This window comes from Eptesicus fuscus, chromosome 18 (assembly GCF_027574615.1).
Source record: "Eptesicus fuscus isolate TK198812 chromosome 18, DD_ASM_mEF_20220401, whole genome shotgun sequence".
NCBI lineage: Eukaryota > Metazoa > Chordata > Mammalia > Chiroptera > Vespertilionidae > Eptesicus > Eptesicus fuscus.
Genome location: NC_072490.1, coordinates 5,186,278 through 5,330,456, shown reverse-complemented (window position 1 = coordinate 5,330,456; position 144,179 = coordinate 5,186,278). Strand labels below are relative to the sequence as shown.

Genomic DNA, 144,179 nt, shown 5'->3' with positions numbered 1-144,179 from the left:
TCTTATATTTATCGTGAACGGGATTTCAAATGTGTCCAATAAAATTCTTCAAGTGTATAAAATGGCTGTAGTTATTTTTCTAACATGTACTCAAATTAAACCCTTGGCCGTACATGGTAGATCTTCTTTTATTTTTAATAAAAAAATGATTATAAGGGCTAATCTCACAGACAGGCTTTTGACCCAAGGGTAGTTTAATCAGGCTACTTCTCAATTTGCTGACTGTGCAGAGAATTGTGCCTGGGATGTTGGTCCTATCTTTTTTATTTAAGAATTTCTGTCAAGGGGCCACTCACACACATAGACTCCCATTAGAATTAATCTTGATCGTTCACGCAGCAAGCTCAATGCCTGTTTCTGTCTGACTATTCCCTGTGTCCCTAAATGGCACCCTAGGTCCAATTTTCATAACGAAGCTGTAACCAAACCACCTCCCCGTGGGGTCACTCGGTACGCAGAACAGGATTTAATTGGCTCAGGATGAGGATCACACAGCGGAAGGGGCGTTCATGACCAGAAGTCCCGCCGGTTGGTTTGACAGACGAGGACACAGAATCCGGTGGTTAGTCCACGGTTCTGCCACTGTGCTGTGTGTGTGTCTCAGGTTCAATGACGATGAAAAAAAACCAACAACAACTGCCTGTGCGCTTCTAAATCCAAAGTCCAAAGCGTGGACCTAGAATCATTCCATGAACGTGAAGGAGTCACACCTCCCTTGGGTGTCGTGGTCTAAAGGCATCGAGGAAGGTGGAAGCCACGTGGGGTCAGTGCCACTCTCTCGCCCAACAGAGGGCTTGGCACCACGGCTCGGTGGCTTCTGCTCTTCATAGCCTTGGTGACAGGGGTGCACGCTATGCGGTGACCACGTTTACTCACCGCACTGGGGACGGACGAGGGATTTCTCAGCAAGCCCCACCCAGCCAGGCTCCCTCCAACGCTGAACTAACCTCGGTTTCTGCAGCTGAGCAGCTGATGACGGTGCTGGCTCGTAGTGAGGGGCCCCAGCGTGTGAATGACACTCAGCGGATGTACCTGTAACCACAGTGATCCCATGGGGACTACAACATACTCCAGGCTGAGTGGTCACATCTCCCCTTGATCCTTCCCTCTGAGACACAGGCTTGTTGGGTGGAATTGTCTGCATCATTTAATTCCTTTCTTTTATATTATTTTTCTCATTTGCCTCATTTTTCTAATATTGAAGTTAAAATTAAATGAGATGGCGCAACTCATATGCAAATCTGTATCATATATATAAAGGCTAATATGCAAAGTGTCCCCTCGGGAGTTCGACCGGGAGACCGGGAGTTTGATTGCTCGCTATGATGTGCACTGACCACCAGGGGGTGGTGTGGAACATGGCAGGTGACCAGCGGCTGAGGCAGGGCACTGAGGGAGCAAGGGAAGGGGGAGGCGGGGACGTGGGGAGGTGAGGGTGGGGGACACCTGATTGGCCCTGATCACAGGTCAGGCCTAGAGACCCTACCTGTGCACAAATTTCATGCACCGGGCCTCTAGACAGTAATATTTGGCCACGCTGGACTCAGTCCATAAACATTTATCAAGGGCCTGCCATACATTGGCAGGCATGCAACCCTTATGCAAAAATCTCAGAACCTGCCCAGAAAGACCGTAAGAAACTTCTGTACCAGCCCTGACTGGTTTGGCTCAGTGGATGGAGCGTCGGCCTGCGGACTGAAGGGTCCCAGGTTCGATTCCGGTCAAGGGCATGTACCTTGGTTGCGGGCACATCCCCAGTAGGGGGTGTGCAGGAGGCAGCTGATCGGTGTTTCTCTCCCACCGATGTTTCTAACTCTCTATCCCTCTCCCTTTCTCACTGTAAAATAATCAATAAAATATATTAAAAAAAAAAAAGAAAAAGAAACTTCTGTACCAGGTATACATCCTCATCTCTCTCCTCTGCTTTGCATAGTGGCTCTTCTGTCCTTCGGGTTAAATAACAGGGCAATGTTTTGCTTGAAGGTCAGGGATGGTGACTGTGGGAGCAGACACGGGGGGCTCCTGTTGGTGCAGCATAGAAAGGGACTCAAGGGACACCCAGTCTGCCCCACACGATTTATACTCAATCGTGTTGTCATGAGTCACTCCTCCTTTCATGTGAGCATGAAGCTTGCAACTGCTGCTCGGAGCTGAGAGGAGATATTACAGAAGACAGGGCGGCCTTCTGGATCAGGAGGTGACCAAGTACCTTTTTATACTTGACATTGGGCTGGATCTCATGGCTAAATAGTAGGAAAGGGCAAAGAGGCCCATAAAAAATTACTCATTGTCAGCATAGAAGGAGAGGGGATTAGTGAACTCACTCACTCTCCTCCAAACTATCCAACATGGAAGAGAAATATCGGTGTTTGGTCAGAGAGATTGTTTCCTAACCCTGCCATCCCACAGAAGAGGTGCGGTCAATGATGCTAACGAGCTATAACATTGGGAGGTATAACATTTGGCCATGAACATTCTTTACTGAGTATAGATTCACTTACGTGTGACATCAAGAAGTAGAGACACTAACAGTAGCCATAACATCTGGTCTCTGAGATTATAAGCATTGACAGTCATTATTGGCATCAAGGGGTCGCGTCTGAGAACACAATAATAGCAGGGAACTTCAATACCCCGCTTACAACAATGGATAGATCATCCTGACAGAAAAGCAATAAAGAAACAGCAGACTTGAAAGACAATATAGATCAAGAGCGCCTAACAGACATATACAAAACACTCCGCCAGCAGTAGCAGAATACTCATTCTTCTCGAGCACACAGGAAGATTCCCCAGGACAGATCATGGCTGAGGCCCCCAAACAAACAAGTTTAGGAAGATTGGAATAATGTCAAGTATTTTTTTTTTTTCTGATCACAATGGTGTGAAAGTATCAATGGAAATGAGTTGGTTGGTTGAAAAGAAACGGAATTGTCAAACCTCTAGCTTGAATAAGAAAAAGAAAGAGCAAATTCAAATGCATAAAATTACAAAGGAAAGAGTAAAAATAACTGATATCACAGAAATACAGAATTATAAGAGACTACTATACACAATTACATGCCAACAGATTGCATAACCTGGAAGAAATTAGAAACATACAAACTACCAGGACTGAATCATTAAGAAATAGAAAATCTGAACACAAGTCTTAGTAAGGAGATCAAATTAAAAAAACACACAAAACAAACAAAAAAACACATGCACAGACACACAAAACTGCCTACAAAGAAAAGTCTAGGACCTGGTGAATTCTACCAAACATTAAAAGAAGAATGAGTGACAATCCAAGTCTAATTCTTCCAAAAAACTGAAGCGGAGGAAACACGTCTAACCTCCTTTGACAAGACCAGTATGACCCCAAGCCAGATCAGGATGCTACAAGAAAAGAAAACTACAGGCCAGTATCCCTGATGAATATAGATGCAAAAACCTCAGCAAAATACCAGCAGATGGGATGCAGCAGGTGTGACAGGGCATTGAAAGGACTGTGCACCGTGACTGAGTGGGATTCATCTCAGGAATGCAAGGATGGTTTAACATTCACATGTCAATCAATGTGATTCACATTAACAGAGAAGCAGGAAAATCACATGACTATCTCAATAGATGCAGAGAAAGCATTTGACAAAAATCCAACAGCCTTTCCTAATAGAAACTCGCAACAAATTTGGTATTGAAGGAACATACCTCAACGGAATCAAGGCCAAATATGACAAACCTACTGTGAGCATTGAACTCAATGGTGAAAACCTGAAAATTTTCGTGCTAAGGTCAGGAAAGATAGTTGGCATTCATAAAGTGAAATAATTAATTCAGTTACAATGCCCATGCTACCCAAAGTGATCCACACATTTGACGTGATTCCTGTCAAAATCCCAAAAGTGACAGGATGGAGCTATGCTTGATTCCATGATTCGATCGCAAAGTCTATGCTCAAAGCAATGGCTGTGCATCTCACCTGTGGGGCGTCACCTGGTGCCTCAAAGCACCTGGTACAAAGTCGGGCATGGGGCAGACACTCAGCGTGGGCACCATGGACCAGGGAGGCAGCCCCCAACCCCCTTGACACTTCAATCCCCTTTTCTTCTCCTTTTTGCTCAATAATGTCTTTACTGTCAATGAGGATTTCTCTTTTCTTTTTCTTTTTTTTTAAACTGAGCTGATCTCCAAATACCCCTGGCTTTGTCTTTCACCTTTTCATGTCCCGTGGCTCCCAGAAACCCACCCTGTTGGTTCCGTGAGCAGCCGGATGAGCTCACGAGCTAGGACCCTGCTCTCCCAGTCCCGCCGTGCAATGCTGGATCCAGCCATCTCTCGTGTGGAAAGAGGAGCGCCACACACAAGGTGATGCTCCAAGGCAGCGTGCTTGTGTTGTTAAAGCGTCTTACGACGAGTGCGTCACAGTTCAGCAGCCACATATGGTCTGGGAAAAAAGCGATCATTTTATCGCCGAAAGGCAGAGTGTATGTTTCCAGCGAGTAAAACTGTCGCTCGGCTTCATGACAAACGGAATCTCAGGGTCTGAAAATATAGACCTTGTTTTCCTTCTTGTATTTTTCCATCCTCAGGATGACCTTGCCGCTACGGTGACTCCAAAGCGACCTGGTGCGTTTACAAAGCCGCTCGGACCCGTCAGGGCCTTGGCGCTGGCCCATCCCTGTGGGGACTTCGCAGGGACGGCCTTTGGTGACCATGTAGTGACATTTCCTCTCCAGCTCCCCATTCCAGGGGGGCAACCCAAATTAAATTTCTCTATCGCGAGAGGACAGCTCCTTCGGGAAAAGGTTACGCAGTGAACAGACCCGGAAAGCAGCAGGAACAGCTCAACCCCATGTCGTTTTTCCATTTAGTTTACGACACAAAGGATGTCATGAGGTCCACGTAGCAGATTTTAAAAAAACACGTATGTTTTTTTATTTCAGAGAGGAAGGGAGAGGGAAAGAGAAATAGAAACATCAATGATGAGGGAGCATCATCGATCGGCGGCCGCCTGCACGCCCCCTCTGGGGGATGGAGCCCATAACAGGGGCTCGTGCCCTGATCTGGAATCGAACCATGCCTCCTGGTTCGTAGGTCAACACTAAACCACGGAGCCACACAAGCCGGGCTCAAGTGCTAGAGTTCACTCATGCCGTGCCCTCACCCATGTACGCTGACATATGTCACGTACGGCACAGTTCCTTCGCTTCTCTTTGCAAGACGCTGACTGGGCTGCCAATGGAAGAGGAGCCCGCACGGCTACGCCCGCGGTGGTGTGCACAGACCACACACAAACCCTGACAAACGCCCGAAGGCAACCGTGCCTGATCACGTCACAGAGATTCATTAGAGCGAGAGAAGCCTGGCACGGGTGAGATGTGAGCGCCGTGCAGTACACTTTCTAATAATCGCACAGAATTGGAAGAGAAGAGGGAATCGTGGCTTTTCAAGGGCCATAATTATGAGGAAGGAAGAAAAGTAATGAGCAGCAATTCTCAGCTGGACCTTCAGCGATGACCTGGGACAAGAGGACTGTCCAGCTAACGACGTGGCGGTGACACGTGAGCAGCAGACTCCCTGAGAACCGGGGCTGCTGAGAACTCCGGGCAACGCAAGCCTTTCTGCCGGTCAGAGGATGCTCGGGGCGCCCAGCGCCCGCCAGGACCTGGAGAAACACGTGTTCTGTGCGTGGCGGGCGAGGCCCTGGCAGCTCTGGTCAGCCAGCCAGCCTGGCTTTCGTCTGGAATGAGAGCTGGCCCGGGTTTCGGAGAATTGGCTCCGTGAATCATCCGTGTTCAGTAACCCGAAGGGGCCTCCAGATCTCCCGGTGGCGTCGTGGCTCTGGTTGCAAGCAGGTGTCATTGCTTCCAGCCAGCGTTGGCCATTGTTCTGCTCAGTAACCCGTGGAGGTCCGCGCTGCCTCTGAGAGTCTGGTCAACTTTCTCAACTGCAAGGAAGAGCTCCAACACCCCTCAAAGACAGCCAGACACGTCCACGCACACGTGTGATCTTACTGAGAACTGCAGACATTGCCCCGGAAATGCCAGAAGCGTGTGCACTGGACCTGGAATGGAATTCAGTCTTTGGTGATACCGGCCTCACATGCAAAGGTCATGCTTGGGAGACCTCTGTCCTGAGGTGGCCGGGGAGGGGAAGAGGGTGGGCCTGGGCGGGAGGCGGCCCTGGGAGGGAGGGGCACTGCCCGGCAGGCGCTGACCCTGCAGAGAGCATTGCTTGTTCACAGGAGCAGCGATGTGTGAGGCTATTAAAAACCACAAACTCATGCGCAGCATTTTTATAATTTTGACGTTTTTATTAATCCAGTTTGAATCTCTCTGACCGTAGAAGCGACCTGGGAAATCAGTTTACAAATAATAAGGTGACAGTAATAGACGAGTGTTAAATGAAAAGATGATAGAGACATACATTATAAACGTCCCTTGCAAGTAGATATCCCATATTCCAGATTGGTGTGTTTTTTTTTAGGCACAAAATATGCTTGGCCTCCTGAAAGCATTTACTCAGGTTATTTTTTAAAATGGGCCTTCTGCCCTAACTGGTTTGGCTCAGTAGATAGAGTGTTGGTCTGCGGACTGAAGGGTCCCAGGTTCAATTCCGGTCAAGGGCATGTACCTTGGTTGCGGGCACATCCCCAGTAAGGGGTGTGCAGGAGGCAGCTGATCGATGGTTCTCTCTCATCGATGTTTCTAACTCTCTATCCCTCTTCCTCTCTGTAAAAAATCAATAAAATATATTTAAAATAAAATATATTAAAATAAATTATAAATTAAAATAAAATATTTATAAATTAAAATAAAATAAAATGGGCCTTCTAAGAATCTTAAAGGCCCGGCCAGCATGGCTCAGTGGTTAAGTGTTGGCCTATGAACCAGGAGGTCACGGTTCAATTCCCAGTCAAGGGCACATGCGGGCTCGATCCCCAGTAGGGGGCGTGCAGGAGGCAGCCGATCCATGATTCTCCCTCATCATTGATGTTTCTATCTCTTTCCCTCCCTTCTGAAAACAATAAAAATATATATTTTTTAAAAAAAGAAACGCAGAGTCTATCCCCTTTCTCATAGGAACAGACAGTGGGTGCACAGGACAAGGAGCCCCGCCCTGACCCTCGTGCAGGAGTTAGAGAGGGGTCCTGGCGTTCCAATGACACTAGACACACGTGATAGACAAGACCTCGTTCCTGTGCGGAGGAGGGGTTCCCGGGCAGCCCCGGGTTCCTCCGACGGCTGCGCCCCGTGGGGAACGATGTTGGTGACGCCGAGGCCCGTCAGCTCACCGGCGTCTCAGCGCCACGAGCCCTCCCGTCCTGCTGCCCGTGGGGATCCTCAGTGTTTCCGAGCGTGGCTGCCTTTTGTCCACCCAGATTTTTGCAAGAACGGGAAGGGGCGCTGACATTCACAGCCCATTAGCCGAGGAGACAAATCGATGGGGACTTGACAACGGGGCTCCGCGAGCCTCCTTGGAATGACTCTGTTAGCCATCCCCGTTGGTAAACCGGTGGCAAATGTTGTCGGGAGATGAGCCCATAAATACATATGTAACCTTGTCAACGCGATAATAAAAGTCCGTGGAATGGAATTTCATGGTGCTTTGGTTACTGTCATAGAAATAATTTCCATTTAAATTATGGCAAACAAACCCAGGGAAACCCATTTAAAGTCGGGAGAGTGATGGCTGAGCAGGACGCACACTGTATTTCGGACGTGGGAGTTTGGGGGTGATCGCACCCGAGTGTGGAGGAGGCGGCCAGCAAACCTGCTCACCCTCGGTCAGAACCAGAGTGGTCAGGGAGGGCACGTTCTTGAATTTTGAGTCCAGATCTTATAGCCCAAGGAAGAGACGCAAAGTTTCAGCTCTTGGCTCTGCCCTCATGAAATGAATGTCCAAATGCACTATTAATCAGCAAATCGTACTTGCATTTATTTTCTTCTACCTGCAAAACTTCACTCAAACCTACGAGAAGAGCAGTTTAGAAGTGGAGGCCAGCAGACTCAAGCCAGTGTCCACGCAACGTGGACATCTGGACATCGGTGTGATGTGGGGAGGGAAGCAACATCATAACCCCCACCTGCCCCAGATCGCTCATCTGTAGGATGGAAACAATAACATTTCCTAAAAATAGAACACTCCCTAAAAATAGTAAGCTCCCAGTAAATATTAGCTGCTCCACCACCTGCAAAATCTTTACTTTTTAAATAATAATTATGTGAAATTCTTGGTTGCAGACATATTTTTAAAAATATATATTTTATTGATTTTTTACAGAGAGGAAGGGAGAGGGATAGAGAGTTAGAAACATCGATGAGAGAGATACATCGATCAGCTGCCTCCTGCACACCCCCCACTGGGGATGTGCCCGAAACCAAGGTACATGCCCTTGACCGGAATCGAACCTGGGACCTCTCAGTCCGCAGGCCGACTGAGCCAAACCAGTTTGGCTGCAGACATATTTTTTAATTGTAACTCAAAATGATGTTTTTATTAATTTTAGAGAGAGGCAAAGGAGGAGAGAGAGAGAGAGAGAGAGAGAGAGAGAGAGAGAGAGGTGAGAGAGAAGCAATGATCGGTTGCCTCCTCTACACATCCCGACCAGAGATTGAACTCGAAACCTGGGCATGTGCTCTGACCTAGAATCAAACCCATGACCTTGCAGTGCATGGGATGATGCTCCAACCAACTGAGCCACACCGGACAGGGCAAAATCTTTACTTTTGGGGACATATCTGGTTTTAATAAAGCAAGAGTGTGATACGTACACACTCCATTCTAAATTTTTGGCAGCTCTAATGCATGGTAAATTTTCCCTAGCGTTTGTTTTTAATAATAACAAGACCACATTAGCCATCCAGAGAATGGGTATCAAAATGATAAAATACCACTTATTATCTACCAGGATGGATTCAATAAAAAAGACAAAGAATGTGGAGAGGTTGGACAGCCCAAATTTGCATCAGTTGAGGACTGGATAAGTAACATGTGTGATAGCTATAGAAGGGAGTATTATGCAGCAATAAAAATGGAATACTGTAGAGATACATGCTCCCACATGGGTGAACACTGAGACCCTCATGCCCACCAAGCATAATGAAGCCCTTAGGGAAAGCCGCCAGTCACAGAAGGCCACGTGTTGTATGGTTCACTCATGTGAAATGTCCAGAACAGTCCAGCTCCACAGACACAGAGGAGATACAGTGGCCTGGGGCTATGGGGCTGGCATGGGGCATGTAGAACCGACTGCTCATGGGTATGTGGTTAATTTCTGGGGTAATGACAGGGTTCAGAAATGGATTGTTTTTTTTTTAAAAAAAACACATATATTTTTATTGATTTCAGAGAAGAAGGGAGAGGGGAAGAGAGATAGAAATATCAATGATGAGAGAGAATCATCGATTGACTGCCTCCTGCACACCCCCCATTGGGGACCGAGCCCGCAACCTGGGCATGTGCCCTGACCGGGAATTAAACCATGACCTCCTGGTTCATAGGTCGACGCTCAACCACTGAGCCACACCGGCTGGGCCAGAAATGCATTGTGATGGCAGTTCCAAGGGAGGGAAAGAACGTGGGGGCTCATCAGGCCCTTCTGCTCAACAGGTCATTCCCAACAGGTCTGGGAAGTGGACGTGGTAGAGAGAAAGCCCATGTTCGTGACTCGCAGGAGCTCCCTGGGGGCTCTGAGACCCATAGCTCAGGGTGGGCACCATCCCTGGCCAGCGGCCAGCCCCGCCCCTGCTCCCGGGTGAAGGAAGGGTCATCGGTGCCCACTCCCTCTGCAATCGCTCCCTTCCTTCACCAGGGCTGTTGTAGTGCTTCAGCATGAACTCATCTTCAACATGTCCCAGCTCTAACCCTTCCTCCAGGGGTTTAACCAAATGTTGCCTCTCACCACGGCAGCAAACTCGAACGGGGCGAGGCCATGGGGTCCCGGAAAGCCAGCTTCCCCGCCCGCCGGCGCTCCTGTTGGAAGATCTGGGACACCTGCTTCCCCAGACGCAGCCTGGCCCTGCCCGGGGTGCTGGAGGCGCCCTCGGGCCCATGCGGATTAAGGTTTCTATTACAGATGGAGAGTTTTGCGGATACATTTACACAGAACTTGCTAATTTAGCTCTGGCGGATTATTAATGTGCGCACCCAGCCCGTCTCCATGCCGATCACTCTTGTCCCTTCTTCTTGACAAAATGACAGATGAGAAAGGTTCTCCCTTCTGTACCTTTCATTCATCTTCAGTGTCTCTCATCAATGTTGAATTACGCAGGTTTTATGAAACTCATCATAAATTGCTGTTTTCATCCAACGTGACTGAGACAGAATGGGTTCCTGTACTTCGGTACCAATAACTCAGCGTCTCCAGGCTTCCCCGCCGAAGGTCCCCACCCCGGGCACCGTGCCTCCGTGCCGTGCCGGGCCGGGGCTGCCGGCTGACTTCTGATCGATGCTCCTCACGCTCCGCGGAACGCGGCGACCCCAAGAGGGAGGAAGCCAAAGATTTTCTTACAAATGATCTGCCCTGCTGGAGAGATGAAGACGCTGCCATGTTTCAAAGAATACTTTTGATAACCAACAGGCACCTCTGTGATGTCATGTCCTGTGTTCAGTGCGAGAGCTGACATCACGGGGACCGGATTCTAACTCCACGCCAGTCGGTGCAGGCCACACCTGCTCCCCCTGGCCACGCGCGTGGGTGAAGCAGGCATTTCATTGTGGTGTTCCTCTGCATCTTTCTGCCAGTCACGGCGCCCGTGGGAATGCCTGCTTCGGCCCGTCCTATCTCAGGGGGTCTTCTAGGCGGGCGTGGAGAAGGGTTAGGAAAAGAACCGCCCTGGAGGCCACCTGGCCCTCTGGGTATCTACCCACTTTCTGTCAAGATGCGGCTGCAGGAAGCTGCTGATCTTGCGGACAAGGTCATAGTTGGAAAGGTCACTGCCTGCTTTTGTCCACACATGGAGGTGAACAGACCAGCCCCTGCGCAGCCGCCCACACGGAGCCGTTCCCAGCACAGCCGCACCCACGTGGGACTTTGGCGACAGGCTCCCAGCACCCCCGACGCTGGGTCACCTGCTTCTGAGCTCTGAAAGCCGCTTGGAATCGCGGTCACCCGTGCCACACCTTGTCTTTCAATATCAGCAGACAAGCTCCAGCCGGTTTGGCTTAGTGGATACAGCATTGGCCCACGGACTGAAGGGTTCTGGGTTCGATTCCGGTCAAGGGCACCTTCCTTGGTTGTAGGTTCCCTGGCCCTGGTCAGAGTGTGTGCAGGAGGCAACCAATTGATGTGTCTCTCTCACATCGAGATTTCTCTCTTTCTCTCCCTTTCTCTTCCACTCTCTCTAAAAATCAATGGAAAAAGGTCTTCGGGTGAGGATTAACAACAACAATAACAACACACACACACACACACACACACACAAACCAAGAGCCCAGCAATCCAAGGGAATATACACTCTTCTTTCTTCCTACCCTATTTTTTTCCAGAGTAAACACAGGCAGAATGAGAAATGTTAAACCAAGTTAAAAGAAACCGCTACGCTTTTTCTTAGCTTTGAGGCAAAATCCACTGCTGCGTGCGGGTGGCTCAGACTTCAGCACCGCACTTTGAAATTCAAGGCCAGCGCTCAGCACGGCCCACCCCGGGACTGGGGCACCTCCGCCCCCGGGCTGGGGGATGGCTGCCCCGCTGCCCACGCCCGCACGCCCCACGCCGTGTGTGCGTTTCCCGGGAATCACATCGGGATTCTGGCTGCAGAAGCCCCGAGAGGAGGCTCACTCGGAAGCCGGTTTCTCTGCATTTAAAGATTTATCAGCAGACGCACAGCATCAAAGGAACTAGGGTTTGACATCCACCCGCGCCGGCCTGCAGGAGGGAGCTCCCGTGTTGGCTCAGAACTTCCGCTCCTGTGAACTTGCTGGAAAAGCGAGGCCCCAGTCAAGCGTTTTCTCCAGGAAAACATGTTTTCTTCACTTCAGCTGTGACCTCTCCGGAGGAGACCTTCGTGCTCAGGTCTTTGTGGGAAGACTCGCTTTCCCTTGGGTCCCAGGGGAACGATGTCTCCCTCCCGTTTCAGGCGAACAGGTGGCCGTGGAACAGGTGACCTGGGCCGCACGCGGCCCTGGGGTGGGGGAGGGAGGCGAAATGGGCACCTCCCCAAAGAGAAGCATCTCCCCAAGTCGCCGCCGCTGGGTGTCCCCTACCCCCCCCCCCCCGCAGTGGGGGAGGAGTCTAATGTGACAGTACCCCCCCTCTGGGTCGCATCTTAAAAGGGAACCAGCCTCAGTTCTGAGACCCCTGGGAAGCAGATCCCAGCAGGACGGAGTTGGGGGGACCCCCCCCCCGCACCGTGATGTCCTTGCAGAGCCCAACTTTGAGGCGTGCCTCCCTAGAGACTGTGAGCACCCACAATGGGAGCCAACTACAGCTGTGCCTCCCAACAGCCCCCGGTGCCCCGCCTCCCCTCGGGCAGAAGCTGCCGGACCCCTTTGGAGATTTTCGGAGCAGGGGGAGCCCCAGGAGAAGGCGAGGTTCCATCAGGTTGGCCTCATGGGAATGTGGCTGATGGGGAACATGACGGGAAAGAGAGAGAACCCTGAGAGTCCGCCCAGCAGCGTGATGCGCTGGACCTGAATTGAAGGCCGGAGGCGGGAGGAGTTAGATGAGGAGTGAATCACCACCGTCCCCGCCTTGCAGGGAGCCAGCTGCCCAAGGTCCCCCAAGCAACGCGTTTACTGTGGGGTTTTAGCTCGTTATTGAATTTCCTTTCAAGTGCGTCCGAAGTCACATCCAGCGCCTCTCTCCGTTCCTTCCTGCTTTTGGCCCGGGGTGAGCCGAGCATTCCGCCTGGGTCCCGGCGACGGCTCTCAGTGACCCTGCAGGCTCCTCTCTCGACAGAGATAAACAAAGAGGGGCTTTAGAGGGTTTCAGAATCAAGGGGAGGTCACCTTTCATACAGGAAGGAGAAGGCGCTGAAGGACAGGCGGGCACAGGGCTGTCAGTGTGAATTACAGATCACGCGTCCTGGATGCCGAGCGCAGGAAAGTCCTAATCGTATCAGACTTTAATTCTACCCACGTGGCCCAGCGTTACTCTGCTGCGGGGCGGCACGCAGAGCCTCGCTGAGCGCGGCTGAGGCCCTCCGCCGTCTGCTCTCCAAGGATCCCACGCAATCAGAGAGGCCTTCCCAACAGGAAATAATCGGGAATTATTTTAGGGTTCACAGATGTTAGTTATTAGTGGGGGAGGGTGCACGTCATGGGGCACTATTTTCTTTTCTTTTTTAAAAATATTTTTTTATTGACTTCAGAGAGGAAGGAGAGGGAGAGAGAGAGAGAAACATCAATGATGAGAGAGAATCATTGATCGGCTGCCCCCTGCACGCCCTCTACCGGGGATCGAGCCCACAACCTGGGCATGTTCCCTGAGCGGGAATCGAATCCTGACCTCCTGGTTCATAGGTCGATGCTCTACCACAGAGCCACACTGGCCGGGCTCGGATAGTTCCTATGAGACTGAAGATTCTCAGAACATAAGCCATCACCCTCCTCAGACAACAATTTGCTGAAACAACAGTTGAGTTTAGGGCATTGCATTTCCTAATGGGATGTTAATCATTTATTTTGTACCCAGCACATAAAACTCCCAGATGCCAACGCCAGAGCCCAGATCGGGCACGTGGAGAACAGCAGGTGCGAAATGATTGATCTCGTGAATTATCTGCCCTGCTCGCTGGGATTCTCCCGCGATTTATCCCACTCACCGCTGAGCAGTCTCCCCCGCAAAACGTGCCTTTCCTGCCCGCAATCCTCGCAGCTCATTTGCTATTCACCCCGCTTGTCTTTGGGCCGGTCTTTGTCAAATCACATCCCTCATAAGCATTTCCTCCTCAAAGACACGGAGCCTTTGATCACCAACAGCACATGAGAGGTTTCGGGCAGGAGAGCAAAGAGCAGCTGCTTAAAACCGCCCCCACCCTCTGATCTCCCTGCTCATTCCGCCTGATGGGGAGTTTTTCATGTCACTCTTTCGTTTCAGCTTGTCCCAGGTCAGGCGAGATATTAAAAATGCATGGGAACATTTACCGAGCAAGTTTTCATACAGTATGCCGCGTTTAGTGGCGTAAATTGGTTTCATTAATTTAATGGGAAATACTGTTTGAATTCCAATGAGTCTGGTTATTTCTTCCTTCTTCCCTCCACACATTTAGTCTATGAAGGTGTGCCCAGTCCATTTGAGGTACCAGAGATGAGCGACCTAGTGGTGAGCAAGATGAGCCTGGGACCTGCTATCGAGTGATGAGGTGATGAAGAAATGAACATGACATAACACAATGCACTGTGCCTGTGTGTGTGTGCCTGTGTGTGTTCATGTGCTTGTATGTGTACATTCTCTGTGTTTATGTGCACGTGCTCTGTGTGCACGTTCTCTCTGTGTGTGCATGTGCTCTGTGTGGAATGTGCCTTTGTGTGCACGTGCTCTGTGTGTGTGTGTGTGTGTGCACATGTGCTTGTATGTGTACGTTCTCTGTGTTTATGTGCACATGCTCTGTGTGCACGTGCTCTGTGTGTGTGCATGTGTTCTGTGTGCACCGTGCCTTTGTGTGCACGTGCTCTGTGTTTGTGTGCACATGCTGTGTATGTACATGCTCTGTGTGTGCACATGCTCTCTGTGTGTGCATGTGCCTGTGTGTGTGTGCACGTGCTCTGTGTGTGCACATGCTCTCTGTGTGTGCATGTGCCTGTGTGTGTGTGCACGTGCTCTGTGTGTGCACATGCTCTGGGTGTGTGCATGTGCTCTGTGTGTTGGGGGAACAACAGCATCACAATAAATGTGCAAGGTCTTGCCCCCAGAGTGTGACGAGAAGGAGCCAGCCCCGCAAAGACCTGGGGAACGACTATGCAGGCTAGGGGAGGAGCAGGTGAGTTGGCCGTGTCGGAGGAATGAACAGAAATCCAAAGTGTAGGACGTGGAGAGAAGGCCGTGAAATGTGGGCTAGAATGCAGGCTGGCACGTGGGCAGGGCCTGGCTCCGAAAGTGGGCCGTCATCTCCGAGGCCCCAGGTCCCAGGGCTCCGAGTCCACGGAACCCTAACCATTGGGAGTGGATTGCTTTCGTTTGTTTCTGCATCTGTGCACTTTCAAAGTCATCTGAGACTCAACGGAGTCTAAAAATGAGAACCCGGTCCATTGTCATGTTAATCAAGCCCAAGAACCCGTCGAATGTGATTTTAATAAAAATATTGGGTGGATACATCGTCAATTAATGATCACTTTCCCCCCCAACTCTCATGACACCTTACATGCAGGATGTTAAAATCGTGGTGATACGTGTTCTAATCCTTAATGGTTCCTCCGGCTGCTGCTCGGGTTCTGGCCGTGGCAGGTAGGAGCGTGAATTGCCTCCTTAAATCCTGCCCGGGTCCACGGAGTTAAACCTTCCTGAGAAGGGTAAGGCTGGACAAAGGGCTGTTTTATTCTCCTCGAGCTCCTCATGAAGTGCGCAGTGCCCGGAATGGGCCGAGCAGGTGATTTTAAGCTCTCAGTAATAACTGAGAAATAGAAACCCTTTCCATCACCATTTCTCACCGGCGTTTGATAACTCCTGGGTGAGAGCAGTGGCAGCAGATATATGACACGGTGTTCAATATCCCAAAGAGATGATGAATGATAACACAGTTTACAAGAAAAATGGCCCAATTTCACGTGTCCTTTCTGGAAGTTCTACGGCTGTTTTGGGAAAACTTGCTCAAAATACGAAGGCAGTAGAGACAGAATGAAGAGTGAAATATTGTCTCCATCCCTCTTTTATGTTCCTAAGGCTCCTGTTTAACATACATCATGTGGGCAAAGCTGTTATTTATTAACTAGAGCTTGCAATCATGAGATAGCCTCCCAGATGCTGTGTCTGTAAATAGTGAATTTTGAGAATGTTCATTATGTGAAACAAAACACTGAACAACACCATTTCATATACTGGTATATACTAGAGGCCCAGTGCACGGCATTCATGCACTGGAGGGGGGAGGGTCCCTCAGCCCAGCCTGTGCCCTTTCGCAGTCTGGGATCCCTCAGGGGATGTCCTACTGACGGCTTAGGCCCGCTCCCCCTGGACATCCTTAGCGCTGCCACGGAGGCAGGAGAGGTTCCCGCCACGGCCGCTGTGCTTGCCAGCCATCAGCCCGGGTTGTGGCTGAGCGGCGCTCCCGCTGTGGGAGCACACTGACCACCAGGGGGCAGCTCCTATGTTGAGCGTCTGCCCCCTGGTGGTCAGTGCATGTCATACCGACCAGTCGTTCTGCCATTCAGTTGATTTGCATATTAGCCCTTTTATTATATAGGATATAGATATAGATCCTACCAGCATTGGAGAACCTGCAACTGAGGTACACATATATATGTATCTATATATTTTTAAAAATATTTTTATTGATTTCAGAGAGAGAAGGAGAGGGAGAGAGAGAGAGAGGAGAGAGAGAGAGAGAGAGAGAGAGAAACATCAATGATGAGAGAGAATCATTGATTGGCTGGCATGTGCTCTGAACTAGAATCAAACCGTGACCTCCTGGTTCATAGGTGGACGCTCAACCACTGAGCCACGTCAGCCGGGCCGAATGACACCATTTTACAGTGATCACCGTGGTGTCTAGAGCACAGGCCCAAAGGAGCCTCTGACCGGATCTGGGGGATATCCTCCATCTTCCAGGCACTGACGCCCCAGAAAAGGCCGTTTATGCCGCGATCAGCCTCACTGCCGTGCCAAAGGGGCGTGGACAAAGCCGGCTCTGGGCCGAGAGCCGGAGCAGGTGACAATTCCTACAATGACCGGGACGGGTCCGTGGGTGAGGTAGGCGGCGAGGAGTGGGCACCCAGAGAACTTGGATGGGGTCCTTGCTCTCCTTCGGACGGATGCCCTGCTGAGGAAGCACTTTGGAGCCCCTGCCCGTCACTCCTGCCCGAGGCAGGAGGAATCTGATTTAAACCAAACGCCAGCACGATGGATGGCCTGTGTCCAGCGTCCACCACAAGCACTGAGTCAGACGCACCGATCCTTTACACAGACACTTCCGTGACCGGGGAGTGCTGCCAGGCCGCCGCCCCCGTGCACACCCACGCGAAAGGACTGGACTATCACTATCCGGGCGAAAGCTGTGCTGGAAACGGGTGCTTGGGTCATATGTGCGCCCCCCCTCCAATGCTGTGACCACGTGAGTTATTCCCGCACAGAGAGAAAGCGTATGAAGTAGGCATTTCCAATTCAAGGCTGCAATGAGCTTAGCTCACGTTAACACTTCGGGATGGACGCCAGCGCTGAATTCGGAGGCGGCTGGGATCAGACGTTTCTGACTCTGCATCTGGGTCCTGTTACCCTGATGACACGGCATTCCTCCCCAGGCTGAGTCAGGGGCGGGCAGGGGCGGGAATCGGGTTGAATTTAGGAGGGAGGATTAGATGACCTCCTGCAAAATTGTCAATTCTGCAACAGTTCCAGCGGCTTGGAACTAAAAGCGAGGCCGGCATTTTCTGCTTGAAATTAAACACCAAATGCCAAGTCACAGCTCTGAGATGAGCAAGTTCCCAAACTTCGCTTCCCACACGCATTGCACAGCTTCTCTCAACGTGTCCTGCCCACCCAGCTTCTCCTCCCGGCTCTGCCGGTTGGGACCTTTCTCTCTGGCAAAGGATGGCCTGGATCTTACTGGGAAGTTCTGTTTAGTTAAAGAATTTGCTTCTTGCCCATCCAGAATGGCTCAGTGGTTGGACATCAATCTATGAATCGGAAGGTCACGGTTCAATACCAAAAGGTCACGGTTCAATTCTCGGTCAGGGCACAGGCCCGGGTTGCAGGCTTGATCCGCAGTAGGGGGCGTGCAGGAGGCAGCCGATCAATGATTCTCTCTCATCATTGATGTTTCTATCTCTCCATTTCCCTCTCCCTCCTTCTCTGAGATCAATAGAAATATATACAAATATAATAAATTATTAAAAATAATTTGCCTCTTAAGGTACAGGCTGTCTATGGCTCTATATGGGGCTCAAGATCACCATTTTTTAAAAAAATCCTCACCTGAGGATATTTTTTTCATTGATTCCTAGAGAGAGATGGAAGGGAGGGGGGGTAGGAAGAGCGAGGAACATCGAGTGGATGCCTCCCACATGTGCCCCTACCAGCTCTGGAGAACCTGCAACTGAGGTACGTGCCCTTGACCGGGAATTGAACCCTTGACCCTTTGGTTTGACGGGGCGGGGGGGGGGGGGGGCTGATGCTCTTACCACTGAGCAAAACCGGCCAGGGCTCACCATTCTTTTTAGTACTGTCATTAACACCTGTATTTCTTGACCCATGTAACTGACAATTTCTGTAGTCCCAAGGCAGGCGTTGGTCTGTGCATTTAGACGACAAAGGTGCAAAAAGAAGGGGCTTTAAAAGGGGGGGGGGTTAGAAGCTCATATAGACCACACACCATCCCCAGCTCCCAGCACTGCCCTGTCCCCACATTTGCTGGGACTATGATTCTAGGAGGCGCGGCAGCCAAATGCTCGCCAGACGGCTTCTATTGGAGCGGTGAAGTGGTTCTTTTTGAGTCCGTCACAGGAGGGGGAAAAGGTGAAACACTTAGATGTGGACCAAACATTCCTGCCTTTTTTTTCCCCCCCAACAGAAAAGGAGGCCTTGCCGGGGTGATCTGAGTCCCGGGCCCGTGTGCATCGCATTGTGTCTGAGCGATTGTGCAGCCCCGGGAGCTGCGGAAAGCTGATAACCACGGAGGCGATGCTCATTCATGGAGATGCAGAGTGTTCCCAGGGGAGACGCCGTGGATTGCTCTTGGCCTCCTGGATGGCGACCGCATTTCCACGGAGCAGGCGCATCGCAGGGTCCTCACGCCCACAGGTGTGTCCGTCTGCTCTTGGCTCCTCTGAGCTAGCGGCTCTCCCCATGAATTTGTTCCGTGAAATATTCGCTACGTAGTCATTGTATACTGGCCTGAGAATCGTGATTATAGTCTCTCTTTAAAAGTGCACTTTAACATGACCAATGTTTTCAACTAGAAAGACAGCACCCCCCCCAAAAAAAAAAGCCAATTGAACATCCTCACCTGAGAAACGGGACGCTCTGGCCCCGGCAGGCAGGCCTGTGGACATGGGTCGGGTACATCCCACCTGCCGGACGGGGGGCACGCACCCGTGCTCCACAGCCCTCCGGAGCGGTCAAGTTTGCAAAGCCCACTTTTCACACATAGTCCGTGTGCTCCCCTTGTGAGACTATATTTACTTAATATTTTTAAAAATATATATCTGTATTGATTTCAGAGAGGAAGGGAGAGGGAGAGAGAAGCATCAGTGATGAGAGAGAATCATTGATCGCCTTCCCTCCTGGGGATGGAGCCCACAATCAGGGCATGTGCCCTGACCAGGAATCGAACCCTGGCCTCCTGGTTCATAGGTTGATGTTCAAGGCTGAGCCACACCTGCCGGGCATTTTTAAAGGAAATCCTTTGGCCTTGAGGTGCACAGGATTAAGTGACTTACATCTGTCACCTCAGGACACACAACCTGCTTTTTTGTTTCATTTATTGTTTGCAAATCTCCACTCCCAACTCTCCCCCTGCTGTTGGCATCCCTTCCGGTGCATTTAAAAGGCATCTTCCCATTGGTTGATAGACACAAGCAATAGGGTGGTGAAGGCCTGGGGGGCGGGGGGAGGTCAGGGTAATGGGGGGAAAGGGGGCAGATGGAATACTTTCAACAATAAAGATTAAAAGAATGAGATATCTTTCCACTCCATCCGTTACAGAGTTATTTAGACCCGTGGATGCGTGGACGGGGGTGTGGATGCGTGGACGAGGGTGTGGATGCATGGACGGGGGTGTGGATGCGTGGATGGGGTGTCGCTGCTCCGCATGTTGTTTAAGCTGCAGGAATGGTGTGCGACGCCTCTCCTTCGCTCACTCCCTCTTACACAGCCCTGTGCTCAGTGCCCTGGGTAAGTTCATGACCGACTCGGCTGCAGGGCTTCCTGTTGTGTGTGATGCACACGCCTCCTCACCCTTCCCCCGGACGTGGGACCCAAGGCATGTCCGGCTTTGCTGCGTGACCAGCGAGAACCGCCCAGCTCGTGGCTCCAAGGATCCGGGCACAGCATGATCTCCCGTCTCAGGTAGGCCCCTGCTGGGTCAGACTGGCACCGCCTGGTGGACCCCTGCCACACTTATCGGTCGTGCTGTGGCAGGCTTTTTATGCCGTAATCTGCATTTTCCTTCTCGTGGTTTATCTTCTTCTGGAAGGTGCCCTTCACGTTAGGAGAGCAGCAGCGAGAGGAAGAGGCTAATGAAGGGAGACACACACACATGTTTTATTCAGCGTAGTGCATTCTTCACGTCCTCCAGGAAAGGCAGCCGGAGGCTGGCTTCAATGGTTGGAACATTGGATCCTACGGGATGGGGCTGCCTGGCTCACACATTGAAAAACCAGCCGACAGACGCGCACGCGTGATCTCGAAAGAGAGCGTGGCTCCTTATTTAACGAGACGCTGCACTCGCCGCCGTGTGCGACGTGGTCCCTTTCCCAGGCCCAGGTGCTGATGTAGGATCCCTATCGTCTCCCGTTCACACCTGTGACCTCCACCCACCAATCACGTGGACAGCGCGAGGGGCCACCGGAGGTTCAGGGCCCCCAAACCATTTAACTGTCCTTGAAATAAAAAAAATTAAAAAAAGAACTTTTAGATCAAAGAAAATACTTTTTAATAGATTTTTATTGATTTCAGAGAGGAAGGGAGAGGGAGAGAGAGATAGAAACATCAATGATGAGAGAGAATCATTGATTGGCTGCCTCCTGCACACCCCCTACTGGGGACCGATCCCGCAACCCAGGCATATGTCCTTGGCTGGAATCAAACCTGGGACCCTTCGGTCCACAGGCAGACGCTCTACCCACTGAGCCAAACCGGCTAGGGCCAAAGAACATATTTTAATAGGTAACTTTTCATATTTTTATGAGGAAAAGGACCCAGAAAGGCAAACATACCCAGAGCCCATGAAAATCATACTATTTTACTAACTTGAGTGGTACTGAGGTACATTCACGTTTATTGTGTGATAAATGATATTAAGAACATCTGCTGTGGTACAGCTATTATGTGTCCCTGTTCCCAGATGAGAAAAACGGAGGCTTAAAGGCAGTGAGTTTCTCGGGTCCATACACCAAGCAACCCCAGGGCCAGGCTCTAAACCTGGTCGGTGTCCCACGATCAATCAATCAGAGGTCTGAGGTTCGGCTCCTCCAGAAGGGGGCGGGTCTCGCCCACAGAGAGAACAAGGGAGGGCCTTTGAAGACACCAGTACAGCGAGTAAAAGCTTCTTGTTACAGAAAAGGGAAGTCAGGAATTACACACCTCGCCTCCTAGGAGAAGGAAAGCTGGGCGTTGGAGCTGGGCCACCCCGTGATCACGATGACCCGGGAGTTTCAGGGGAGCCTCTCTCCTGGTGTTGGAAGTTGGACGGGCAGGAAGGAGGGCGCTTGACAGGAAGTCAGTGTATATTTTGCGGCAGAAGTTTTTTAAAAATATATTTTATTGATTTTTCACAGAGAGGAAGGGAGAGGGATAGAGAGTTAGAAACATCGATGAGAGAGAAACATCGATCAGCTGCCTCCTGCACACTCCCTACTGGGGATGTGCCCGCAACCAAGGTACATGCCCTTGACTGGAATCGAACCAGGGACCCTTGTGTGGCCAACGCTGTATCCACTGAGCCAAACCGGTTAGGCTGGTACAGAAGTTTTAAGTCTTAGAACAATGACCTCAGCCTTGGATAGTTCCTCACGGATTCATTAACCTGTGTCCTTCTAGAATGTCTCCAACATTAAACAGCCTCCCTCAGTGTCATTATGAGAGGCCAAAGATCCTAGTCTTTTTAAAAAATTATAATGATTATGCTGACATGCAACCCTTACTCCCCCGCCACGCCCCCCCCAGGACAGAGGTCCTAGACACACACAATGTTTTGAGAGGTTCTTCCTCTAATTTTCTTTCTCCCAAACCATGCGTTTTCTAGGAGAAAGGTAATTACATGGTAAGCATGTAGCTTTGCCATTATTGCCAGCAGTATTACAATTTCCTAACAACAAACCTGGAATTCTCCATGCAACATAAACACCGTGGGCTGTGAAAGCCCTTTTTAATTGACAAAGAATGAAAAGACGGTATCCTTGGATTTTCCTCAAGAACAAAAAGCAGCATTGTGAGAGAGCTCTGTTCCTCCTTTCCATCTTTTAATGACTATTGTCTGTAATTTCCAACTCCGAATATCACTGAGCGATCCCATTTTTTTTCTTGTGTTCTAATTGATAGGTGAATTCTTTAGTTTGGCAATTAAAAACACAATTAACTGTAATTACAAAGCTTAGCTTTGATTTCTAAGACAATAAGCTACACTGAGATTTAGAATAATAGCACGCGGAGAGTGAAGCAAAAGTTTAAAAAACAAAGAAATAAAATCTGGCGCCCACCGGGAACAATTTAAGACCAAGAGTTGATTGAACCGTCTGACAATCATAGTGGTTTCTCACTTTGATGTAACTTACTTTTATATTTCATTGACATAAATGCAAAAAAGAAATGTGTTTGGTGCCTTAGGAATGAGAGGTTTGGTGCCCCAAGGAGCCATCAGATTCCTGTCTAGGGGGTGACTCACAGACAGGCCGGGGTGCCTGGGCCCTGTCTCCCCAGGTCCTGGCCAGGGCTGCAACCTCCCGTGTTCCCCTCTGAGGAGCAGGGTCCCTCCCATGTCCACTGTAGAGAAGCTGGTCAGTCTGCAGGACAAAGGGGCGGAGCGAGGGGGCCACCGGAGAGACCTGAGAAGGACAGGATGCTGCAGGGATGGGAGAAGTTCTGACAAACTCGTGGACAGAGAAACACTGAGGCTCATGTGACAAAATGGGTAGAAAGGGGGAAAAAATGCTAGTGGCCATGGAAAATGTCCCTAGATGATGATGATGATGATAATAATAATAATAATAATGATAATAATAATAATGATAATAATAATAGCATAATATGCAAATCAACTGAACTACCCAACAGCAGAACGACCGTCCGGATGACCTTCCAGACGACCATGCTATGACACACACTGGCGCCAGGCCAGCCAACGTGGGTGCGATGTGATTAGTTGGGGGACCCTGCCAACACCCCACGATCACCCCGCAAAGGGAGGCCCAGGCCAGCTAAGCAATCCCGTGCCTGTTGCCCACAGAGGGAGGATACTGGTGGTGGGGGGAGGGGGCAGTGCCGCACAGATGGCAAGCAGTGGCAGTGGTGGGGGTGGGCCAGCTGCTGGCAGCCAGGGGAAGGAAAGCCCTGAGAGGCGCTAATCGCTGGCCAGGCACACACACACACACACACACACACACATATATATATATATACTAGATACCCAGTGCACAAAATTCGTGCACAGGTAGGGTCGCTAGGCCTGGCCGGCGATCAGGGCTGATCAGGGCCTTCCAGATGCCAGTCGGGGTCTTCCTTTGTCCCGCACCACCCCCTGGTGGTCAGCACACATCATAGTGAGCGATCAAACTCCCGAGGGGACACTGTGCATATTAGCCTTTTATATATACAGATATGCAGGATTTTGTGAGATAATAGAAAACGTACAGATCTTGCTCCCGAGCCCCAGTCCTGACACAGAGCTCAGGAGTCACAGACCTGCTCCCCATTCCTCAGACATGGAGGGGCTGGAAATGGAGCCTCCATAAAATCCCAAAAGTATGGATTCAAGCCCGGCCAGTGCGCTCGTGTGGCTCAGTGGTTAAGCATGGACTTATGAACCAGGAGGTTACAGTTGGATTCCCAGTCAGGGCACATGCCCAGGTTGCAGGCCTGATCCCCAGGGTGGGGTATGCAGGAGGCAGCCGATCAATGATTCTCTTTCATCGCTGATGTTTCTCTCTCCCTCTCCTTTCCTGTCTGAAATTCATAAAAACATACAAAAAGCATGGGAATTCAGAGAGATTCCAGGTGGTGAACACATCTAGATACCGGGAGGGTGACGTACCCCAACTCCACGGGACAGAGCTTCTGTGCTCGGACCCTCCCAGCCCTCGGCCTGTGTGTCTCTCATCGGGCTGTGCGTCTGTGTTTTTTATCACACCCTTTAATTGATGGGTAAAGCTCTACTGTGTTCTGCGAGGAGGAGGTTGTGGGAACCTCGGATTTATACCCAGCAGGTCAGAGCACAGGTGGCCACAGAGCCAAGGAATTTCATCTAAAGGGAGGTGTGGACCGTCTCCTGGGACTGAGCGCTGACCCAGTGGGTTCTGACACTGCCTCGCCGCAGACCGGGTCAGAACTGAGTTAAATCATGGGACAGCCACCTGGTGTCCGAGGATTGCTTGGTGGGAAAACCCCACACGCATGTGCCGGCCAGAGCGTCCAGGGGAGGAGCTCTGTGTGAGGCGAGGCAGATGCACGGGCGGGAAGACTGCATTCTTCCCATTAGCGATGCCCAGGTAAGTGTGACTTCCAGATAAACAACGAAGGGACTGTGCGTGTAAGGATGTCCCAAGTGCTGGGTCATCCTGTCCTTTTCCTTCTTCCTTTGCCTCTGAATCGGGCCGCCCCGATCTTTTCTATTAAGGGATGGATTCTTTCAGCATCACTCAGCTGTTGGACTAAATGGCTTTGGAGCTGCCTATTCTGGGACAGGACAAGGTGACCCCGGCTTTCACATGGCAGCTCCAACAATAGGCGTCGGGAGATATCAGGACATTCCGGAACATTCCGGAAGCTGGGCAGAGGCTGAGCCTTGAATGCCCTGAATTTGCTGCCCTTGGCATGGGAAGGTCTGATTGCTTACGCATGAACAAGAGACTAACGGTCATTTCACAAAACCTCAAAAGTTCACAAAAATGCAATGATATAATCTATTCCAATACAATTACTAGTATTCTTTGTTTCCTAGGGATTTTATCCCGTAATTAAAGCAAGTATTGGCCCTAACCGGTTTGGCTCAGTGGATAGTGTCCCGGGTTCGATTCCAGTCAAGGGCATGTACCTTGGTTGCGGGCACATCCCTGGTAGGGGGTGTGCAGGCAGCTGATCAATGTTTTTCTCTCATCGATGTTTCTAACTCTCTATCCCTCTCCCTCCCTCTCTGTAAAAAAATCAATAAAATATACTTTTTTAAAAAAGCAAGTATTAAAAGAGTTGGATGCATACTGTGAGGTCAGCTTTGTAATTGTTTTTTCACAGTCTTATATTTGGCTGGATTAAAACACACACACACACACACACACACACACAAAAAAAAAAAAAAACAACCCAAAAAAAACAAAGTTAATTCCCACAGTAGAACAGAGAAGAATTGTGCTACGGCAACTTCACCTACTTATTTTAAAATTTAAATTTTGGCAATCAGTGACATTCACAAAGCTGCTATTTGGCTTCTCGTGGGGCCTGCAGAAGAGAGATAGACACGTCCGTGCAGCCGGCCAGGACTGCTCTGTATCAGTCCCCGCCGTGCCCCGCAGAGCCGAGCGGCCCGGGAAACACAGGCTGCGCACGGCAGCTCTCCGCCCGGCCTCGGTAGGCGATTATTCTAGTAAGCAGATAATCTGGCGAAAAAATAAAAGCTGAAGGGTTTTCTCTTTTTTTCTAAGTTTTGCTAATGAATTCTCCCCCCAGCCTGGCCCTCGAAGTTTCCAGATTCCGGGTTCCACTTACGGACCTTCCGCAGCCCCTCCCTGAGCTTTGAAGAGGGTCCCAAGTGCTTTTGTGTCTGAGGAGGCTGATGGTCATGTGACTAACCCAGGGGTCCCCAAGCCCCATAACCTATGCAGGAGGGCGGTCCTCGGAGGGGGTCCCTTGCCCCCTCTCAGTTAAGGAACTTGGCGAGAGGTGTCTTTCTGGGTGGAAACCTCCTGTCTAGGCGCCCAGGCCTCCCCAACTCCTACTCATCTTTTCTCTGCACGTCGACATCGTTTCTTCTTCTAAGTCCTCCTTCGCCGAGACGACGGGTGACCCTGCCGTGAGCACCCGCACACCCTGGCCTTCCGTGGAACGCCATCACCACACTCAGCGGCAGGTGCCCACCGACTTCTCCGTCCTCCGAGCCGACGTCCTTTAGGATGAGCCTCATGCGCGGCCTTGTCCCCAGCCCCAGCCAGGCGGGTCCTCAGGACTCGTTCGATGGCTGAACAGATGGATGTCTGTGTGGCTAGTTTAACTCCTGTTAATGACCCGTTGGGGACCTGGGTCATTAGCAACAGCCTCTCTCCAGGGCCACTGGATCAGCTGCAAGGAGCAGGGCAGAGGGGCCCAGGCACCTGCTCTGAGGGCAGCCGTCCCTTTGAAAAACACAGAGAAATGGTGCGTGTTAGACGGAGCCACATGGGCGCGAAGCCTGGGTCCCACGTCACAGTGCGAAGCCGAGCAGTCTGGTTTGGAGAACGTGAGGGACGCTACCCTCTTTTTCTGTGTGTGTGTGTTCATTCTCAACTGAGGATATTTTTCCCATTGATTTTTTTTTAGAGAGAATGGAAGGGAGAGGAGAGACAGAGAGAGAGAGGCACATACATCCACGGGTTGCCTCCCACATGTGCCCTGATCGGGGCTGGGGATCGAGCCTGCAACCGAGACACACTTGCCCTTGGCAGGCAAAGGAGATGTGGTTTGTGTATTGGATGGGATGTTTCTTAGCAATAAAAGAGAAGGAAATCTTGCCATCTGTGACAAGATGGGTGGGTCTTGAGGGTATTTTGATAAGTAAAATAAGTCAGACAGGGACATGCAAATGCCATATGACCACACGTACATGTGGAATCAAAACGGAAGCCCGGGTTTGCTGTGTTGGTCACTCATAGTCAATAGTGACGATAAAAACAACACTTACAAAAACACACTTACTATGCTTTAAGCACGTCACGTAACCTGACACGCTTAGGAGGCAGATGTTACTTTTACCCCCATTTTAGGGAGGAGATGGCTGGAGCCCAGAGAGGTTTAAGCTCTTACTCAGGGTCGCACAGTAAGTGATGAGGTTAGGAGTCTACCCAGGTCAGACGCCGGGGATCTCTGTTTCAGAGACCGTGGCTACAGCATCGAATGCAATGCTTCTCCTGTTCCTTAGGCCACAGGAGTGTCTCTCCAGGGCGTTCTCACTGTCTCCTCCCTCGGAGGCTCTCGGGCCCTAAGCCCGAGGCCATCTGGTCCTCAGGGGAAGGGGCTGTGCCTTCATCCTTACCCCTTCCCCTAACACGCGTGCACCCCTTTCCTTGTGGTCATACCGCGGTTCTGTGGCCTCGTCTGTGGGCCCTTGGGTACATCCATTGACCTCAAGGTGCAGCATTCACCCCAAAGCAGCATGCATTCCACAGCTGATGGCGCATTTTCGGCAGAACCTGGCAAATCAACACCTTCCCCCCGCTTCCCCCGGCCTGCCCCCCATCGGTAAAGACTTAAGAAGAGGGGATTTTTAATTTGGAGCTAAGATCTATAAGAACGTTTCCCAATGGAGCATTTCAATGTTCCTTTTTGGGGACCCTTCTTTCAATGCCCTGTGTTGTTGTTTTTTTTTTGTGTGTGTTTTTTTAAACACCTTTCCATTTGTGATGCTGGAAAACTACCTCAAGCCGAAAGATCTTCTGAGGAACTTGACAGCCACTGCGAGGTGTTTTATTTCTGCCTCAGACTTGCGCCTAGTGCCTCTCATTTCTCCAAGTAACAGAAAACTGTTATGGAAAAGAGTGATTTTTTTTCTATTCAATTTATTTTCTATCGAGAAGCTCCTTGGTACCCGTGAGAAAACGGCTTTGCTGTCTTATTTCTACTTCTGTATCTGCTTGTAAATTAATTGACGGCCAATGCGGCTTTGTCTGATTGTTATGGCTAAACATCGTGAATTAATAGAGAATGGTTAATTCCAGCTCCGTCAAGAACATCTTTAATAACCAAGGCTTGCCCATAACGCACCAATAGGTCATGACGGTAAACATGAATAACATGCACAAAACTCGCTGTGACAGATATACACCCTATGTGGGGAGTTCCCTGTAAATATCTAGGCACAAACCGATGCTCACCTCAGATGGGAGCTACATTTGTGGACGCCAATCGATATGATAATGAGCGCGATTTTCTGGCCACGGGAGCAGGTTTGCATGCCAGAGACTGCCACGTAAATTTAATTGACACTTCCCTGATAGTCAGCGTTGGCTCATCCGCGGAGCCTGCACATGAATTTTCAATTCAATTTCAACCTCAAATGGGAGCGCCCACAATCCCGAGCACCTTGTTGGAGCAGCAGAAAATGAATTACGTGGATAACAATATTCCATCAAGCTCGAAGCTCAGCTGTGAGTGTCCACGGCGGTAAAACTGTGCGAATAAATTGCTAAGTCACAGTGAAATGGATGACTTGTATCTGCTGTTTAGAACCAGGATGACCAGTTAAAAGGGGGGGGAGGGAGAGGAGAGGGAGAGAGAGAGAAAGAGAGAGAGAAAGAGAGAAGCCATTCCTTTCACTCGGCACATTTTATTGTTATTTTCAAGTTCAAATGGAAGTTGGAGCAAAAAGCTATCCTATTACACTTAATTTCCAGTTAATGTTACGTTCTGTGACTCTATGTGGGAACGTATGTGTGTGCGCACACACGTGTGGGTGCATGCGTGTGTTCCTGTGTGTGTGTGTGCATGCGTGTGTGTACTTCACTCTATGGGGCTTTTTTTTTTTAACTAAGGTTTTCCTACTCCAAGGCTCATCAGATAACTGGGCTTGCGGTCTCACGGCCTTATAACAAGGGCATCATTTCCAGCTGCAGGGGAGAAAGAAATCTCCTCCACCCTCCTTGGGGCCCAGCTGGGGCTGGGAATTAATGTACAAGAAGGAACAGAAGAAAAGCGCTCCTTTTATCCAACTACTCCAGGTACACGGAGCCCTCACAGGAGAGGGAAGACCCAAACACACCAGGGCCCCGGAACAGGCCGCTGATACCTCGTGCCCAGAGAACAAGGCATTTGTGAGGCGTTGACAAGACAGGGGTGGGCGAGGGGGGGGTGTGTTGTGAGAGGCGGTAGGAAGGTGCAGGGGCTTGAACACGGCCCCCAGTCCCAGTCCCTGGTGACAGAGTGTCCCCCTTCCTCCTGCGCAGGGTGGGCCCCGTTCACAGGGGACACTTAGGACCTGTTTCAGGGAAGTTGGGGGGGGGGGGCGGCGGGGGAGAAAGGCGGGCGGTCAGTGTCACTTTCCTGCTTCGGCCTCTCAGACTCCTTCGACTGAGCCTTCAGCACACGCAGCGCCCGTTCTGGGGGCAGCACGCCCTGACTCCGTCACATGAATTTTCAATTCAGTTTCCACCTCACATGGGAGCCCCCACAAACCCGAACACCTTGCCCATGAACCTTGTAAAAATGCGCGTGGCCAGCATATCGGTGTGGGGGGCAAGATAACCCAGGCATGGCGAGCTCCCTGCCGCCCGCAAACAGTCTGAGCCGCTCGAATACCATTGCAAGACGTTCCAAAAGGGCCAAAGCCCGAGACCCGCCAGCAGCTGCTCCACAACAGTAACATTTAACGAGGAGAACAGCACACCATCTCCCGGGAAGTCTGTTTGCAAACCCCTGTGAACTCTGACCCGGGCGTCAGAGCACCGCTGGGGACCGTCACCGCTGGGAGAGGCCACTCGGCAAAGCAGCCGCCCCTCGGTGGCCAGGGAACCGGGAGCCGCTGGGGAATTATATGGGAGGAGGGAGGCGGAGCGGGAGCGGCCTACCTGCCGAGGTCCTCCCTGGAGCAGGAGCCGGGGCCTGGGTCTCCGTGGTCTCTCCGCAGCCAGACGCAGGGTGGGGCTCCCCCAGGGAAGGTCACCGGCAGCTGAAGGGCAGGGGACCTGGGACCAGCCGGCTACAGCTGCCACCACGGAGAGGCGGTCCCCGCCGGGTGGAGGTCTGGCCTTGGTTTGTAGGAAATGCATCACCTGTGACGGTCATCACCTGTGACATGCATCACCTGTGACACGCATCACCTGGGAGGGGCCGTAAAGCCAGGTGTGCCTGCCGCCCTTGCAAGAACCCCCAGCACAGACATTCCCAGATGAGAGAGTGTATGGGGCGCTCTCCCTTGAGGGCTGATGGGGGCTGGCCCAGCAGGTGGGGGACCAGTTTAGGGGAAATGCCGAGGTTGGATGCTGAGGACAGAAAAGGAAGAGCAGACCCGGTCAGAACGCCGGCCGTTCCGAGGGGAGACCAGGCCTGCTCGCTCCTCCTCACACAGGAGGCGCTGCTTCGATTCGCTGTCCCAGCCGGGCTGGGGGCTGTGCTGGGAAGGTGGCCAGCCGGGCTGGGCTGCGCTGCCTTAAATGTCGAGGACGTGTCTGTACCCCGGGGGGTAGGGGGGGGGCGGGGGGGACTGGTGTGTGGACCACGTGGACACTGGCTGCCCCCCTGACTTGGAGACTCTCTCCAGGGAACTGTCTGTGGGCTCGTCCTTCGGGGACACGTCCACTAGGGATGGGCCGGCCCTCCTCGGATGCTTTACCTTTCAGATGCCCCCCCACATTTGGAGGAGGGGCGGGAACCCCCGCGCTTGCTTTCTGTGGCTCTTTATTCTTTCCGTCATTTCACGGAGAGCCTGGGGCGGTGCAGAGAGAGCGTTTCAGCTGCAGACTTCCTTGTTACCCTAGCCCAGTGGTCGGCAAACTCATTAGTCAACAGAGCCAAATATCAACAGGACAACGACTGAAATTTCTTTAGAGAGCCAAATTTTTTAAACTTAAACTATATAGGTAGGTACATTGTTATTAACTTAATTAGGGTCCTCCTAAGCTGGCCTTTGCTAAAAACTCAAGGGGCCAAAGAGCCGCATGTGGCTCGCGAGCCGCAGTTTGCCGACCACTGCCCTAACCTTACCCAGAGAAGCAGCTTATCTTGATTGTTTGACATGGATTCTGCCCTATTACATATTTTATTCCCTCTTTAAAAAAAACAAACCTTTATTGTTGAAAGTATTACATATGTCCCCCCTCTCCCCCCCCCCCGCCCCCCCCCCCCGGCATTGATTTAAAATTCAAGATGAAAGCAGTGGCACAGGTAGAGTACTTTTAGGGATAACATGCCCGCTGCACCCCGGAATATAAACATCCTGTCTCCTCTTGTCACGGAGACTCTGGCAATGCTCCAAGTATTTCTTCGGAATGAACCACAAAACCTCTTTTTTTTTTTTAAGTTGTGAGAATAAAATCCGAAACCACACAGCAGACCCCTCCGTGGGTTCCTTCAAAGGTAAGGGAGACACAGGGAGTCTGGCTGCCTCTTCCACTCCCCGCTGCCCCCTGTCTGCCGGTCGCCATAGCAACAAGGATGGAGCCCCTGGGAACCAGGACACAGACACTGCAGGTGACAAGTGCCATTTAAACCCAGACCAGGAGCGCAACAAGGAACCCCGGGGGACATCCTGTGTGCACACACACGCCCGCCGGCACTCCGCTCAAGAAACCCCGGGATGGCTAAGAGTGAAAAACACTCAGACATCCTCATTTAGGCGTCACTTTGTCAACCCCCCTGGGAATTCTGCATCCCTGGATTCTGGGAAGGCTTACCAGTGTCCTGCTGGGCGCCCGGAGACTTTATCAGGTGGAGAGGTGAGTGTTTGAGTGAACAGAGTTTTGAATATTTGAATGTAGCCTGGAATCCGCATATGTTCCAAGTAAGGAACCAAGGTAATTTCACCGGAGGAAAAAGAAACGATTCTCCGATTTTTTCTTCTTTTATTTTTTGTCCTATCAAAAGTTTTAAAAAAATACAGTTAGAATTGTGTTTAGAGCCAGAAATATACATATTTTGAAATTGCCATCACAACGTGCAAAACACACGCAAGGCGCTGTTTCCTAGTGGGATCAAAAGCCATTCTTTGGGATATATTCTTTCCCGATGTTTATCTTTGCAGTCGATTAGGGACGTGGAGCGGAGGTAGCTGCACCTCAGCTGAGCGAGCTTGGGAATGGAATTCTTACTTTCTTGAACTCAAAGTTCTACAGGTGACTTCGATATATCTAACTACGTACGAGTCCCTGCGGAGAACCAAACTGAAGCTGTTGTGGGCTAGTGACTCCGTAATTTGAAAAATTCTTCTAGGAAGAAAATAAGACAATGTTTGTAACTCGCCCATTTCTTTCGAGAAAGGAAGTTTATTCTTAAATCCGATACCATCCCTCATCATGCATCTCTCTTTCTAGATCGCTGAGCCCTAACACTGTGTGCATTTGCTGAGAAGAGCGTCACCCACCAGAGGGTTACCATGGAAAATCCCTGTGAGACCAGCCAGCGCGGAGGTGGCCGCCTTCCAGGGAATGAGGCAAGGTCGGGATAGAAACATTAACCGTGAACGGTTCCGGCAGACGTGGGCGAGAGCACCAACTCGGCAGAGGACTGTGGATTCAGGCAGGTGGAAGGGGGATGGGAAGAAACCTGGTGTGAGGCTGTAGGAGCGGGGACGTGTCACAGAAGACGGCGAGGCGGGTCCAAGGAGGATGACTGGGAACACGGTGTAGCCCTGGCGCACAGAGTCAACACCGCCAGGCCCATGGACAGACATCTTGGAAGAGGCAAAGACAAATAAGTTTTCTGTTCTCTAAGAAGTTACAGTCTCGCTGGCGGTCACAGAGCCAACGCAGGGGCCGGAACTGAAGAGCCAGGTGGGGATCGTGGTTAAGCCCCGACACCAGCAGGACTTAGAACCCAGGGGGATTTCACACCGCGCCCCGGGCTGGTGGATTTGTAAAGAGTGAGCCAGAGAGAACCCCAAGCACACATGCTAATCCTGGAAATGGGCTGGGTTTAATGCTGCGGTTTTAAGAATCCGTAACATCCCCCGACACACGGATTCTGGGTTTCCCTCATCAAAGTTCCTACCTCTCAGCCAACACCAGCTGATGAAACACCTGTCCGATGCCACGCGATGTGACTTGCTGGGCGGTGTGACCTGGATGCAGCTGTGCAACATTTTGGCACCACTTTGGAGGGAAACACGTCTGCTCATAGATTAGTAATTAGATCAGCTGGACTTTGGCGTAGAATAAGACTACTTACAGTAGATTCAGTTTATAATATAGAGTATGTGGTGAGACACAATTTTATTTTGAATACAGTACCTTAACAATGACTTTTACTCTCTAAACTACGTTTTGTTGTGTGTTTTTTGTTTGTTTTTTTTTTGGGGGGAGGCAATATAGATGAACCTAGAATTTTACAGATAGAATTATCCTCCACTAAAACAGATTCTTAAATTTATTTGTGACAATACTTCCCATATTGCTAAAGAATGGAGGCAACGTCATGTTTTTAGATTCTATTTGTGCTAACCTAATCTTAATCCATATATTTTAAGTTTCTAGATAGTTGTTTTTCAACAAATGCTTCCATTTGTGGCTTTTCAATGTAATAATTTACACTCCATTTACGGGACCCACATGTCAATAAATTATCCTTTTGAACCTTTCTCTGTTAATTAATTATGCCTCTTAGTAGATGCTAAGAAGAGCATTTCCGAGTCTGGTACCTGCATACACACAAACACACACACACACACACACACACACACACGCAGATACACACCTTTAACAGAGGGCCTGGCCCAAGTGCACGGTCAATACACGTGAGTGAGCCACTGCACAGGGTTATAAAACGCCTGAACTTCAGAAACAATTTTGATGAAAGGATTTGCAGCCCCGTTACTCGATTGCATTCGAAAACCTTGGATGTGTTTATTCCTAAAGCGTTGTTCTGCTTTGTGCCAAGAGGTCCCTTTAAAGCACGGCTATTTTCCACGTTCTGCTGTCGCTCTCATTTTGATTCATTTTCATTTTGTGCTGGAGAAAGAAAACATTGGTAAATAACGTTCCCACAGCCGGTGGACCTGTCTGTTTAATGTCATTCTTCTCTAACTGAGAAGTTTGCAGCACTCTAAGGACACGCGATGAAAAACGGCCTTCCAGTAGGAGAGGTTTAAGCGCAGACACAGATCGGACTACAGTGCGGGGTCTGAGGCCGGGCTCCGACACTGGCACCCCCGAGCCGGAGCCGGGATTTTGGCAAATGGGATTTTCATGTGAGCAACAAAAAGAATCTGTGCAATTCCCAGTCCTTAATCAATGCGTGTAGAAAGCAAGTAAATAGAGAAAGTTTCCTTTTATTTAAAAAAAATGTATTTTTATTGACTTCAGAGAGAGGAAGGGAGAGGGAGAAGGAGATAGAAACATCCATGATGAGAGAGAATCGTCGATCGGCTGCCTCCTACACGCTCTGCTCCCCACTGGGGATCAAGCCCACAACCCGGGCATGTGCCCTGACCGGGAATCGAACCGTGACCTCCTGGTTCCTAGGCCGACGCTCAGCCACTGAGCCACGCCAGCCGGGCTTCAGTGCTTTTTAATTCAATGGCTTTCTCAACCTCTCTTGACCGGATTTTTCTGTTCAAAATTTTAGGCAAGAAGCACACGTTCAAGCCTAATTCAACACAGTTAGAATTTACAACCGCCACGGCCTCCCATGATTGCATGCCTGAAAGACGCGTGTGCAGGGAGAGAAAACCAAGCGAACGCTGTATTTTACTTATATTCACGCAAGATGAACTAATCTGTCAAATGTCTAGAAATCAAAGCCAGATTGATGTCCCATCTGCATAGTAAATCCTGAGCACAGACGAGTCCTGACAAACGCCAGGGCGCCCGGTGCACTGGCAGCCACGTGCCCGTCCCGGCTACTCCTAAACCCGGGGAAGCGCCCCTCTCAGACCCGGTTACTGATGAGGCATCAAAGGCAGAGAGCACAGGAGACGATGGGCGTCCGTAACGCAGGAGACATGGGCTCCAGCGAGACCGCAGTCGCTGAGGGGAATTGGCTCACGGTGGCCCTTCTGCGCCATCCAGTTTCCCGTCTCCCCCACAAGCTGGTGCCAACAGGAGGGGATATGTGCTGGTGGGTGCAGGGCACCGAAACCTCCCCGCGCTCTGCAGAGGGGAGCGGAGGGAGCCGGGCTAATAGGTCCCAATCGCATCTGAAAAGAAACACTGGGGGCTGAATCGCACCCAGAAAACCTGGGCAGGAAGCAGCCGGGGTGGGCGAGCCGTCTCAACACGCCAGGGCAGTCATTGTTCAATTCCAAGGAGGCCACGGCGCTACCATTCTACTTCCTCACCCGGTGTCTTCCGAAACCCACACTTGCCTTTCAACTGGGACCCGTGACCTCACGACTTCCAGGACGGTGAAGTCGCCTTGAAAAATCGATGACCCTCCCCGGCGTGCTGTGTTCCCACTTACAGATTCCTCCTTGGGACGTGCCGAGTGTCCGGCTGTGATATGCGGGGCCGTCTGTCATTTTCTCTTGCGGGTGGAGAGCGCGGAAGGCCCGGGAAACTCGGCTAGGAGAAGGAACAGTAACCATTCCAGCATCAGCCTCCACGGCCTCCGTCTCTACTGGACTTTAAAATCGTACGCTGCCCTTAACAACCCAATTAACCTTTTTTCTAGGGAAAACAGAGAGCCGTGCACTCGCCCGTCAGCGGCTGCCCTTTATTCACTGTTCCATGACGGGCTGGCAAGCTTCCCTCCCCGGGAAGGAAAGGACATGCTGAAGGAAAGTGGGTCTTTGCCTTCATCTATTTCAGCCCCCGGCGAACCCGAGCTCCACCAAGGCAGGTGCCACGTGGTCCCATTCACAAATGTATTCCCAGACTCCAGCGCGGTGCCCAGCGCATAGTAAGTGCTCAGTGAATTTCCATGGACCGGATGAATGGCTTTGCCATACAAGGCCACCTTCGAAAGTGAGGAGCAAGGAGTTTGAAGACTGAACCTGGATCAAGGATCCCCAGACCCCTCCAGGTCTGTGCCTCACCAGGAGGACTCTGCCCCCGGCCGCACTCGCTGCTGTGGTTCGTTACAGAGCAGGACACGGGGCCCGGTCACCGAGGGAAGCGGCTCACGGGACGAAGGCCTTAGGCAGGTGGCAGAGGCGTCCAAGAGCCCTCTCCCCAGGGAGTCCCATAGGACCCGCTTACGGCCCAGCTCTGAGCCGTGGCAGTCCATGTGAAGTGTTGTCTGTCGGGGGAGCTCACTGGACCCACAGCCGGGTTTCACCAGGGGCCGGTCACATGTGGGGACAATTAATCAAATTTTAGGATCTTGCTTTTTAAGGAAAAAGTGATTTCAAGGTTTTCCCACCATCTAGGCGTGCACGCTTGGTCTGTTGCCAGGAGAAAGGGCTTTATTCGCAGTGGTGATAATAAAACCTGCTCTTCTGATCGTTATCCACATGGGTTTTTATTTGTTCCTAACTCTCATCCTTCAAGTCAATGGAGACTTGCTCAAAAGTGAGCGATCGGGTCTTCACAATGGGATGGAGGCCCAAAGGGGCCAAGCTTTCAGAAGACGCCGGCCGCTGCCCCCGCCCAGCCTCCGTGGGAACCTTCCGTGGACACCGGACTCACCTGTTTACCAGGGCATAGACCGTGTTCCTTCTGCTTGCCTCCGCCTTTCTCTAGCCCTGCTCATCTGACCGGAATTCCTTCCAGTCCTCTCCTCGGCACCATCCTCGGCTCTGAGTTTCTCCTCAAACCTTCTCTGCCTCTCAGACCTAGGATTTCTTTTTAAAAGATATATATTTCCATTGATTTCAGAGAGGAAGGGAGAGGGAGATAGGAAGATCAATGGTGAGAGAGCATCATTGATCGATTGCCTCCTGCACACCCCACCCTGGGGATCGAGCCTGGGACCAGGGCGCGTGCCCTGACCTGGAATCGAACCGTGACCTCCTGGTCACAGGTTGACACTCAGACACGGAGCCCCGCCGGCCGGCCGGACAGGCGTAGCGTTTCTTTATGAATTCCGTTCACCGCGAACGGCATTTTTCTCAGGCTCCGGTATTGACCCTCCTTCTCCAGAGCGTCCTGATGGATGCACACCGCACACAGCTGGGAGGGCCATTCTGCATTTAGCGCAGACCCGACCGGCGTCTCCCCACGCTCTCGCTGGAATACACGCTTCTTCAGGAGCCTTCGGATGGAAAAGGAATGGCTTTTTCTTAGTCGTCATATCGTACTATTTCCGCATATTGATCTTGTGGTCAATTAACCTCCCGGAGGCTCCCCTCACGCGGTGTTGGAGGCCACAGCGCCATTCCTCGGGCTCGGGAATGAGCAGTTCACCGCATTCGTCATGTTCATGGCTCGCTGGCCTCAGAAACATGACGGGGCTGCGTGGAGTCCCACGTGAACTGTTTCATCGAATCTGCAATCACTTTAAGCGATCACCACACCTTGGCTAAGTGCTGGCAGCCGACCTAGTACATTAATTCGGGCTGTATCTGGCCAGGTGCCCAGTCACCGGGATGCCCAGGGCATGTGGTCGTGCTGTGAAGAGACTGTCTATGCCCAGAAGGGGCACTTCCGGCTGCCCCGTCCCCGGACGCCTCTATGGCTGGGAGCCCTCCCTGTTCCTGGCACTTTCAGTACACTGAATTATTTAGTCCCCTTAATAGCCAAAGAGGTGCCTGGCCGGCGTGGCTCAGTGGTTGAGCGTTGACCTATGAAACAGGAGGTCACGGTTCGATTCCTGGTCAGGGCACATGCTCAGATTGCAGGCTCGATCCCCACCCAGTAGGGGGCGTGCAGGAGGCAGCCAATCAATGATTCTCATCATTGACGTTTCTCTCTCTCCCTTGCCCTTCCTCTCTGAAATCAATACAAATATATATTTTAAAAGAGCCGAAGAGATAAGTACTATTTTAATTCCACTTAAAGATGAGCAAGTGATGCACTTACTTTCAAAATTCAGAGAGGGTATCGACTGCTTTTGGGAAATTAGCTCTAACCTGTGTATGAAAAATGAGAAAGGATAGCCTCCCTTCCCCCGCAAAATAGCCCAATTTCCTAAAGCCGATGAGATTTTCTTTCCCTGCAAAGTACGGCTATTCATTCACTCGGGCCCATTCCGAGCACCGTCCGTGCAGCAAGCAGTGCCTTGGGCGCCGGAGGAATTACCAGCAGCCCCAGCCCGGGCCTCGCCGCGTCGGTCCCGCTCAAAACGACAGCAGTGACGCAAGCTACGAGGAGACGCGTGGAAGTGAGGACCCACGTCCGGGCTTGCGTACGTGTCTGGGTGGACGCGATCCTAGATCACTCACGGCGGCGATGAAAAAGAGAAGTGAGCGGAGGCAGAACGGGGTCACCGTGATGGGACCGGATTACACAAGGAAATGGGATGGGGGCCCTCTGCCTGTCGCCAGCTGACAGAGGGGGTGCCGTTAGGAGGACGGATAGAGAAGCCTCCCGATGGATGAGGACACCGTTGGTGCTTGATGGCGTTGTAAGTGAGAGTGCGGCTGACCACATCAGTACACAAGGAAGGTTACTCCTCGGGAGGATGGAGCTCATTCATTGAAGTCAAGCAAGGTCTCCCATTGGTCTAGCTCCGTGGTCAGCAGACTCCTTAGTCAGCAGAGCCAAATATCAACAGTGCAACGATTGAAATTTCTTTGGAGAGCCAAAGTTTTTAAACTTAAACTTCTTCTAACGCCACTTCTTCAAAATAAGACTCGCCCAGGCCGTGGTATTTTGTGGAAGAGCCACCCTCAAGGGGCCAAAGCGCCGCATGTGGCTCGCGAGCCGCAGTTTGCCGACCACGGGTCTAGCTTGACTGGTGAGGATGTATATCTGTTCTCCATCCTGGTCACAGAAAAGGCTGTTTTTGTCACAGGACCTCCCAGATTACAAAGCTCTTTTTTAATTTTTTTTTTTTTTTTTGCATCCAGGCTACTGAATTTCTTCTGTCACTCATACCAACAATGTACTCAAACAAATGATCGATTCAAAGGGTCTGAAGCCTGGCTAGTGTGGCTCAGTGATTGAGCTCCGTCCTCCATCAGGAGGTTGTAGTTCGATTCCCAGCCAGGGCACATGCCCAGGTTGCAGGCTCGATCCCCAGTAGGGGGCGTGCAGGAGGCAGCCAATCAATGATTCTCTCTCATCATGGATGTCTCCTTCTCCCTCCCCCTCTCCCTTCCTCTCTGAAATCAATAAAAATATATTTTTTAAAAAACTGATTTTATTTTTTTAGAGAGAAGTTTTGGGTTCACAGCAAAATTAAGAGGCAGGTACAGAGCTTTCCTGCTCACCCCAACACATGCACAGCCTCCGGCATTAACAACACCTGGTGTCCTCATGAGGCGGTGACGATTCAGGGAGATGGGAACGGAGAGACGGCCACATGAGGAGGGGGAGAGGCTGGAGATCTGCAGGGCGAGCTAAGAAACCCCGGGATGCTGGACTCACGTGAAGGAAGGCGCACCTGCCCCAGGACCTCCCGAGGGAGCCTGGCCCGCAGCGCCTTGATGTGGGGCTTCCCGCCTCTGCAACCAGGAGAAGACACGTGTCTGTGCCGTCAGTCACCCAGTTGGTGGCGTGGTTACCGCAGCCTCAGGAAGCGGCGGCCCCGGGAACCCCACAGTGTATGGGAAACGCACGGAGTTTGCGAGGGTAAATGTAACGAGACACAGCTGGGCATTACCTTCACCCCTGGCCCTGACTTAAAGCTATCCCCGCCCCACAGGGCTGCGTCCACAACACAAAGAATTCATAATTCCATCTGCCGCACCGGCACGGCCAAGGGTGACCCTGAGGGGGGGGGGGCGGCTGAAAGGCTTAGAAAAGACAGACAAGGGAATGAAAGCTGGGTCTGGGTGGGTCACTGCTCCCTCATGGAGAGACAGCGCCGACGCCCACAAGCCGAGTCTTTATTTTGTAGCCAGATTTCCAGGAGGCAACGGAAGGGCGTGGTCAAGATGTTTACAACATTCTCGTGAGTTTCGATCCCACTCAATTACATGCACCTGCTCCAGCTTTGTTTCCTTGCAGCCTATCTCACTCAGGCACGTGGGGCCACGTGTTCGGACCACAGGTTCAAGCTGACAACTCCAGCTGTTGGCTATCACTGTGCTGGAGGGGCCCTGCCCTCCAAGCTGGGACTTGCACGTGGCCACGAGAGGACTGTGCCCTCTCATTAGTCCGAGGCTTGAACCTGTCCAAACACTGTAGCCGCTCCCCACAATTCCAAAGGTGCCGTTTCCTTTAAACCTACTTAACAGGCAGCACAAAGGGACGAACATCCGGTTACCGGGGATATCCTTCGCACGCTCTGGCCCTCGACTCCTTGGGAAGATGGATGTGGTACCGTTACCAACGGTAGACGTTTTTCTGTCCGTACAAGGAAGTTTCTGTCTAGGTGAAATTTAGACTGTTACTGAGCATGCAAAAATCTTGGGGCCCAGGGACCTTATTTTATTATCTTTTATTTCCCATCAAATAATAGCTGTGTCTTCCAAGCCCCCAACATGGCCTAAATCAGTGGTTGGCAAACCGCGGCTCGTGAGCCACATGCGGCTCTTGGGCCCCTTGAGTGTGGCTCTTCCACAAAATACCACGTGCAGGCACGCACGTACAGTGCGATTGAAACTTGGTGGCCCACGCGCAGAAGTCGGTTTCCGGCCTGGGCGAGTCTGTTTTGAAGAAGTGGCCTTAGAACACTCAAGGGGCCCGAGAGCCGCATGTGGCTCGCGAGCCGGGGTTTGCCGACCACTGTTTTAGGCATTCAAAAAGTTGTTGAATGGACTCTAACTGGTTGGCACCGGAATAACATAACGGTAACGCTGAAGAAGGATTTAAAATTGGCAAAAGCTAAATATTTCCTTCTGGGGCCAGGGCCGCAGGATCAAAGTCAAGTGCGGGGGCAGCGACAAGAAGCCACAGAAAACCGTGGGTCCAGATCCACCGTAACCGTCCGAAATTGGGTTTTGTCCCCCCTGCTGGTCTTCTCAGCTGCACAAACTCTAACCTCCGGTAAAGCCCCTGCAGACTCTCCAAACGTTAACAATTGGATGTGATCCTGTGTCCGGAGCCAGCAGTCACGTGGGCATCGTGGGCCTCGACTTTGTTTCCTTCCCCTCTGCACCCACGTGAGTCCTTAAGAGGTTACTGTACTGTACCCAGGGGGCTCGCTGTTGCAGCGTTGAAGTCGGAAGATGTGCAGGTTGGTCCTGCAGCGCTTAAAACACCACCGCCCGGAAGAAAAGACGAACGGATTCCAGCTACTCAACCCGCGCTGCCCGCGCGCCCAGGACGTCCTGGGGCCCTTTCTGCCTTGGGAGCGCCAGCCGCCTGCTCGCAGGAAGGCAAACAAGCAGAGGAGCCCGTATTACCTCCCTCCCCGCTCCCCGCTCATCTGTAATTACTGCAGGGAGAAGCACGTGTGACCGGGGGCAGCGTCCGCTGCACCTGCCGCGCGGGCACGGCGGATCTGTGGTTATTAGACGCGGCGCCCCTGAGGTGCGGCGGGCGCCGGTCTCAGCTCGCCGCCAGCCGCGCGTGGGCGCCCAGGACGCTCCGATGACCTTTCTCCGGGCTTCCGAGGAAGCCGTGGCACGACCCTATGGGATGTGCTGGGCTTAATAATGCCAGCAGACCCCGGTGTTAATAGCTCCACAATTCATTGCTTTGCTGCTTTTTTAATGCACATGAAATTTAGTAGCAGCTTCGCCGGCTGGAGGCTCCCATGAATCATATAAATTAGAGGGTAACAAAGGAACGTATTAGCATTTGTTAGCCTGGATGCACGGATTCTGTACTAACCGCTTTAATATGTACTACAACTTTCCACCCGCGAGTTAAAAAGCCTTTCAATTTTTCAACCGGCGCCGTAATTGAATTGGCTCTTTCTGCCTACGGATAACAATGTTACGCTGATGGAATCTTTATTAGATTCGGAGGATTATTCGGATGGCACTGGTTTTTAAAGTCAAACAGCTCCACCAGGGAAAGGGGCATTGCAGGGGCCATCATAAGCAAAAACACGTCAACTGTGTCTTTTAGGGGAAATGCGTGCTTAATTACTATTACAGCATAAGCCGAACAGGCATCTGATCATTGACTCTCAGGAGAAATGGCCACAGAGGGAGAAGGCTGTGGAGCCGAAAACACCACAGAGCAGACTGGGCCCAAACCGTGGCTTTTTTTCACCCTGGGTGCAGTTCTGCTGATTTTGTCATGAATGGACTTTTAAGAAATATTTTTTTAATTATTGATTTCAGAGAGGAAGGGAGAGCGAGGGGGAGAGAGAGAGGGTGAGAGAGAGAGGGAGAGAAAGAGAGAGAGAAACATCAATGATGATAAAGAACCATTGATCGGCTGCCTCCTGCACCGCCCCCTACTGGGGATCGATCCCGAAACCCGGGCATGTGCCCTGACCGGGAATTGAGCTGTGACCTCCTGGTTCATAGGTCAACGCTCCACCCCTGAGCCACGCCAGCTGGGCTGTAATGAATGCATTTTTAAGTCTGCGTTTGAAACAGAGTTTCAGAAGCCGTAAGATAGAACCTTCCTTTTTATAGGGGGACATTCTGGATTGAGTTTCCTCTGAAAAATATTTTTTTTAAAGTGGGAATTAAATCAACAGCTTCCTGTCCAGTGTTAAACATGTCGCTGTTGATTGCCAGAGTCTGGTTTTCTGACGGAGAGCCCAGTGGGGATCCCACCAGAGGAGGCCGTCGGGGGCCTGCTGCCCAGAAGGGGCCTACGCCGTCAGCTCAGCCTCTCTGGGGGGCTCTTGGTGCTTAGGAGACCTCTCTGTTGCTTTTGGGTTTGGGCTTAAATTTGGGAGAACAGTGAAAATGGGGGCTACTGATCATAAAGGGAGAACGCATCCCCCTTTTGTACTAATGGGGGGAAAATAACCAATAAAAAAAGGAGACGGCGAGAGAGGCGATGAACATAGCAGGAAGTGGCATGGGCATTCACACCCCCGATGAAACCCTTGTCCGAGGTGGGGTGCTGTAGCGGGGAACTCGAGACAGACCTTCCCCATCGCCACGCCCTCTGCCCCTGGGTGTCTCCGGAGTTGCTGGAGGTCGGAGTAAAACTCCCTCGGGCAGAAGGAAAGCTCGGATGTGGCTCCGAGGGCCCTGCTCCGGGTGCCATAAGAGAAGGGTGAGGAACAAAGAAGCAGGGAGTGGTGGGGGGAGGCAACCTTTGCTCCCCAGGAGAGAGGGGTCAGAGGCACGCCCCGCCTCTAGGAAGTTACAGGCCCGGATTTTTAATTCTGTAAAAGGAACGGGCTTGGACCAGACAACCGTAGCTCTGGAAACGTGCAGTTCCAACTCTCTGGGAAGCGAATTCGTCAGGAATGAGCTTCGGAAATGAGCTTGGTGGTGCGTGATGGCGAAGCCACACCTCCCACCCCTCGTGGCCTGTGGACGGGAATGGGACCTTCAGCGAGTAGGGTCCCGGGCGTCTATTACCGAGAGGCCTTGTCATTCGGGGATAATCAGGGATGCCGTGCGCTGCTGTCTTAATAGGTTTGTAAACCCTCCTTCACGGTTCATTAACGCGGGCAGACAACACGGCGGAGGTCGTGAAGCACAGCCGCTTCCCTGCACGGAGTTGATAAACCAGTCAGCTTGCTCCACCGAGTCAACAACATGGCAGAGAAGCTCAAAGTGAAACACACAACGGCCCGGCCGGCGTGGCTCAGGGGTGGAGCGTCGACCTATGAACCAGGAGGTCACGGTTCATTCGATTCCCGCTCAGGGCACATGCCTGGGTTGTGGGCTCGATCCCCAGTAGGGGGCGTGCAGGAGGCAGCAGCTAACAATGCTTCTCTCTCATCATTGATGTTTCTCTCTCTCCCTCTTCCTTCCTCTCTGAAATCAATAAAAAAATGTATTAAAAAAAAGAAACACACAACTAGTCACACATGGTCACCCATGGGAGGACCAACGTGACAACTCGGAAACAATGGCCACACAGGACACTGTACGAGCGACAGGAGGTGCCGCTCCCGTCCGGGGCCTGCTGTGTCCACGCCACCAGGCCCCTGCGAAACACGCCCCCACGGCGGGCACTTCACGCTCCTTTCGCTTTGAAAAGCGGAGCGGGTCGGAGCCCAGGTGTGCGTATCTGACGAGTTAAAACTTCATCCCCGCGTGTTTACGACGGCCGCTCCCTCTCCCAGGGCCACACCCACTGTCCTGCGATGTTTGCCCACTGCCCCCGGCACAGTCTCTCTTCAGTTTACGGGCGACCTGGCTCTTTTGTTAAAAGCTGTGCTCGGCAGCCTCAGTGTGGCCGAATCCCTCCCCGATAACGAAAGTCGGTGCGGAGGTTCGCTGGCCTGCGACTCGGGCTTGACGTCATTCAGGCGCGAGCCCCGCACAGAACCCACGGGGGCCTCTTCGGGCTCCGGCTCGTGTCAAAGCGAACGGCTATTCCAGCGCAGGCCTGCACCCCTGACGCTTCTCCTGCGTCCCCTTTTACCAAGTGAGCCTCCTGGGACGACGAGCCGAAGGCCAATCATTAGCTCTGTCCTTCCCCAGCCCACCTCCAACAAGTGCAGGACCCAGAGCTCCATCCCAGGGTCATGACCCCTTTCCAGGCCTCCCCTACTAAACTGCGTTACTATCTTCTGAGCCCTGGGGACCCGGTCTCCAAGTTTCTGACGTCACGAAGCCCAGTTGATATTCCTATGTAACTTAAAAAAAAAAGCTTTCATTGATTTCAGAGAGAGGAAGGGAGAGGAAGAGGGAGAGAGAAACATCAATGATAAGAGAGAGTCATTGATCGGCTGCCTCCTACACACCCCCTACTGGGGATCAAGCCCACAACCCAGGCATGTGTCCTGACCGGGGATTGAACCCTGACCTCCTGGTTCATAGGTCACCACTCAACCACTGAGCCACCCTGACCGGGCACCACTCAAAGAGGTTTAAGGCTATTCGTGTGATCATAGTATCACTGTGCTATAACAAGTGCATGATTTCCAGCTTACATGGTATCACTCCCCCAAACATGGGAATTATGTGAAGTGACGGAGGTGTTAGCTCAGCTTATGGTGGGATCTGTACGCAATGGATACATTTGCCAGATCATCCCGTTGTTACGTGTTAACCTTACACCTTAAGGTCGCATCTTGACCTTGCACCGTGTCACATGCCAATTACATCTCCATTAAGCTGGACAGAATAAACGAAGAGGAATACACGTGCTTGTGGAGAGGTAATTGGGGCTGAGTTTTCACCCAACACCGGGGTGGGGCTGGTGGGAGAAGGGGCCACTCATTTTATTTATTTATTTATTTATTTTTATTATTTTTTTTTTTAATATATTTTATTGATTTTCCACAGAGAGGAAGGGAGAGGGATAGAGAGCTAGAAACATCGATGAGAGAGAAACAACAATCAGCTGCCTCCTGCACACCCCCCACCGGGGATGTGCCCGCAACCAATGTACATGCCCTTGACCGGAATCGAACCTGAGACCTTTCAGTCCACAGGCCGACGCTCTATCCACTGAGCCAAACCGGTTTCGGCTGGGGCCACTCATTTTAGTTGCTACGTAGCTTCCTGACACAGGAATGACACTAATCATGACTCATCCTAACTACGTAACTTACTGTTCTGCATCTCCAAGTAAAGAATTTGCACAAATATAAATATTTACAAGCCGACCCTATCCTCTACAAGTAAGTGTTAAGCCTTGATTACAAGCTGTCTTTTATAAAAAAACAACAAACAACACCTTATTGGCGTGTTTGAAAGACACATTCGTAGCATTTCGTCCTTGTGGGTACTCACACTTCGTGAAAGTCGGCAGGAACACGTAATAAGCTGCGTTACCCAACGCATCCGCAGCTCATGAGGAGGAAGAGATGGCGGCTGTTCTGCAGGACGGATTAGGGCGCTCACTAGCCCGTCACAGAAGCGCTTACCGACGCCTTTCGAACGAACACCTGCCCGGTGATACCTGGGCCTGGTGCTCCTTCCTGCCACAGGCCACGCTTCATGAGGAGACCGAGGACGATTAAATAATAAGGCCGGACCGCCAGCCAGCCTTGTGTGTTTCGCGTTCTACCTCGGGCACAGCTGTAGGGCCTGGTAATTCCCTTTACAGGGGAAGCAACGGAAGAGACATCCAGGCTCCCCCGAGGCCGGTCCTGATCGCCAAGGTGAACTCCCCTTCAGAGAACGGTGGCTGCAGACAATGGAGAGGCGGCAGGTGGAGTGGGGAGGGCAGGGCCGGTCACGTCCACCACGTCCGACTTCTCCCGAGGCCCGGCGGCACACGCAGCTTCCTCGGGGTTCCACGTGGCACTGTGGGAACCCTCATCAGCGCACACCGGACGATCAAGGCCAGTTCGCCATACGCATGCGTGCAGGGGAGGCCACAGCAGTACCACCAGGCGAGAGGCCCCTCTGCCCTACGCAGGTGCGAGCGCAATGACTCGGTGGCAATACACGCCCGGCGCTGGAGCACCCTCCGGTGGCCTGTTGATGTTGATGTAGCAGGAGAGTCACTCCGGGGCACGAGGCCTCCTTCGTGGGAGCGTGTGGACGAGGTGCCACGGGCCAGCCGTGTGCGGCCGCTTTGAAGAACTCCTTGGTCAGACGGCTCCTACAGCAGCAGCGGCTGCTCCGTCTACAATAGTCCCTCCTGTCTGAGCCTGACGCTTCTCATGTCTCCATCTAACACCTGGCCTCGGAGGACCTGTGTTCCCACAGGCGCCCTGCAGTCTCGGGTGCTGCTACCCGGCAGGCATACTCCATGACCCTACGGCCCAGGGGTCCTCAAACTTTTTAAACAGGGGGCCAGTTCACTGTCCCTCAGACCGTTGGAGGGCCGGACTATAGTTTTAAAAAAAAAACTATGAACAAATTCCTATGCACACTGCACGTATCTTATTTTGAAGTAAAAAAACAAAACGGCAAAAACACCCGCATGTGGCCCGCGGGCCGTAGTTTGAGGACGCCTGGTCTACGCTGACCCGTGAATACCGTGGAGGCCTCCACAGCAAGCTACGTGCACCACCCTGCTGGCCAGTTGGAGGGGGCCCCTCGCTTTCCAGAGGTGCTCCATGGCAAGCAGGGTGGACCCCTCCCAGGAGGTGTTCAGAGGGCACGTCCTGGCCCTGCCCCAGACCCACGAAAGCAGAACCCGGATTTTCCTGGGATGCCCTTTAATTGGCAATGCGTCACCCTAGCCACGTTACCCTGGGGGGATGGCCGCTCCGCCAGAGGTTCTACCATGGTGATACTCTGGGTGGCGGTAACCAGCACCCCTTTGTCCCTTACTAACCTCGGGGCTACTGCCCCTGCCCCTGCCCCTGCCCCTGGGAGACACCTCGCAGCCCGCTGTACCTAGTCGATCGACTTTATTTCTTAAATAAACTATAATTTTATTTCCAAATGATTTCTGTGCCCCACGGGGCATGAACATACATACAGATGGAGGCATATCCACGTTGGGGGGCTGGAAGTCAGAGTCACTTGTTGGGGTTTTAAGGGTGATTCATGAGTCTCTGAACAGACAGGAGCTTCCCACAGGCAGCCACCGAATTTATTTACAGGCAAAGCCAGCCCACCAAGAGTGATGAGCTGTATTGTGCTGATGAATGGCGAGTTAAAAATAAAGGATGGAGGGAGAACTGTAGGTGAAGAGAAACTTAGGAGATAGATCAGATTTAAATAGAGGGGCAAGACTGAGGCATCTGAGGATGCATATTTGGGTGATAAAAACCAGTTGCTGTGAAGTCAGGATGAGGGCTACTCATGGGGCTGGGAGAGAAGGAGCTAGTGAATGAAGGCCGAGGCCAGTTAATGAAGGCTTACATTGGCATTGTGGTGTCTTTCTGTAAGAGCCATTTATCCTATATAATAAAAGTGTAATATGCTAAGTGTCCAACCAATCAGTTGACCAGTCACTATGATGCTCACTGACCACCAGGGGGCAGACACTGCTGGGGTCTGGCCAATGGGGACTGGGCGAGAGGGCTGGACAAGCCCTAGAGCCCTCCCACAGTCCCTCCCCAGCCAGCTGGCCAACCTCCCGTGGCTCCTCCTGGGCCAGACAGCCCTGATAGGCCCCAATCACCGGCCAGGCCGAGGGACCTCACCCGTGCATGAGTTTGTGCACCGGGCCTCTAGTTTTCTTATAAAAGTGTATAAATAGCAAAGCAAAGTCTGGTAGGAGAGTTTAGTTCTACCGAGCGCTGGCATATCATCTTCTATACACCAGTACTAGTCAGAAACTAATCTTTTTTTTTCTAGTCTATTTTTTCAAATATTTAGAACCTTTTCTATCACAAGGGTTGCTTAAAAGCTGGTCTCTACCCCCAATACCAAAGAGAAAGTCTATGCAGGGCCTGGCAAATGGATGCCAATCTTTAAAAAAACAAACAAACAAACAAAAAAACTTGTCAAAAACGTACAAGTAGCTGCCATCAACCAAATAAAGTCAGAAGAGACTCAATACCGTAATTTTACAAAGTGAATTTTTCTGCTTCCCCTCTCTGCCCTCCCTCCCCGCAGCTGCTATGCCTCGAATAGAGAGGGCATTGTCTCACACGCTGGGCGCCCTCAGTCCGCAGGGTGTACAAATACTTCTTAAAATATCCTGTTAAAAAGAGAGAAGCGGAAAGTGGGCAGAAAGATATAATCAATCCGGGGCCCTTTCAATGTTCCTTTGGACCACCCCATAATTTAATCACGGACAGGCATTGGATTGCTAATAGATTTTATTAGAATGATAGAAAATAATACATACAGATAACCATAGGATACACACACGGACATGTAAAGATACTTCTTTATCCTTTTCAATATGAAACAATGTACACATCTCATGGAGATCTCTTGCTAGAAACGCCATAGACACAGAGCAGTGGTATTGAAAATGGAAGCATAGGAATCACTAAGTCATAAAGAGGTGCCACTTCAGTCCGTGTAGCTTCACATACAGGAACTGGAGAGAGCGCGGCCTCTCTTTCTGACGGGAGGAGCAATGGTTAGATTCTCCTCGGTATTTACAGTATGTACAGACCTTGCAGAGAACGTTATAAACAGTCTTCTCCTTTGCGTAGGACGACGTTATCTTAAATTGTCATTTCTAACCGTAAAAGCACAGCTTTATGCTTTCTGATACATGAAACTGCTGGCTTCCAATTCTGAGAATTCTGCAGAGAAGAACAAGTTTCTGCAAGTTGTGAAATTGTTAGAAAAAGAAGAGAGAGAGGTAAAAAATTGTTTTTGCCTCGCCTAACACTCCATCTGCGGATTTCACGTTATTCTCTGCATATTGCTCTGAAGGCTCGTCCTTGAAAAGCCTTTGAAAACCGCACACATCAGAGCCAGCGGCCTTGCCCGGTTCTATCACAAATTTACCGCAGGAACTAGAAAGCCTGCCTGACTCTCTCAGATAGACCGCTGGATTTCATTAAAACACACACACACACACACACACACACACACACACACACAAAGTCTCTGTCACCCCAAAAAAGAGAGGGCCTCTTAATGAAACCAGAAACTGGAAATGAAAAACCGTGTGAATTTTGTTTAATGTGTGGGCTGAGATTCAAGCCCTTCCTTCTTTTGCGTTTTAATAAAAGCTGCGAGCTTGTTCCTAGGTGTGAAGGACACAAGTCACGCTTATTATTATTTTTTTAATTTTTGAGAAGGATAAAGTGTGACCCTTTCAATTTCACAGTGTCGTTGAATGAAACAAAAGCCCTCTCTGGAATGGGCCGCAGGCCGTAAAAACGCCGCAGTCCTGGCATCTGCTGTAAACACATTCGCACCAAGGTTTGCACAGGCCAGGCAGGCCTGCTCACGCCTCCTTCCGTATCTGTTCCAAGTCCTTCCCGGGGCCAAGGCAGGTAAGGGGGTGGGGGGTGACCGGCCCCACAGTTTATAGATGAGTTGTGGGTAAAGTGGCGTGGGAAGAATCCCACCCCCTCCCTAGGACACTGGGGCCAAACAGCCCCCCTGACGCCCCCAGGTCAGTATTTTCCAAGCCTCCTTCGAATCCCATGCGCCCTCTTCAGAACAGGGCCGTTTCTAAATGCGTTTCTGGCCCTTTTCAAAATAACACTGATCACGTCTCCCAGACAGTGCTGCTGTGACGGGGAGCCTAGCTTTTGGATTCAATGAGCTTCCCTACATGAATGAAAGACACAGCAAGCATACACGTGTCCGCGTGGGAGGATGGGAGTCTTTATCCACAGGCAGTGTGTAAAACCATCGCTGACAAACACCTATAGGGCGTCCCCCCTAAAATGTGTACACCCCTCAACAGCCCATAGCTCAATTTTGAAAACGAAATGTATTTTAATAAACACCGCCTTCATAGTTATTCAACGTGTGTGTATACATTTTTGGGGGACACCCTATATATCAAAAGTCTGAAGTACATAATATATAAAGTCCTTTGGTTTATCAAGTATTAAGGCATTTCAGGTTCCCCTAAAAGGATGTACTGTTTGTTTTTGAATTATAGTTGTATTTTACCTACGTAGAAAGTTAAAAATACAGAGTTGGGGGGGAAAAAAACAACCATGCATAATCACTGCATTTCGTGAAAGCACTTTTTTTTGTCACCAATTAACTTGCAGTAAATGGTAAAAAGGAGCTGCTATCACCACAGGGCATGAGCCACAAACAGGACCGCCGGCAGGTAGCGTGACACGGGGTGGACGCTGGCGATGGCCGACGGGGAGCCCCTGGCATCCGAACCTGTCAAGGTGAGAGACAGCTGGTTGATACGGCTCGTGCATCACAGCCACGGCGGCAAGACCCTGGTCTTCCTCTCAGCGCAGGAAGGACCACATGTCGTGATCAGCCGCCTTCTGTTCACAGTGGGGCACATATTAGCTGCCAACGGGATCTATGAACACCCTGGTTTTCCTTTCCTTCCCTTTCCCTTTCCCTTTCCCTTTCCCTTTCCCTTTCCCTTTCCCTTTCCCCTTCCCTTCCCTTCCCTTCCCTTTCCTTTCCTTCCTTCCTTCTTCCTTCCTTCCTTCCTTCCTTCCTTCCTTCCTTCCTTCCTTCCTTTCTCTTTCTTTCTTTTTTTCCCTCCCTCCCTCCCTTACTTTTTAAAAGTATTTTTAAAATGGATATCAGAGAGAGGGAGAGGGAGAGAGAGATAGAAACATACATGATGAGAATCATTGATCAGCTGCTCCCTGCACGCCGCCTACTGGGGAGCGAGCCTGCAACCAGGGCATACGCCCAGACCAGGAATTGAACCTGTGACCTCCTGGTTCTTGGGTCCATGCTCAACCACTGAGCAACACCGGCCGGGCTGTATTTACGTTTTCTTAAACTAGTGGTCGGCAAACTACGGCTCACGAGCCACATGCGGCTCTTTGGCCCCTTGAGTGTGGCTCTTCCACAATATACCACGGCCTGGGCGAGCCTATTTTGAAGAAGTGGCGTTAGAAGAAGTTTAAGTTTAAAAAATTTGGCTCTCAAAAGAAATTTCAATCGTTGTACTGTTGATAGTTGGCTCTGCTGACTAATGAGTTTGCCGACCACTGTCTTAAACTATCCTAGGCTTTGTCCATACACTATCACTTAACGTTCACGGAATCTGAGAAAACAGCTTAGTTTTGAAAACAGTTCTGCTCTATGACACACACAACTGGGATCAGTGGAGGGTTTCATTACAGCCGGCTTCACTGGGAAAGCATGGGGGGGGGGGGGCGGATCCAAATGGATAGTTTTGCTACATATTTCTCCACGTCTTTTCTGTCTTCCTATCTTATCCTTCCCCTTATTATACGTGACTCAGAGGAGTTAGTTCTCCCTGCCTCACCCCTCACCCCCCACCTTCCTCAGCCCCCGATGAACAGTGTGTGGGGAAGGAGTGGGCAGACGGGCCCTGAGGACTCGGGGTCCCCGCGGGTGTGGTGGGGGAGAGGGTGTGGCCTGGCCCCTTACTGGTTCTCCTCGGGATCCTGACGGGCGCACTGCTGGCCCCGTCCCCTCCGGCCGTCGTGGCCCGGACGTGGACGACGTAACCCTCCTGGACGGGCAGCCGCAGCTCGGCGGATGTTCGGTTTGTGCTCAGCACCTGCAGGCCGCCCTGGCCACTCGTCCTGTAGAACACCTGGAACGCGTCAACACACTCATCATGTTGCCGGAGATGGAACTCCCCCCTCCCCCCGCCACCCAGCTTAAGTCCCATCCTCAGCTCTCCCTAGCCACAGTCGTTGCCTGGGGTTCGCACGTGGCAGGACCATCAACCACAGCGTGTGGGAGGGTGAGGGTCATCTGGGGAGCTGAGCGGGAAGGTGTCCGGGTGGGGACAAGGACCCCTGCCCTGATGGTGGACACGCATGGAGGACCAGAGCCAATGCGTCTCATTGTGTTTTCTTACATATGTTTGTTTTTGGTGATCCTCCCCTGGGGGTATTTTCCCACTGAATTTCAGAGAGAGTGGAAGGGAGGGAGACACACTGATTGGATGCCCCCTGCACATGCCCTGACCGGGGCTGGGCACTGACCAAGGCCTGGGAATCTAACCTGCAACAAGGTCCGTGCCCTTGATCAGAATTGAACCATGGCCCGAAGCTCTAGCCACTGAGCCAAACCTAAGGCTCAAATATGATTTATTGATTTTTTTTTTTTTTTTTAGAGAGAGGGAGAGGGATAGAAACATCAATGAGAGAGAGGAACATTGATCAGCTGCCTCCTACACGCCCCCTACTCGGGATTGAGCCAGAAACCCCGCATGGGCCCTGACCGGGAATCGAGCTGTGACCTCCTGGTTCATATCAATCAATGCTCAACCACTGAGCCACACCAGCCAGGCAGTTTTCATTGTTTTTAAAGTCATCCATGGGTAGCATCAGAAGCAGCAAACTAACACAAACCATTTACAAACATTTTATCCAAAACCCCCACGTGAGCAGAATTATTGCACTTTCATTGTATTTAAGGACTCAGACATTTTGGGGACAAGCCTTCTTCATACAAGGCTTGACATGTGCACGACTCCATTAGGTTGTAGCCAGAAGCCCGACCTCCCTCACTGAGGAAATGGAGCCCCGCTTTCCGGAAAGCCCTGGCGGGAGCCGGAGACCACCGCAAACCCCGCCACTCACCTTGTACCCCGTCACTTCCGACTCATTCTCCATGGCTCGGACCTGCTCCCAGCTCAGGAACACCCTGGCGTCCGTGGCGTTCCAGACCACGTTTCCCGGCGGCTGGCTGGGAGCTGGAAGGGAGAGTGAGGGGTTCGCAGGGACCCGAGCTCGGAGGGCACTGTCCCTGGGGCAGAGAAGGGGCCCGGGAGGCAGCGGACCAGGGTCACCGCGGGGGATGCCCAGCGCGCGGGCGGAGCCAGAAAACCTCAAGTGCAAAGCGGACAGAGCCGGTCAACACTCGTTTCTCAGGTGGACACACGTGTCGTCATCAGGGCAGGCACAAACCCAGGACCCCTGGTTCCAGGGGGGCCGGGCCCACCCTCCATCATCCGGCCCCAGAGACAGGGTCTGGGAAGAGCTGGAAGAATGCCGTGCAGGCTCTGAGTGCCCTGGTCGGGGTGTGGGGGTGTGGGGTGTGGGGTGGCTGTGTGGGGGGTGGGGTGTGGGTGTCGGGGTGTGGGGGTGTGCGGTGTGGGGTGTGTGTGGGGAGTGGGGGTGTGGGGCTGGGGTGTTGGGGTGTGGGGTGTGGGCGTGGGTGTGTGTGTGGGGGTGTGGGGGGGGTGTGGGGGTGTGTGGTGGTGTGGGGGTGTGGGGTGTGTGGTGTGGGGGGGGATGTGGGGGTGTGGGGGTGGGGTGTGGGGGTGTGGGTGTCAGGGTGTGAGGGTGTGGGGGTGTGTGGTGTGGGGGTGTGGGTGTGGTGTGGGGGTGTGGGGTGCGGGCCGTGGGGGGCGATGCCCACTGTCCCAGCGTGTCTGGTTGGTAGAAATAACCTAGAGGCGCCGATGGAATCACTGCTGCCCCGAGGAGGGACCCGGGAGAGAACAAGGCCACCTCGGAACAGACCCTGATGACGGGGAGCGTCTCGTCTGTCCACTCACTTAGGCCACCACCTGTCCCGAGGGCCCTGGGACAGAGCGCTGGGGACACCGGTGATGGAAGCAGGCGGTCTCTTCCCGAAGGGCCCCGCTCCAGCCCCCGCGGGTGGAGGCAGCGGTGACGCAGGCGGGAGCGGAACCACAGCGCCACGTGCTCGCTGGGGTCAGAGCCAGGAGGCCGACAGGAGTGCCAGCACGAGGGCTGCACTGCCCGCCCCCCCCCCCGCCCCCGGCTCACGTGGCACTGCGGTGACATCGGAGCAAAGGTCGAGAGGACACGGGAAGCTTGCCACGTGGGCACCTGCAGACAGGGCTCCCCGGGCGGAGGGCGGAGGGCAGAGCCGCGGCAGAGCCTGCGGGAGTGGAGGAGGCGAGGGCGGTAGGAAGCGAGCCCAGGACTGCCGCTGGCCCGGGGGGCATTTGGGGACCTGGTCTGTGTACAGGGGGTGCCAGGCCAGGGCGGGGACAGGCTGCGCAGAGGGGGCGTGCCCTGGCCCGAGCGAGGGATGCGCTGGACGGCAGCGAGAGCAGAAGCCGCAGGATCTCCATCAGTTGCGGGTACGAGGAAAAGAGAAAAATCGCGGGTAACGCTGAGATGTGGGGCCTGAGCAACTGACGCCCTGGGATTGGACGTACTGAGACGGGAAGACTGCAGAGGGGACCCGTGTTTCCGGGGTGGGCGGGGCATCAAGAGCGCAGTTTGGGGAATGCGCAGCTTGAGATCCCCGGGACGGTCTGGGGATGCCGCTGACCCCGTCCACGCCGAGCGTCAGGGCCCCTGCTGACTGTGTGGGTGCAGAAAGCAGAATATTCGCCCTGCACCTTCGTCCTTGCGATCTCTGGACACGGAATCCTCAGCGTGTTTCTTTCCCCGCAGGTTTCCTCCTCGGCGCCTTGGGGTGGAAGGTGCTCCGAAGAGCTGGCTTTAGGTTGCAAGTGACAGAAACTCATCTTATTCAAGAGGCTACTTAGTGTTTAAGAGAAACGCTCTCGGAAAGCACACGCAGTTGGAGCTAAAAAATTAAGTGTTCAGCGGAAGCCGCATTCCTTGAGGATCCCTGTATTATTTGACACAAATAAAAAGAGAGCAGCCACGATCTCTTGTGTGATACAAATCACAGTTTTCAGCCAAAAGGAAGTCTGTTTGATTCCTTATAGGACTTCGGGTTGACCTGCTTCTGTAGGTGTCAGCCGCCCATCGAGATGGAATGAGTGGCTCTCAGGCCCACGCTGGGCGCAGGGCTGAGTGAACAGCCGGCCAGCGAGTCCTCAAAGCCCTTGTTTTAGTTCTTGACGCCTGAAGCAGGGCGCTCGCTGTCTTTCTGGTGACGATCACAAAAGCCTTGCCAAAACCCGCCATTAGGATTTGCAGCCAAAGCCACGCCGAAGGTTAGGACGCCAGTGGAGGAACCGTAATATCGCCAACAGCTTTAAGAGGTTCTGTTTCATGGGTATCGTGGTATGTTTGAAAAATGACTGACATGAAATCTAAAAATTAGCAATGTTCTTTTTATACAATGTTCGGATGATTAGAGATTTTTGACTAGTAAAAATATATTTATTTTTTTATTGATTTCAGAGAGGAAGGAAGGGAGATAGAAACATCGATGATGAGAATCATTGATCAGCTGCCTCCTGCACACCCCACACTGGGGATCGAGCCCACAACCCGGGCATGTGCCCTGACCGGGAATCAAAGAGTGACCTCCTGGGTCATAGGATGGCCCTCAACCACGGAGCCACGCCAGCCGGGCTAGAGATAATTAAAATCCCTATATTTCCCACTCAATGTAGGAAACTTGTCCATGGTAACAGCCACGTCCAACATGCAGACGCCTGATGAAATGCGGAATTTCCGGAGATTTTGTTCCACTGCTGGAATTTCCGCCATTGCACACCTCGTGTGCACAGCAGAGCTGCCTGTCTCAGATCGCCCTCCCGGGTCCTGGGCACAGGGTAGAGTCCCAGTAACCTGGTGTTGAAGGAGACACGGACATCCGTGTCCAAGGAAAGGGCACCCAGAGGACAGGACTGGGTACGGGTGGCTGCCCCACTCCTTCCTCTGTGACCTGGGGACAGTCAGGGGCTGCATGCGCCTCGGTGCCCTCTCTCTAAGTGGAGAATTAGGGAATTCGATGCTTGAGACGTTCACAGAACAGTGGAAGCGTCAGCCGTTAAAATCATAATCGTGCCCGGCCGATGCGGCTCAGTGGTTGAGCGTCGACTTACGAACCGGGAGGGAGGTCACGGTTCGATTCCAGGTCAGGGCACCTGCCCGGGTTGCGGGCTCGAGCCTCAGTAGGAGGCGTGCAGGAGGCAGCTGATCAATGATACTCTCATCACTGATGTTTCTATCCCTCTCTTCCTCTCCCTTCCTCTCTGAAATCAATAAAAATCTATTTAAAAAATAAAAAAATCATCATCACTATCCTTATTGTTCCCTGCAGTTTCCACATTAGACTGGGTGCTCATGTACTATCGCTCAATCATGAAGGGTTTTGCTTATCTTTATTTTTTCAGTCACCCTATGTTATACTTTTATAAACTTAACTTTATTATTGAAAACATTACAGTGGTTTCTGCTTCTTTTTAAAATTTTGCTTCTCTCCTTGTACATGGGCCGCCATAGGCCTAGTGATGTATAACCAGCCCCTCCTCCGGCCGGGTCAGTGCACCTGAGTCCCTTGCTGGTCCCGGGATGGTGTCTCGTGGGTTTTACAACCACCGTCTCCTACCAAGTACTCACATCAATCCCTGAGTCGGGGAAAGAGCCGGATAAACCTGCTTGCATATATATTTGCAATCAGAACTTGGGATGGACACCGTGCTTTGAATATGTAATGATGTCTATTAAAATCTTACTAATTCAGAATAGGTGTTGGGAATACCAAACACACATAACGATGATATTTTCGGTTTACTTGCAAACCCACACGCTCCGTGGTCTAACCCCAGCCTGGTGCTGGGAATAAGAGATCGGGTCACGCTTTCCCTAATTATTAGTGAAGGATAAAATTTAATTACATGTTAGTTGGCTGCCTATACACGTATGCTGCCCCGGGGATGAAAAGAGCGTGTTGCTAAACTTGTGCAATCTCATTGTCCTGGCAAGTTGTTGCCCAAACTCAGTTTTCTACAGAAGATGCAAAGTCAGACAACTGAACATCCCTGGCCCAACCGACTGAAATTCATTAAAATCCGAAGTGGTAGAATGATGCTTTGTCTACATTTTAAGTTATCCGCCACATGGGCCAACGACATTCAATCCTAGATGCTTGGTGTCCTTGGTTCTCATACAGACCCGGGAATTCCATGTGAACACAGAAACCCACCGAGGAAACTGGCTGTCAAGCCACACGGCCTCTGTCCCTGAGAGCCGGGGAAGCAAACACTTACTGAGTTAACACATGATGGAAATAAACGAAGAAAAGCAGTTTCTGCAAGTGTAAGGGGTGCGCCGTGCGGAAAAGCGAGTCCTTCCTCACCCCCTTCCCCATCTGTCAGAGAAAATGGGTTCGAACTGGAGGGTGTGTCTGAAGCACTTGGGACGTAGACTATTCCTAATGGTTAACAGAGAGCTGTGAGGTGACAAGGACGGCTGTGAGGTGACAAGGACGGCTGTGAGGTGACAAGGATGGCTGTGAGGGGAGAAGGATGGCTGTGAGGTGACAAGGACGGCTGTGAGGGGAGAAGGACGGCTGTGAGGTGACAAGGACGGCTGTGAGGTGACAAGCACGGCTGTGAGGTGACAAGGACAGTGTGAGGGGAGAAGGACTACAGCCATTCAAATGGCTGTGTGGCTAGAAAGGACCAGGCAATACAGATCCAATACCATGTGCACTCCGTCTAGTCAAAACATATGTGAACCCAAAACACGGCACCGTGGCTCTTTCTGCAGCCTCATTCTTTTAAAAAAACATTTTTATTGATTTCGGAGAGGAAGGGAGAGGGAGAGAGAGAGAGAGAAACATCAACAATGAGAGAATCATTGATCAGCCGCCTCCTTCAAAGTCCCACACTGGGGATGGCGCCCACTATCTGGGCATGTGCCCCGACTGGGAAATGAACCTGGTGCACAGGCTGACACTCACCCACTGAGCCACCGGGCCAGGTCTGCACCCTCGTTCCGACAGTGACGGGGGCTCATGCTGGGTACCTGTGCGTCCCCGCGAGCACGCTAACAGTCTCGGCTCAGGGCAATGCTTTCCCTGGTGAGGTTTAAGCATCTCACCTGGACCCACCTCTGAAGGTAACCTTTTACTCTACGTCGCCATCTTTCAAACACCGTAGGAGAGAGAGGAAGAGAAATCGCCCCTGATTCCTCGACATGAATGTTAACTTTCTCACACTGATCAGAAATCCCAAGCCGAGGATGTTGGTCAGAGTTTAAGAGAAAAGTGGACGTACTTGACTAAACACCTCACACAGCTTTCCAAACGGGGCCGTGCCCGCTCCCCGGGGTGGCACCCTGCCGGTTTGGGGGATCACGAAAATGCGCGTGGCTCTGTGTTTGCAGGGGCTGAGCTGGGCTGGCTGCTGTGGCCCGGCCACCCACACACACGAAGCTGCCATTCCGGATGCAAACTCCCGCCGCCCCCCACCCAGCACGCAAGATACCTACGCGTCTTCTTGGTGGTGGCATTCACGGTGGCGCTGAAGGGCCCGGCACCCGCGCTGTTGTACGCCCGGACGGCTGCGTGGTACACCAGGTGGCTCCTCAGGCCGTGGAGCCGGGCCGCCGTCTCCCCCGCCACCACCTTCACTCTGCGCGGCGAGCCCTCCTCTCCACTGGTCCAGTACCGCACCTGGGGGCCGAGACACGACAGGTGCCACCTTCACGCCCAGCGGCTTTCACTAAAGTGGGCGCTCTGATGGAATTCCTCATTTAGACAAGTATTCACAAAGTGTGTGCCTACTGTGTGCTGCACACAGTGGGGCTCTGAGCCATGGAGGCTCGAGGAGGAGACAGTACCTGGAGGAAGGAAAGGAGGATTCGTCTACAGGTGCCCAGGCCACCAAGAAAGGAAGAACGGGAGCTGAGGACCAGCCTGACGGCATGGATGTCCCCTGAACGCAAACCGGACAGGCCGATCTCACCCTCGTGTCTCGGTCAATCCTTCCAAAAACTGTGCCCGCGGGATCCAGTTCCTTTTCTACGGCTATTTTTCCCTTTTCTACCCCCAACTAACGTTATTTTCGTTCAACGTGTTGAGCTCATTTCAATATCCCTGGATATGCCTATGGGACCACGTGCTGGTGAAAGGTCAGTGAAAGCCAGACGCTAGCTAGGACGTCGTTGTTACAAAGATGTACAGGGACAGGGATGGAGTGAGGGATGTGGCCGCCTCCCGGCCGCAGCTTCCGAGAGCAATTACCTCGTAGCCGAGGAGATGGCCGCTGCTCAGCTTCCAGGGGATGGCGCTCCAGGACACCTCGATCTCCGAGGAAGACAGGCTGTGGGCCCAGACGTGAGCTGGAGCCGCTGTGGGTTCTGCTTGGGAACACCAAACCAAAACACAGTGTTGGCAGGAAACTGTAAAAATCTACTGAAGTCCTTATTTTCAGAGAGCAGGTTAATACATTTGAAAATTCATAGACTACTCAGTAAAAAATACTGAACATCATGAACCGTGTCATGAAAACAGACACTGGCCCACTTCCGTTCCTCAGGGACAGACGACATCAGAGCCACGGCATCTCCTGGCTCAGGGGCTCCCCACTCCTGCGCCCCCCTCCAGGCCCAGCTTGTCTCCCTCCTCCCCTCTGTCCTCTCCACCCACCACCATGCCTTATTGTCATCCGCAGCTCTTGCCGGGAGCTCCATGTGCCCACAAATGCTACTGATTCTTCTTCTTCATTTTAAAAATAATTTTTTATGGACTCCAGAGAGGAAGGAGAGGGAGAGAGAGAGATAGAAACATCCATGATGAGAGAGAATCATGGATCGGCTGCCCCCTGCATTCCCCCTTTTGGGGATCGAGCCTACAATCCTGGCATGTGCCCTGACTGGGAATTGAACCGGGACCTTCTGGTTCATAGGTCGACGGTCAACCACTGAGCCACACCGGTCAGGCTGATCATCCTTTTGTGACTTTCCAAGGTCAAGGGCTCCAGAGTTCATTCATCCCAGAAGCATTTAGCGAGCACCTTCTCCGGCCCAGGCCCTTGCACACACACACTCGCACACTCATATGGAGGGTGGGCCCTCTGAAAGGTGTAGACACACATGCACAGTCCCAGGTCCCCCCTGTAACAGACAGTCCCAGGGGAGGGGCGGGCAGGTGAGCAATGGGTTGGGTCCCAGTCCCAGTGGGATGTGATGCACTGGGCCACAGCTCGAAGTGACATGTCACACCTGCCCACGGTCATGCCCTGGCCTCCCCTCCGGTGAATCAATTTTCTCGGTCGGGGAACCTGTGGCCCTGGAGACGAGGGCATTTCCAGGAGAACACAGTAAATTGTCTTTTTTCTCTAATCCTCACCTGAGGATGTGCTTACTGATTTTAGAGAGAGAAGGGGAGGGGGAGAGAGAGGAAGATCGATGTGAGAGAGAAACATCCATCGGTTGTCTCCCGTACGCGCCCCAAGCAACGACCGAACCTGAAACCTGGGCATCGTGCCCTGACCAGGAATGGAACCTGCACATGGGTCCAGAGGAAGCTGTCACAGCCGGGGCTCAGGATGTCCCCATAAACAGACCTGTGACCGCCGTGACGTCCGCTCGCCATCGGCCGAGTCTCCACGTCACGTGGGCACCTCACCATGTCCCCGACCGTGGCTCCGCGAAGACATGTATCTGAGGCCACAGAGAACCCCAAACCGGGCCGGGGCCTCGGCTGGGACCCGAAGCCCAGTCGCCGTGTGTGTACCTTCCTCGGCCGAGAACACGGTGGCCACGGGGCTGAACGGCCCTTCGCCCTTGTTGTTGTAAACGCCCACTTTCACTTCGTACGGCGCGAAGGGCACGATGCTCTCGTTCCTGAACACGTATCGTGGGGCGTCGGGGGACGTGACCACGGTCTGGATCCAGGTGGTGACCCCCAGGGGGCGGAAGGCGACGACGTACCCAAAGCCCTCGCCATTCTGCAGCTCCTCGGGGACCGGCTGTGAAAGAGAGAGGTCCTGTCACCTAGGGGACCAAGCTGGGTGCGTGCTGCTGCCAGCCCGGCCTGCAGGGGGCACCCCAGGGAGGAATCCACACTGTAATGAGTGGGTGCTAAGCCAAGGGGAAGCACAGTGGGACCCACGTGGGCACTTTCATTCTGAAATTTTCCAAAGCTGTTCACGTGTCTGAGCATCTTGTAGCTCCGTCTGAGTTCTGAATGATAATAATGATGATGATGATGATAATAATAGTAAGGTGAATAACCACATCTCCTATGCCAAATAAATATCACCTTATCCCTCACATCGACTTTATGAACAGAAATCACACATGGATATGATAATTAAGTGCAAAACCATAGCATTAGAAAAACAGGAAATAAAGACACGTACCAACTCAAAGCTACATTTGGGTCACGTCAAACATTCCTACTCCCATCCCATCATGATCTTGACTTTTAATGCTTTTCAACGTCTTTAAATCATAGAGACAATGCTAGTGCCTTCTGCTTTCAATGTGCTCATTAAAATTGTTCCTAATGATGACATCAAGCAGCAGCTGAGAGGACAGCCAGGCAGCCAGCACCTGCGGCGTCAGGGGCGCGTCCTGGGGGGGGGTGGGGTCCCCTCACCAGCGAGCTCACAGCTGCTCAGGATGCCGCACAGGCAGCTGGGGGTCAGCAGCCAGGACCTGACTCTCCCCCTGGGTTTCCCACCCCGATGACCTCAGGCAAATTATTTAATAACTACGCCTTAGTGTTCTGTCTATAAAATGTCACAATGATGCAATTGTTAAAAATATGAAAAATGCTAGGAACAGTGATTAGCCAGCCTGAGCTTTAAAAGCATTAGCCTCCTGGCTGGTGTGGCTCAGTGGCTGAGCGTTGACCTAGGAACCAGGAGGTCACGGTTCGATTCCCTGTCAGGGCACATGCCCGGGTTGCAGGCTCCATCCCCAGTAGGGGGCATGCAGGAGGCAGTCAATAGATGATGTTTTCTCTCATGGATATTTCTATTTCTCTCCCCCTCTCTCTTCCTCTCTCTGAAATTAATAAAAACATATTTTTTTAAAAAAGCGCCGGCTGCCAGCAGCACCCCAACAGCCCCCTAAACACCCCCCGCCAGGCCCCAAGGACTGTGAGAAGAGCAGGATCCCAGCCCCGCAGGAGCCCCCCACTCGAGGCCCCGAGGATTGTGGGAACAGCAGGGCCCTGAGGGGCAGATGCAACCCAGACACTCACCTCCCAGGTTATCACCAGTTCGGACCGGCTTCCGCCTCCCCCACTGACCTCGGAAGGAGGCACTTCGGGGGCTGTGAGGTTAGAGAGACAGAGGTGAAACCCTACCGGCCTCTGGCAACGTGTGCCTGAAAGAAGATGCGATCTTGCTCGTTTTGCATAACGGACATAATTTGATCACAGGCACATTCTGCACACACGTGTGTGCATATATGCAATGTATCTCTCCGGGTATGTACACAGCGGGCCCTCGTGTTATGCACGTGTTTTTCTCAGTGAACTCCTGCGCTGGTTTGGCTCCGCGGCCTGGAGTCCGCAGTGCACAGAGGCAGAGCCGGCCGCACGCACTGACCCGCAGCGTGCTGTACAGGGGGCTGAGCCTTGTCTTTATTCACAGGGGTCCTGGCACCAACCCCAGGGGACACCGAGCTACCGCTTAAGTTTCTGAGAGTCTGACTGTCACATGTATGAGGGTCAGTGCCCCTCACCCCCACCTTGTCCAAGGGTAAGCGGTCTATATCTTTGGGGGGAATAGGGACATCGTTTACATTTGTATGAAATGATCAAGGTTTCAACCTGTCAGAAAAAAAATGGACCCCGTCTGAAGGTCTGTCAAACAAGGAACGTGCTTCACCAGGAATGATAAAAGGACGGCAGAACGGCGGCTTCACATACAAATGCCCGCCTGGAAGCCTCGAGGCCCTGATGAGCTACTGACCCGCACACGGGCACCAGCTTTCTCGCCGCCGCTGAGAGCCTGTGCTGAGAGAGCCCCAGGACGCGGCGAGAATCCGGGGTCCCCGCGGCGGGTCTCGTTCACAGCGGCACCCACCGCACCAGGAGGCGCTCAGCCCCAGGGGCCGCTCCTTCACATGCCGGGTGAGAAAATGAATGAGCACCAGGCAGGCGTGGTCCCCGTGGCCCACAACATGCAGGTCTGGCATCGGTGGTCTCTGTACCACTCCACGTGAGGCAGTGTCACTCAAGTTGTGGGAATGGGTGCCATCACTCTGATCCCGGCTTAGAACCCACACGGACACACGGGCTGTGTTTAAAACACCGTTTTGCGGAGTATCGCCCTCGTATTACAGAATCTGACAGGGAGCCGTTACGTCCCCTCAGATGCCTCGATCACGGGACAGGATGCACGCTTTTCTCATTTTTAGCTGTGACGTGAGGATACTTTCAGAATTGCCAAATAGTCGTATGGTTCACACGAACCGTTCCCCGAGGTGGGGCATTCTAGCAATGATTCTCTCCTGGCTGAATCCTAAGGGGCCCAAGGTCCCTCCTCGTGCACTGTTTGAACTCATTCGGTTTCCTGGCCGCCGACTCCGAATCATCATCATCCCCCCGTTTGTCAGGGCTCCTTACAAATGAGAACAGCACTTCCCTGCTAACAGGGTGACGATGTCAGCGAGTAATTATCACCTTAAGTGACAAGACCAGATCCACTCAACATGCATTAGTGGACGCCGACAATGCACTGGGCGCTGGAAATGTCAGGATGCATCCGAGGCACGTTCAGGGGAGTCTTTCTGACAAATGCCGTCCGGCCAGTCCTGCCGTTAAAGACGGGGGGGGGGGTCACTGCGCCCATGGGTCACGGAGGCCGGTCCCCTGCTGGCCGGGAGACCAAGGCCGAGGGAAATGCAAGCTCGCCCCCGGGGAAACCTGCCAACCCGTTACTCAGGAAACAAAACACTAACCTGCCTCTTCAGTTCTTACTTTTTCTGAGGGCAAACTGGGTTCTCCACCTCCGATTTTGTTGCTGGCTACAACCCGAAATTCGTACTCCACCCACGGGTTTAACTCGACTACAGTGGCAGTGTGTGTTTTCCCATCAATGACCTCGGGCACTACAAAGAGCAAGTCAGAGAGGTCAGAGTCTGCGTGGTTCGGTGCTGACTGGCAACCCACGGACAGGTACCCACAGCGTCGGCCGGGCCCCTCACCTGTCCTGGCGGCCTGCCAGCCCACGGAGAAAGGCGTCCTCGCCTGGACGGAGTAGGCGGTGATGGGGCTGTGGTTGTCGGTGCCTTCTGTCCAGGACACCTGGGCTGTTGTGTCTGTGACCTCTTCCACCTGCACGTTTGCTGGTGGCCCGGGGGAACCTGGGAAGGCAAGCAGGAGTAGCTGGGCCACACGCGTCACCCTCTTTTTCCGAAGGAAAGAGCATGTCACATGACCACTGGAAGACCGCCAGAATCCTGATTTCAAAGGCACTTACAGAAAAGGCCATTACCTGTAATAAAACCGCACTCCCCCACCCCCTTCTGTTGTAAGGCCTTAAATCCGACTGGGAGGCAGTCATTCCGAAATCGGGATGCCTCACAGCGGCACATGATGCCTGCTTTTGAGGCCCCGTTCAGAAGGATTTCTGTACTTTTTCAAACTCAATGTCCTTTGCTTTGGGCGGGGTTCCCACTCCTGCCACCACGGGGCACATCTCAGTCGTCCCAGCAGGTCATCTGGGCTGCTTTCTCTGGGAGACATGCGGGTCATTTCAGCCCAGCAGCAAATCAGCACCTTGGAGAGCAGCTCAAGTTGTCTAGGCCAGTGGTTGGCAAACTGCGGCTCTTTGGCCCCTTGAGTTGTGGCTCTTCCACAAAATACCATGGCCTGGGCGAGTCTATTTTGAAGAAGTGGCATTAGAAGAAGTTTAAGTTTAAAAAATTTGGCTCTCAAAAGAAATTTCAATCGTTGTACTGTTGATATTTGGCTCTGTTGACTAATGAGTTTGCCGACCACTGGTCTACGCATTCAGGATGATAATGATTCTTATGGAGTTTCCATACACATGCACACACATGCACACACACGTACACACACACACACAAAGCCACAATGCACACATACATGCACATGCATGTCTAATCACACTACACATGCATGTGTGCACACATGCACCCACACAGGTACACACACAAATGCACATGTGTGTGCATGCACGTGTGTGTACACACAACGATTCCCTTTCATTTAAACTCGATCTCACTGACTTCACTACATGCTCACAGCACATCAGCTGAGCAGCTGCTGTGCAAAAGCTGTACAGAGGGTGGAGCTGAAAATTTTATGTCTTTGAATTTGCACCCATCCTTTCTGTCACATTCTCAGGGAGCAGGGAACGAGTCAACAATAAAATCGCACGCTCCTCTGCCCCCTCCTCCTGGTTTAGCTGCAGGGAGACAGGCCCAGGGAAGATGTTCAATAAGAAACACGGTGGCATCGGCGTTTACCTCTCACTACAAGGTCAGCGGCCGAGGAGACACTGTCCACCGCACTCTGCACCACACAGACGTACTTCCCTGCATGCTTCAGCTGGATGTTCCTGATCATCAAATCGCCCGACGAGCTCTGTGGGGATGAACACGTAATGAGCACACGTTTATTCTGCAAACCAAACCCTCGCGAAGGCTGTAGCCTAGGAGGAGACCTGTATCCAGAGAGAACACGTGGGGGAGATGAAGCCGACACCCCAGAACGTATGGAAATAGAAACGAGAGGGTGAACACCACACAGGAAATAGAGGGGAAACCACACAGGAAATAGAGGAGAAACCACGCAGGAAATAGAGGGGAAACCACGCAGGAAATAGAGGGGAAACCACACAGGAAATAGAGGGGAAATCACGCAGGAAAGAGAGGGACCACCACCAGGGCTGCGGACAGACTTCCATGGCTGAAGACCAGCTTTCCTCTGGGCATTTATGTTTCAAAAATAAATGAGGGCAGAGACCATGGTCTCAGAGTCTATTTCCTCCCACCAGGTGACACTTCTCTTTATCTCCAGCTCAGCACCCGCTCTTGCTTTTCTCCGCTTCCCACCTGTGTGCAAATCTCCTGGGAAGAGGAGGGAATGCGTGGCTCTCGGGGGGAGGGGAGGAAGGAAGGGGGAGATTTGGGCAGCCGGGCTTGCTGGAGCTTTTTGAGCTTATGCACTTTCCCCCAAAAGGTGTGTTGGCTTTTTGTAACGAATGAATATTGCATATGCAGCCTAGTCCCCATGACAAGGGGCCGAACGGATTGAAAGCTGTGAGTCTGGGTTTTCATTTTCTAAACGGCCCCTCTCCCTCCTGAAAGACCACTCTGGAAACACTCGGGATAAAAGACAAGCAGACAGACCGTCCCCGTATTCACGCCAATGCTGCCGCGGGCACACAATCCGAGGGAAGGGCTCTTACGTGGCTCCTTCTCACGCAGCAGGAGACCAATTTGCTGAATTGTGTGTGCTTAAGGGTCACGTTGCCGCGGAGGGCTTAGCGGTTTGTGCAGAACATTGTTACCAAGGCACAGGTCCAGACACCCATTCCCAGGCCACGAACCGGCCTTTAGACAAAGACCTGAACTGCCGAGCGATGGGATTCCTTTCTGAAACCTCGTGTTCCCGCTCCCCGTCTCTTGTGGGGCGATGGTTTCATGCCTCCCGCAGAACCTACACCGAGCAGGCAGCGGAGTGACAGCGGGTGAAGTTCTCACAGCCCTCACTTGGTGAGAACCATCAGTGAGGAGACCAGACCTCCGAGACGGGATAAGCCCGACAGTCGGAGACGGATGTGGCGGTGAAATCGTACGTAACTGAGGCTAGGGTTCCAAACATCTCCCCTTCCTTCGCTTTTCAAAGATTGCCTGCTGCCCTGCCAGCTGGCGCAGCGGTTGGGCGTTGACCTATGACCCAGGAGGTCATGGTTCGATTCCCAGTCAGGGCACATGCCTGGGTTGTGGGCGCAATACCCAGTAGGGGGTGTGCAGGAGGCAGCCGATCCATGATTCTCTCTCATCACTGATGTTCTCTCTCTCTCTCCCTCTCCCTTCCACTCTGAAATCAATAAAAATATATGAAAAAAACAAACAAAACAAAACAAAAAAAGGCCACCTGCAACCCAGGTATGTGCCCTTGACCGGGAATCGGACCTGCAACCCTTGGGCGCACCAGGCCGATGCTCTAACCACTAGGCAACACCGGCCAGGGCTGACAGACATTTCCTGAGCATCACCCTCGCGCTGCTTTTCCAGTCTGCACAGCACAGGAAGGAGGGGCCACTCACCCCGCCGACCTGCTCCAGGTGAGAGCCGTCCTTCTGGAAGTCGGCGAGCGCCCCGTTGAAGTACCAGGTGAACGCGACGTCCAGCAGGGGGTCGTGCCGCACCTGGCAGGGCAGGACCACGCTCTCGCCCACGGACACGTCCATGTTCGACGGCGCCACCGTTATTCTCGTGGGGTCTGGGGGCCGGAGAGGGGGGGGCATCAGGTTTTAAGCCAAACGCCAGCATTTTGTTTCCATGAAAGCGACATTCCCAGGCCGACTGCGCATTTAGCCTAGACCAGTGATGGGCAACCTTTTGAGCTTGGTGTGTCAAACTTCGCCAAAAAACTAAGCATAACTCGGGTAGTGTGTCATTTTGAGGAAAAAACTAACTCCAAGACTCTAGTCGCAAATGTTTCATCCTCAGGAGCAGCAAATGTTTCATCCTCGGCATGCGGCCGCGTGTCATCAGAAATGGCTACGCGTGTCAGTGCTGACACGCGTGTCATAGGTTCGCCATCACTGGCCTAGAGTGTGCGTGTCCGCCCCGGCTCACCGCCCCACGCCCTCCGAGTTTCAGGTGGCTTGCAGCTTTCTCCTTCCACTAATCCCCTGCTTTCCATCCCCACCGTTTGTGTTCTTCCGACCTCAGCGAGGAGGTCAGCCTCCCGGGACAGCACCGTCATCTGTGCTGATGGCGTGACCCGAGGACCGGCACGCAGTAGGTGCTCAGGTTGTCCTTGAATGAGTAAATCAGGGGTGGGGGACCCCTTTTTTCTGCCAAGGGCCCTGTGGCTACTTATAACATCATTCTCGGGCCACACAAAATCATCCATTTAACAATGAGCCGGCTCAATCTGGCCAAGCATTTCATCCGCTCACCCCTCATGCCGTGGCAGGGCCCGACCGAACGATTTCATGGGCCCTCGTCAGCCCTTGGGCCAGACATTCCCCATACATGAACAAAATAAATGCACAACTCTAAGTGACTTTTACTGTAGCAAGGACCCTCCCATGGTCCTGAACTTCTCCAGACACCCTCAAGGGTATGGGAAAAGACAGAGAGGATCCCAAAGACCTCACAGAGCAGAACAGCGCGACGTAACGCAGGTCACCAGCACCGTGACCCGCAGCCCGCCCGCGTGGGGACCCCACCTGTGACGACCAGGCGCGTGGAGTCGTTGGCCGTCCCGAACTGGTTTTCTGCGAAGCAGGTGTACGTCCCAGCGTCGGCCTTCGTCACATTGGCTATGCTGAGCCCTCCATCTTTCAGAAAAGAAATTCTAAAGGAAATACAAATTCGACAAGTAAATGGATAGCAGTCCCATTTCCCCCCAAATAAATAGCAATCGTACGGAATTGCTGCCTTACGCTGGTACTTCTGAGGTGTTCTTGGAAATAAAGGGAAATGGAAGTGAAGTTTCCATCCCCCGGGAAAGAGGACTGAACTGCATTACCGACATGGCACCTAAATTTGGGAGATTCCAACATCAAATAAGTGGGAGATATTTCCCAAACACGCAGGTGTGGCAGGTCCCTCGTGCCGTGCCCTCACCAGGTTGGAGAAAATGAAAAGTAGGCGCAGACTATGTTCCTTAAATCCAGAAGGGGATCTGAGAAATAAGGGACCCACTGGCCTTTCATTATGAAGCTGGGAGAAGCACATTCAAGCCAGGAAAAATCCAGATTTAAAAAAAATATATATATTTATTTCAGAGAGAGGAAGGGAGAGGCAGAGAGAGAGAAACATCAGTGATGAGAGAGGATCATGGATCAGCTGCCTCCTGCATGCTCCACACTGGGGACCGAGCCCACAACCCCGGGCATGTGCCCTGACTGGGAATCGAACCCACCAAAGGGTTCTTCCCTCCCTTTTGTCGGGGAGGCAGAAAGGAGAAAACTGGCGGAGAAAAGTCTCAAAGGGGGAAGCATGAATATAAACATGTGACCCACCCCGAAGGCGAATCCCACCGGTGAGAGTATTCTGCCCTGACCCCCAAAGAGACCAGCACTGACCCGTAGCTTCCATCCATAAGCGCGACCTGCCACGACTGACACAGAAGAGGGATTTGCTGGAGGTGTTAGTCAGCGAAGGAAGGGAGCGGGGAGATGATGTCGGGAGGTCTCGGGGACATTTACACAGGAAGCTGGGCCCCACCCTGGGAGGGTGGCGAGCGCCGAGACCAGGGACCCATGTCGCTTGTGGAATGACCGAGAGTTCAGCTTCCACGGACGCTTCGGGCTGGTGCCGGAGAACAGCCAGGCGATTACAGCCGTCTTCCCGTGGGAGACGGGGTGACAAGGGAACTTTCCGAACACAGAGGGACCCACTAGGAATGTTGGGAGAACAGGAAATCCCCCGGGCACGGACCACGGGTTCTTCCAGGAAGTTCTAAGAGGCCTGCCGGGCATTTCCCGGCCTGCACACAGATGCCCTTCAGGAAACGGAGGGAGGGACTGCGGCTCAGCAGCCAGCCTTCCGTAACCTGCAGGACCCACAGAGTCCACTTCTTCAAAATAGACTTGCCCAGGCCGAAAACCGACTTCTGCGCGTGGGCCACGAAGTTTCAATCGCACTGAACGTGCGCGCCCGCACGTGGTATTTTGTGGAAGAGCCACACTCAAGGGGCCAAAGAGCCGCATGTGGCTCGCGGGCCGCGGTTTGCCGACCACTGCCCTAAGCTTTCAGGACATGCTTTCCGCAAAGGCCGGGGCCAAGAGGCGGGGGCGCCGGGCGAGGCCCCGGCGTTAACCGTGGACTCATGAGCTGAGCGTCAGGAGGAGGCCCTCCAGCTCGCTCTGAGGAGCGGCCAGCTCCACACGCTGCCTCCACGTCCCCCTGTACTGGCCTTCCCCTTCCGCCGCCAAAGGGGTGATTTCACTTAACCTCGTGCATCTGCGGACGGTGTGGGATGCTAAAGGCCATTGCCCTCCGCTGCCTCGGGGGCCCGGGCCGCGCTTCGGCGATGAAATCGCATTTACGACCCTTACGAAGCCGTTTGTCCAGAACATACACCCGTGTCTCGGCAACATTGACCTGCACTTCGGCCACAGCTGAGCATCAGTAACACCACCGTCTGACTGAAGCTGGGAAACGCGTGGAGCCGGCCGCAGGGAGCCAGGGTTCCTGAGGCCGTGGCTGCCCCGCCGGGCTCTGAGCGTCGCTGTAGTGGACTCGGGGCGAGTGGCACGGACAGGCTGCCCTGGGCCTCGCAGGAGCGCACCTCAGAGGGGGGGGGTCCCAGGAGGTGGCCAGGACTCAGGACGGGGCGGGAGGCCACGCGGAGATCTGGACGCCGTCTTCTGAGCACGTACGTGTGTCCATTCTCTCCAGGCAGCAGACACCGCCTCCTCCAAACTGGGGAGCCGGACCCGCCCCGGGGGAGGGTGGACGAGACCCCACTTTCCCTCGAGGCCCGGCTCCGAGAATCAGGTGGGCTTTCCCTACACACTCATCACACGCTGTCACATGACACGCGTGGCAGAGAACCGCAGGAGTGACACGGAAGGAAGACCTGTGAGCCCCGCCCTTGGGCTTGGGAAGGGGACCCCGGCGGGTAACACGGAGCGGGGCGTGGAGGAGAAGCCGGGTTTTCTAGGTCGAGCAGAAGCTGCAGCCCAGACGCAGTGAGCGCCCAGCTCCTCCCTCCTTCCTTCTGGCGAGAATCCAGAGGCAGCACGACGCCCTCGAGCAGTGCATCCTGGTAGAGTGACAAGTCACTGTTCCCACTTCCAGAGAAAGGACCTGCTTTTCCTTAAACATATCCGCACAGAAATGCAAAGGCAGTATGCCGTGACGCCACAGGTTTCTACAACTGCATGACCATGTTTTTCTTTGCATTTTCAGGGGGGGAAGAGGGTGTTGGGCTGCTCGTGGGATTTGGGGCTTCCACACCCCAGTACGTAAAACTTGGATGCTGCCCCTGGATACGGAGTAACGTATCAAGTTTGAACAAGAAACTGGTGTGAAGTAGACGCGTTAACCGGCTCTCCCTACGGGAATCATAGCATCGGCGAAGTATTGTAAACGCGGCCTTAACGTTTATAACCCGTAACGGTTATATTTGAAATAGGGATTTAACCACCGCGTGACGGCCTGCAAAATGCAGCTGATGCGATTTTGGAAACCACTTGAAAGCAGCGATTTCTTTAATAATATTTGGGTAGAATTTATTTATTTAAGGTTTACATAAAGGACAAATTGATTGTTGTAAAAAAAAAAATTTCGAAAGGTCTTTTCTCATTGCTCATCCCTTTCCTTTTGAACCCAGTCCCGTTTCTTACTCTTAAGTATCTGGGCGACACGGTGGAAAAGGTGAGTATTAAAAGCATCGGCAGCTGCAGGGCCTGCGTGGGAGACCCCGTGGGAAAGCCGCCTCAGTAGGTGCCTCACAGAAACCACTCCAGTGTTCCCTGTGCGACTTGGGGCCCGGAGGTCAGGAAAGGGGCGTCCGGGCTGTGAGAGAAAGGGGGCGGGGACGGCGTTGGGAGCAGTTTGCCCAAAGGAAACCCTGTCCTCTCCCTGCCGGTCCGGGGAGACCAGGTGTTCAGCCAACCGCTGGCTAAGAACGGGTGCCAAGCAAAGGGCACCAAGCAGAATGACGAACCCGGCCACCTAGGGCTTTCTGGCCCGTTTCACAAGCAGAGGGGACACCGAGACGCGGGGCTGAGCGACTTCTCCCACGCGTGGCTGCTCCTCTCTCTCCACGGGCTGACGTTAAATCAAAAAAGCAAGTAACACTCGCCGTTAGCTTCCCGCCGGCCGGGGAGGAACGGGCATGGTGACTAGCACGCTGCATACACACGCAGGCCTACAACAGAGCGGCACGCACACGCACGCAGACACATAAGCAGGCTGAGCTTGTCCGGGTGGAGGTTCGGATTCTGCTCCGGAGGGATGTCACCGCATGGATGCCCCAATGCGTCCCCAAGAGCAAAGGAGACCTGCATTTCTCGAGCTCTTACGGGACCTGAAGCTGCTCACGAAGGCGGGATGAGACGAATGTAAAGCTGCACGTAAGGCTTTAAGGAAATCCAGGCATCTGCATGCAGTCTCAGGGAGCCTCGTGGGTGTGCAGGTCTGAGCTTGAACAAATGCATGAGCCTGTGTAACCATGTCACAGCCCAGCCCTAGAAGAACCTCCTAACCCCCCAAACCCCCCTCACCCCCCGCCCCCCGTGACCCCGACAGGCACCCTCGCCACCCACTCTCGGCTCCGCAAGCAGGGACTGCTGTTCTCTGTCCCCAAAGCTGTGCCTTTTCCAGGAATGTCACATAATGCTGACGGCATTTTAACAGCCACCTGCTACCTATATGCAAAAAATACACGGAGAATGGGTTAATACGTTTTATGAACACTGCCGGCATCCTGGTCACTAATATTCGGGAGAAATCTTTACCACTGCCTCCTTTTAGAAGCATTTAAGTTTCTACATTAAATGCTGCATAGAACATAAAACCATTTTAATGTGTTTAATTAGAAATAATGGGCCATCCTTCCCCTCGCCTCTGAATGAAGGCCGTTGCAGTAAAGCATCTACCGTGATCAGCAACAGCATTCAGGTGAAAGCCCCATTAAAAAAAAATTATAATTGGCTAATGCATTTTAAACGCTACCAAGGGATGCGGGAAAGCTCAGCATCCTTTAAAATGTGCCAATGGGAGGTTTCTTCTTGCTGACGGGGCCTGTTCTCATTGTCCGGGGCCTTTTTCAAGTTTACTTTGCTTAAAGGAGAAAAGTCCTCCCATTTTCATTCCGGTCTTGGAAACGCGTGGGTTTGAGGAAATGGGTAAACACCACAGCTCGGAGATGCAGAGGCGTCCGGAGACCTCGGGCGCTCGGCGGGGAGGGCGTGTGGGTCAGGCGGCGCTAGGCTCAGAGCGCGCGCTTCCTGCGGGGAGGGGGCGGCACTTCTCAACAGGGGGTAGCCCACCGAGAAAATAAACGGCAGGAACATCCCCAAACAAAACAACTTCGCTCCCTGTCGACACCGGTGATTTCAACGTTTAGCGCGCCTGTCCACCAGGTGAGTCACACTGACCTTTGACTTGAGTTGACTTAATATGTGCATTACTTGTACACTGTAACCGTTAGCCACTTAAAGGGGATTGTAAAGCAGGCATCCTCCGCTCAATTGTCACGTTTCCACCCACTTCCCAGGTGAGAGGCAGACCCTCCCACGTGCCGACAGGTGACAGGTACCCGCCGAGAGCACCTGGTCCACCGCGTGGTTCCCGCGGCCGTCCACCTGCTCACGGCTCCAGCATCCCGTCTGCAGCTCAGCCCTTTCCTGAGCCCCGATTTGTCCAGTGAACCTCCAGCGCACAGACACATCCAGCTGGTTCTTCCACACCACTGCACACTCAGCCAGCCCCAGATGAATGTGCACGCCCTGCCCCTGTCTGCTCCTTCCGGAACCTTCCGTCTCCCTGACCAGGTCTTCCATGCACCGCCCTGGTGCTCACGCTGGAAACTGAGGAGTCACCCTGGACTCCTTCCTATCTTCTCGTTTCTTCAAATCATGAGCCCCATCCTTTCCGAGGTCCTGCTGATCCGACCTCCCTCCCGGAATCCCCTCTCTGTTCTCAGGCCCTTTCCTTAGTTCAGGCTACAGTTTGCTGCTAACTGGGCATCTCCATCCCAACCCACGCTCCCCATGGCCACTCTGCCTATTTCCTGTTGTTGTTAATCCTCACCAGCGGATATTTTCCCATGGATTTTTAGAGAGAGAGGAAGGAAGAGGGAGAGACACACAGAGAGAAACATCAATGTGAGAGAGCCACATCGATTGGTTGCCTCCCGTACGAGCCTCCACCAGGGCCAGGATTCAGCCTGCAAGCGAGGTGTGTGCCCTTGACCAGAATCGAATCTGGGACCCTTCAGTCCAAAGGCTGATGCTCTATCCACTGAGCCGAACAGGCTAGGACAGTGGTCGGCAAACTCATTAGCCCACAGAGCCAAATAACAACAGGACAACAATTGAAATTTCTTTTGAGAGCCAAATTTTTTAAACTTAAACTTCTTCTAACGCCACTTCTTCAAAATAGACTCGCCCAGGCCGTGGTATTTTGTGGAAGAGCCACACTCAAGGGGCCAAAGAGCTGCATGTGGCTCGCGAGCCGCAGTTTGCCGACCATGGGGCTAGGACCACCGCTCCGATTCTTTAAAACAGAAATCTGACCTCTGACGTTGCTCCTTTACTTCTGCTGCCCTCCCCGCCGCCCCCAGGGCACACAGAACCGAGCCGGGACTCCGCAATTCAGCAACCGCGTCATTCCCAGTAAGACCCCTGCCCACCCCGCTGCACCCCTCCTGGGGTGCTGTCCACTGGAGGGGCATGGGGCCTTCATCACTGCAATGCAATGCCCCGGCCGCCCAGGCCTCTGTGCCCCCACATGTGCTGTTCCCCTTGCTTGGCCCGCTTCTCCAAGAACCTCCGTGACCTCTCCGGTCTCACTGAGACCCTGGGGCCCCCAGAACACCTGCTCCTGCCCCCTCACATGCAGACGGGCCTTCTCGGGGAATCAAGGAGCATCCTGTTCTTCCCCAAGTGAGCAACACTATGACCCCTGTGTGACCTTCACACACTCCAAGAAGCTGAGAACAAGGGGAGTGATGTGTCTGATAAATACCTAGCCTGGCAGGCGTGGCTCAGTGGTTGAGCATCGACCTATGAACCAGGAGGTCACGGTTCGATTCCCACTCAGGGCATATGCCCAGGTTTTGGGCTCGATCGCCAGTGTGGGCGTGCAGGAAGCAGCCAATCAATGCTTCTCTCTCATCATTGATGTTTCCATCTCTCTCCCTCTCCCTTCCTCTCTGAAATCAATAAAAACATATTTAAACAAAGACTAAATACCTAGTGACCAGCCTGTAGCTGGTCCTCAAAATATTTCCAAACGGAAGAATGAGCACTTAATGCTGAGAGCGCGAGTTGCTCTCCGCATCGTAAGCCTGTTATCTACTCAGAACAGCTCTTCCAAGACCTCGCTGGGAACTAACCCTGTTCCCTGAGCCTGAGACGCTCTCTCCACCTGAGAGCAACGCTGACGTCTCCAACGTGGCTCTGCCACTCGGGAGTCTCGTGGGGACAGGAGGGGAAGTCCTGTCTGAGATCAAGTGCTCTCGGTGAAGAGGGAGAGAGCGCTAATTTAGATTCCAGGGCCCGACTACTGTCATCAGGAGGGGACTGCAGAACAAAACAGGCTATCCTGGCCCTGAAACACCTCCCATTGCCTTGAAATGCGACTGCATCTCACCTCCTATTGCAAACCTAGTCAGAATGTGGAAAATAAAGGATGGAATCCTCATCGGAAATGGAGCTGGCCAGCCTGAAGGGGGCGATGTCCCGCCCTGGCACCTGGACCCCAAAGAGGAGGACAGCCCAGGGCAGAGGAGGAGGGAAGGGATCCTCCTGGTCAGCAGAACACCCCACCTGTCAGGCCTCACCTGCACCTCTGGCTGAGCTCCTGTGACATTAGCCAGCCCCCGGGATGCTGTTACCACCCCAGCTCCTCCAAAGGCCCCTCCCCCCCTCCTCCTCAAGGGTCAAGCCCAGCTGCTCCGTGACCCAAGGAGGGTGCATCCCAGCTCCCTGTCCCCGGGGCATCCCCCTGCTATTCCGGAGCAAACCTATCTTGCAGGTAAAATAACTGCCTCTTTGATCAATCGTTTCTAAGGCCCACAAGTATCCCTGTGGAAAGTGGGAGGAAACCAAGCCACACCTCGGTGGCCCCAATACCTTCCATCCTCCCGCACGGTCACCTCGCCTCTCTTCCAGGAGCACAGGGCCCGGGGGGCGGCTCGGGGCCGGCAGTCCAGGCCCACCGCGCTGCCCACCTGCGCCCGCACCAGCTTCTTCATGGGCGCCGTGGAGAAGTCCGGAGCGGAGGCTGGAGAGGAAGGAGGAACAGGAGAGAGGACCAGGGCTCAGATGAAAAATACAGAAGCCACTGGGGCATAGGCCTTGCTTAGAAACCCCGACCCACTCCCCGGGAAAACGGTCGATGTTATCAGATGTGGGAATGTAAAAATAAGTATTTATGCTTGGCCGGCGTGGCTCAGTGGTTGAGCGCCAACCTATGAACCAGGAGGTCACGGTTCAATTCCCGGTCAGGGCACAGGCCCGGGTTGAGGGCTTGATCCCCAGTGTGGGGCGTGCAGGAGGCAGCCAATGGATGATTCTCTCTCATCACTGATGTTTCTATCTCTCCCTCTCCCTTCCTCTCTGGAATCAGTAAAAATAAATTTTAAAAAAGAAAAAAAAAAAGAAAAGCAAGTATTTCTGCTTCTGGCAAAATGGAGGGTTTAGGGAAAATAACAAGACAAGAGAAGGGGCGTCTCACCCAGCACCCGGAGCTCGGCGCTGGAGTAGGCCAGGCCGTGCTTGTTCTCCGCCACGCACTGGAACATGCCCGCGTCCGCCACGCTCAGGTTCACGATGCTCAGGGCGCCATTTTCCAGCTGGATCCGCTCCTGCTCGGAGACAAAGACCTCCCCCAGGTAAGTGTCTACTCTTTTGGAGCAGCGAACTGCTGAAAATTACTTTTTTTTTTTTTTTTTTTGGTTAATCCTCCCGGAGGATATTTTTCCTATTGATATTTATTTATTTACGTTTATTGTTCCCATTGACTTTTAGAGAGAGTGGAAGGGAGGGGGAGAGACACACACACAGAGAGAAATATCTATGTGAGAGAGACACATTGACTGGTTGTCTCCCACAGGTGCCCCGGCTGGGCTGGGACTGAACCTGCAGCCCAGGTAACGAGCTCTTGACCGGAATCAGACCAGGGACCCTTCAGTCTGCAGGCCGACGCTCCATCCACTGAGCAAACCCAGCGAGGATCTTCTTCACAAGATCCTCCTCCGTTTCCTCAGATTATCAGACAGCCTGCCTTGAAACTTAAATTCTTCTTCATTTGAAAATGTGGGACTGGTTAATGGGAGAGCCACGCACGAAACACCAGCAAGCATGTCAGTCCAACAGGATATCCGTCAGTAACAAGGAAAGGTAAAATGTTGCCACCACTTAACTCTTCCAGAATGCGTTTAAAGCACATATATTTTTATTGATTTCAGAAAGGAAGGGAAAGGGAGAGGGAGATAGATCTTTTAACACTACAGACCCTTAAAAATGTCCCAAACTTTCCATCTCCTCAACTGGAAAGGTTTTCACCATTTAAAAAAAAAATCATGTCGATTAAAGACATTATACATTCTGTGCATTAAAAAGTGATCTGGGGCTTGGCCGGTGTGGCTCAACCTGTGAGCATCAACCTATGAACCAGGAGGTCATGGTTCAATTCCTAGTCAGGGCACATGCCCGGGTTGTGGGTTTGATCCCCAGTGTAGGAGGCAGCCGATCAATGATTCTCTCTCATCACTGATGTTTCTATCTCTCTCCCTCTCTCTTCCTCTATGAAATCAATAAAAAAAATATATTTTTTAAAAAGTGGTGCAGCATCGCATAGACTAAATGCACAAAAATCACTCTTTCCCCATGAAATGCAATGTCAGGACGCTCTCCCCGCGATGACGGGATTTCCACCTGCACCGCTCCTCACACACGGACACAGGGACACAGGGACAGAGGGACAGAGGGACAGAGGGCGGGCGCCCAGGGACGGGCCTCACCTCCAGCGCCAGGGCCTCCCCGTTCCTCAGCCACCGGTAGGAGGGCTTGGGCTTCCCGCCGGCCCGGCAGTCCCAGCGCAGGCTCTCCTCCACCGCGGCCTCCACGTCTCGGATGAGCTGCACCCAGTGCGGCTTCGCTGCAAGGGAAGGAAGGCGTCAACCCCCGGCCGAGGAAGAATAAATACGTTCTCCACGGACACGCCGACGGGCACAAGCCTGCAGGCACGGATGGACGGACGTGAGCACTGAGCCCGACGCTGTTCCATTCCCCCCATCCCGACCCCGCGGATTCATCAACGTTTCCACATGGAGGGGGAGGTGGCCACGGTCACTGCTAAGCCGCGCTCGTCCCCCGTTGTCTGCTTTCGAGCTCTGTGCATTCTGGGACACTCTCCGATGTCTGTGAGTCGACGGGAATGCAGGGACACACACTAGGTTTTCATTTCTTTTGAGTCGCAACTGATGCTGACGTAATCTGTGAGGGACAGCAGGTACCGGTCTTCATGATGCCCTAAAAAGTCCCATCCACAGGAGAATTATGTCCTCCAAGTCAGGGCTAACTCCCAATGACAGGCAACCCAGCGGGCGTCTCCCGAGCCTTGGTGTGAATTAAAATGAAAGCAGAGAAGGTGGATAAAGGGGTTCCACCGGAATCATGTGTGTTTTTATGGAAAAAGGAGTAACTCGGGCGCCCGTAAAGGATGCATGAAGATCCACTGTATCCGGTGGATTGACCATCTTCCCTGAAGTTTTATATTTTTTATATTTTTTATTGATTTCAGAGAGGAAGGGAGAGAGAGAGAAACAACAATGATGAGAGAGAATCATTGATTGGCTGCCTCCTGCATGCCCCACACTGGGGATCAAGCCTGCAACCCGGGCATGTGCCCTGACCATGACCTCCTGGTTCATAGGTCAATGCTCAACCACTGAGCCACACCAGCCGGGCTTCACTTATGTTGTAGAAGATACTATTTGGAACATTCTCTTTGCAGATGAAAGCAAAATAGCACCTGCAACGAAAGCCACTCAGGACACAGCCTGCTCAAGGGCCAGGTCTCAGCTGGCCCCTCGCACCCCCAACGGGGAGGCGGGTTGTCACGTTGGTTCCATGTCCCGTGTGATGTGGGCAGGGGCTCACGTCTGCATTCGCCAGACGAAGGAACAGTTTATCTATTTCTAATTAATAGCAACCCCGGGAAGACCTGTCTCTCAATTTCTCTCTCATGAAACTGCTGTCTAAAAAAAAAAAAAAAAAGAAATTGAAATGAAAACTGGCCAGGACCAAAAAAAAAAAAAAAAAAAAAACAACCTAGGATATTTTTAATAAAATGTATTTGGAAAAAATTTTTGAATAAAAGACGATCTAATTTTGCTACATATAGACTCTAAATGGAGGTCACATGATTATCCTTTCCCTTCCAGAGTTGAGGGGTACGCTGAATAAATGTGGTCACAGATCCCAGACAGCGCACGGGCTGTCCCGTCTCCGGAGGGACAGACACTGAGGTCAGGCCCACAGCGCGTCTAACCTTTTGCACTCGGATGTCGAGTGCAAATTACTCTTTGAATGTATCAATAATTTGAAATATAAAAAAATCCAAATAAATAAGTTTGTATGAAAAGAAACTCCAGTTTTTTATTCTACTGCCGCGCTTTGTAAAATCTGGGGTATTTAAAAAATTAAATCCCGAGTAGAATAAAGGAATCGAGAAAAAAGCAAGCGAGTGCAAAGGACTAAAGCAGTAACACCTGCTTCCCAGCAGAAGTTCCCGTCTGCTTAGCAAAGATCATGAACATATCAAACCACATGTTCTAGGATGATGTCCCCCATGGACATGGTTACATGTCTAAAAGGTTATTGTCAGAACAGAAAGTGAGCTATTTCATTGCTAGAGGCCCAGTGCACAGATTCGTGCACCATGGGGCCCCTGGGACTGGCCTGCGCCCTCTCGCAATCCTGGACCCCTCGGGGGATGTCGGACTGATGGTTTCGGCCCAATCCCCGCAGGCCAGGCCGAGGGGCCCCACCAGTGCAGGAATTTGGTTAATCTTTTTTCGTCCACCCCTCCCCCCTTCCCTCTGAGATTCATCAGTCTGTTCCATGTTTCCATGCCTGTGCATTGAGCATCTGCCCCTGGTGATCAGTGTACCTCATAGCTACTGGTCGAATGGTTGAACGGTCAAACGTTGCGTAGGCTTTTATATAGATAGATAGAGAGATCATAGGAATCATTTTAAAATGCAGAGAAAGAGCATGGTATGCCTCCAACTGCAGACTTCTATGTCTTTTCAACCCCTTTTGTGATATTCATCCTGATTTCACAAAACGGAGACCAAGTTGGGCCCCGGATTCTGCCATGACCTCCCTCCCCGCCCACCTCAGCGTTTGGTAAGAGAGGAGCTCCCACTCCCGCTGGCCCACGGCGACGGGGACACCGACCACGGGGGCACCGACCACGGGGACACCTACCGTAGTAAGTGAGACGCCCCCGGGCCACGTTTCTCCCCCGGGAATTCTCGGCCAGGCACTCGTAGGACCCCGCGTCCTCCTGCTCGAAGCCGGGGATCTCGAGCACACCGCCGAACTTCCGCAAGTTCACTTTACTGGGCAAAGGCCGCCCGTCACTCCTCCTCCAGGTGATCCGGGGCACGGGGCTGCGGAGAGACACGGCACGCTCGTTGCTACTGTAAACGGGAGCCCGGAACAAGTAGAGCTTTGGTTTGGGTCCAGAAAAAGACAGCGGGTTTCTGTCCTTGTCGATTACACACACCCGGGGCCTCGCCCGACCTCAGGCTCCCCGAGCAGTAACGTAGGTGCTGCGTTCTCCTGGGTGAATGCATGATGTGGTGTCAGAGGTCTAACCTGCTCCCTGGATGATCACGGGAACGAGGAGAAGAAACCTAACACCCATTCTTCACAAAATTAGGCAGAGGCATGTTCAGCAAAGGCCTTTAGAGTAAATGATACACGCGCACCCCCCCTCCTGCTTGGTTTTTCTTTTGCTTCTAAATGAAAGAAAATGAGGCAAAGCAGAGCCTGTCAGAAACCATCTCGACCCCTCCCGGCACCTGCCGCTCAGCACGTCGGAGGGAGGGCGACGGACGGCACTTACTTCCCAAGGGCGAAGCACTCCAGCCTCACGGTGGACCCTTTCGCGGCCGGAAGCGTTTCTGGAAACTGGACTTCTATTTTCGGTTCATATTCACCCATCACACCTGTAAACCCACAACGCAGGTTGCACAGTTTCACCGTTACCTTGGGAACCGGCCCCTTCCCCTTGAAGGCAGCTTTCTCTTGCTGCACCCGTGACTCCCTGCCCACCCGTCAGCGGGTTCGGGCGCCGAGCTGGCTCGGGCCGCGTGGGCACCATGAATAAGCATCCTCGGGTTCCAAGGTCCACAGACTACCGTGTGCGGGACAGTTCTGAGAACACGGCCGTGTGTTTTCCGTTGTAAACAATGGGTGGCTTTGGTATGGTCTGTCCAGTTAGGACATTCCCGGCCAAAGTGAAATATACAATGCGTTCCGACTTCTGGAATGCCACGAAGAGCAAAACTTACGGGAGGAAAGTTACGTCACGGCGCCCTGATAGCTCAGAGTTAGTACGTGGGTCCCGGCCGACCGGAAACAGTAATGTAAAAACTGCGAAAGGACCCGGGAAATTTTAACAGACCAGGAAGAGGGCTCAGGTAACGGGTCCGGGCACTGGGCTGCCTCAGAGATGGTTTTGTGTAAGTGGGCGGTTTCTCAGGCTTACACGGCTGCTTCCTCTGCAGCTCAGGGGCTCCCCTGAAACAGCCATGAAGGAGATAATGAAACGTATCTCCCCAAGCTTTATACTGAGGTATGATGGACAAAGAAATGCCATATCTATTTAGGTTGCATGGTAAATATATTGCATATATTTAGCCTTCTTTTGGTGTTCAATGAGATGATTTAATACATGTGCATCTTGTGAAATGATTATCTCCGTCAAGGTAGCACATGGCGCCCCTCCCATGGATACCGCTTTTAATTCAGTTATTTTGTGTGTGTGATGAGAGCACGTAAGATCTGCTCTCTAAGCAAATTACAATACAGTAACGTGAGTTATCATCACCACGCTCCTGATGGGGGGTAAAATGACGCATTATCAAAGGGTGGCTCCGTGGTTGAGCATCGACCTATGAACCAGGAGGTCATGGTTTGATTCCTGGTCAGGGCCCATGCCCGGTTGTGGGCTCGATCCCCAGTAGGGGGCGTGCAGGAGGCAGCCGACCAGTGATTCTCTCTCATCATTGATGCTTCTCTCTCTCCCTCTCTCTTCTTCTCTGAATCAATTAAAATATACATTTTTAAAAAGGGTACAAACTTTCAGCTGAATGATGCATACGTTTTGGGGATTTAATGTGCATGCTTTTTCTTTTATTTCTTATAGAGAACGTTTAGCTTGTAACCAAGTGCCTTACGCTGGCGAGGGTCAGGACAGGGGACTTGGTAGGGAGCAGCAGGGCCCCAGGCTCGGGGGCCCTGTGCCTGGTGTAATGGGGTCACCATCCAGAGTTAATCACTTTGGAACAACAGGCCCCTCCTTTCATTCTGCACATTCTGAAGCTGGCCCCGCGTGCGGACTGTGCGCAGGGACCCGTGGTTTATGGAGTCACTGTGGGCCCTGCGCTCGAAAATTATTTCTTGTTCCGAAACAAATGAAACGGTGATTCTTCGAGATACACTTTTCCCTTTCCCCATGCGTGTTTGCTGGGATTCACCCATTCCCACCCGGAGTTCCCTACCGTCGGCCCGCAGCATCAGCGGCGTCGGGGAGCCCAGCACCCTGGCGGCGGTCACCACGCTCGTCACCACACACGTGTAGTTCCCCACGTCGGACGGCTCCACCTTGGCTACGTAGAGGTGGCCCGTCTCCTGAGAGATAAACCTCCGGCCATCTTCTTCAACGAACGATGGGTATTCGTTGAAGATCCACGCATAGGAGAGTTCTAACAGAAGTTTTGGGGAGAAAAGCACTCCATTATTAAGGAAAGTTCTCCACATCAAGAATGCACAAACCACCCGGCGCTTCCGGTGCGGGTCACGAAGAGAGGCCGTTCTGGGACCCCTCTGCGTCCACTCTGGGCTGAGATGGAGGACCCCACTGTTTAACATTCTTTTCCTCATTGGTTTTGCTCGTTAATCCTCACCTGAGGGTATTTTTTCCATTGGTATTTAGAGAGAGTAGAAGGGAAGGAGGGAAGGGGAGGGAGGGAGAGACAGAAGAGAATCGTTGATGTGAGAGAGACACATTGATTACCCCCTGCCTGCTCCCTGCCCAGGGCCAAGGACTGAATCACAACTCGGTGACACCCTAGCGTACCCCCTGCACACCCCTGACCTTGAAGGGGATCGAACACAGGAGCCTTCGGTGTGTGGACCAATGCTCTTAGCACTGGGTCATGCCTGCCAGGGCTGATCAGCATTCTTTTTGGAATTTTTTATTGATTTTAGAGAAAGAGGAAGGGAGAAGGATAGAGAAACATCAATGAGAGAGAAACATGGATTGGCTGCCTCCTGCATGCCCCCTAGTGGGGATCGAGCCCACAACCTAGGCATGTGCCCTGACTCAGAATGGACCATGACCTCCTTCGCATGAGGCGAAGCTCAATCCACTGAGCCACACGGCTGGGCCAGATCAGCCTTCCCGTGGCAGCAGGTACCAGTGTCAATGTCATTGCCCTTCCAGACCGCCCCCCCCCCCCAATCTCTCTGCTTCAGTCTGGACCCTTTATTTAGTGTGTCCACGTGACCCATTCATGCTCTCTCCTTGTTACCAAGCCCATCATGGCCTTCCCTGGCTAGAACGCTCTGCCCTCTGCAGTGGCCTCAGGAGTAACGCAAAATGGCTTGAGTCTGAGACCCCGAGTGGTCGCAGAAGCCTGAGCTGGTGACATCCTCTCTTCCGTCTGCCCCTTGCTACCTCCTTTTCAACACCCACCCTGTTCTGCCGTGGACACTCCCCGTGGTTTTCAACGCTCCGTTCCAGCACGAGGTGTCACCTGCTCTGGTCCTACTCCGAGCGACTCTACACCTGCCTCTCCTAAAAAAACAGGTGTCACTCTGCATGCCATCGCCTATTTCCTGGTCTGCCCTCCCCCGCCCGGTAACAAGTGATGTCAGTTCTTCTCCTGCCCGCTCCACTCCCAGCCAATCAGCACAATGAATCATCCAAACACATGTAGCAGTCTTCAATACACATGTATGGAGCTAATAAATACTACATTTATGCCACTACCTCCCTCCTACCGTTAAATCTGAGTGTTTTCTTGAACATCAGGGTCCAAAGAAATGACTTTCTCCTGGATTATCAGATCCCTTCTGTGGTGGCTCTGTTTTCTCTTACGACTGTATTAACCTCATTGCATCGGTTCATTATGCTAATGCTTTTCCAAAGGAAAATATATGGGTCACCACAGACCCACATAATTCTGAAAAAAATGGATGTAACCAAGATACATTTCATGAACAGTACGTCCAAACATGTACTGAAGGCCTGACTCCCCGGGTGAAGGGACCTTCTGTTTGGTGGAGGGGCCAGCGGGTACGTTTACCAGTGACAGCGGGACCTCGAGGACGGGCAGGCCACAGCTGCTGCGGCTCCAGGGGCAGGAGAGGGGACAGTTTCCGGGTGAGGAACAGGTGTTGAAGGACAGGAGGGCAGGTAAAGCCCTGCTCTGTGTTTAAAACAGCGCCTCCCCTTGGGCCTGGAGGGAACGTCCTTTTCCATGACCTCCCTTCACAGAACTGTCTGTGATGCCAACTTCCACCCATGATCCCCTTACCTCCACCCAGGGTCCGAGGTTCCTGGTACCTGCCTCCCGGACCCGCCCAGACTGGTGAGCATCCCGGAGTCAAACAGCGCAAGCCTATTGAGAGCCCCACCTCAGAGAAGGGAAAATGTCCCATTTAGGGAACCCCTTCCCCGGCAGCAGCTAAGTGACGGGGCAGGCGCCCAGCACTCTCAGCCATGAAACAAGAAAGCAGGGGAGATGCACTCACACCCCAGAGGCCTGCCCTGGTGCAGGGATGGCCCGCAGGATGCGTTAACACACACAGGCCATCTCCCCGATGGGAAGCATTAGAAAACCACGTGATTTACTGCATTCTGATACAGTAACACACACCCGCTGTCAGACCATCAGAGGAATAAAATCCCACCTTTGCGGTAAACATCAGTTGTATCCCGCCCAATAAAATCCGCGTCAAGCCAGCAGCCTTCTTTGGAGACTGTTCCATGTAATTTCATGTCTGATGGTAGACACAATGCTACACTAAAAATGATCATGTTATATCCTCAGACAAGCTCGACTTTACGAAACCTCTTGCGTAAATCACAAACTTGATGCAAAAGCCACCTGGCCGCGGGGCCTTCTGGTAGCAACGCTACATGCATATGAGGGACGGGAGACATTGTTTATTAGAGAACAAAGGGTTTTACCCTCCACGCCATACGTTCACACAGTGAATGGCTGAACGCGGGCTTCTACAGAGCAATGCATGATGGGTGCCATCCTTCCCGCGGCCACAGTCCCCCCGGGTCACTTACGCACAAGGCCGGTCACTGAACACGAAATACGACAGCGGAGCGTTTACCTGGAGACCCGTGGAGACCCACACGGCTGACACTGAACAGGTGCACCTCGCCTCCCTCATAAAACTCCACTGAGAGGGAGACGTGACCCTTCGGATGGGCAGTTTCTAGAGGAAATTCTGTCGGAAGAAAAGGGCGGTTGGGCAAAACTGTCAAGGCAACTTGGGCGTGGCTGTGGAGCCAATTGGGGGAAGTTGCGCTACTTTGAAATAAGGTGCGTTTAAAGGGTGTGGCGGCTCCCTGGGGGCCTTCAGGCTGTTGTCACTGGTGTACACGACTGGGAAGAGCTCTTGGCTCTGATGCTCACAGACGCGGCCACATGGGTGGAGGGCGGGGGACACGGGACATATCAAAAAACCTACACCAATGCCCCGAGCTGAAAACCATTTTTTTTTGTGTGTGTGTGTGTGTGTGTTTTTAATCCTCACCCAATGAGTGAGAATATTTTTTTCATTGATTTTCAGAGAGAGTGGAAAGGCGGGGGGAGGGGAAGAGAGAGGAAGAGAGAGAAACATTGATGTGTTAGAGACACATTGATTGGTTGCCTCCTACTTGCGCCCCAAAGAGGAAAAAGAAAACGTGAGAGTGTCCTTGACCGGGAATCGAACCTGAGACCCTTTGGCCGATGCTCTAACCACTGAACCACACTGGCCAGGGTGAAAATCATTTACGTTTGAGGAGTAAGCGATCAATGGTTAGGACTTCGAGGTCCGCACCTCACAGCAGAGGCACCTGTGTACGCATCTAACGCGTGCCTGTGTGGTCTCTCAGGAGCTGTGTGCTAGGTGTTCTCTGGGCAACATGTCCGCACACAGTAGGTTTCCTGGTTGAGCCGCAAGGAAACCTACTGTGAGTCTCTATTAACGGGCCCGACCGCCGAGGGTCCCAAGAGCAGAACCAGGAAGGTGGCGTTTTCTCCCTCCTTTCGCACTCGAGGCCAGTTCTACCTCCGCTGCCCGGGCCCTAAACTGAACATGGTGAACGTACACCCGCTCGCCTGTGGCCGGTGCGCTGCTGGGAGGTGGCGACACCCACCACAGGCCCACGAAGCCTGAAGGACATCCCTGACCTTGTCAGAAAGCCTGTGTGAGGGTCACTGTCCCACAGACCAGCCACAGGAGTGACATCCTACCTCACCTCCACTCCCTCCTGGGTGCGGGGCTCCGTGGTGTCCCAGCCCCACCTGGCTTCCCAGGCTCAGGCTGCGTGTCCCCTTGGCCTCCCGGCTCCACACCCCGTGTGGAGCTGCCACCTTTGGGAGCAGCTCTGAACTATGTCCATGGTCATGGCCACGGCCACGGTCACGGCCACGGCCGAGAGAAAAGGCAGTGTCCTCACTCTGTGCCCCGTTTTCTTTCCGGACCCCGAGGTGCTGCTGTTCTCGGTTTCGCCTCTCCTCAGTGGTGCCCTCCCCCCGCACCCCCCCTCCTCCGGCACCAGGCGCTGCACCCAGGGTGCCAGGGCAGCCGTCCTTCCACGCCTGCCATGTGGAACCCAGCAACACCCCCGGGGCTTCCTTGTGGCATCCCTGCTTGGCCACACGCTCCTACTTTTTCTTATTTCCAACTTTTCCTTTTTTCTCTTTTTAGATTTAACATTTTTCAATTTTCTATTGTTGACAGTGTTACAGATCTCTCCCATTTTCCCTCCCTTTACCACCCCCCCCCCGTCTTTACCACCCCATTGCCCATGTCCATGGGCCCTGCCTATCCTATATAATAAAAGCCTAATATGCAAATCTACTGAACGGTGGAACAACGGGTTGGCGGGCGGTGGGTCCGGGTGAGCGGGCAGTGCCAGGCAAGCCAAGGCGGGTGCCAGAGGGCAGAGGGAGGGGACAGTGATCGGGGAACAGCAGTGACCAGCAGTGGCAGAGGGGCAATTGGGGGGCAGGGCTGGCCTGTGGGTCGCCTCCCGCAGAGGGAGGCCAGACTGCGCCTTAGGCCCGCTCCCCATGAAGAGAGGGCCTAAGCCGTCAGTCAGACATCTCCCAAGGGCTCCTGGTCTGCGAGAGGGCGCAGGCCGGGCTGAGGGACCCCCCTGAGTGCACGAATTTTCATGCACCAGGCCTCTAGTATGCTAATGATATGCTAAGGCCCCTCAAACGCTAGCTAAGAAGTGCACTGACCACCAGGGGGCAGACAGTCGACCAATAGACCAGTCGCTATGACCAACAGGGGGCAGACACTCCGACTGGTAGGTTAGCTTGCTACTGGGGTCCAGCCGATTGGGACTGAGCAAGACAGGCCGGACAGGCCCTGGAGCCCTCCTGTAGTCCCTCCCCGACTGGCCAACCTCCCTCGTCCCTCCCCGGCCCCGATCGTGCACCAGTGGGGTCCCTCAGCATGGTCTGTGGCCTCTCGCAATCCGGGACCCCTTGGGGGATGTTGGAGAGCCAGTTTTGGCCTGGTCCCGCAGGCCAGGCTGAGGGTCCCACGGGTGCACAAATTCGTGCACAGGGCCTCTAGTAAGTATATAAGTTCTTTGGTTTGTCTCTTCTCATCCCCCTATCCCCACATTGAGGCATGTCAGTCTGTTCCACACCTCCCTGCTTCGGGTCTTATTTTGTTCACTCGGTGCCACCCATAAGTGAGATCATGTGACACCTGTCTTCCTCAGATTGGCTTGTTTCACTGAGCATAATTTTTTTTCTCTTTTTGAGGAACCTCCCGCAGACACAGATGGGTGTGCACCTGCAGTCCAACCATGCCCTCTGCCCAGGGCACTTTCCTCATCACTTAGATAGAATAATGCAACTTTCACGCCTTCGGTGTCAGGAAAGGACACTTTCTTTTTAAGTGCAGCCCAGGAGAAGATAAAGAACCTTGCCAGCCCTCTGGAGTGCTAATTGCAGCCAATTATCACTTGATTGACCTGCCTTGCTATTAAAATGATATGCAGAATTTACCTGCTTGCAAAATGGAAATTTCCTTCAGTACTGGCTCCCAGGGGAGGCCCACACCTCATGGACCCAGCGGGGGTGCTTTTTGGTTATAATTCCCACATCATCACTCAGAGCGAATTACAGACCAGCTTCCTGGGGTCGCCAAGGCCACAAATAGCTCACAGGTGGGAACATGGGCCGTGACCCACCTGGAATAATTAAGGGCTGGCGGCCACAGCGCAGCACCCTGACCTGTCCCTTCCTCACGGGGTCTCGCTTCTTTTATGAAAATTAAACCTTGTTCTTGAAGGAATGTCCTGGGGGCTGGATATGTCTCTTTTTGCCATGTGGGTGATTTTTTTTAAAAAAGAAGAATAAAATGTCCATTTTCACTGGTAAATAGAAATGAGGTTTTTAGTAGAAGATGAAGTCACCTGACAAATCAAAAGTGTGTTCTTACTGGGGGGGACAGAGTCCTCAGAGAGCCATAGAAATTAAAGTTCCTCTCTCCCTCCCTTCCCCCTCCTTCTCACAGACACACACACACACACACACACACACACACACACACACACACAGGACAAGTAACCCTGGTCACCATTAGCTTATCAAACTGTTCATCAAAACAGTTAAACAGCCCTGCCAGCGTGGCTCAGTGGTTGAGTGTCGATCTATGAACCAGGAGGTCACGGTTGGATTTCCGGTCAGGGCACAGGCCCGGGTTGCGGGCTCCATCCCCAGTGGGGGGCGTGCAGGAGGCAGCCGATCAACGACTCTCAATCATCATGGATGTTTCTATCTCTCTCCCTCTCCCTTCCTCTCTCTGAAATCAGTAAACATATATTTAAAATAAATAAAGTTGTAAGAGCACCAGCTCCTTTTATTTTTATTTTTGGCTCCAAATGTCTTTACCTGATTCGACACACAGCGACACACAGCGGCCAGCTGCTCCCTGCTCAGACGGTTCCACGCGGAGCCGCTCTGAGGAGAGCCGGGACCCTCGGACAAGGTGGCACAGCATCAGCACCGGTGCCTCTTCCAGGAAGCAGGTACGTGATGGGAGTTAGAGGCGCATCCAGGTCGGCCCCGATCGAAGTCAAGGCTGCGTTTTCCTAAAATCTAATCGGTCCGACGTGAATGTCACTGAGCCTTCAGCTGCGGGGAGGGGGCGTCACCTCTTCGACGTCCTCCGTTCATTCTCCCCAACAGCTTGCCTTTCGTTTCCAGATACATCCCCATCCAACCAGCTGTCCGGATGGCCCACTCTGCTCAGGACGACCCTTGTCCCTGAACATGTCCTGGGGTGACAGAAGACCTCTTCTTCCCCGTCCTTCCATCGGCGGAGACGCTCCGTTTCAGCTGAAGTGGGACTCTCTCTCCTCCCTCCCGCCACCCCTCCAGCCTCTGTGCCAACAGGACACGTCGTTTCTGAGACCACATGTTGCCCGAGGCCCTGGGAGCTACTGAAACCACTCGTATTTGTTTTAGGCCACATTTTATTTCAGCAACGTGCCTTCTGGGGGGTGCGTGAGCGTGCCTCTTCCCTTCACCCTGTTGGCTGATGAACTCCATCAGCTGACCTTCCCTGGCTGTCCCCGCCTCCAATGGGGATGTGTCCATCGGAGCCGTTAGCGAGCGCGGGTCGGCACCAGCAACCCCACGGCTGCATCTCCTGCGGCTCGGGCGCTGACCACACCGGCTCTGGTGGACGTGACACATCTCGTCGCCTCTCACAGGGAACGGCTGTCACGATCCAGTTGGAGCTTTGGTTTTAGCATCAACACCTCTCGAGAAGCAATGAAGGTCAGGAGGTCGGTCTTAGCCACAAGGATTCGATCAGCAACCCCTCCCGTGAGGACCTGCAGCGGAACCTGCTCTGTCTTCACATCCTGTTCTGCCCCTGAGCTGTGACGATATGAAGGGAAGCTTCTCTCCCTCTTCACACGGAGAAACAGCAGAGACCGTGAGTAACGGAAACTCGGAGCGTGTCGAGCACCGCTCAAGGACACACGGCCTGGACCAAGCTCTCTCGCTGATGGAAGCACGCGGGAGTGAGCCTGGGGGCCCCCTCAGCACGGAAGAGGAGTCTGCGTTTCAGTCACGGGACCTCAGGTGAGGACTTGACTTGGGGCCTATTCTAGGTTCCCGCCTTCCGTATCCACTTAAAAATCTCTGCTCCCAGAGGCGTGGTTACAAGAGCTGTGATACCTCTACACCATGGACTACCACGCAGCTGCAAAGAAGATGGAACTCTTACCTTTTGCAACAGCCTGGAGGGACCTGGGGAGCATTGTGCTGAGTGAAATAAGCCAATCAGAGAAAGACAAGTATCACGTGATCTCACTCATATGTGGAATCTAATGAACAAAATAAATGAAGAGCAAAACAGATCCAGAGACAGAGAAGCATAAAACAGACTGCTGAACCTCAGAGGGAAGGTGGGGGTGAGTGGGTGGGTGGGAAAAGAGCCACCAAAGAACGTGTGTGCATAGATGCATGGCCCATGGGGCGGGCTAGAAGGGGTCAATGGGGAGGGAGGGACGGGGACATCTGTAATACTTTCAACAATAAAGATTTAAAAAATAAGTAAATACATCTCTGCTCTCAACTTCTGTGAGAACCGAGGCAGTTCCACAGGATTTCCCTGGTTGCACACTGGTAGTTGCACAACAGCCACGGGATGTAAAGTACAGCACAGAGAACAGAGCCAGTCATACTGCCATAACCACGGATGGGGGTGGGGGGAGGGGTTGTCAGCCACTATGGGTACACCTGACACTAACACACAATAATATTTAATGTCAACCCTAATTGAAAAAAAAGAAAAAAACATGCAATAAAAACTACAGCACTTGAATACTTTGAGAGTTTCCTGTGTTATTTTAAAACAAAGGTTGGTAGAGAATAGCTTTCACAATCCAGGAATACATTCCATGTTATGGAAAACTTACCTTAAAAAAGCGGTAAGGTTAATCTTAATGATTATATTTAACAAGCACGTCCAGATAAGTTATATTCTCAGGGGCAGCTAAAGTAGCCTTTGAATACACAACAGATTGTCCCCATTTTTCTTCACAAGACCCCTCACCCAGCTGCCCACAGCTGCCCACAGCTGCCCACAGGACAGAAATCGACTGGCCTCGCAGCCTCCCCAGGAAGGAAGCCCTGGGGGGGGGGTGCGGTCCCCCTGTGGCAGGACGTCTGATGGAATCAGGGGGCTCAGATTTAACGATCATTTCAGTCTCTTACGTTTTTCCAAAGTTTCGGTTTGATTATTGAAGCTAATCGAGCTGGTGAACTCTTGGCGACTGTCCCGCACAATTGATTACTTTTTCGGTTCAGGCTCGCAAGGTCAGCACAGCACCCGGCTTCCACCGACTCCACGTACAAGTCACTGACAGCAGCAATTAAGGTGTTTGCCACGGGGCTCTGATTATTAAAATTATTGACCCTCACCTCTCAATCGTGTAGAGCGGAGGAGATATTTATGGACACACTTTACGGGACTCCACTGGCTTTTGTATTTGTGGAGAGACTAAATTAGATTAAATCGCCCCGATATTGACACCGGGTGAAAAAGTCAGATGAATAGGGGAATTATTTTAGCGCACTGCTCAATAAAGTAAGTTTTCTAGTCACAAGAGAGAAAACGGGCCTCCCCCCTTTTCAGGGGAAGCACACGTCTGGCTTCTACACAATCTACACGGTGTCCCCGCAAAATGTGTGCACACTCTAACAGCTGACAACGCTCTTCATTTCCACTCCTGTTCGGGTTTAACTGATTTGACGTGATGGGTGAAGCCAGACGAAGCTTTGAACCCAGAACACTAACCCTAACGTGCCACGGGACTTTCTGATGGGGATACATAACAGACAGAGTTTACGGTACAAAGCCAGCAACCGTGGACAAACGGAAGGCGCACGGGGACCGCACGCAGTGATTCTTGATGTTTGCGATGCTGGGCCTGGACCAGAACGGGCATCCGTGTGAAAACAGGCGTTGACATAAAACATGATTCTGTAGATCCTTTTACATTTTGAACACGAACTGCATGTTAGTAATCACCGACTTTATAACCACTCAAAGTGTGTACGCATTTGGGGGGACCCCCTGCATGAAAACCCATCTTCTAAAACGTGACCCACGGAAACGCTCCCAGGAGGGCGGGACGCGGTCCTGTGCGCTCGCTGGGCTCCGAGCAGCAGCACAGCCATGAGAAGAGCGTCTTGTAACAGTAACTACACGGCAGGCGCGGCTGTTACTGGAGGAGAACCCGTCTGGGCCAGGCCTGTCCCTGCACACGATGTCCCCTCCAGTCCTCACACCATCGTGAGCTTAGAGGAGTCACCCTGTTTTACTGGCAGGATTCCCGAGGCCGCAAGGCTGCCTGGGAGCTCACACCTGTACACCTGCGCGCCGCCTCTGCACACCTGCACACACCTGCACACCTGCATGCCTGCACACACCTGCACACACCTGCACGCCTGCACACACCTGCACGCCTGCACACCGCCTCTGCACACCTGCACGCCTGCACACACCTGCACACCTGCACGCCGCCTCTGCACACCTGCATGCCGCCTCTGCACACCTGCACGCCTGCACGCCTGCACACCACCTCTGCACACCTGTACGCCTGCACACACCTGCACACCTGCACACCGCCTCTGCACACCTGCACACCTGCACACTCATGCGGACTCCCTGTGCGCCCTCGCCTACCCCTCATTCCGAGCTCTGCCCCAAGTCCCAGGGAGGACAAGAGAATCTGAAGGCCTCCTCTAGATCCGCGGCCCAGGAAGGAAGCCCGACGCTGCCCCGACATAAACCAGGGGCTCCTGCAAGAGGTGCCGAAGGTTCTGGGAACAGCCGGCAGCAGCTGGGAGGGGACCCCCGTTTGTTCAGAGCTGCGCCTCCCAGTGGGAATGGCACAGGGCGTCCGAGGCCACCACCTTTTAAGGGACTGAGCTGTTCGGAACAAACCTGTCCTCTGTGAGCCCAGCACCGACTCCCAGCGGCTCCGGAACCCGCCGCCCGACCTGGGTGGGAGCGAGGCCCGGGCGCCAGCTTCTGTTCACGGATTTGACTAAAACAGAAGAAAAATGTTGAACAGCCCCACCCGCCGGCGTTTCCTGCTTCATCTCCCTGCCCAGTCTGCTCTGTTGGAAACGAGGAAAGGCTGTTTGTGCCAGAGTGAAGGTTCGCATTCCCACTCCCCCCTCTCCATGTGGATGCTCTTCCCGAGGCCCAGGGCGCCTGGAGCCGCGCGGGGGAAACAGGGAAAAGCACACTCAGCCCCTTGGGAAGCCAGCGAGCAAAGCCCAGGCCTCAGCCAGGCCTCTCCCGGGGCAGCCCCCACCCCCCCACGGGCTCTGAAGCATCCCCACAGGGAGCAGACACCCCCACGGCGAATCCCACCAGGTGGAGGCTGGCAATGAGGTCGCAGCCAAGTCAGACCTCAGTGCTCAGACACCAGAGAGGGTTGGCTCCAGGCGGCTCTGAACGTGTTTCCTCCCCGGTCTTAGTCTCTCCACCAACACCCATCTGTCAAGTTCTACTGAGAACCCAGTCCCGGCCGTGAATTACTGGAAACATGTCTCAGCAGAGCAATCGGGCACGGAACGGCCTGTAATAGGACTGAGGGGTCTTAATAACTTGGGTTGGCAGCCCCATAAAACAGGACCCTTGGGATGCGCGCTGACTTCAGCCGCCCACAGGGTCCCCGCTTTGTCTGCTGCGCGCTTCCTAGGGGGCGGGGAGGGGAGGCTGATGCTGTCTCAGGCTACAGAAGACAGGAAGCACCATGCCATGGGAAGGACAGGACGGAAGGACGGATGCTCTGAGTGTGGGCCTCCTGTGGGCGGTAAGCCCGCTGTGGGCTGAGGGCTGGGAGGCAGTGAGTCCCGCTCAGCATCAGGACCGGGAGGCCATCGGAGCCAGGCACTCCCTCTGCGCTCGGCGTTCCCATCTGTGAAATGGGAAGACAAGACTTCCCGGGGCTGCCCCAAAGATGAGTCAGCTGGATGTCTCAGCGGCACTGAGCAAGTGCTCAGTGAACTTTCGCTGTGATCACAGTTTACATGATGTTGCATTCTCCTACTTAGGTTGTTAAGGAAGACGTGATCACTAAGCTGTCAGAACATGGTAAACGTACAACCCGTAAAAACTCCAGTAACAGAAAGTGAACGGTCGCTGTCGGGGGGAGAGGACACCCAGGGAGGAGGCGGCGGCACCAGCTGCTGGTACCCGGGTGAGTCACGGTAAGGGGCCCGTCCGCTTACGACACGGCTCCTAAGAGTCTCTATTATGGACCCCGCTGCCCGGACTCTGAGCAGCTGGAAGGGACCATGGTGTCCCGTTATTCCTCTACCCTTGGAGCCCAGCTCAGGGTGGGGAGGAAACAGGAGCCTGGGGAGTTACATGACCCAGAGACACCGGGGGAATCTCAGAAAGTCACGATGCCGGCCGCATCATGGGAACAGAAAGGTTCCCCCGTTTGAGAGACTTACACGTGGGCCCTGAAATGGTTAAAAGACTTCTGAATGGTGTGTCTAATTAAAAGGTGTCAGTGCATTTTCTACCAAGGAAAGATTCTCCAAATTAACATCAGGCTCGCCTTCCCTCCTTCAAAGACCCCATTACTTTTCCTTTTAACTTCCCACTTGTTAGTCTTCAAACAGGAGGTGTTCCATTGAGCAGATGGGACCCTGGCGCTGAGAGCCGCGGGGGCCCGTCCCGCTGGGGTCGCGCGGAAGCCGGCTGTCTCTGCTGCTCTTTCAATTAGAATCCGCCGCCTCGTAATTAACACGTTTCCCTCGCCTGCAAAATCTCCTCTTTGTAGAGCTCCAGGCTGGGAACTTCTATTTGAGGGAGACTTACTCCGGAAAGTTTTATAAGAAACTGTGATCGCAGGCCGTTGCGGCAATCGCTGCGCCGGTTTAGGCTTCAAAAAGGTGTAACGGTGCGCGGTAATTCCTGCGCCCTGGCCGGCGTGGCTCCGTGGGTTGAAGCGTCGGCCCAGGAACCAAAAGGTGGCGGGTTCAATTCCTGGTCAGGACACATGCCCAGGCTGCAGGTTAGATCCCAGGTTGGGGCGTGTGCAGGAGGCAACAAATCGCAACGTTTCTCTTTCTCCTCCTTCTCCCTCCCTCTCTCTCAATTCAATTAAAGAAAAGTTCCCTGTAGCCATGGCATCACCACAGGCTCCTTCCAGATGTCTACGCTTAAGGAATTAGAGACCACTTGAGAGCGGAGATGCCCACACACACCCTCCCAGGCGACCTTCAGGAAGGATGAAGTAGCAGCTCCGTGTCCCCAGCATCACAAGCAGCGCTGGTGAGGACCAAGGGTCGCTCAGGTGTGTGCGGTCGGACGGACCCTTCGCCTCTGGGAACCTTCCGAAGATCCCAGCAGTAACAACAACACAGATGGCGTCGGAAGGGTTGATTGGCACACCCAGGGAAACCGCAACCCAGCATCCATATCCGTGTACGTTTGGGGATCCGTGTTTCATTTCAGCTACGAGATCAGAGCAAAGAAGGATTCTCTGTACCTTAGATTTTCAAATAAGAACACACTCACGCTCGATGTGTGCAGCCATTTATGCAGAAAAAAAGGTATGTGCGGTTTATGTAGCAAGAAGGGGGATTGGGGAGAGAGAGAGAGAGAGAGGGGGAGAGAGAGAGAGAAAAAAACACATGGATGTGAGAGAGACCCATGGACTGGTTTCCTCCAGTATGTGCCCCAACAGGGGACCAGAGATGGAATCTGCAACCCAGGTATGTGCCCTTGACCAGAAATCGAACCCCAAACCCTTCAGTGCACAGGCAGACACTGTCTCTAACCACTGAGCCACGATGGGCAGGGCTACAAAGAGCAATCTGCTGCAGGATATTGGCATTTGAATGCTGAAGATATGTCATATTTCCAAGCGTGAAGTCCCAATGCCGCGGTTATCAATTTTCCCCAAATAATCCGCAAATATTTGATAATTCCCATCTCGATTTCAACTTTTTTTTTTTTTAATGGGATGGTTCTGATGTGCTTTTAGAAGAACGAAGTATTGTATTTGAACGATAATTTTTTTTTTCTTTTAGGGCAAAGTAAGTTTTATGAACGGGAAACTTGCCCTACAAATCATTAAAGTATGATGGAATGAAGACAGGTATAGCAGTCAAATGATAATGAGCTTTAGAAACAAACACCTTCCTTTGTTTGTCTGTCACGGAGGCTGTTTTTCTCCCTTGGCAAGTCGATAGTTTTGCCAAAAGGAAAAGAAACTCCGCGGACTCAAGTTCGCCGGCAAGGAGAATAAATAGCTAAAATGTAACAGCTCCAGGATTGCGCGCTGCTGGTAATTATTCTGCTGCTGCCAGAGGAAGAAAGCAATAAAGGAGAGATGCAGAGGAGTGTTTCAGGGCGAGCATGTACTTATTAATTCTTCTCGGGCCTGAAATGACAACTCCGCTCTGTTTGCAACGCTGTGTCTTGTCGAGAAGGAAGCAAAAGGCGAACGGAAGCCCTGCCCTGAGCAGCTCTCCGGCCGGGGACCACGCGGAGTCAAACCGCCGCTGACGGTGGATTCGACCTGAAGTTCCAGCCTTAAGCTGAGCGTGTGCCGTTTCTAGGTAACGCACAGGCGGACGCGAAGAGGAGCTTGAGAGCAGCGAAGAACCCGGGGACACGGGCACGGGCTCAGCCCGTTTCATGGGGCTTCGCAGATACCGCGTCTTTTACCCACGGAAGGTTAGGGGTGACCCCGCGTCAGCTCATCCACCAGAACACTTTTCCTGACAGCGTTTGCTCACTGCGTGTCTGTGTCACACGCTGGCGACTCTCGCAACGTTGCAAACACGTTCATGATTCTCCCATGGGTTACGGTGATCGGTGATCTTTGACGTTACTATTGTGATTATTTTGGGGTGCCACGTGTGCCCATATAACATGACGAATGTATGGTTTTGCATCCCCCCCGTCCCCCAGAACCTTCTTAAAAAGCAAGTGTGGAATATCCTGGGAAATAACTATGGCAGAACATCACACAGCTTTGCATACATTCAAAGGTCTCTCAGGTTATGCAGGTAAAACACCTTGTTGGCATTTAAAGGGACCACGTCCCCCTCCTGCTTGCGTAGGGAAGTGTATCAGAGGCGACGTGCGCACAGTAGGTCCCCCACGGCGGCTGATGGTTGTGAGCAACAAGCACGTCTCTGGTGAACCTTCCGGTGACCGGGTATGTCCAACCGGAGCCAGAATGGCCCCGAAAATCGTCGGCTTCCCGCCGCCGGCTCACCCTCCCGGGAAGAGGCCGAAGGTCGCCCACAAGCTGGAACAACCCTGCTGGGCCGGGGAGGCAGCAACCGTAAGCCCGCGCGCTTCAGAGGAAACAAGCTCCCTGCTGGCCTCTCGACTCGTGTTCTATAAATCCCCGGGTTTAACACCGGAATATTCCGGCCGTGCTTCTGAAAATCTGATCTAACGAGTGCTTAAAGGCCAGGAGAGCAGAACTCCACAGAACACGCGCTGTCAGCCTTTCATAAAAGGCCCGCGCGGCCTAGGTCTCACCCCGGGATTATCTCCCCGTCCGGTAACAGTGCTGAATTTGAAAAGCATCACAGGCACACAAAGGCAGGGACCCGGTGCGTGCAGGGGGAGGTGCTTTGGGAAGAGGGCTGTGTCCTCGGAGGGGCCGGGGATGAGGCGTGACGCTGGCGTGCAGTAGGAACTTCTCTCGACGCCTCTCGGACCTGCAGATGCGCCCCATGGCCAGCTCTGGGCAGAGGCACGGTGACCTCTGTAGGTGGCGCCCTGACAAGTCCCGCATCTCCACGTGGGATCGGCGGGCAGCTCTGTGGGAGGATCCGGCCAGCTCCCTGCTCCGGAGGCTCGTGCACCCCTGGTTCCAGGACTTTTCACAGAGCCGCCTCCCCTCTGTCTTCCAGCGAAGCCGCCTGACGGCCGGGGAGGCCCTGGCTGGGCCGGTGCTTGAGAAGTGAAACAGGACCAGGACCGAGCGCGATCGCCCGCACATGACCCACTCACTCTACCACCCCCTCACTCCTGTGGGCGAAGGTTCCTTTTGCCGACAGACTGCGCAGGCTTAGAGGAGGCTCCTGTGACTCAGGGTTCGAGGACTCTGTGTGCTAGGGTGCCCCCGGTTTGCCCCCACCAGGATGCCTTATCAGAGTCCTAATCTCGCAGTTGCTAGTTGTCCCCATTCCTGTTAAACTGGTTCAAGAAATCTGTCTCTGATCACGTGCAAGACCTGGAATGGGACAAACTTGACAAAAATATGCAGGATGCCCCCGCTACCCACCACAGGAGCTCCTATGAAAACTTCCAGGAGCCGAAATGCCACAGAAAACAGCTACCCTCATCCACGTGGAAAAGCTGTGGCGCGCCCCCCAAATAACGTGGGAAACCACACCCAACAGCACGTAGGACCTAACCGAACACTCACAGGGAGGCAGAAAAGACATGAAACCAACGCTGCCCGGGATCTTCCCCGTTTTGCCAGTTTTTGGGTAAAAATGAAAATTCTCTTCAGATGTCTTTCCACGCGTGCCAGCAGGTACCCGGCGACCTAGGCCTCGCGTCGACGCAAACTGGCGTCACGTGGACTTCTGGGACGTGGGCACCGGCGTCTCCGAATATCCCGCTTTGGCTTAAGCGCCGCGCACCGTGCACGATGCCAGTTTGGCTGCACAAGAAGACGCCGTGGCGAGCGCCACCTGGCACACCAGGGCCTCTGAGGACAACTCATGCCGATAAACGTGTAAAACCATCGGACTGAGGAGCCCCCGGGGGGAGCCCGGAATTTTCCCTTCTGATTGTGCTGCCGGCAGGGGTGGGGCCCTGGCTGGGGGGCTGCAGGAGGAGGCCAGGTGGCTCCCGCTCTGGGGAGGGAGGGGGCTCACAGGCAGGCAGAGTCCCGGCAGGTTGTGTAAATGGACATGGACAATGGTGTGGTGCCTTTGAGGCTGGAGGGGGGTGGGCGGAGGTGGAAGAGGGTATATGATAAGAATCATGAAATAAAAGTGTTAAAAATTCTTTAAATGTTAAAAGATAAATTAAAAATAAAGTACAAGACTGGGTTGCAAGGTGCGCAAAGCTTCCGAATAGAAGATGTCACCAAAAGCATTACGATAATGTGAGGAAACGAGGAAAAAAAAAATCCTTGAATTTCCAGATCTGCAGCAACATTTACATTAAGGACAAAGGATTTAGGGGTGGACACTGGGGGGGTCGGCTCCATGTTTCCGCTGAGTTTCTGCGTTTACCCAGGAGGACATGGGGCTCCTGCCGGGGAACTGGAGTGTGGGGACCATCATCCCTGCCCTCCCAGATCGACCTCTTCCCAGCTAAGAGAGAGTTCGGTCTAAGAAAAGGACAGAGTGTGCACTTACGTATAACAGAACCTCACACACTAGACCCTGTGGCGTTTTTCTGTTGTGGACAGATTTATCGGGACTTTTGGGCCATAACAATCTGTTAAACAAGGTGAAGATGCAAAGGAGGCTGCGAGCGGAGGACGTGCAGTTACTCAGGGAAAGCACGGAACGTGAAACTATTTCCTCAGGGACTGAGATGCTCCCTCCAAACGCTGCAGCCTCCGGAGCCCTAATTAGCGGCTCTAATTAGTCTGGTTTGGAATCACGTCCTCCGGAATCTAACACAAGTGCATTTTTAAAGGCTGTAAGCGTACCTTTCGCTCTCTCTGGGCCTGTGTTACTTCAGATGGTTGAGGGAAGGAGGCTTTAGAGAAAATGAGCATCACCGGAACGTCCTAGAAGAGACGCCAGCTGTGGCCCACGGGCCGGAGGTACCTCAAGCCCCGTGCTGCTGACCCACACTGTTCCTGTCCCATCGTTCTGGGAAAATGTGCCAAGCTACAGCCTCCAGCTTTCTTGAAAAACCCACAGATCTGCTTTGTCACGGCAATGACCAGCTGCGTGGGACCGGAGCAGCGTGGGAACCCTCTGGGAGGAGACACTGCTGTGTGGCTTTGGACAAGTTACTCACCTGCTCTGAGCCTCGGCCTGCCGACGCAGAATGCCAGCCACATCCTGTCCTGGGTGCTGTGAGCCAAAACCCAGCGTCTGGCTGAACAACGGCACCTACTCCGTCATGACGGGGCTACCTGTCCCAGCAAACCCACCTTCCCCGTCCTGGGGGACACTCGGCCCTGCGACAGAATCCCTTCTACGTCTCCATGTCCTGCATGCCAGCTCAATGAGGCCACTGGGAGCGCCGGGGGGGAGGGGGGGGCACGGTCAACAAATACCGATCCACACACATTTCCATCAAGTTTATCAGCAAAGCTCAGAGTCTCCTCAACTCAGTAGTAAGATTAGGTAAGTGCAGGGCCATGTTTAGTAACACAGACATGAAGCATCTCCCACACACCCACAGGCATTGGACGAGTCAATGAATGAATGAACACAATGATGGGTGGATAAAGAAAGAAAGAAGGCCCGGCCGGCCTGGCTCTGTGGTTGAGCGTCAGCCTAGGAACCAGGAGGTCACGGTTCGGTTCCCGGCCAGGGCACCTGCCCGGGTGGCGGCTCATTTGTCGATGCGGTAACGGCACCCAGGCGGCGGGCCTTGCCCAGAAAGGTCCCCGATAAAGAGCAAAACGCGGGCGCGTCTTACCTCCAGAGTGAGGCGGGGGGCCGCACAGCAGGACCACGCCCTGGCCTTCGCGCACCGACACCGCGCTCCGCATTGTGGTTTTAAAGTTTTCGAGATCTGATTTGAAAACAAAACGAAACAGCATTTCAGAAAGAACGAAATTGAAACGTCCGCGCAGTGACGCTGCTTTCTTCCGTAGGGTGACATTTACAACCAGTGCCGACCCGCCAATCCTGGGTTTCTAGAACAGCGTCAGACAGAGCAGGGCTGCCCCGGAGGGCAAACAGCGCAGGCGCGAGCATTAAATAACCGGGAAAGGGGACCCAAAGGAGGACACGAAACACCTTCAGCCAAATATCTGCGTGGCCTGGCACCCACGCCCGTCACAGCCATTCACCCCATCACGACCACGTTTAGCTTCTGCTGGCAACGAGAGCCAAGTCTTCACACATTTCCCCGCTGAGACAGGTTATCATCAGTAGCACAGATACATTTACTCCACCTGTGATCGGTGGTGCTATTTATACCGAGAATTGAAAATACTCCTAGTCCCATCGTGGGATAGAGGAGTCCTATCGGTCCCAGGCCTTGGAGAATTCTGGGAGGGTGATTCCCGGGCAGTGACCGCGTGGGGGGAGTTCGCAGGAGAGCAGTCAATGACCTCGCATCGTCCCCCTGACTGGTAGCTCTGAAAAAACAGAAGCTGTCCTTATTATTGTCCAAGGAATATCCTTCCGGGGGGTCATGAAGCCATCGAGGCAAGTGCTATTTGGATCGCCTTGGTAGGTTATTTTTAAGACATTGAATTTCCTCCAAGGACCATCAGGACAGCAAATCCCGACTCACACCCTCCGGCTTAAACTGCGCGGAGGACGATCCTACTGGTTTTATTTTGAACAAATAAAAATCTCCGGGGAAAGGAAGGAAAATGATTTACCCGTTCTCGAACGTCTGACTAAAAAGGAGGGGACTTCTACGGGCAGTCGATGGGGTCGCACTCTGCCCCCAGGCGACGGCACTGCTGGTTTGTGGGAAAAGACACCCGTTTCCTGGCGCCTGACGGGGGACGCAGACCGCCCACGCGGCGACCATGCAAAGGGGGCGGTGCGTGTACTGGAGGGGGAACTCAGGAAATCTCAACTCTGCCCTGAAAAATGTAAAAGGCAAAGTAATTATCTTTGAACTGATGACACTACAAACTGTATCCATGTGACTGCCCTGCGCACTTTACATCCGTGCGTCAGCCCCGGCCTGTGAATGCCAGTCGCTAGAGCATCGGCCTGGGCACCAAAGGGCTGTGGGTTCGATTCCCAGTCAAGGGCATGTACCTGGGTTGCAGTTCACTCCCCAGCCCGGGTCAGGGTGCATGCGGGAGGCAACCGGTCGATGTGTCTCTCTCACCTCCATGTTTTTTCTCTCTCTCTTTCCCTCCCGCCCACTCTCTCTTAAAAGCAATGAAAGAAATACCCTCAGGTGAGGGTTAATAAAAAAATAACGAGTATCACATTGCTGGTGACGAGCACGGAGCGAAGCAGATCAGCGAAGCTCACATACACGCGGCGATCAAAGGAGCCAGCGTGTGTTCTGGACTGACTGTAACCAGAGGTCCCCGACAGGAAGGACACGATAACCGAGCATCATGTCCCCTCAAATGTGTGAGTAACTATTATCACCGCGCGAGGCTCCTGAGACGCAGCTCCGTTAGCACGGCCAAACCGCACCATCGATGGGTCCAGGCGAAGCGGGGGCAGGGCGGGGGTGGGGCTGGGGGGCGGCGCACCAGGATGAGCCCACACGAGGACAATAACCAAATGGTGCCCTTCTGACCTCCCGTGGGTGTCAGCCTTCGGCTCTCCTGCCCCGTTCCTGTTCCCGCGGTTATTTAACTTCACACGGTGGAAGGGAGTCATCGCTGATTTAGTTCTCGAACCATCACGTCTCCTCTCCCTGAAAGGTAAGAACCTCTTTCCCCGAAGCCCAGTCCTGCCGGGCACAGGGGTGACCACTGCTCAGGACGCTGCGTCGGTGCTGCCTCTACAGCCTGTGAGGACAGGGCATTGTCTGGGGGGCCCAACGTGGCATGTTCATGGAGCACACGCATCCACACACATCCACACACATCTACACGCATCCACATGCGTCCACACGGCAAGAAGGACAGTGACGGCTTCGACATGCTTCCCACGGCTCTGCTCCCAGCACAGCACTGACGACCTTGGACTTGTTCCTGTAAAGCAGAATCCCCTGGATTCTTAGCTGATGTCACCCAGGCTGTGGTCCAGGGCCCCGGCCTCGTTACCGCCTGGGAGTCTCATTGCAAATGCGGGTATCTGTAGACTACCTGTGCACCAGGCTGCATCAGCAATATTTTTTATTATTTTTAAAATATATATATTTTTTTGATTTCAGAGAGGAAGGGAGAGGGAGAGGGAGAGATAGAAACATCAGTGATGACAGAATCATTGATCAGCTGCCTCCTGCACGCCCCACACTGGGGATTGAGCCCCCAACCGAGGCATGTGCCCTGACCGGGAATCGAACCATGACCTCCTGGTTCATAGGTCGATGCTCAACCACTGAGCCACGCTCCTTCTCCTTGAAACTAAGGTCTCCAGGGGCACCAGAGGTTTGGGACAGCTCGGCGCACCTGCATTAAAGCCGTATTTTAAAAGCCAGTTTGGTTTTAACAGGCCATGGGAAAAGCCGGTGTTCTTAGACAAAACCCTGCCAGACCGACACAGCTGGGTTTTCAAGACCCACAGAACCTTCTATTTCAAAGCCTCCCCGTGGAGCTGGGGGTACAGGCAGGGAGCCCTAATGATCGCTTCCCCAAACACACCATGGAGCCTTCCACTCTGACACAGCCACGCGCCAACTGGGCTCTGAAGAAGCTCTCCTCAGATGACAAGGTTCTGAGCCTGGGAACAGATCACGCCACCTCAGTGCAGGTACCTTAATTACGGTCGCACACACTTTTTAAAACGCTTTTAACAGCCGCGAAAACGTTGCAGCCAGGAAGCGGGGGCGGACAGCCCGCCTCTGTGTCTCTTACTAAAACCCTCCGTGGGAATCTGGGCAAATGTCTCAGACCCTGGGAGATGCGTCCTCTTGTGCAAATGCAGGTTCTCCTGCACCTGAGCGAGCAGCCTGCAAAGGGGGAGCGGAGGGGAGGGGGCAGGGAGGACACACCGGTGCTCAGCAGGGTTAGCAGGCCCTCACCTACCACCCGTGCCACTCACCTCCGGCAATGTCCCTCCTCCTTACGCTCCAGCTCCTTCTATCTAACGTAGCCTCTTGCATTTGATGGGCGCTCGCTCCCCCTGGGAACCTCAGCACGTCTACTGCGCTTGCCCTGCTATTAGCAGAGCAGTTGCTCAGTAATATTGGCTGAATTCCACGCACAAGATGAGTTTAAAAGCTCCCGATCTTTGCACTCTGGGGTTTGGCTGAGTGTATCAGGCACAGGGACCTTCTATAAATTTCACGGAACAGTTGCCTTTAAGACACGTGATTTCAACGACAAGTATTCGTTGTTGCAGTATACCCTTGCTTTTATCTGTCACAGGAATATGAAAAGTAAAAATACACTAGCAAAGCAAGGACTCTCCTAACACTATAGGAAACAGTATCCGATATGGACTCCTTATCCTTGTTTACAAATAGCTTATTATTGACGGAGTCCCCTCAACAGCCCCTTTGCAGACTGGCAGGCTGGCTCACTGGGGGTGCAGGGGGAGGAGGAGTCCTAGGGGCTGACATCCAAAGAGCACCTTGGTTGCAACAAAGAAGCTAATTGGCTTTACTTTTCTTTAATTATATGATCACTAGAGGCCCCATGCACGAAGTTCGTGCAAGAGTAGGCCTTCCTTCCCCGGCTGCCGGCACCAGCTTCCCTCTGGCACCTGGCACCTGGGCTTCCCTCGCAGCCCCGGCTTCATCCGGAAGGTCATCTGGAAGGATGTCTGGTCTAATTAGCATATTACACTTTTATTATTATAGATTTCATACTGAAAAGGTTTATCAGAATAAGAGAGAAACATCAACAATTCCTTATTGTTGGAAAAAAATACTTCCCTAATTCATGTGACAGGGAGGTTTGTTAAAGGATTGAAATGACTTCCCATGCATGAACCGCTACGATACACAGCTTTTAACCGATTTTCAAAAGAAACCCGTGAGACAGGTCACGTGGGTTCTTCTCCCTCCCAATGTCACACGTGCAAACCAAAGGGACTTCGCCCAACGCCACGCTGCTCATGAGGAGTCAGCCCCAGGCTGATGGCCCCCCACTCTCCCACCCCTGTTTCCTAACTTGGAGAGAGGAACATCACTTCCACATGGACATGACAGTAAGCCTCTCACTGCCTTCCGTCTTCAGAAACCTTGCCTTCGAAAAAATACTGAAAAGGATGCTATTTGCCCCATTTGAAAGTCATATTTGCCGTACATTATTCTTTCCGCCACCCACTCAATTGTGCAACACATCTTTTCAGCTGCCCCCAAGGCTGAGCGAGGGGATGTGTTTGCACTTCTAAAAGTTGTCTGCGCCCCTAACCTGTCCGGCTTCGGTTCTGTTTTCCCAACCAGGAGGAAACGCCTGCTCAGGAATCCCTGGGGTTGATGTGGGGTCGAAGGAGGTGGTCAATGACACAGCTTTCGGACGGCGCACACACCTCCCACCATAAGTGCTCCTTCGTCATCGGTCTCTACCATCTAACGTAGCCATGTTTCTTCAGAGTCTTTGTACCATGTTCACTGTTGTTTATTTATCTAGTGCCCACCCCCATCCTGGCTAGAAAGTGAGCTTCACCCCTGAATCCCGGGCAGTGGATTACAGACTCAGCGTAGGAACAGGTGTCAGCATGGTTTCCATAGGAGACCTCGGCCGGACGCTCCACCAGAACCCACACAGGACCGTACGCTCCTGCCCGCCGGTGGGAGGCTGGCCACGGCGGAGGCCACTTCCTCGCGTGGCTGACTTCCGTTTTCTGCTGAGGAGCTCTTCAGCGACTGACTTAGAGCTCACCCAGCGGAGAGCGAAGAGAGACCCTCCCACTGAACGTGAGTGTGGGATTCAAAGAAGCGCGTGCATCTCCCCCGAACTTTAACCCTGGGTCAGCCTCACTGTGTCTCGCACAGTAATTTTAAAACTCTCACAAACCAAAGTATGTGATTTACAACGAATGGGAAATAATAAAAAAGTTACGTTTTTGATAATGACTTCCTGGTAATTTTCAGGAAGGCTTTAAAAACACTTAGCCAAGAAAAAAACAACAACCCAGCCTAATATAAAGTGATTTAAGAAAAAAAAAAAGGGGTGTGTGTGTATATTATTGTGTCCTTTTAACACCATGCCCTAAAATACACTGGAGCAGAGTAATAGATGGATATAAACATTATGATCTCCTGCCTGTTGCCCTGGAAACCTCACTATCGGTAAACCTCTGCATGTGCATTTGCCTGTGTTTCTGGGGCTTAGCAAACAAGCAGATTCATGCCGCTTGTTTTCCGTATAAATGACGTCCAAGGGCCACCATAAGCAAAGAACATGGTGCAATTTAAGCTACAGAAACGCATCACCCACGGCACCAGGTGCCACGTGGATCCAGGAGCCCAGGACACCCCCGCCCTGCGTGCCTTCAAGAGCCCCGGAGAGAGGTTCCTCAGTACAAACGTCTAAGACACACAAACGCAGACAAGTGAGAGAGCGAGCAGGGCACCGTGCTGCTGCAGAGGGTAGGGCGAAGGGAGCATGCACGTATATCACAGTTAGAATAAACATGGCAACTGCCCGAATGGGTTCTTACCCTTAGGACCTCTGCTTACGGAAAGTGCCAGAAGCCGTGAAGCTGGGGGGAGAATGGCGCCCACGGTCCCGTGTTTGGTGCATCTGCCACCGTGATGGGCTGGGCTTCGCCCTCTCCGAACACATCTCCCGGCAGTACGGGTTCTGTAACTTGACTTTGAGAATATGTTTTTATTGATTTCAGAGAGGAAGGGAGAAGGAGAGAGAGAGGGGAACCGAAATGATGAGAGACAATCATGGATCAGCTGCCTCCTGCACGCCCCCTACTGGGGATCGAGCCCGCAACCCGGGCATGTGCCCCTGACTGGGAATCCAACCGTGACCGCCTGGTTCATAGGTCAATGCTCAACCACGGAACCACACCGGCTGGGCGTAACGACTTTTTAAACAGGAAGGTCTCTCCATTCCTGTCCCGGTGAGAGTAAGACGAACCTCATGGTTCCTCCTGGTTGATGCTCACGCGAACACCCGTTTCATGCTGTGACCACGGCCATGCGGGAGACAGATGGACACAGACTTCTTCTCACCAACACCACGGAGGAACCCCAGAACCACGAGACACTGGCTACGCCTCAGGGCACCCGCCAGCAGGGCCTGACGTTGGACGTGGCCTGGGAAAGGAGAGACGGTGACACTGTGAACACTAACACCAGCCGTCCTGTTCCCCACACGTGCCATTTCCTACCTCGCCTCCGGCACCAGGAAACACCCGGCGGGCGAACCTGCCGAGCCTGCAGAGCGTAGGGTCCCTCAGAGCGTAGGGTCCCTGCACACTGAGCAGCTCGGAAGGCGTCACCTCCCCCCACACACCTGAGCTTCCCCGGCTGTGACACGGGAGAACGTGTGGGCCGTTGGGCGTGAAGAGGCAACGGGACGTCGCTCCCAGCCGTGGGAAGGACACCGATCACCGGCTGTGAGCGCAGGCCCCCAGACCACGCAGAGGGTCCCCGAGGCTGCTCCCGTTCATGAAGGGCCTTCACGTCTACCAGATGGCGCACCTCACAACTCCTTTCCTGCATCTTTAGCAACGCGTTCCTTGTTTTCTGTTAAACAAACAATGCCCATCCCTGTTCATCCGCACCCCCCTCTGCCCGGACGCAGGAGAAGCCAGCCTCGTCCGGCAGCTGGACACGCCGTCTATGTCCGAGACGGAGCATTTACAGGCCCTGTGTCTCGGTGGCGGCCAGCAGGGCTCTTCCCAGCGGTTAGCATGGACACCCCCCACATGCCTCTGATCCTTTTCAATGGTCTCCTATTTTTACCTGGCTTGCGTGGCTCCGTGGTTGAGTGTCAACCTATGACCCAGGAGGTTACAGTTCCATTCCCGGTCAGGGCACATGCCTGGGTTGCAGGCTCCCTCCCCAGGAGGGGGTGTGCAGGAGGCAGCTGATCAATGATTCTCTCTCATCATTGATGTTCCTCTCTCTCCCTCCCTCTCCCTTCCTCTCTGAAATACATATGTGTGTGTATGTATAAATGTTCCCATACTTTCATCTGGGCTTGCCCTATCTTGTATTAATTTCCTTCTGTAAGCCAATGCAAGTCTTTTCAGCAGCTCTTGGGTGTAAACCGTACATATCGATGAATCGTGTAGTAAAATTATCATCGAGTCTTTGTGGTTTCTTACTGTGCCTGCTCGGGGCCACTCCTTTGCCACTCACCTCGCCACAGGAAGGACAGAGTAAGAGGAAAGGGCGGAACATCCAATTAATTAGGTTCCGATGAGCCTCTGAGTCTTAAGTAAATCACACCACTGCAGCACAGAGTTTACATCTGAATTATTTATGTCCTCTCCTAGAGCCCTAATCTCTTTAATCATCTTTGCTCAATTAAGAAGAACACCAGCCATCATTTTTAATAGAGAGAAGAATAAAAACCATGTTGGTGTATGATAATCCGCAAGGGAGCGGGTTTCCAGTGAAGATCCCAGGCCCCGCCCCTGAGGATTCTGATTGGGCAGGAGGGGCGGGTGGAGGGCAGTAAGCTGAGGGCCACCCACACTGAAATTTCAGACAAGGGGGGGGGGGAGGGGGGGGGTTTACCTGATAGTCAGAAAACACTCCGACATCCTTTGTCCTTCATGAAAATGTAAGTCTGGGTGAACTGAAGTTATTTCCATTCTGACATTTACTGAAACTTGGCATGAATCAGCCTCCTCCAAACATCCAGGAGCCCAGCTGACTAGTCCCTGACTCATGGAGCCCCAGATATTGACCCAGGACCCTAACCTTCAAGGAGCAGGTTTGGCACATTGTCATCAAGCAAGAGACGAGCATGAAAATGATGGCTCACCAGACAATGGAGTGACATGTTTCTCTAAAGAGCACAGAGAAGTGCATCTCTTAATCTATAGATATAAAAGGCTAGTATGCAAAGTGTCCCCTCGGGAGTTCAACCAGGAGACCAGGAGTTCGATCCCTCACTGGGATGTGTGCTGACCACCAGGGGGCGGTGTGGAATGAAGGAAGACCCTGGCTGGCAGCTGGAAGGCCCCAATGGGCCCTTATCACCAGCCAGGCCTACTGATCCTACCCGTGCACAAATTTTGTGCACAAATTTCGTGCACCGGGCCTTCAGTTTTACAATAATGGGTTATAATCATAAGTCATCATGTAATCACTTAGTAGCGAGAGGGTCAACCCTGCTGCGTCTGTGGCTTCATCTCCTGAGAGTGAAGGGCTCCAGCTTCCAAGCGCGGGAGACTTTCGGGAACTCATCCCGGGCACTCATTCAATGGCAGGGAAGCTTGGCAACTGCTTTGCAGCTGTTAGAAATATATTTTATACATACGCCTTTCTGCTATACAGCTTTAAAACGTTTTCAAGGATTCCAGTTCCCAGACTAGAAGAAAAAGCAGAAGCAAGCTTGCTCAGAAATGCTAAGAAAAACCCCATACCCTTGGTGGACACGTGGATGGGGTGACCCTGGAGAGCAACGTGCTGACTTCTATCCCTCTCCCCCAAAGATCTGAACACACAGATCTTCTCTGAAGCACTGTTTACAAAACAAAGGCTGGGGAAAGCCTAAATGGTCGTCATAGAAACCATTAGGAAGGACATGGGTCATCTGGACCCCTGGGCAGCACCCCCTGAGCTGTTATTAAAATGCGGGCTCCTGCCCAGCCGTGTGGCTGAGGGTCGACCTTGGAACTAGGAGGTCACAGTTCGATTCCCAGTCAGGGCATATGCCTGGGTTGTGGGCTCGATCCCCACTGTGGGGCATGCAGGAGGCAGCTGATCAATGATTCTCTTCATCGATGTTTCCTACATCTCTCTCCCTCTCCCTTCATCTCTAAAATCAATAAAAAATATATATATTTTTAAAAACCATGCAGGCTCCTGGGCCCACCCATGTGTGTCTGATGCACCAGCTCTGAGGTGGAGCCCGGAAGGTGCTTCTGTAGGAAGTTCCCAGGGGAAGCTGATGCTGCAGGTCTAGGAACCAGACTGAGACTCTGGTCTATGCTGTGGACTACCTCACAGCCGTGTGTGTGTGCGTGTGCATGTGTGTGTGTTTGTGTGTATGCACGTGCGCACACACGTGTGTGAGCACGCACACATGTGTATGTGTTTGTGTGCATGTGTGTGTTTGTGCATGTGTGTATGTGCATACACGTGTGTTTGTGCGCGTGTGTGCGCATGTGTGTGTGTGTGTGTGTGTGTGTGTGTGTGTGTGGAGCGGGGAGGGAAAATCAGAACCACAGGTTCCGATAGGAAAGAATCCGCAGTGTGTGGGTGGAATCCTCGGATGCTGGACTGGCTGGCGTCCCTGCTTTTCGGGCCGGCACCTAAAACACCACAGGAGGCGCAGGGGGCTGGCTGCCTGGACACCCAGGACGTGGGCGGGAAGGAGGCCCACCATTCATTGTGCACAGAGCACTTTTTAAAAATACGTTTTTATTGACTTCAGAGAGGAAGGGAGAGGGAGAGAGAGAGAGAGAGAGACTTGGATGATGAGAGAGAATCATTGATTGGCTGCCTCCTGCATGCCCCACACTGGGGATGGAGTCCACATCCTGGGCATGTGCCCTGACCGGGAATCGAAACATGACCTCCTGGCTCATAGGTCGACACTCAACCACGGAGCCATGCCAACCAGCCACAGAGCATTTTTGAAAAGAAGTTCTAACTGTTGAAAAGAAAGCAAGGTAAGACGATTCCACTTCCATTACTTGACTGACAAAACCGGTGTGGTGTTCCCTGCCCGGGGCATCTACCCACAGGCTCTGCAGGGGCTTAACTGTGGGGCCTGCAGAACCGAAGCGAGCTCTGCCCGCAGCGTCCTGGCGGCACGGCGGGTTCTCTTGCCTCAATGGGCCTGCACGAGGGAGACAGATGTGAGAATGGGGTATCTGTTTGGGAGCTGAGGAGTTCTGTCCTGACACCAGGCCGTCAGGTCAGCGTGGAGCAGAGGGGCCGGGGGAGAGGGTCGCTGCTCACTGGCCACGGGGCCCTGCTGGGGAGAGCACCCGCCACTCCCAGTCCCCGAGGAGGGAAGGAAACGGTCTGAAACAGCGGGGCGGTTCGGCATCTCTTCCACTCGCAGCCAGTGACTGGCAGGAAGTCTCACTGGAGCAACTTCGCATTTTTGATGGAAAAACACACAAACTTTCTCCATCTCCTTGTTGTGACTCGGCTACAACATTTCCGGCAGATGAACGCGGGGTGTTCATTTCCTCTGGCTGAGCGTTTAACATGTTGCATTTATGCGGAAATAGCAAGTCACTAAGAGGTCACACTCAGAGGAGAATGAAATCCATCTCCACACACTTTATATATAAAGCGAAGAAAATAATTCTGAGGACCAACAAGCACCAAGCTTAAAAAATGTCTTCCACAGATAGGCTACCCTCTGTGGATGGTGGAGCTTATGTTAATATTCATTTTAATATTCATTTTCATATTAAAATAGCACATTTAATAAAGTTCTGAGGTAAGAGGAAAATTGCAGTGGCTGATGGATAATTTTATTATTAAGCTCTGACGTTTTACGGAAACCTATGATGAATAAGACTCTATAACTGACTTTGGTGGAGAAAGACAATGAAGTCACCATTTGGTGTGAGGGTGAAAGCTGTTGAAACGTGTTTGGATTGCTTGCAAAAGCTTAACGTACTCCAAAGGGGTAACGGTTTTCGGGAAATGCCTGCCCACTCAGACCCATGTGAGAGTCAGGTGCCGACACCTTTGAGGTGCAGTTAACTGGCCCCAGTCTACGGCCACACTTGACCGTCAACTCCACGCCGAAGGCCAGTCCCCTCTGCTCTCTGAGACTCAGTGTTCTCGTCGGCGAAACAGGCATAACAGGACGATATCGTTCACCTCAACCGGGTCACACGCGCACCCTCCCAGAAACTGCCCCCACCACACCCACCCGCCCGCGGTCAACACGGCTGTGGTCTAGGGGCCGGGGCTGCTCCGGACCATCCCTTCTGCCCCTTTACAATCATGAGGCCGAAGAAGACATGTTTACCTTGGCTCCTTACGGGTGTGCCACATGCACACTCACTATTAACCAAGAGACATCGTTGCGTTGAGCGTTTATAACGGAAGCCTGAGAGAACGCAACCTCATTCCATTTCCAGTGCCGTGACCTGTTTAAGAACATACTCTGCATGGCCCGGAGGGATAGAGAATTCATGACAAACCGATGAGGAGAATCTAAGCAGTGAACAAAGCTGAAGCAGGGAAAACCTCTAGAATAGAGTCGGGCACCGGGAGAAAGTCCTACTGACTTGTACTCGGGTCATAAACTTCATTCTGACGTTCTAACCATTTTTAAGAAAAGAGACACCTGGTTGGATAAATAATTCTGTGTCCAGAAAGTGCGTGTGTTTTTAATGCTGCAGGTGGCACGCAGCCGTACCTGATACCAAGGTCCAAACAGGGGTCCCTCGGGTTCCCACAGAGGCTCTCTGGGTACAGGCAGTGCCTCCCCCGCTGCCGGGCGCGGGGAGGGGTGTGCTCCCGGGCGGCTCCCCGCAGCTCCTCTGTGCGGGCTGACCAGCTCGCTCCGGGTCGGCCATATAACTTAGCCTCTTCATCGGGACAATTTGAACACGAAAACAGGCATCAACTAGCAGGGAAAGCAGGTGTGAGCAAACGTGTCCCAGACACAGCGGGACGAAGGGTCCCCGCGCTGAATCCATCTAAAAAGATTCTGCAGAGACTGAGAGAGGGAGGGAGCAGCTGCTAATGTGGTGAGCTCCAGGGACACAGCACTCTGCTGGGGTAATCTATTCCTTCTCCTTTTCTTTTTTTTAATATATATTTTATTGATTTCAGAGAGGAAGGAGAGAGAGAGAGAGAGAGAGAGAGAGAGAGAGAGAGAGAGAGAGAGAGAACATCAATGAGAGAGAATTATTGATTGGCTGCCTCCTGCATGATCCCCACTGGGGATCGATCCCGCGACCTGGGCATGTGCCCTGACCGGGAATCGATCCGTGACCTCCTGGTTCATAGGTCGATGCTCAGCCACTCTACCTTCTCCATTTCTAATCAGCAGTGGCAATTCCGACACGCCAGAGCCATCGATGAGGCCAGGAGCTCACGCGTCCTGCGTGCCCGGGGCTCATGGGCAGGCAGTTGGCAGACTCTGTCTGTCTGAGGCCGCCCCACCCCACCATCTGCTTTAGTCCGGCCTCGGAGCTAAGAATGGTTTAGCTGAAAACAATCAAAAGAAGAATATTGCTTTCATGTCACGGGGAAATTACCCGAAACAAAATGTCCAGTGCCCACAAATATAGTTTTATTGGGGCATGGCCACGCCCACTCGTCTCCCCATTGTCCACGGCTGCTCGCCTGCTACATGGGGGATCCGAGTCCTGGAGGCAGAGGCCATGTGGCCGGGGAGGAGCCAGACGCAGGAGCTGACGGGATGCGTGACCCCATGTCCAGGACCTTCCGGAAAGGCCCAGCCAGGGGCACAGAGAGGAGATCAGTGGTCCCCAAAGGTAAGGAACAGGGTCGTTGGACCGCAAAGGGGCAGCTGCCAACATTTCTGATCTGTGCCCTCGCTGCCGCCGTGAAGCCCCACAGACCCATATACCAATTGGTGTGCATGTAATGGGCGTAGGAAGGGGCGAACGGGCCAGGCTGGTTCCACACCCACAGCCGCACAGACCCGGCAGGACCCGCTCTCCCTCTCTCTCCAGCTCGATTCGCCTCTGGCTGCAGAGCCCGGGCTCCGCCCAGGACCTTTAATTCCGACAGCGGACGGAGTGCCGGTAAGGACGACACCATCTGCCCCGGGTGCGCCTCGGCCCATGTCTCTCTTGGGTCACCAAGTGCCTGCTCCTCCCCGTCGCACAGGCCAGACTCCTTGGGGCGCCCCCTCCTCAACCGGGCCTGCGTCAGGGTCTTGTAGCGAGTTTCCTTCCTGGGGCTCACTCCCTTTTCTCCTCAGAGCCCCTGCCACCCTGCACACCCTCCCAGGCCCAGAGGGCCCTCACTGTCATTCTCCCTCTTTCGTCTGCCTCGCCCCCAATCGGTCCCCAAGTCCGGGACGTCTATCCCCGAGCACCTCCTCCCTCCCATCCCTCCTCATTTCCCAGCCCCCTCATCAGCACATTCCATCTAACGGCCCGACACTCATCCAAGTGCAATCTCCCACCCCTGCCCTGCGTGCCCACCCCGCTCTGCCTGTCCACCCCCTCCCTGCGTGTCCACCCCCGCTCTGCCTGTCCACCCCCGCCCTGCGTGTCCACCCCCTCCCTGCATGTCCACCCCCGCCCTGCGTGTCCACCCCCGCTCTGCCTGTCCACCCCCTCCCTGCATGTCCACCCCCGCCCTGCGTGTCCACCCCCGCTCTGCCTGTCCACCCCCTCCCTGCCTGTCCACCCCCTCCCTGCGTGTCCACCCCCGCCCTGCGTGTCCACCCCCGCTCTGCCTGCCCATCCCCTCCCTGCATGTCCACCCCCACCCTGCGTGTCCACCCCCGCCCTGCCTGTCCACCCTCTCCCTGCGTGTCCACCCCAGCGGCTTCCACTGGCCCCACATCTCAGTGAGGCGTGTGAGGTCTCGGTCATTTTTCAGCTGTGTCTCCCTCCACGAGTCTCCGCAAATCTAGGTTTCTACCATCCAACTTCTCTCAAGGCCTTGAATGTCCTGTGCCTCCTGCTTTTCCCACCTTAGCACATGTTGTTCCCAAGGCTGAAATGCCCTTCCTGTAGCAGGGAGAGGAAGATGGAGAGGGAGAGGGGGAGGGGGAGGAAGTGAGGGAGTGTGGGGAGAGCAGGGCAGTCACAGAGGGAAGGGCGGCCGGGAGTGTGGAGTGTGGACGGATGGAGAAGATGAGCCGCTTTGTTAGTCTTCCTGGGAATTCCTGCCGAGGACGTCGGGGCCTCGTCAGATAAGAGGATGTTGATTGCTGACACCATCAGAACATGGTGTTAGGAAAAGCGTGATGACAATATTAACAACCACCACATTCACAGTCAAGAAAGACAGACGATAATGAAGCTCTCGGGTGCACTGACAGACATGCTTCTTTTGAGGGGAAAATCCAGAATATGCTAATTTCATGTCCAATCATCAACGCCTAGCCCAGGGGGAGCCCGAGGTCCCCTAAGTTGTTGCTGTGATGGAGGAAAAGTCATTTAAAGGTCACGGGTGGAGAGGGACTTTTCATGAACAACTTGTGTACTGGATCACCTGGAGCTGAAGACAGACTTTTAGGAAACCTTTTCAGCCGATGCAATTAAAATAAATTTAATCATCTGAAAGGTAGTTATTCTAAAACTTTCGCAGTTGATCATCAAGAAGTCCTAATCAAGCCCTGGCCGGTGTGGCTCAGTTTGGATGAGCATCAACCTATGAACCAGGAGGTCACAGTTCCATTCCTCATCAGGTCACATGCCTGGGTTGCAGGTTCGATCCCCAGTAGGGGACGTGCAGAAGGCAGCTGATCAATATTTTTCACTCTCACATCGATGTTTCTCTGGCTCTCACCCTTCCGCTCTCTAAAAATCAATAAAAATATTTTAAAAGGATTCATTCTCAAGATACTAGGAATAAAGAGGTGTGAAGGAAAGGGCTTATCTGTTGACTTTCAGCCGTTCTCTGTCAGAGTTGCTGAGCAGGGAGCCAGGAGCTGAGTGGGCGAGGGACAGTCGGCGCAGTTTTCAGGCACGAACAAGAACAGGGACTAGTGTTCGCCGCAGGAAATTTCCATCAGTTACTTTAACAAATCAAATAACTTAAGTGATGATATATTCTATTTCATAAAACACTGTCCTTTGAGATTTTGAAATTAATGTCCTGAGGTATAATTTACACCAGAGTTTTTTTTTTTTTTTTTAAAGATGTACTATGCCCTGGAGTAGCATATTCTTTGCTTTATCCCCGCAGGACTCGGGCAGGCAATTCACAGAAGAAGAAAAAAATAAAACAAGGGATGCTTTAGCACATCTCTTGCAAATCCAATCATCCTAAAACCGACAGACAAGAGGCCCCTCCATCAAATGCAGAATCAGGGAAAGACGTGCAGTGAATGATGGGCTTCTAAGAGCTATTTTTATGTTTGAGAACATGACTGCAAGTCGAGCAAAAATAAGGAGGAGGGCGAAGAGAGGGAGAAATAATCTCATGAAAGAGATCATGACTGTGAAAATCACAGGATTTCAGGTATGATTTTAAAGACATTTCCCAACATTTGCAAAATAGAATCCTAGCGGCATAATGGATGCGCATTAAGCCAGGGCTCAATTACAGAGGTGCTCCCTTGGAAGGAGAAATTGCAGGGTATTTTTAGGAAGCTCCCCATAGCGGGAGAACACAGCGGCCTAAAAATGATGGCACCCGGTCCCCTGTGGAACCCAACCCCCCCATCTCACACACATACACACACACACACACACACACACACACACACACACACACACACACACACTGTGCCGCCTCTGAGCTGAGGGCTGAGTGCAGTCCCCGCCATGCACCGGCCTCTGGTTTATCTTTAAACACCGCCCGGAGCTGCCCACCTCCCGGGCAAGGTTTCGCTCAGGGGGACCCCGCAGGGTTCTGCCGCAAAGACACCGCTCTCAGGCCTCGGGAGAAAGGATGCAGCGCCGAAGAAACAGGCCCCCAGGGACCAGAGGTGGGGAGTCACAGAACAACAGGCAGAGGATGTCCAAGCAAGAACTTTCCGGGGCTCCAAGGAAACACCACGGGTCTATCCCAGGAGCCTCCCGTCTACTCCCAGGACACCACCTGGGAACAGAGGGAGCCCCATGGAGCTATCCCCATCAGCTGTTGAAGAACGCCATGCGAACTTGTCCTCCGTCCCGGCTCACACGCCCCTGCTCTCCGCAAGCCGTGTCGGCACCCCCAAGGCGTCTGTAAGGATTATAAAAACTGCCTTCCTCTCTCCACGCGCACACGGCCAGACCCAGGCAGGCTGCCACGGACAAGAGGAAGCCTTGGGGGTTTCCTCCAGGTGCCCTGGGCAGGGCAGGGCCTGCACATGCACACATACACGTGCACACACGTACACACACGCGTGCACACATGTGCACATGAGCACGCACACACAGCAGTGCTGGCTGACTGGTCACTTCATCGCTACCAAACGAAGGGGAGAAGGGACTTCTCGGGTAGATCGTGGGCGGTGCATCCAGTCAGCATGCTCAACACGCATGTCCTTCCCCAAGGAGTCACGTCCTCTCCCCCGCCTCCCGCCCTGGCAGCCGGCTCCACCCCCATGCACGTCTACATGAAAAACGCCCCCGGGTGACACCAGGTGGATCTCAGGTTTCTAAGGGCCGTTTCCCCCAGCCATCACCCGCTGTGTAACACAGGGGGGTTCCCGGTGGCCCCTGGTTTGCATCCTCCACCACCTCGGATCTAACAACAGACCAGCCAGTGATCGTTATTCATCAAAGCACGCCACCCTGTTTCTTGGTGTCTGGGGCGCCTGGGATAGGATGGCTCCCGTGAACACGAATGACTGTCCTTCGGCCGCCCCACCTCACACCAGTCCCATCTGCCGGCGGCACAGACCGATCACAGGGAGGGCGAGGCTCTTCTTCCCCTTTCGTCTCTCACCGTTTGTACAGTTTGGGTTAATTTGATGAGATTCTATTCCCCACTACCCGCCCCCTCCCCCCCAATGGGCTCGTGAGCCTGTAATGAAGGTCTCGGTGACGAGGATCCCAGGCCAACCTGCCTCAGCGGCCCAGGGAACACTCTAGTCTCCAGTTTTCCACCACAAGAGAGGGTCCTGGGATGGAGATTCACCCCCACGTGCTTCTGGGAGAGAATGTCCTGGCAGAATCCCGATCAATTCGGCCATGCCGGCCACAGGCTCCATCCCCCAACCTGCTCATTCACAGGTACAGGTGAGCCCCTCCAAAGCCGAGGATCGCGAGGCGAACACGGCAAACCCTGGGAGAGCTGTGAATAAGATTCCTGTCAAAGGAATCTTCTCAATCAACGTTTCCCCCAAAATGTAGAGCCTGAAATAATACTGCCATGTAATGAATATCTTATGAAATCTGCAGGTATTTTACAAAATAAACCATGTTTATGATTCAAAAAGCAAGCAACAAAGCTATCGCCCTCGCATGGAAAAGCAGAAAACACTGACCTAGAAGAAAAAAAAAAGGTGGCTTCTATACAACCCCAGTTTGAACAATCAAAACCTTCCTGCATGACTGGGTTGGGAAGCATCCTGTTTGACCCAAATGTGTTGCTTTTTAAATGCATACAGCACGAATGGTGCACTGATAAAGCCAGAGGCTATTGCTTTATTTTTATTTATTTATTTATTTTATATTTTTACTAGAGGCCCAGTGCATGAAAATTCACGCACTGGTGGGGGGAATCCCTCAGCCCAGCCTGCCCCCTCTCATAGTTGGGGAACCCTCAGGGGAAGGAGGCGACCCAGCAATCAGGGGAAGGCGACGCCCCATCACACCTCTGCTGCTGCCACCGCCGGCAGCGCAAGCCTCGGCCGGCCCTGGTTACCTGAGCCTTGGGTGGCCCTGTGTGGCTGGGCAGCCGCCATCCAAGGCTTGCCTGTGCCTGGGGCCAGCCCTGGGCAGCTGGGGGGCTGAGAGGACTGGGGGACTCTGGAGGCAGGCGCACGGTGGGGCTGAGGGGACTGGGCGCCACCATCTTGTGGCTGTGGGCACCGCCATCTTTGATGGCAGGGCAGTCAATTAGCATATTCCCTCCTTATTGGCTGTGGGAGCTGCCATCTTTGAGGGCAGGGCAGTCAATTAGCATATTCCCCTCCTTATTGGCTGTGGGAGCCGCCATCTTTGTGACAGCATGAGGGTCAATTAGCATATTCCCTCTTTATTAGATAGGATTGATTTCAGAGAGGAAGAGAGATGGAAACATCAATGATGAGAGAGAATCATTGATTAGCTGCTTCCTGCACACCCCCTACTGGGGATCGAGCCCACAACCCAGGCATGTGCCCTTGACCAGGAATTGAACTGTGACCTCCTGGTTCACAGGTTGATGCTCAACCACGGAGCCACGCTGGTGACACAAGGCGTCTTTAAACAGAAAGCCCACACGGCAAGGCTGCGGAGACTGTCCCGACCTGATGGTCGCTTGTCCCCCAGAGGGAGGCTGGGGAGGCAACAGGCATGCTCCGGAGCATGGCCACTGTGACCTGAAAACCAACAGCACCTGGAGGCCACATCGGGACGATGAGATCACACAAACAGGTGTCTGTACGGTGTCTGACTTAGCCGTCCACTCCTTTTCCCATAAAGGAGATGTGAGGTTCATCACCACGGCCAGCAGGTATAAGAAAGCATCACTAAGCATGCACATGCGGCACAGCCCAGAGCGGGGACCACCAGAGGGAGCAGCGAGCGAGGATGCTTCTCGGCGACCTTTGCCCACAGCAAAGACCCCTGACCTGCAGGCCTGGGCCAGCTCCCAACACAGGTCTCTACCCTGACAGGCGTCCTATACAAACACACAACCGACGCAAAGGAAGGGAGACCAGCAAGAAGAAACACAACGTGGACAGTGTTCGCAGGTCGTAAGGGGAAGATCAAAACTAAATCCGGTCGCCTGGCCAGTGTGGCTCAGTGGTTGAATGTCAAACTATGAACCAGGAGGTCACAGTTTGATTCCCTGGTCAGGGCACATGCCTACGTTGTGGGCTCGATCCCCAGTGCGGGGCATGCAGGAGGCAGCCGATCGCTGGTTCTCTCTCATCATTGATGTTTCTCTCTCTCTCTCCCTCCCTCTCCTTTCTTCTCTGAAATCAATAAAAATGCCCTGTATATTTTTTAAAAACCCACAAAACTCAAATCGGGTTTCAGGTCCCCAGTCTATACAGAGATCATAGAATTTACATCGCATCCATCTACTTACTACATGCATGAAACCATGTGTTGTTTCCGAACCCCATGGGGCCGCACCAATGCAGCCACGTGTTGTTGGGCTTACAGGGGTGTGGCCCGGCACTTACAGGCAAACTGCAGCTTTGCTTCTCTGCTGACGATGGTTCCGAGCGCATTGGTAGCGAAACACTGGTAACTCCCTGAGTCCCGATCCCTGTGGGGGTTAATGACCACCAGGTCTCCTCGGTTCAGCTCGTAACGAGACTCCACGCCCAGGTTAATATCGCTCCCGTTCAGCTGCCATCTGGAGAAAAGGCAAGGATTTTTCCCTCTTAGGATATACATATAGCCCAAGAGGATACTGAATATATATATATATTAAATCAGCCTTATAAAGTCCACTCAAACACCGCCTCTCCTATAAACCACAGGTAACGCACATATGGTTGCACTGATTCATAACTGCAACTCGTACACGCCCGAGGTCTTCAGCAGCAACCACAGGCCAACGGATGTAGAAACCAGGGCAGCACAGCATCTGGAAGTCAGAGACTCCTCGGGATTTCCTGAAAAGTGAGAACGACGCTGCGTGCTCCCGCGGGAAATCAGGCGCGGCCTGGGCCGGCCACGAGAGGTAGAACGTCGAGGTAATTGCCTCGCACGCGGCAGGCGATCTCACGCTGGCCAGGAGCGGGGAAGGGCACATTTCTGTGATTTATCCAGACCGACTGGGCACATTTAATCCACTAATTGGGTAAGTGCTCAGCTATCCATTTCCATCTGTCTGGGTAAATACCTGTCCCCAAGGCATACACTGTTCTTCTAAGCCATCACGGTGCTATTTGCTGAAGAGTACACGGTGGTAAAAATCCCTAAATGTCACCTCGGGGGTCGGACCAGAACAGGCAGGGGCCCTAGGGCCATATTTACCAACAGGAAGCCAGAGGGGGGAAAGGAAGAGAAAGAAGCTGGTGTTAAACAAGGGTTTGCAACAGGAACACCAGGAGTTTTAACAGTGAGTACACCTGACACATCGAGGCAGATGTCACCTTCAGTTTTTTTAAAAAAATATATTTTTTTATTGATTTCAGAGAAGAAGGGAGAGAGAGAGAGAGATAGAAACATCACCGATGAGAGAGAATCAGTGATCAGCTGCCTCCTGCACACCCCCTACTGGGGATCTAACCCACAACCCAGGCATGTGCCCTGACTGGGAATGGAACCATGAGCTTCCCAGTACATAGGTCTATGTTCAACCACTGAGCCACATCGGCTGGGCTATTTTATTTTTCCATCACTATTTATCTCCACTATGCCCTCTTCCACCTCCATCCAACTCAGTACTTCCCCACAATCACCACACTGTTGTCCAGGTCCATGAATTCTCTTTTCTTTTTTTTTTTCTTTTTCTTTTTGCTCAATTCCTCCATCCCCATCACAGCTGTCAGCCTGCTCTTTATGAGTCTGTCTCTGTGTTGCTTGGTAGTTCAGTTTGTTCCTTAGATTCCACATATGTGTGAAATCATCATATTCATCTTTCTCTGACTGGCTTTTTACACTTAGCGTAATGCTCTCCAGGTCCATCCATGCTATTGCAAAGGGTAAATGTTATCCTTTTTATAACAGAGTGGTACTCCATTGTGTAAATGTGCCCTATGATTACTGCAGCATTATTTACAATAGCCAAGATTTGGAAGCAGCTAATTGCCCATCAGTAGATGAGTGGATAAAAAAAAATATTTCACCTTTAAAAACTTACCCATGTCCCACCATGCCCAGAACACATCCACTGTGTAAACTGAGCCATCCATGTTCCCTAAGACTTAATTCTAGCAATAAAGCCACATGAGTACCTCGTCTATAAATTTTAGCACATTAAAACAAGAATTTCCATTATGATATTCTCTTTATGAGGATTTTGAGGGAATGGGCGACATAACACCCTTTTCCTAGATGAGAATTTCAATAAAGCAGCTCAGTGAGTCGGTAACTGTCCCATGTGTATTAATTGGCCAGAACAGAAGTGATACCCATTTTAATTCCAGCCCGAGTCCTTTAATCATGTCACGGACCATCTAAACTTGTCTCATTAATATCTAGAATATTTAACCTGGACGTACTATGCACTGTAAAAACATATAAAAAGATGAAATGCGAACTTTATCCCAAGTGGGTGTGCAGAAGTTAAATGGAATATTATACCACTGCGAAAATGTGAGAAATTTCATAAACATGAAAAAGTCTCACAAGCTATGGGTAATAAAAATGCAAATTAAAATATGCAGTTTAATACTGTTTATATAAAGTTTTAAAACACATCAAGTCACATTAGGGCTGTTCTAAACCTATTTTTAATGTACGAAAATGATACACTTCAACTTAAGGTATTTTAAAGCTCTCATGGAAAGTAGAATGTAATGTATTTAAGGGCAAATGCTGGGAAATTTAGCATTTTTTGTTTTATTTCTTAAACTGAGCTGTGGTTATAAAAAGGTACATCATTATTCTTGATTATATGTCTACATCATGTTCTATATTTGAAATAGTGTGCAATGAAACTTGAATGATGGAGACTAAAGGAAGTGAATAAATTCATAAGTTTAGTCCCTAGTGCTCAAAAATGTATCATTTGCTCCCTTTTAAAATCAAGAATTTCTTTGTCTTTCTTTATTCACATACAAGTCTCCTAGGTCTAAAGCAACATTTCTTCTGAGAGACCAAATTAAAGCTAAGAGAAAAAACTCAGGCCCCAACTCCTTTCTTTTGAACTTAAAAAGAACAAAATCACAAAAAAGGAAAAGGAAGAGCTGCAAGCTCGTTTGCAGAAGAATCTGCTATATTTTTTCTCTGTTTACAATACACTAACTCTCGCATGATCCTTCCCAGGGCAAATTCATATTTGCATGAACATTTTGGGTCATTTTCTTCTATTTTAACTTTAATTCTGTCCTTACAGTTTGGAAGTCAAACCATAAACATGTATTAACCCTCTCATCTTCTTCCTCCCCAAATCCTAGAACTACAGAAACTCAGAAAAGGAAATGAAACAAAGGAAAACTGTCCATCTACATTCTGTCCAAATACTCTGTATGCTTGATACGCAGTGGTGGTCTGAGGAACAGCATCATCAGCATCACCACCATCACCACCATCACTTCCATCATCCTCAGCATCACCATCATCACTACCATTACCACCATCACCATCATCATCATTATTACATTCATCACCATCACTACCATCATCACCATCACTACCATCACCACCACCATCACCACCATCACTTCCATCATCCTCAGCATCACCATCATCACTACCATTACCACCATCACCATCACCATCATCATCATTACATTCATCACCATCACTACCATCATCACCATCACTACCATCACCACCACCATCATCACCATCACTTCCATCATCATCAGCATTACCATCATCACCATCACTACCATCATCACCATCACCATCATCATCATTATTACATTCATCACCATCACCACCATCATCAGCAGCATCAGTGTCACCACCATTAGCATCACCATAATCAGCACTGTCACCATCATCACCATCACTACCATCATCACCACCATCATCATCAGCATCAGTGTCACCACCATTAGCATCACCATCATCAGCACTGTCACCATCATCACCATCATCACCATTATTACCATCATCACCATCGCTACCATCATCACCATCACCATCACCACCAGCATCTGGGCGCCTGTTGGACATGCAGAATCTCGGGCTCTATCTTATATCTACTGGGTCAGAGTTGGCATCCTAAGAGGGATTCAAGGTGTTTACTGTTAAGCACACTCAATTTGGAGAAGATCTGGCCCACCTTACACCCAAGGAGCACCCATGGGCAGACTCTGGGAGACACAAGCAGGTAAGAGCTCCTGCTCTTGACTTGGCCCAGTTCATGTTCAACAACTGTAATTACAAAGCCCTCCTCGCTCCCTCCCACCCCTTCCTGAGAAAAATACCGAGTTCCTGTATGTCAGGCGATTCTCTAGTTTCTGAGGATGTGATGAGTCCCTGCCTTCATGAAGTTTCACGTTGGTGGACTTTTCTCCTGTTTCCTTCCCTGACCTCTGTTAGGCCCCAGGCCCTGGCCACTCCTGCCAGCCAGGTAACAGCCTAATGAACCCAGAGGGGATCCAGAAGCAAACGCTCCCTGCAGCTGTGTGACCATGCACAAATCACTCACCTTCCCTAGACCTAAGTTTTTACCACGTGGAATGAAAAAATGCCATCTTTTCCATAGGGTTGCTCTATAACTTCATTTACGAAGACAATGGATGCAAAGCTCGTAGCTCAAGGAGCCACTCGGCCAATGGGGTGGCACCCTCACAGGTGGTCAACGATCTTTCCACCTCATTTTTCTTTCTTCCCCCGCGAATATTTTTTGGTTATGCTTGTTCCCTCCTTCACTCAGGGCTTCCTGCCACTCCTCCCAGGTGGACGACTGTGTCTGCATGTATGGACTATCTTACATGCACCTGCCTGAGAAGCCAGCGGAACTGAACAAGAATCATGGCGGCTTCACCTTCAAAGAGTAGATCTGCCGGGACGTCACAAGGGGGCGGGCTGCAACGTAACCTGTGAATGGTGTGCAGTGGGAAAACCGCTCTGAGCTCAAGTCAGGAGAGATGTAGCTGATTACGCAGTTTTGAATGGAGTCTTCTCATGACAAAGGGTATCTGTGTTTTTGTTCCCTACAAAGTTCAGTTTGCATCGGGGGGAAGAAAGAGATTTTAGCTCCTGAGTTAGAATGTTTCTGGCCAGCTCTGGCCCATGTGGCTAAAGCATCAGAGCATGTACCCGAGGGTTGCAGGTTCAATTCCCAGTCAAGGGCATGCAACCTGGGTTGCAGGTTCCATCCCTGATCCTGGTTGGGGTGCATGCAGAAGGCAACTGATCAACGTGTCTCTCGCACATTGATGTTTCTCTCTCTCTCTCCCTTCCACTCTGTAAAAAAAAATCAATGGGAAAAAAAATAGAATGTTTGTGGCCAGACTCAGCATTTGAAAACTGCGTTCCTGTGTTTCTCAGTTGAATGATAAAGACACAGTGGCTATGTGGAAAACGGTAAGATAAATAAGAATTGGGAGAAGCCGTTCTTCCTTCCTCTGCACTAGCTGGAGAGAGTTAGGGGTCGTAGAGTATGGAGTGAATACTCTACCTCAGTAATTGTCTCCAATCTAAAAGCCATCACCCCAAAGTTCCGACGAAGGACCAAAATGGAAAAGCTTGCTCCATTTGCATAAATATTTCTTACTTCAGCTCCGTCTTCTTCCTGCGGACACGGTCCCTACGTCATTTCACTCCGGAAAAGGCAGCAGTGGCTCCTTGAAGTGTGCTCCCGCCACAGCAGAGGACCAGGCGTCGCTTTCAGCAGCCCCTCCGGAGCGCGAGCGCACTCATTCTCTCTCCACAAAGCCGCACAATTATTTCCCACCTTCCCACAGGAGTCCTCGTTAATTGAGCCCTTCCCCAGGTGACAGAAAATATCTTATTAAATATTGATTGTTTTTCCACTTGCTGAAAGTATGCGAATTCAAAAGGGCTGTCTTTGCTTAAACTCTGAAATATGGAAGAAATCGCTGGGCCTGCGATTTATCCTGAGAAAACAGTTTTAATTCCCTAATGCAAAACAGTCTCGTTTCAGCCCGATCTGTAGATGGTTCTGATATTTTCATCCGTATGGGAAAAAAACCAAGGCTTACACGCACACTCCGTCTTTCACAGAGTCTATGTCCAAAAAATGTACAAATCAGACTAATTTTTTGCAGTCAATTGTCATCCACCTGTTCAGAGTTGCTGAACTCAAACGCACAGGAGTGATGGTGACAGGTGAGGGGCACACTCCGGACATCAATCTGGAAGCTTTCAGAGACGATGCCTTTTAGTTTTGCACGCTCACAATCTTTGTGAAAGTTGCAGAGTCTACGTTCTGAAGTTCATAAGGAACTCTAGAGCCTTTTTTTTATCTTTTATTTTATTTTATTGATTTTTACAGAGAGGAAGGGAGAGGGATAGAGAGTTAGAAACATCGGTGAGAGAGAAACAGTGATCAGCTGCCTCCTGCACACCCCCTGCTGGGGATGTGCCTGCAACCAAGGTACATGCCCTTGACCGGAATCGAACCTGGGACCCTTGAGTCTGAAGGCCGACGCTCTATCCACTGAGCCAAACCAGTTAGGGCGAGGAACTCTATAGTCTTGAATGAAATCTTTCTGAGATGTGGCCATTGTTTAAAACTTCACAGATACAACATTCCATTCCAAAAGGCGGAAGGCAGGGATGCAGCAAAGGGAGGCTGCCCTGTGGCTGCTAAGGGGCCCCACCCCAGCATTCCTGTCGGGGGACACTGACTTCTGCTCTGGACACAGAGGGACCTGGTGACGGGAGCTCGGTGGGAAGGTCACGGGTAAGGAGCGAATCTGCATCTTCCTCCGTCGGAACCCTCCTGAGTGATCTCCTCCTGGCCGCCAGCCTTCGTGTTCAGACCCTCATTCTACACGAACCGGGATTTGTCGGGGAACCCACGAGGGAGACGTGGCTCCTGGTTCTCCTTCGCAAACCCGCTGCTCCTCAGTCCACGCACTCCCCCCGGGCCCCGAACCACCGAGTGGAGGTTGTGTGTGTGTGTGTGTGTGTGTGTGTGTTTCTGGGTCGGTGGGGGGGGAAGGCAGGGGTACTGGAGGGAGACGTCTGCTTTCGCTGCTGCCCCCAGTGAGGCAGCAGGGATTTGACTGACCCACTTCTAAATCTCAGCTGTACCGTCTACACCACCGGACGCTCCAGTACCGACCAGACTGGCCCGGGGCTGGGCAGGTGGAGTGAGTGAGGAAGTGGGGAGCTCACCCAGAGAAGGGCGGGGTCGGTGGGGAATTTTTGCCCAAACAACTCAGGTATAGTTTATTTAAGACATCATGCATGCCCTTGAACCAACAGGTTTAGAAACTTGAATGTAAAGCATAAGGTGTCTGCCCAGCCGGCGTGGCTCAGTGGTGGAGCATTGATCTATGAATCAGGAGGTCAAGGTTCGATTCCCCATCAGGGCACATGCCGGGTTTCGGGCTTGATCCCCAGTGGGGGGCGTGCAGGAGGCAGCCGATCAATGATTCTCTCTCATCGTTGATGTTTCTATCTCTCCCTCTCCCTCTCCCTTCCTCTCTGAAATGAATAAAAACATATTAAAATAATAAATGTAAGTAAAAGCACAAGGTGCCTGACGTAGGAGACATTTCAACTGGTAGCCGTCACTCCTAAATGATGACAAGCATACAGTGTTGTGTCCAGGAGATCAAGTAGGACATCGACGGCTGAGGGTGAGCCACCGCCTTCCAAACACAAATGCACGTCTTAACGAGCTAAGCCTTACGAAAGCCCGACTTCTCAGGGTGGGAAGCACAGAGGCTCCCGTGAAGGGCGGCTGTTCGAGTCACCGCCGATTCCCGCCGAAGCCATGAGCCATGGGGCGGCGGCTCACAGGTGCATCCTGAGGAGTGCCTCAATCCCACCCTCCAACCCGGCCCGACCTGGCCCCACGGAGCCGTCCCTGACGCTGGCCATCCCTTGATCGACACACATCTCCGAGATGGGGCGTCAACGCACAATCATTTTCATTTACTTCACTGGCCATTATTTACTTACCACGCTAGTTATCATCACACGGGGCACCTCTTACACACAACCACCCAGGGACAAAACAACAATAAATATCGATAGACCTTTAATTGGAGGCACCAAGTCCCAAATCCCATTTTCTGAGGACAAGGTTAGGGAAGGTCACCCCCCCTTTTTGTTTTTATTGTTTTTTTTTTTTTTTTGGTTATTCCTCACCCGAGGATATTTTTCCATTGATTTTTAGGGAGCATGGAAGAGAGAGAGAAAAACAGAGAGAAACATCCATGTGAGAGAAACACATCGATTGGTTGCCTCCTGCACCAGGGCCGGGGCCGGGGAGGAGCCTGCAACCAAGGTCGGTGCCCTTGACTGGAATTGAAGCCGGGACCCTTTGGTCTGCAGGCCAGCGCTCTATCCACTGAGCCACACCGGCCAGGGCAGGAAGGTCATCCTTTGAAGTTGAAACTGACCAACCTGAAAATAAATTGAGTGCCTTCAGGTCGTCTGAAAATAACCCCAGGATATCATGCACCCGCAGCGGACGCTATAAAGTTACCATCCCGAGGGATATCCAAACGATCCCACAAAATCTGTCAGTGAAATGGAAACAAAGCCATATTCTAGAGAAAAAGAGATGTCATTTGGGCTTCAACGTAAAATAAAGCAAAAAAAAAAAAAAGAAAGAGAGAGAGAGAGAACAAGAAATGTACTAAAATCTTTAGGGGGCTGGGTAGGGTTTGGGAAACCAGCCGACACTAAACACTTATTAAATCAACGGGCAATACTTTATTTGGGGCTTGACGGGAAAATGAGGATTTTAATCACAGAAGCAATTTGTGGTTTTAGATGCGGCTTCGTGTTAATAAGCAAAGGCGTTTGTGTTCCAATGCAATGTTTTGTTAATATGTTTACTGAAGTGATGAGAATAATTGCAGCCTTTGAAAGCAAGAATGTCTGGATTTGCATATTCCATAATTTAGCCAAAAATAACTAGTTAGGCTTCCGCAGTAATTGCTGGAGATATAAATGAGTGTAATGGTGATGCTATGTTTTAAAAATTGAGTTTTTGACCATGTTTTATGACACCGATTCCTATTTGTCCTGTGTTGATAAATTTAAACGTACATTTTAAACAACAAAGAGAGATTACAGCTCCACTGGGATTAAAAACAAGAGTTCGGTTTCCATAGTTACGGCCCCGCTCCAACTGGTCAGTGACTGCCTTAGTGAATCCCAGGAGGCAGTAGAGGGCGGAGGTTGGCTATTTCTACGTTTCCGGCGACTGGTTCAGCTTTTCCTGGTAGCAGATCCCTCATTCTCCTCCTACGAGGCCACACCTCCCGGGCCCCAGGCCTGGGCCTCAGAACGTCCCCTCGGGCCCGAGGACGCCAGTGGTCCGTCAGCAGGTCACCCCTCCCGTCCCCACTCAGAAACCCCAATAAAGAACCCCCAAGCCGTCCCTGACTGCCCCGGTCCAGGGCCGAGGCCGGACCCGTACATTTCTCCTGGGCTGACTGCTGGCAGCATCGCTGTTTTTATTTCACATTTTCCTGACATGATTGGAACCTTTCAGGACCCTAACAGGGAGATGCCCTTTTCTCTAGCCGATGCCAGTCGCGAGTCTCAGGCGGCCCCCTGCTCACCTCCGGGGAGCCACCTCTGTCCCCTCATTCCAATCCGCCCTAAAGTGAGCAAAACAGAAGCAGCACCCCAAACTTAAGAGCATCCAGACTGCTGCCGACCTTGAGCCCAGACTCCCTGTTTTCTCCCTGTTAACTCCCTGCCCTTTCCCCCAAAATCTGGCTGCAGTGCCCTACTGGACAGCACGGCGGCCTCTCCAGCTGAACCGAAGGTTGAAAACAGCCCACGTGGGCCCCGTTCAGCGTTCAGACTTGTTTTCTGCAGCCAAAAAGCAGGCTCAACATCGGACGTGGAGAGAGCCCAGAAAGAGGACATCTCTTGAGAAGCTTTGTGACACCGGACCCGGATCCGGGACAGCCACCGCTGGCTGCGCTGCTGAGAGGCGAGGGGACCCAGTGAGGGCTTGTGGCCAGGCGCTGGGCGGCTCCCATCGCCGCTCAAGGGGCCGCGTGTGCGTCTGTTACCTGCCTGCTCCACGTGGCACTGCCCGTTCTACCCACTCCAGCCCCGGGACCCCCCTGCTCAGGGTCTTCAGTGAGCGAACAGGAGGGCACTTGTCACCTAAGAGACGCCGGAGGCCCCGGCCTGTTCACAGGAGCTGTGCAGGCCTCCTCAGGGCACCTCCTCAGCGGCATTGGCGTTAGGAGGAGACCCAACACAACTAACTTCCACACGTCGGCGGCGGGGCGCCGGCGGGGAGAGGCACACGGAAGAATAAAACCCCGAGACAGGCGATTCTCTGGAGAATTTCTGAACTTCCAGATTTTCTAGGAGGGCCAATTAAGAGGCTGGTTTTTGTTTTGGTTTTTTGTTGTTTTGTTGTTGTTTGTTTTTTGTTTTACCCAATGGGATAACAACAAAGAAATCTCTCTTGAGACAAGTTTGCCTCTGTCCGCAGGGCAGGCTCTGGGCTTGCAATGGGCAGTCTTTGTAAGACAAAGTTTGTTCTGAACCTTGTGTTTGGGTTTCATTCACTTTGGTTACACATCACCCCCTAATTTTACTTCTTGGCGGCTTTGTATCTACCTACCTACCTACCTACCTAATGGAGGACATTACCGACCTAAGTATTTACCTAGCTATCTATTTATCTACCTACCTACCTATATACACGCATACCTACTTACGTGTGTGTATATCTATCTACCTACCTACGTACCTACCTACATGTGTGTATCTATATATCTATGTATCTACCTATCTACCTATGTACATCTGTGTCTATCTATCTACGTGTCCACTTACCTACATGTGTATCTATCTATATACATCTATCTATCTATCTATCTATCTATATATATATATGTACGTGTGGTGTATGTATGACCTATCTATGTATCTATCTCTCTACCTACTACCTATCTACGTATCTGCTTAGATTTATCCTTATAAAAACATATTCTCTCTTGCTTCATGGAGAAAATTCCCCATATCTTTTATGTGTCCTCAATCATCGCATATCTATAGTACTTCTCTGTAGTTTTTAAAGGGTAGTAAAAACCTAAGAACAAGCTAGCATGTTTTCTTTGGAACATTTAAAGAATAATGTAGAACATTACCTGGTGGACTTTAAAGTCAAGAGCCTGGGGGCAGGAGGGTAGGGGGCCGGGGGGAAGAATCAGGCCGTAAGTGAAGGTGCCGTGAGAGTCCAGTTGCAATCACAGCCCATGGGGTTTTATACACCCAGGACCCCGGCAGCAAAACCTATGCAGGTAACACGTAACAGGCCGCCGTCGCCCGTGGCCGGAAAGCCTAATGTTCTCACACAAAAAACGAGGTTCCCTGTGCTGTTTTAAGGTCTTCATTTCTAGTGACTATAAACCTCGGGTTTAAGTGAAAATCTACTGGTTAGAAGTCTTAACGTTAGAACATCTTACGGCTACAATGCCAGTGTTGGCGCTGCCGGCTAGCCAAGGGACTGAACAATACCTGCTCATTCCGTAACACCTGCACGTCCAATTCCTTCGCCACAAGACGTAAAACTGATAACGCAACCCAAGTCCCACCGCTTCCAGTCTCGGCTATGGACTGTGTTTGCATTTCGACACACGCCACCCCAGGCCCCGTCATACAGTATCGGAAGCACTCTGCAAACAGGAGAACCTTGTCACGGGCATGCACACGCGCCGCGGACACAGTGCCCCGTTTGCACGCCATAAGCGTCTATAGACGCAAGCAGCGGACCTTCATTAATTACATTCAAAATATCTGGCATTTAACTGGTTAGAAACTGGCTCTCTGGTTTTTTTCAGTAAATACCCGGTGTCCAAAGAAATAAGGACAATGACAGGCTACGTCTGGGTTTCTAAAGGCAATCCTTCCTGCTGTTTCCAAGCCTAATTAATCTGCCCATTTTGAAATGCCCGAAGGACTAAATCTTGTATCTTGACAATTCTTCAGTTGACACATTTGTCGTCACATGACTCAGAAGGCAAATGCCAGGGAATGAAACTTGACTGACAACAGGGAAACAGCCCGCCCACGAGTCCGCGCTCCCCGGAGTCTCTGTTATGCTCACGGTCATGCCTAGCGGCCTCTTCCTCTCGGGAGAAACACACGGAGGCGTTTTCAACAGGTTAGAACGTCCTAGAAAAATGCTGGGGAAATTATTCCAGGATCACGTCTGGCTCAGTTGATTCGTCCCCTATTTCCCCGAGAGAGGAAAATAAGTCCAGAAGTCTGAAGACCGAATTCAGCTTGTGAAATGCTAGATTCCTGTCTCTTTCGTCAGGCCTGACACCTTTCCTATTTCTATAGGGAGAGGAAGAGGCAGAGGGAAAACGTCACCACCTCTGCCAAGGCTGACCAGGAGCCTGGTGTTGTGTTGCTGAAAGCACACAGTAGGTGCTCAATACATGGGCTAGTGGATATCAGTGACCTTGCAAAGCTTCCAGATGCAAAAAAATGCAAAGGTCCTAGCTGGTTTGGTTCAGTGGACAGAGCGTCAGCCTGAGGACCAAAGGGTCCCCGGTTTGGGTCAAGGGCATGTACCTTGGTTGCAGGCTCCTCCCCAGCCTGGGGCCCTGGTCAAGGCTCATGCAGGAGGCAACCAACCAACTGATGTGTTTCTCTCACATCAGTATTTCTCTCTGTCTTTCCACTCTCTCTAAAAAAAAAATCAATGGGGGGGAAAAAAATCCTCAGGTGAGGATTAAAAACCAAACAAAAAACTGCAAAGGTCACCCAGCCGGCTTAACTCAGTGGTTGAGCATCAACCTATAAGCCAGGAGGTCAAGGTTCAATTCCCAGTCAGGGCACATGCCTGGGTTGCGGGCTCGATTCCCAGTGTGGGGCGTGCAGGAGGCAGCCGATCAATGATTCTTTCTCATCACTGATGTTTCGATCCCTCTCTCCCTCTCCCTTCCTCTCTGAAATCAATAAAAATATATATAAAAAATTCAAAGGTGGGCCTTCCGACCTCATGCTGACCCAGCTGCCATTGACGGTTGGCATCAACTATTTACATGACTTAACGGAGCGGAAGCTCAGGGAGTGACATGAATACTCTAACCAGGCGTCCTCAAACTACGGCCCGCGGGCCACATGTGGGTGTTTTTGCCGCTTTGTTCTTTTACTTCAACATAAGATATGTGCAGTGTGCATAGGAATTTGATCATAGTAGGTTTTTTTTTTTAAACTATAGTCCAGCCCTCCAGCGGTCTGAGGGACAGTGAACTGGCCCCCTGTTTAAAAAGTTTGAGGACCCCTGCACAGTCAGCCGTTATTGATACGGGCCGCAGTGGCTCGCTCTGCGGGATTCAGGAGAGCTGTGCCAAGCCAACTCATGCTGTGAACAGGGTTTTGGAGACGAATGCTCTCAGCACTGAGAGAAGGTTTCCTCGGAGCCCGCCACGGCCTCGTGGCCCCTCCCACGGGAGCAGCACACGCTGTTCATACATGATTCATTTCTGCGTGAAAGCGGGTCCCCTCAGCACCCCTAGGAGTCAAAATGCTAATCCCGGGATGTTTAATACAGTCAATACCCAACCCATCCCAGGACCCACCATCGCCCCAAAATGTTCGCATGTATTTTTATCTTAAGGCCACCGAAGAGGAGAGGGTTCGTCTTTCTCTCTGTATACCTTTCCGTGGTATTCGAAGTCTTTCAGTGAACAGGTGTTATCTCTACAATCGGAAAAATATAGACTTTTGCATGAAAAAAAAAATCTAATTAATTAAATGTGTTTTCCTCTTCAAGGATAAGCAAACTGATCTTGGTAAGAATGTATTGTATTCTGTATGTATTGAACCTTCAAACACACCCCAGGAAAATGGTAAAGGAAGAAGGTCAGACACTGAAGGTTCTTTTTCTAAAACGAGGATTTCCAACGCCTTTTCTTATTTTTAAAAAATTGAATGTATTTGGGTGACACGGGTCAACCTGAACACACAGGATTCAGGTGTGGGTTTCTATGTCACAAGATCTGTATTTTGCACCGTGTGCCCACCACCCAGAGTCAATCGTCTCCTGTCACCTCATATTAGGACCCCCTTCTCCCCCCAACCCCCTTCCCTCTGCCAACCACCACTCTGCTGTTTGTGTCCACAAGTTTCAGCCTTCGAGCCCACGTGAGTGAAGTCATATGGTTCTTAGCTTTCTCTGACTTATTTCACTTCGCATGATGTTCTCAAGGTCCGTCCATGGTGTTGCAAATGGTCGTATTTCGCCCTTTCTTGTGGCTGAGTAGTATCCCAGTGTGAACACGGACCACATCCTTAGACACGGGATTCCACCCCAGGACGCTGTTGGGTGCCTCGGTCCCAGCAGGCACTTTAAATGGCACGATGGGTCAGGAGGAAGCCACTGGGCGTGTGGGGGATTCCGCAGCGTTTCTCTTCACGCCAGAAACAACCCCCCGCCCGCCCCGCCCCAGATGGGAATGAGGCTGTGTGCTGGGCCCAGCGTTCACGCCTCAGGTCTGCGGAACCCCAGGTGCAACCCCAGCTGCACGGTGTCTTCCCGCCGTAAACACGCGGCCTCCAAAAATTCAGTCCCCATATCAATTTTTGTTTGTTTATTTATCCTCACCCAAGGATATTTTTCCCATGGATTTTTTTTTAGAGAGAATGGAGGGAAGGGAGGAGTGCAGGAGAAAGAAGGGGAGAGAGAGAGAGAGAGAGAGAGAGAGAAAGAGAGAGAGAGAGAGAGAGAGAGAGAGAGAAAGAGAGAGAGAGAGAGAGAGAGAGAGAGAGAGAGAGAGAGAAACATCGATGTGACAGAGACACATCAATTGATTGCCTCTTGCATGCACCCCGACTGAAGGACTGAGGCCAGGGATGGAGCCGGCAACCATGGTCCGTGTCCTTGACTGGGAATCGCACCCGAGACCCTTGGGTCCGCAGGCCAATGCTCTAGGCACTGAGCCACACCGGCCGGGGCCACATCCTCCTTCACGTGCGTTTCTGACTTCGCGCCCTACCTGTAACGAGGGGAAGGGTTGCCTCTGGCTTCGCAGTTGAACGTGACTCTCTGGTCCGCAGCACCGACGGGGGCCATGCTGTCGCGGGGCTCGCTGACGAACACGGGGCCGTGTAAGAGCAGCTCCCCTGTGGGCGGGAGACAGCGAGGGCAGCCGGGGTGAGTGGGGGTGGGGAACGCTGAGCTCCAGCCACTCTCCTCAGCCCCGCGCAGCCCCGGGCTGACCACGTAGGCGCCGCGGGGTGGACAAGCTACTGCCCACCACCTGGTCTCAGAGCCGAACCCACAACACGGGCTCCCTGGCAGCGGGGTCTGGGGTCTGGAGGTTGCTCTATAAAGACTTTTACCAAGATCTTTTTAAAATGGGGAAAAAAAAACACATGGATACCCTATACATAATGTATCATATTACTCCAAGTCGCCCTCACCAACCCTTGCAGCTTTTTTAGCAACATACCCCGAGAATCAAGTTGGCCTTTCAATTTTCTAATAAGTTCTTAATATTTTAGTAAAATGGGTACTGTGTTTTCATGCATTCATTCATAAACCTATACAAGATTTCTCAAAAAATGCTGAGAGCAATTAATTCAATTTGCACGTCGTATAAAATTACAACTCAACCTCTTAAAGCTCTGAGGGACTGACCTTTCTCTTCAGTGACCCCTCCCCTTCCTGAGTGTATCCTCCTATTTCCCATTAACTGGGGAGTTTCAAGGTTGTTCTCTAAAAATTGAGCCGTGAATACTCTCAGCACCATGGTTCCTTCACTTTCAACTTCCTCCTCCTCCAACAGAACTCAAATGGGAGCCTTTGTAAATGAAGAATGTCACCCAAGAAGAACAATATTTTGATATCTACATTGCATTTCCTCCAAAGATCACTTAAATAGGCAGAAGTCTGAAAATAATTACTTCTATTTCCCTATGAGCTAGATCAGTGGTTCTCAACCTTTCTAATGCCTCGACCCTTTAATACAGTTCCTCATGTTGTGGTGACCCCCAACCATAAAATTATTTTCATTGCTACTTCATAACTGTAATTTTGCTACTGTTAATGAATCGTAATGTAAATATCTGTGTTTTCCGATGGTCTTAGGCTCTACAATCTCGACCCACAGGTTGAGAACCGCTAGCAGGGTCGCCTAAGACCATCGGAAAACACAGATGTCACGGGGAAAAACCTATTTAAAAAAACCTCTTTAACTTAAAAGTTGGAGGTTTTTGTTTCATTTAAATATTTGAAGGATGTTTAAAGTTTGATATAAGGGCTCAAAAGTCTACTTCCGGTAACATGTGTTTTACCAGTCGACACGTTTAGCCTCATTACACAGCGATGCCCGGTGAAACCGGGCAACGTTGGGTCAGCTCCCTGCACACCAGGAAATCTTGTTTATGGAGAAAATTGGTCTTCTCAGGAGATGGGTGCTGAGGTTTTCAGGGGAGAGAGGCGATGACTTCTGTAACTTACTTTCAAAGGGTTTAGCTCAGTGGTCGGCAAACTGCAGCTCGCGAGCCACATGTGGCTCTTTGGCCCCTTGAGTGTGGCTCTTCCACAAAATACCACGGCCTGGGCGAGTCTATTTTGAAGAAGTGGCGTTAGAAGAAGTTTAAGTTTAAAAAATTTGTCTCTCAAAAGAAATTTCAATCGTTGTCCTGTTGATATTTGGCTCTGTTGACTAATGAGTTTGCCGACCACTGGTTTAGCTGATCAATGAGTCAATCAACAGAAAAAAATACATCCACCTGTGTTCACAAATAGAACACAGTGAAACGGCCCAGCAGTTCAATCTAAATGATGCATGTGTGGGTGTCCATTATACTATTCTTTCAACTTTATAGGCGCTGGAGAATTTTCACCATAAGAAGAAGAATCAAACTTTTGAAAAACCTATGTGTTATACATATGTTAATTTTTTAAATCTTCTCTTATTTATCCATTCCTTCAGAAAACAAAACAAAACGAACAAAAGAAATACATCAAATGATCTATAAGAGCTGCTTTTGTATGGTAGATGTCTGGAAAATTATTCATTTTTTTCTTTCTGTTTTGTTCTGAACTTCAAATTTTCCAAGTTAACAAATAAAAAGCCTATGTTTACTTTTGCTTCCTGAAATAATTTATCTGCTAAAAGGAAAACTGTTGTTTTCAAGACAAGATAAAAATACCGGCTTTCTTTAAAACTTATATTCGCCCATCACACTGGAGATTATAACTTTTAGCTCCTTTTTGGAAAAAAAAAAATATTCATGAACTAACATCCGCAAATTCTGATTATCGGTTGTATTCGTCTGCTACAGGAGACTCTTGACATAAGAAGGCATAAAACACTGGGCCAAAATTAGGGGCTGAAATGAGAATCTAACAGTCAGAAGAGAGTATTTGAATTTTCCTTCTGAAAAAAAACAACACACAAAAAACAAAAACTGTTCTCCCTTGCTACTGGAGGAGTGTTACTCCACAGTTTAAAAATTATTGAATATATTACTCAAGTATATTTCTAACCTCGACTTGGAAAATACAGCTTAGTTTTACCTCCGAGGCAGCCAATGAATGACAGCAGGACCATCTGTCTCCAGGACAACAGCATCTTTAACTGCCCACAGGCAGGAACTCTGGTCCAGACTCTGATGAACAGGGTACCTTATCTTCAGGGAAACCCTAAATCTGTAAAGTAGATGTACGAAGGAGTTAGGCTTGAAAAGAAACGAGTGGCCTTAAAAAATACATTGTCGTCTTCTCCTAAAACTCTATGCCACTCAAAATCCTCAAAGGAAATGCATCTTTTTGGATGCCAAAGAGAAGATGTATGAAATGTAGAGACATTTAAAAAAACCCCACTCTATGTAACTGAGAGGCAGATGGAAGTGGCTTCATAAAATCAGAAGTGTTCAACCCCGAAATATTAAATATTAATATGTTAAATATTAAAACATTGGCGAGATAATAATTACAGCAATTATAACCCTGGCATTCCAACTTTCCTCATTTTGTCCGATGAGGACATGCTGGGAAGACGACGAGGGTCACGTGTGCAGACACCTCAAAGCACCGGGTATCTTGGTCCCGGGTCCGTGATGAGGCGCGTCCAGTATAAATGGGAGGGCCGGGCTCACCTCCAGGGCAGCGCTCTCAGAGACACGCGCAGGGAGCGTGCTGCCGAGCTCAGACCCGGAATGCTCGTGGCAGAAACTACCGAGCCTGGGAGTCTTGCCAGGAAGCGAGTTTCTTGTTTATCCTCTTTAATTGTTGTCAACTGGAATGGCTGGTAGACAGGAAATAACTATGTGCACATCCTGCGTCATGTTCAGCGGCCAGCAAGCACTCGTTCACCTGCGCAGTGAGAGGTCAAGCCGGATGTCCGCACACCTAAGAGCTGGGGACCTGTTCCGACTGCTGACAGTGGCCCATGCTGGCCGGCGGACGCACCCTGGGCCTGGGCAGCAGCGGGGCCTGGGCCGAATTCGCTGTCGCTGAGCCGGGGAGGGGAACCCCGGCTCAATGTGGGATCTGACAAGTGAGCCATGTCATCGACCTGAACCGTGTCTGAACCATTAAAAACGTGAAAATATCACAACGCCCCAGTCATGTTCTTACACTGACAGACAGCCCGCTGCGCCCATGGCGATGCTGAAGCCTAAGGTATGTGAGAGGTGGTGCAGGGGCTGGATGGTGGAGTGGAAGCCAGATTTGGCAGCACTGACTCCGCCCCTGGGAACCTGGAACCACCAACATACAGTTGTCAACCACTTTCCTAGGAACTGGATCTGTGGCCATTCCTCCCCATCCACCACTGCAAAGGGCACACTCCCCATCCACCACTGCAAAGGGCACACTCCCCATCCACCACTGCAAAGGGCACACTCCCCATCCACCACTGCACAGGGCACACTCCCCATCCACCACTGCACAGGGCACACTCCCCATCCACCACTGCACAGGGCACACTCCCCATCCACCACTGCACAGGGCACACTCCCCATCCACCACTGCACAGGGCACACTCCCCATCCAGCACTGCACAGGGCACACTCCCCATCCACCACTGCACAGGGCACACTCCCCATCCACCACTGCACAGGGCACACTCCCCATCCACCACTGCACAGGGCACACTCCCCATCCACCACTGCACAGGGCACACTCCCCATCCAGCACTACACAGGGCACACTCCCCATCCACCACTGCACAGGGCACACTCCCCATCCACCACTGCACAGGGCACACTCCCCATCCACCACTGCACAGGGCACACTCCCCATCCACCACTGCACAGGGCACACTCCCCATCCACCACTGCACAGGGCACACTCCCCATCCACCACTGCACAGGGCACACTCCCCATCCACTACTGGGCACACACACATACACGCGCACACAGGCATGCACACAACTGCAAACGCTGTGAAATGTATTCACGTGCAGGCTGTTTCCCTGGCAGGTGAAGGACAGAAACAGTTGGGGGTGAGAGGGGGAGGGAGCACCCGATATGGGTGAGACAAGCCACAAACTGGGTGTGACTCCAGCTTAACCCGGAGTCACCCCAGGCTGTCCTGGAGCCGCCGGCATAATCCTTGTCCCGGGGCCAGGGCCGGGGCTTCACACACCACCTCCCCCTAGTCACCGTGTGGAGGCCGTTCCCGGGTGTCACTGCCCAGCACGTCCGGCCGCTCACTGGGCAGAGATGTGGCTCCACAGCCCAGCAGTGGCCTCAGGTGAGGAAGGGGCAGGGAGCGAGCAGGCACGGCCGCATCTGCCACAGACGCACCGGAAACAGCTTTGGCAGCCACGTGCAGTGGCGTCTGTCCCCGAGGCCGACGCCGAGATGACCGAGTGCTCTCAGTGCCTGGGGGTGGGGCGGGGGGTGCCCTCTCCCCCCACTCACTCACCCCTGGGTTCTCAGGCCTCCGCCCTGGCTGTCGCCTCCTCCGAGGCCCGGAAGCTTTCAGCCCCGCCCGCCTTCCTCTAGTTCTGCTCACTCTGCGACACCGTCCACGTCCACAATGATTTCCAATTACAAACCCAAATGCTGCCCCAAATCATTCTGGATTCAGCTGGTAACTGACAACTCATCGCCACCACACCCTCCTTCTGATCATGTCTGTGAGGAAACTGCGGTCCAGAAATCATGAGCTCATACACACACATGCACAACGGACACAGGTGAACAGGCATGCATGTGCACAAGTGCAGACACGCGCACACACATGCATGTGTGGGCACCTACACACATGCATGCACACGCACACACACACAATAGAAAAGCAATATTTATTTAGCCATGAACTTGAAATTATTTCTGAAAAAAAATGTAAGGCGCTATTAAAAGGATGGTAACTTAACATTGTATGATCTCCCCAACAATGCACCCAAGGTTCCACGTGTCAGTTGCATTTTAAACGTGTGAATGTATTCGAAGACGTTCTCAAGTCTTTTTGAAAATTCATGTGATCAATACATACGTATTGAGCAGCTATGAGGTGTCAGATTGTAATCCTGGAGGCGGAGGGGGAGGGGTGTCAGGTCACGGACCAGCCCCGCCCCCGTGGAGTCTGGGAACGAGTGGGAGGGGCTCGCGATCCAGTCGGCGCCGAGTCGCTGTGAACTGGCCACTGGGAGGTGCAGTGACAGGGACAGGTTTCCACGGAGCCTCGGGGGCAGAGGGTGGCCTCCCCGGGAAGGTCAGGGGCTCCTCCGAGGGGGTGAGTAGATGGCGGGAAGGCGGAGATCATAACGGACATGTGCTGTGTGTGCTGAGGGGAGAGGGAGGCGCGCCCTCTCGGGTGGGGACACGGACCAGGTGTCGGCCTGAACTGCACTCGGGCTGGCCGCCCGCCCCGCCCTCCTGGGCTGCTCGGACCCCACCCCTGCCCCTCGACCCACCACCTCAGGGCGGATGCCTGGCTAGCAGGAGTTCCAGAATCCTGCTCTCTGATTGGTCCGTGCCCATGACCTAGGTATCTTACCTAATAATAGACAAACATGTAAACTGACCGTACCTCCGCTACACCCACAGCCAATAAGAGTATGCACATTAACCCAACAAAGATGGCGGGTTAATTTGCATATGCAGGCGCGGAGCGGCCAGGAGGGGCGGGACGCCTGTTATGAGGGGGTGGGGGTGGTGGTGGAGGGAGCTACAGGAGCGGTGCTCCAGACAGAAGTGAGGACTTGCCGGCTCCCGGGCGGCTGGGAGGGAAGCAGGGGAAGGAAGGCCTACTCTTGCACGAATATCGTGCAGCGGGCCTCTAGTAGGTCATAGTTCAGCGAAGCCCCTGTGACTTAGGTGCTGACGGCTTGGGGCAGGAGCAGAAGGAAGGCCACGGGGGAGGCTGCCGACGGCGAAGGTGCGTGTGTAGGAAATGAGGCTGCAGGGGTACAATGGGGGGAGGGGGGGCCCTCAGATGCCGGGCTAAGGATGCTGGTCTCAGGGCAAAGCCGGGAAAAGTCATTGCTGTTTGGAACCAGGATTTGACACGATCCGATTCGCGAGGGGAAGGCATTCACATCAGACGCGCTGTCATCTGCACCAGGCGTGAGAGGATAGAAAGAAAACACACTTTCCAAGCACGCCCACTTCATCTTTCCCTTCGGATTCACAGACGCACAGGCGAGGAAACATTCGGCAGACGGTCTGACGTCAGAGAGGAAATAGGGACATCCTACTATTCCCATATAGGCACGCACACAGGCATACACTGTATGAAGTTTGAAGATTAAAAAAAATAACTCGTTCAGGAACATTACATTTAAAAAGTATGTTGCTCCTTTCATCAACGCCAAGCAGGGCGCTGACGAGATAAACAATGAAGGCAACGGAGGCAGTCAGGGCCCGGGGTGTCTCCGCGTTGCCAAGAAGCAGTGTCGCAGAGAGAGGGGACACGCCACCCCCCTCCTGGAGCCACCCAGCCAAACTAATGACAAAGGGAGCCACAGGGCAGGACACACACACATCAAATGCCATCTGCGCTTCCAGAGTTCACGGGCTCGTCGCCAATCAAAGGGACACAGCGGAGAGGCTTTAGGATTTTCTCTGCTCATAGGCGGCTGCATCCGGGGGCAGAGGCTTCCGATAGTCACAACACATGCCTCGCGGCGGGCTTGAAATAGCTCCCCACGTTGGTACGTAGTGGCCACCGCCCTATCTGTTCTGCATGTGAGTCAGCTGAGGGCCAAGAAATGCCAGGCCTCGGACCCAAAGCCCAAAAAGGGCTCGAGAACAGTTCCTGTGTTTCGCTCTAAGAGACCATCTGCGGCTTCGGTCACATGCATTATGAGACGCCGCGAAGATAATAGGTATAATAGGTCATGAAATATTGATACGCATCTGTGATATTAAACGTCTGCGGGCGGCACTGAACGCGGCCCTGGCCGACGCTCGGGCCGCGTCCTTTCCTGGGAACTTCCGTTCAGCCGTTCTGTTGAGTGCGGCCTCGTTTCTCCCAGACGAACAGGCACCGATGCGATTCTCCTTTTCCGAGGCAAACGGGACAGAGATGCGCTCGGAAGGAGGGCTGCACACACGTCACGGAGCCACGGAAAGTCACCTCCAACTTCCACACGGGAGAAACAAATGCCGTTCTGGAGCTGACATTGCTCCCACGTCCACACCCCCGGGGCTCTCTCTCAGATCCATGTCTCTCTCTCTCTCTCTCCCCCTCACTAAAAACCAATAAAAAGCATATCCCGGGTGAGAATTAAAACAAAAAGTAACTTGTATTAAGAAAAAATAGTACAGAAACCACGGGAGGCGGAATAAATTGTGGTTAAACATGTTGTATGTGTACATGTGTGTACACATATGTGGCATAGATACATATGTGCACACACACCGTTGTATAACCTTGGGCAAGTTACTTGTTCCTTAAACCTCCTCTGCCCTCCGCCCTCAGTGCCGCTTCTGTCCAGTGGGGCGGTGAGCGTGCTTATGCGTAAGTGCTCTAACGGGAGGAGAAGGACTGGGATTGTCTGCCGAGCCGGCGCCCTGGAACGGAGACGGGACAGTTCCCGCGACTGCTATGCAGAAATTAAATACGATGGGCACCTGACTGCTGATAAATAAGACTTCAACGGAGGAGGCACTTAAAGGTGGGTCTCCAATTCATTTTAAAGAGACATCAGCTGCGCCATTGTTCTGCTTAACTGTGTGTTTTCTGAAGTTGCGTTTTATCACAGTGAATGGAGTGATTCTGACACCTCTGGGAATGCTAATCACGGCGACGAGCAGTTATAAACTTGGAACTCACACCTATTAGGGCTGCTTCTAGGGGTATAACACATCCCCTCGATCAACACAGAGGCGTGAATCTAAATGAAGGCAAACTGTGAATTTACCCCCACCGTATAGATTTCAGCGGAGGAGACAGACCCTCTCCCCCCCCTCCCTCTCCCCCCCCCCCGCTCCCCACACACACACAGGGGCATAGCTCTGGCTGTTTTCCTGCAAACAAGCAATGCTTCAGAAGAGACCCCTGGCGCACAGGGATGGGGGCTCACGCTGCAAGGAATCATGGGAACAGGGCACAGATGCAATCCCACAGGGAGGGGAGGAGGGCGGTCCCCTCGGAGCACTGTGAACCTGGGGCCTCCAGGCGCTCCAAGTTTTCAGAAGACCCCGGACACGCAATTTTACAGGAGATGTCCCGGTTTCCCAGCGTTAGCAAGCAACCCGTTTAAACCACAACTTCAGAACACGTGTGCGGACCAAACCAAACATGCCTGCAATCTGGACACCATCGGCCCGGAAGCGTCTGACCAAATGCATTTTGCTGCTTAAAGAAGCCTGAACGGTGTACCTGACCCCTCCCCGCGCCCCCCCACCCCCCCCCCCTCCCCCGCCCCGCCCAGTTGTCCTGGATGAACGTGCAAAAGAGTGTATCAGCAACACTGCAACACTGTGTCTCATCAGGGATACAATGTAAACCCCCTCCTGGCGGGAAGTGTGACGGACAGGAGGAAACCTGTGATGTAGAAAGTACCACATTCTACTCCACGGGATGATTCTCGTCCATCCTCTGGGAGCTCACACACTTGAACTTTGCAGCCCAAGTTCAACGGGTCCCAGAGACTCTGCCCAGATGGGGATTCGCTGGGCGCTGTCCACAGGCTGCCTCGGGTCACAGGAGCCCATCGGCCGCCCTGAGGGCCGTACGAGTAACGTTTTCTAAGCCTGCCCACAGGAAAGGCGAGGAGAGCCTTTGCAAGTACCAGCAGGGAAAGTTTAGACTTCAAGGTAGACTGTGAGGGGCAAGGAAGAGTCCTCACATCTCAGTTCACACACGTGTCAGGACTGCCTGCTCTCCCCACAGCCGGGCGGACTCAGGAGACAGACGGCATTTACCCAAG

The 144,179-nt window shown here is 52.3% G+C and overlaps 1 protein-coding gene across 1 annotated transcript; it reads right to left on the bottom strand.

Annotated features, from left to right (window-relative positions):
• Positions 1–50,487: 50,487 nt before the first annotated feature.
• Positions 50,488–137,463, bottom strand: CNTN3 (contactin 3). Its single transcript, XM_008154986.3, has 22 exons — positions 137,368–137,463; positions 134,837–134,963; positions 120,257–120,432; positions 101,041–101,136; positions 82,656–82,859; positions 80,996–81,098; positions 80,353–80,537; positions 77,880–78,016; positions 76,592–76,721; positions 75,988–76,138; positions 68,401–68,528; positions 67,267–67,442; positions 65,459–65,576; positions 64,172–64,330; positions 63,926–64,075; positions 62,220–62,290; positions 60,744–60,978; positions 59,250–59,365; positions 58,496–58,679; positions 52,958–53,070; positions 51,792–51,960; positions 50,488–50,585 (listed from the first exon to the last, which is right to left on the bottom strand). Exons 1-22 carry the CDS (start codon positions 137,420–137,422, stop codon positions 50,488–50,490), a joined length of 3,081 nt encoding a protein of 1,026 aa, XP_008153208.2. The 5' UTR covers positions 137,423–137,463.
• Between the last annotated feature and the right edge of the window lie 6,716 nt (positions 137,464–144,179).

Excerpts from the sequence above, each read along its gene's own strand:
- CNTN3 (XM_008154986.3), bottom strand. The coding sequence starts at position 137,422 with ATGCTGTTGTCCTGGAGACAGATGGTCCTGCTGTCATTCATTGGCTGC. Across the intron at positions 101,137-120,256 it reads AGCAAAGCTGCAGTTTGCCT|ATCTCGAAAACTTTAAAACC; the intron begins GTAAGTGCCGGG and ends TTTTCAAATCAG. Across the intron at positions 50,586-51,791 it reads CAGGATCCCGAGGAGAACCA|GTTCGGATGCCAGGGGCTCC; the intron begins GTAAGGGGCCAG and ends TCACCTTGACAG.